This window comes from Clarias gariepinus, chromosome 7 (genome assembly GCF_024256425.1).
Source record: "Clarias gariepinus isolate MV-2021 ecotype Netherlands chromosome 7, CGAR_prim_01v2, whole genome shotgun sequence".
Classification (NCBI taxonomy): domain Eukaryota; kingdom Metazoa; phylum Chordata; class Actinopteri; order Siluriformes; family Clariidae; genus Clarias; species Clarias gariepinus.
Window position 1 is genome coordinate 26,851,669 of NC_071106.1, and position 138,332 is coordinate 26,990,000.

At 38.3% G+C, this 138,332-nt stretch overlaps 3 protein-coding genes across 8 annotated transcripts; all 3 read left to right on the top strand.

Annotated features, from left to right (window-relative positions):
* The first annotated feature begins 3,479 nt into the window (after positions 1-3,479).
* trip12 (thyroid hormone receptor interactor 12) lies at positions 3,480-55,039 on the top strand. Of its 6 annotated transcripts, none has more exons than XM_053501196.1 (43): positions 3,480-3,612; positions 7,547-7,588; positions 17,109-17,228; positions 18,142-18,267; positions 18,394-19,277; positions 24,590-24,695; positions 24,876-25,006; positions 26,732-26,815; positions 27,258-27,344; positions 28,653-28,804; positions 30,185-30,220; positions 30,587-30,682; positions 30,862-30,954; positions 31,253-31,414; positions 31,580-31,648; positions 31,761-31,926; positions 32,044-32,161; positions 32,404-32,560; positions 34,277-34,430; positions 37,290-37,515; positions 38,973-39,091; positions 39,724-39,925; positions 40,039-40,139; positions 40,305-40,479; positions 40,827-40,968; positions 41,892-42,083; positions 43,670-43,821; positions 44,091-44,248; positions 44,347-44,420; positions 44,812-45,011; positions 45,335-45,462; positions 45,810-45,961; positions 47,468-47,610; positions 49,291-49,447; positions 49,562-49,660; positions 50,478-50,592; positions 50,706-50,860; positions 50,970-51,134; positions 52,105-52,269; positions 52,796-52,909; positions 52,999-53,093; positions 53,201-53,304; positions 53,575-55,039. In XM_053501196.1, the coding sequence occupies exons 3-43, from the start codon at positions 17,158-17,160 to the stop codon at positions 53,769-53,771; spliced, it is 6,222 nt and encodes a 2,073-aa protein (XP_053357171.1). In that variant the 5' UTR covers positions 3,480-3,612; positions 7,547-7,588; positions 17,109-17,157; the 3' UTR covers positions 53,772-55,039. The 6 variants fall into 6 exon arrangements, with proteins under 6 accessions (XP_053357171.1, XP_053357173.1, XP_053357174.1 ...); XM_053501198.1 differs by having other exon boundaries at positions 3,507-3,612; positions 7,544-7,588; XM_053501199.1 differs by lacking the exon at positions 3,480-3,612 and adding an exon at positions 3,903-3,923.
* Positions 55,040-59,587: 4,548 nt separating this feature from the next.
* dner (delta/notch-like EGF repeat containing) lies at positions 59,588-76,207 on the top strand. Its single transcript, XM_053500799.1, has 13 exons — positions 59,588-59,899; positions 66,220-66,513; positions 66,616-66,710; positions 67,733-67,896; positions 68,029-68,177; positions 68,870-69,023; positions 69,693-69,806; positions 70,585-70,815; positions 73,306-73,428; positions 73,577-73,690; positions 73,778-73,909; positions 75,467-75,713; positions 76,039-76,207. Exons 1-13 carry the CDS (start codon positions 59,681-59,683, stop codon positions 76,148-76,150), a joined length of 2,148 nt encoding a protein of 715 aa, XP_053356774.1. The 5' UTR covers positions 59,588-59,680; the 3' UTR covers positions 76,151-76,207.
* A 12,454-nt stretch (positions 76,208-88,661) lies between these two features.
* Positions 88,662-116,135, top strand: pid1 (phosphotyrosine interaction domain containing 1). The gene is made up of 3 exons (XM_053500525.1): positions 88,662-88,867; positions 106,379-106,525; positions 111,352-116,135. The coding sequence occupies exons 1-3, from the start codon at positions 88,838-88,840 to the stop codon at positions 111,814-111,816; spliced, it is 642 nt and encodes a 213-aa protein (XP_053356500.1). The 5' UTR covers positions 88,662-88,837; the 3' UTR covers positions 111,817-116,135.
* Positions 116,136-138,332: the final 22,197 nt, after the last annotated feature.

Consider the following 138,332-nt stretch of genomic DNA (forward strand, 5'->3'; position numbering starts at 1 on the left):
GCTGGAGCAGGTCCTTCTCAAGATGCCTTAGAAACCTCGCAGGGTTGGCCTTTGTCTACTGAAGCTGGCACAATCTCCAGATGTCTCAGGATGGGTAGAAAAATACAGAAAAGATGGAGAGAATTAGCGTAGTTGCCATTCAGGATAGGTGTACTGGAGTATGAGGTTATGGGATGAGTTATGCGTATGCCAGATTAAAGAGATGCGTCTTGAGCCTACTTTTGAATTGGGAAACCGTGTCTGCTCCCCGAACAGTGTCTGGAAGGCTATTCCAAAGCTTTGGAGCCAAATATGAAAATGCCCTGCCCCCTTTTGTAGATTTTAAAATTCTGGGAATTACCAGAAGTCCGGAGTTTTGTGATCTTAAGGGACGTCGTGGATTATAGCGTATCAAAAGACTGGTGAGGTATGAGGGAGCTAAACCATTTAAAGCCTTGTATGTAAGTAGTACTATTTTGTAATTAATTCTAAATTGAACAGGTAGCCAGTGCAGGGACGATAATATTGGGGTTATATGATCATATTTTCTGGATCTAGTGAGAACCCTGGCGGCTGCATTTTGGACTAACTGTAGCTTGTTTATTGAGGATGCAGGACAACCACCTAGTAATGCATTACAATAGTCCAGTCTGGAGGTCATGAATGCATGGACTAGTTTTTCTGCATCAGATACGGATAGGATACTCCTAAGTTTGGCAATATTTCTAAGATGGAAAAAGGCTGTTTTTGTGATATTGGAAATATGATTTTCAAAAGACAAGTTACTGTCTAATATCACGCCCAGGTCTTTTACTGTTGAGCTAGTAGTAACAGTACATCCTTCTAAACGCAGGCTGAATTGTGAAAGCTGTTGTGTGCTGGTTTTTGGGCCGATGAGCAATATCTCTGTCTTATCTGAATTTAGTAAAAGAAAGTTATTGGTCATCCAATCTTTTATGTCCTGGACACACTCTGTTAATCTAGACAACTTGGGTATTTCATCTGGTTTTGTTGAGATGTATAATTGGGTATCATCAGCATAACAATGATTATTGCTCACAGCAATCTGCCTCTCTCTGCAGATGAAGATGCCGGTCTTAGGACTTAACATTTTGGGCAGTATTTACAGAAATTGTTGCAGATGCTGCCTACCATTGCCTGCATGAGGAACGACTGTGATATGCTTAAAGTATGACATTGCCACATGCATCACAGCATGATGTGGGAAGTGAGGAACAGCTGTGACATGTTCACAGTGTGACATAAACCCCTGTTACACTCCTGTAAGAAAACTACCTGTGTCAACGTCCACCATCCACCACCATGAACGACGTGCCTACTGTTAAACTCAGCAAGTATCGTTGAGTAACTGACACAGTCATAGGTCACAGTATAATGTGAAGTTCGGTAAGGACGCCTTTAATATGATTTCATTTTTTTAATTTCTATATGTATTTGTATATGTATATATTTATTTATGTACTATCGATCTCTATCTCTCTCCTTCTCTCTGTATATACAGTAAAGTCTAAAATTATTTATACCCTTAGCTAATTCTGACTTAGTTACATTTATTCAATTGGCTATTTTTTTTTCACCCAAATGACACAGGCTTCTGCCAAAAGATAAGACAATGTACAAGAGGCATCATTGTGGAAAAAATATTTCTCAGCTTTTATTTACATTTAAACAAAAAGTGGCATGTCCAAAATTAATTATACCCTTTGCAAACTGTCACAGTTTATGGGAAAATTCAAAGTTCTATACCAATCCAAATAGTCCAAGCTGTTCTAAAGCATTCTAATTACCCTGATTCATTGGGAACAGCTGTTTTAATCAACTCAACAGGTAAAAAAAAACAGAAGCTCTCTGCTGTTTGTTTGTGGACAGTCATGGCTAAGACAAAGAAGCTTACTAAGGACCTGCGACTCTGGCTGCTCACAATGTTCCAGTGGCCACACTGCTAAAATACTATTAAAAAATACAAGACGTTTCGCACTTTGAAAAATCTCAGAGGAGGTGGTCGGAGGCCAAAAGTGACACCTGTGCTGGCCAGGAGGATAGTAAGAGGGGTAAAAAAAGAATCCAAAGAGCAACACCAAGGCCATCCTAATGTATCTGGGCTCTGCTGGTGGCAACATCTCAAGACAGACAGTCCAACACTGTACTGTACTGTACAGGTTCCATGGACGCAGACCAAGGAAGACACCACTTCTCCAGATAAGGCACACAAAACCCCACTTGGCCTTTGCAAATGCTAATCTGGACAACGAATAAGACTTCTGGTCATCTGTTTGAAACAGTTGATTTTTTTGAAACAAAAATTTAATTGTTTGGCCACATTTGGCAAAAAAAGGCCTTCAACCCTAAGAACACCATCCCAACTGTCAAACATGGTGGTGGGAACCTGATGTTTTGGGGGTGTTTGTCAGCCGGTGGAGCAGGGAACCTAATTAGAGTAAACGGCACCATTAAATGTGAGCAATACATCCAAATTCTCAACAACTACATCAGGCAGTCTGCAGAGAAACTTGGCCTTGGGCACCTGTGGAAATTTCAGCACGACGACAACCCAAAACACACAGCAAAAGTGGAGAAGAAATGATTAGCAGACAAAAACATTAACGTTTTGCAGTGGCCCAGCCAAAGTCCTGACTTAAATATCAGGGTGATGGCAAGGTGTTTCTCCAACTTAAACGAGTTGGAGCTCATCGATAAAGATGAAAAATACCAGTGGAGACATGCAAAAAGCTGGTCAGCAATTATAGGAAGCGTTTGATTGCTGTAATAGCAAATAAAGACTTTTCTATTGATTATTGAGTAAGTTCTGAATTATTTTGGACTTGCCACTTTTTGTTGAAAAGATGAGCAGTATTTGTTTCCACAATGATGCCTCTTGTGCATTGTCTTATTATCTTCTGGGAGATGCCGGTGTCATTTCTAATCAAGAAAAAAAACTTGCTGGTTGAGTAAAAGTAAGTTTTAAGTCAGAATATGCTAGGGGTATGAATAATTTCGGGCTTGACTGTTTTATCATTTGGACGGTGGGCATCGGGTGATGGGCTGCAGGCAGTGTTTGCAATTATCAGCTTGTACGTACAGAGGAGCCTAAAAAACCTTAGTGGTACTGTTTCTTATTTTAGTAGTCAAACCATAGCTGGTGTGTATATATTTTGGGCCCCTCTGTGTATATACACACACACAAACATATTTTAACACTCGTAAAACCAAACTGCTTTAACAATGTTGGCACTTAGAATCTATTTGGTTGTGACTACACTGTCACGCAGGGCAGTTTTGGAACAGAATGCAGGTCGCTCAGCTGTTGGAGTGACGTCACTGTCTGTCATACTACGCTTGCGTGAAGACCGCGCGCATGCGTACTTTAAATTGTGTGGCTGGGGGTGGTGGGGCTGGTGGGCTGATCGCATAGTGACAAGAGCCTGGTCTCAAGAACACTAGCTATTATACACACACAGGGTCCTGCGTAGTTGTGGAAGCCATTAGTTTGCACCCTATGTAGTGCACTTATATAGATAGCAGGATGTTATTTACTTTTATCCCTCAGTAATCTTAGTGGAGCTGCTGCAACTGTCTGTAACAGCAACTATACAACACAGAAAAAACACATAGGTAATAACATTGTTTATGAGTATGTTCGGTAAATAACGAGTTTTGTGCAAAAATCCCGCGATATGTGTGCTAAAAAAACAAACAAAAAAACCAATCCGCGATCTTTTCTCGAGGACAAAACACGGTTGTCATCTATTATGTTCCTGCTTTTAATTTGTGTGTGCTTTTGATGCAGTGAAGGTTCAGGGGCCATCTCGCTTTCTTTTGCTGCTAGACACAATACACCACTTGATTTCTTTTCGTCACAGTCTCGGTTACATTTCGAGGTGATACATAACATTATTTTCCCTAAACTAAAGCACACGTCGCACGTAAGTAACATTCGGTTTTTCGGTAAAGCTTATGTCTGTGTGGTCAGTAGTTATGCGATAATAGGGTCACGTTTAACGTTACATGATGTTATTTGTTTCATTATGACTTCAGTTTGATATGCTGCCGAATAAATTACTTAAAAGATTGCTCTCTGGTAATATGAATCCCACGCAAAATGTTCATGTTAGTGAGTGTTCACATTTGCCTGTCCTGGTGCAAGTCGAGTCATATTGTCAGTAACAGCGGCGACTGTGTCAGAGCTAACCAGACTGCTAGCTCATCGCATTAATGCTTGTTTGTTTCCGTAGTTAGCTTTAGCTTGATTCCAGCCAGCTATGGCTGCGCTCTAACATGCGCAGTCGGCCTCGAAATAGAACGCGTAACAATTAGCGTCCTGCACACGCACTACGCACTAGTTCGGCGCCGGTCGTAGGCTACAATTACGCATATTGGAACACAGCCCTTGGTCTTACACGCATACACATCCACCAGTGTGTGTGTGTTTAATATTAGGTTAGCCTGCTTAAAGCACATAGGCCAACCACTTCAACAGCGGTACGTATGCGGTTTCTCTACGTTTACTAATCGACCTGGTAATGTAGCCAAGAGAGACAATACGTCATTAATCTTTATAAGCTAAAAGAGTAATGTGCTAAATCAGTCAGCAGATTAGCAAGTAAAGTAAGTAGGTTAGCTCGCGCAATTATGTAGCCATAGAAAAAGGCAGCTAGCTAGCTAGCTAGCTAACGACTCATGCTAACACAGTGTACCTTGCTGGCTAGCTGGAATAAAACACACTACCCTGTTTATCTGTAATGAGACGCAGTATGTCGTTCGGTGTGTAATACATGTTTGGTGACGTATGGATTTGTAAAGAGATTTTAAAAACAGTTTTGTTGTTGGTATAGCGAGCATTAGCTGGTAAGTTAATAGCTAGCTTAGCCTAACTGTCTACGCATCTATATCTATGTACCTTTATTGACTCAATCGTAATAACATCGATATTTAATTAACGTGTTAATGTGCGCCAGAGACAGGCCGTTTTCAATTTCTTTATCCTGCTCCGGTTGACACGAGTGTGTTGTCGATATGCTAACTAGCCAAATACGCCAGAGAGTGGGCCGGTGTAAGTGTAAGTAAAGTAAAACAAACTCTGTAACCAGACACGAAAAATAACGATTGTTGTACCATTTAAGATATCATCAACTCGAATCGCTAAAATAATTTGGTTCAATGTTTAGACATGACGAGTTTTTCATACACGGGCTACAATAAACAAAAGGCGACGATAATCGTTCAGGCCTAAAATGGCCTTGATCATTATGTCGCATTTGGAGAAGACGCAGTTCCAAGCAGCTCGATAATATTTATTGTTTAAGTCTGAACTCAACACCAGACAATGCTTACTCGAAGGTACAGGTTTATTAACATGTCTAGGATTGTATTTCTCGGTTAAATACAAAAACACAACAGGCACGGTAACCGGAGCTGAAGTGAAAACACAGGGAATGGTAATTGCTGCTTTGATCGGACGGGAATCGTTTTTAATAAAATCGGTGTAGCGGTGTCTGCACTTCCGGGTTTCAACCCGGAAGTGAAGACAGCATAAACGGATTTTTTTTGTTATAAAACGAATTCAGTCTGTCAATAGAAAACGACGCAGGTTTGGTATTTGCTGCTCAGTCGCGTGAGTCGTTATTGTTTCGTGTCATGACAGCAGGTTAAGCTTTTATCGCGGTGCACATCATGATAAAAATGTGCTAAACTGATTTAGGACTGGAGTTTACTGAGTAAAGGTATCGCTTAGCCTCGATGTCTCTTATATCTTGAAAAATGCATTACAGGGGCCAATGTTGTTTGTTATTATTATTGTTATTGTTTATATTATTGGACATGCTTCTTGTAGTCTTTTAGCATTTTAGCTATTTTTTTGCTACGGTGTGGTGTATATATGTAAACATATACAGGGCTCAGTATTTTGCAGTATGGAATGAAATGCCCCCGCCCCCCTAAATCTAAGCAAAATGAGGAACTGAATTATATTACATTATAACCAGCTATACAAACAACTAAACATATAGGTAATCTGAAACCTATCTGAAAACCCAAAATCCAATTTGAAGTCTTAAAGCGTCGCTATAAGCGCATGCATGTATATACTGTCATTGTCACTTGGGTTTTAAGGGCTTTAACTCAAATACAGAGGGATGTACAAGCATAGTATTTTAGGCATTAAAAATATCATGGTTATTTATACTTTATCCCAAACTATCACATGTCTTACAATAGACATTTTTGGGTGTTGTTTTTTTTTTCTTTTTTAAGCATTATCCTTATGAATAATGACGTTTCATTATTTCATTTATCTGCATCCAGATCAGGCTTGTCTTTAGTAAGTTTTAAATTTTTTTTTAACAAAGCTATTATAAGCAGTAGTGCGTTGAGTCTTCGTAACTTCATTCAGTCATCTTCTTTTTACAGTCAGCAACTAAACACTAATCTTGCTGACCTGGAAGATTTAAAGATTAGAGATTTTTATCACATATAACCACGATTGATTTGTCAGTCAGATAAACTGTAAATCCACTGGGGTTAAGTTTTAATGCCACAAGAACACAGATGGTAAAGGAGCATCCCAGGCACCCTCATTACCACAGCTGAAGGTTGAAGCTGAGTTGCAGCCTTTTTTTTTCTTTTGGATTTTTCCATGATTTTTTGCCCATAATTTAGTTGTATTAAGTTCCCACCAGTCATCAGTGTGTTTTCTTTATCAAGTCTACAGCTACAGTCAGGAAGGGTTCGAAGACTCTTCTGTTTCCTTCGAACCACGTGATGCCAGCTACATCTTTTAGCACAGCTTGCTCACGCATTGTTGGGGTAAGGGGCAGCACAACACACTCGGAGGACAATGCTATCCGCTCCTTCCGCATGCGTGACCTCACAGATACCCATGCCTGGCTGTAGATCCATGATTAATGTGAGAGCAAAGCACCTTTCATCCCTCCCCTCTGAGAGAGAGCTCGGCCAATCAGATCTCTCCAGGCTCCCCTCGGCTGCTAGAGGTTACAGCATCACCCGGGAATCAAACTAGCGACCTCCGGATGATGGAAGTTGCAGCCATTTTAAGGCTTTTTATTATTCTAATTATTAGATTTTCATTTTGTTCCCTTATAATGCACCGAGGCTGTTTCAGGTTTAAGACAGCAAAGCAGCTTTTTTTTCTTTTATCTTTTCCTGTATACAATTTGGGTGGAGAGATATCAGCATCTGTTATCAGTCCACACAAGCATCAGACCTGGGCAGGAGGTGTAGTTTTCCTAAATTGGGACAGGAATTTCTTCATAACATTTGATGTTTGTTATATTGTTGAATACAGTTTTATTTCTGCCATGAAACAAATTATGGTGATCTTGGTGTGATGTATTGGGCATGCACTTTCGACAATGACCGACTTAAGGTTGTGAGTTTCGCTTGCTGAATATGAAAAGTATGAAAGTCCATCGGTTTACATTTAAGAAATTAAGTTGTTTGTTTTGCACTCCCATTATATGTCTAAGTTTTTTAAATTTTAATGAAATCTCCTTTCCTTTTCTCTCCCTTCCATTCTGCTCTCTTCCAGCAGTTGTCTTTCCAGGCTGCCGGTTGGGGCATTTGCACACGGCTGGTAAGTAAACATTTAATCATTTTACATCTGTAGATGTATTCCTTAGTCTCAGGTCTGTCGACCATGCTTATCCACATTCCCACAGTGAACAGGATTATGGGAAGTTTTTAGAATTTAGAACATTTTTAGAAAAGGGTAACTGATGTTTTTTCAAATTTTTTAAAACTATGAACTATTGCGTCACCTTCTAAATTGAACGGGTTCGGGAGCACAAATGGAAACTGCTGTTGTCCAAACAAAAACATCTTGTACAAAAAAAAACATTCGAGCTGTTCTACATGTTTGGCAGAAAGCCCTTCACTGAATATGTACAAGCATATCTTTTAAAATCTATGCTAGATAAAAATATGCTACAACATTTACACATAAAGTGTGCACACTACTGATCAAATGTTTGGGAACATTTGTAGTGATTAGTGATTTATTTTCTACATTGTATAACAATACTGGGGATTTCAAACCTATGAATTAGCACATATGGAATTAGGTACTTGTGTAACAACAATAGTCAGTTATTTTTTGACACAGAGATCAGCTGTTCTGGAAAATTTCTTGCAAGGACAGTATAGTCAACTGCATTTGCAAAACCCATCATGCACCATGATGAACCTGGCTCTCATGAAGACCTTCTCGGGAAAGCAAGACCAAAACTGTGCTCTGCCGCAGAGGAAAAGTTCATTTAGAGTTACCAGCCAGTTAAAAGCACCTCAGATTAGGGGGCATTATGACATAACTTTTGTCTAATATAAACCTCATGCTTACTTTGTAGTTTTAGCACAACCACCAATTTGAGGCTGCATGTTTCAACCAATAGTTTGAGGAAGCTGTACATGCATATACCTTCATTTATAAAAATGAGCCTAATAATTATTACCAGCCCAAGACACATTTTTTCCAGGCAAAGATGATAACCAGCACAGGTACTGGAAAGCATTTGGCAAAACCGCTCACTCCCCTTTGCATAACTTTACAAGATTTATTCTGATTTTCCGTTTCTTATCCTAAACATTAATATCTTGTCCCTTTAAAACTGGACTGCAATTTCACCATATTTTGGTGTATAAATTGATAGATCCATGAGCTACGGCATGTTGTTATCCAAAACAAACATTACATTTTTATGTTTTACATTCAAAGTGTTAAATTTTTTATTTCTCTTATCCTTAAAACAACTGAATCGGTTAATGAACGTAAATACGTAAAAACTTAATTCACCAGGCTAAAACGTGATTGCTAATATTATATAATACTATATGGCATGGTAGTTAAGGAAACTAGTTAAGGAAGCCTTTCTAACAAAACATTTGGTGTCGAATTTAACAAAATTGGCAAATTCCAATTTATTTATTTATTTTTTTCAAACTGCAAGGAAAATATTTTTAAATGTAAAAGACTGGTATCTTTTTGTTCCAATATTTATTTGTATTGACATATTTCTGATGCTGTAAAAATTGTTCTTTATTATTAGAGCTAGAACCAATAAACTTGAAACACTCTTGTGATAACAGAAACTCCCAGGTGTATAATCGTCTAATCTTCTGAGATTTTGTAAATCTCTCTAGTTTGTAAATCCGTCACCGCTTCTTGATTACCTGCTCCAAAGGCAAGGAGAGAAAAGGCAAACATTGCTCATCACCGGGACAGACAGAGTTTGTTTGTGCTCCTAAATTTCAATAATCTCAGTTAGGAACTCGGCATAAGGAGAGAGGGCTTGAGTAATTCGGCGAGTCAAGCTGGGATAAGTGGGTGACGACGAGAATAGTTCAGTCTATCAATTGATCAACACTGATGCTTCTGATTAAACCTGATTAATGTCTCTGGCTAGAGTTTCTTATTTCCCAGCACACATCTTAACGCAAAGCTAGTTTATTAATTACAACATAATTAATTTCCTAGTCCCCTTTCCCCGCTGGTTTTAAGACACTTAAATCATAATAAGAAACCTGAATGCCATGCCTAGTGCACTCACAAATAGTGTACCAAGCAAAGAAAGACAATTTGCTGTCAAGCTCATGGGGCAGCTGTTAAGTAGAACTTTGCCCTTTAAAAAAAAAAAAAAAGTACAATAAAGTATTGTTGTAATTGAGTTACATTTTAAACCAACACAATGTGTCCTGAGCTTGCTTTCATTCCATGAGCAACAGATGCAGCCGCAACACCACACACATTTCTGATCAAGTCGCTCAGCCTGATAACCTCCAGATAAATTCCTCTAGCTTCCACAAGTAGAGTTATGTGACAAGAATGCGATACACACACTTGGCCATGACACGGATAGTCCTGAGCAGTGGTGCTGCTTGTTAGAGATATAAATTGAAATCCTGCGCAATGAAAAGTCTAATATTTTAAAAGTGGCTTCGTGGTGAGATGTGCAATAAATCCTGGGGTTTCAAAAGTTTTTCGCGTTTCGCAACTAAGGGTTTAAGGTTTGAAAATAAAATAAAAATAAATAAATCCAAGTTATTGCACACAACACAGTGAGACAAAAGCTTGATTTGAGACACAGCACATCCATGCATTCTATATAAAAAATTGTGTGTGGGGATTTCTTCACTTAAGCCTGTGATTTGATTGTGATAAACAAAACATGTAGACTTTATGGATTAACCTTTAAGAAAGGAAAAGCTTGGCATTTTTGGGGGAGAAAAAAAATCTGTCTTAAATATATGTATCGAATTAAAAAGCTAAAAACATAGAAGCACTAATGATTCAAAAGCATGGCTTTAAAAGTTATGTTACTGGAATTATGAATAATTCTTCATTGCTTGACTGACAGGAGAATGGTTATTAAAGTATGTAAGTCACAGTTGTGACAGCATGTGTATTCAGACCTGGCTCTCTGTCTGTCTGTAAGTAAACAGAGCTACTAACTGAGCAGGAATGAGGTAGTGTGTGTTTGGGTGTCAGAGTATGTGTGTGAATTTGACAATGTAGGCTAGAACATGCTTTCAAGGGTATTCTTTCATTTTAAATAACTTTTATAGTGACACATAGGGAGGGTAATACTGTGAGCAGCTAAGACTTTTTATTTTATCACAGAGACAAAAAAGGAACACTCCAGCATTTAATAAAAAAAGAAAACTGCGCGGATTTTTGGTAGTGAATGTCCTGTAGATAAATGACACATCTTAAATAATGTTTGATGGATCATTGACATGTGACATCGTCTTCCTAACCTAATCAATCTCAATAAATTTACATAAGTTTAGATCGTTTTGCTCACTACTGTTATAAGTACCAGGTCGCTTACTCGCCTGTAGGAGTTTTATACACACCTCCTGTAGGGCTGGTGCGAGTGATAACGCTTTGTCAACGCTGCCATAATGACGTTTAAGTTAAAGATGTGCATCGGGCTGATAATTGATAATCAGAGTCTTGCTGTGTGCTGAGCAGCAGAATTTTAGGGCCTGAAGAATAGTCTGATTTGTTTTATCAGCCTGATGCAACAGAAAATACCTACTTGATGTGATCGTCGTAATTTGATTAAAACCTGTCTGAAACAAATAACTTTGTCTTGCATGGTCATAAATCCTACCTGTTATACCCATGTGATTTTGACTTCTCGGACCATTTGATTTAGAGTATATGTAAAGTAACTTTATAAGCGTACAGTAATTGATTACTATTAAATATCAAAACGTTAATTTTCATAAAAAAAGTCACTTTAATAAGTTAATTCTGTGTGACCATGGTAATGAATGATCTTGTACCCTCTTTTTAAAACCTTAAAGGCCGAGGAAGTGCTAGACACACACCGCGCTTTCGTGTTGCAGCAGGAAAAACCTGAACAATGTTTCTCAAATAAGGCTGAGCGTAATTAAGTCATATCAGCTATTGGCTATTTAGTGCATCGTAAGATCTTGATCGCCAGAAGGTCAAACTTAGGAGTTAGTATGAATTAAAGTTCTTGGAGACTAAACACAGTTTTAACCTTCGGCTGTGCTTCACCGGTGTTATGAGAGCGAAGAGTAAAATTGTTTTCACTTTGTCGTAGTCCTACAATTTGATAGAGGACAGGATAATAACGCTGGAACGCATGTGTTTAATTGCAATTTAAAGCTTTGACACGTAACGATGTTTACAATGGCTGCCTAGATAATTTATCGACCAATTTTTATATTCTAGACTGATGAAGTGGAACGCAGCACAATGGCGAGGCAGTTTGGCGACTGGAGATATGCGAGTATGACTCGAAATCAGTTGACAATTTGACATAGCTGCCCAAACTCTATGGTGGATGGTGTAGCAGATGTGATGTGATGTTAAACACCAGAAACTAGTTCAGCCACTCCTGATAAGGGTTTTATCAGTAACTAAAGAGATAGAAATGATGTAAGGTATTGCAACCCTCGACAGGTGCGGGAACGGATAGGTAATGGAGAAACATACAAACAACAAATGTCGAACAACAAACACTGAGCCAAAAGATCACTTCGTATTCCAGAACATTCTCCCCCTTTTTCTTTATCATATCATTAAATCTGTGCTTGTCTCATATTCTTGTGCCCTAGCTTCTTCTAAGCAATTTTTTTTTTTTTGGTGTTGATGTGTGGTTGGTCCTTGATTTTAGTGATTTATTTTCCTGCCAGTTTCAATTACTCAGAAATTAAATGGTGTTTCTTTATGTACTGTTTCATTAACCTTATTAATAGCGTTCAAGGGAAGAAATACCACAGACTATTTAGCCTGTATCATAACGCTAAAGACATGTATGGTGTTCTTGTGAAAAGCTCTATTTGTGGAAACAAATCTGAGGATTTGAAATTACTCAGAACGTGTGGTTAGACAGCTTTTAACAGGAAGTTGTTGGAAAAGATGCTGATGCTAATGGTGCCTGATGGGTTGCACACTAAGCTTGGACCTACAGGTTTAGAGAATGTATAAACCAGGGTGGCATGCTACCTGCGTTACCCATTTTTAATTTGGTACTGTTTGATACTAATAATGAAATAAGTAACCTGTGTAGTGCTAATCAGTGGGAAGTGTCTTCAACATGACATTTATTCAGCTTTACGTTTGCCTTTTTGCACAGTGCTCATAAAGTGTGCTTAGACTAGTAGGTTTCTTCTTTATGAAGTTATTTAGTTAATTTTTTAAATTTATAGCCACATTAGTTATCTTGGAATAATTCGAGTTTTAGTGGAGAACAGCAGCTTTGTATGCTTCCGTGTTGGTTTGTTGTTAGTCTTTAGTCACAGGTTGTCAAGAATGACATTGTGGATGATGATTAAGAGATTATTTGTCTGTAGATGTTTCTTGCCTAGCCAGCGTTTGATCTGCAGTTGGCTCCTCGTTTGTGCTGCTATACCTCATGTTATTTTTATATTGAAGATATTGTAAAATGTTTTTATTATTGTGTTTAAGAGTCTCAAAGATTTATGTTTGTCTGGAGCCCTCCCAGAAGTGTTTCCACATGGCTCAGTCTGTAATTTGTCTGGTTCATTGTCATCATTACTTTTAAATCATGTTAAGATCCGTCACTTCAGCTTGTCCGTTTGTCATCATGACAATCCCGAGCTTACCTTACATGGCATCCTTCATTTTTTATTCATAATTATTTATTCATTTAAATATGAGGGTGTATAAATCAGTTATTTACGACAGGTTCAGATGTGACCACTATACCAATGTGGCTTCAGTGGGCCGTAGGAGGTTTTCACATTAGGGCCCCATGGTCTGTTCCGAGATCAGTTGTCCCCAATGTCTGGTTCGTTTTTCATCAATGAGAACACAATCGTTATGTGCTCATGAACCTGAGTCAGCTCAGTCTGCTGAAAAGGTTGGTTCTGTGAATGATACAGGATACTAATTAAGAAGTAAATGATAACTGAAGTAAATCGCTGTTTAGATCCAAAATCTCTGTGTGCATAGTCAAGTTAATAAAGTAGGAAGAAAAGCGAGAGGGTTACTCCTAATTATATTATAATAGCTATAATAATAATTCATGAATGTTAAACATATTAGGCTTAGTGCAACTAAGGTTAACTTCCTCATTCTCTTTGTCTCTGGTGTTTAATGGTGGCTCATAACCCATGTAGGTGCATACCACCACCAGCCTTATCAAAGACTGTAACAGTGTAAGCGTAACCGAGAACTATGTGAAAGTGGGGAGAGTGGAGCAGTCTTTTCTGCACCCTGTACAAATTAATCATACCTAATGAGAACACGCCCATAGTTTAAAGTGTTGTAATTCCTTCTAGGCTCCAAATTATGGCTGAATTTTCTGTTCTTTCCGTCACTGACATGATCTCAACCCCTGTCCTGGAATACACAGTCCTTCCACCAATACAACCATTCAGACAATCATCTAATTGAAAGCCTTTCCTGCAATTCTCTTTATTGTTTTTCAGCTCAGAATGTCTCCTTTACAGGTAGTGCTAGCAGATAAAGATGAGCAAAGCTATTTAGAGCTGTAAAGCTTTTGAACCCATCACATCTGATATGCCATGTAGGGAATGATGTGAAAGTGGTTTAAGTGCCTGTCTGAGGATGTGTCTATGTAAATCGAGCCACTGACTTTCATATTTCACTCATTTCAACCTGTGATGATATATATATATATATATATATATATATATATATATATATATATATTATATTGGATATTACCTAGAGGGATGTGCATTGTAATTTTAATGGTGAAACACCTGTAAGAGTTAAATATAATGAAAAATTACTGTCTGAACGTGTCTTTCGTACCTGTAGCGTGACAGCAGTAATTCAGAGAAATATCGTGCAAAAGCGTAACTGTGTCAGGTCAGTGGTCATGTTTGTCACACAAAATGTTTCTGATCATCAAACACATTTACCTATTAGTCAAAGAAAACACAAGTAAACACAAAATGCAGTTTTTAAATGATGGTTTTTATTATTTAGGGAGAATTTTTTTTTTTAAACCTACAAAAGTAAAAAGTAAAAGTAATTGCCCCCTGAATCTAATAACTGGTTGGGCCACCCTTAGCAGCAATAACTGCAATCAAGCGTTTGCGATAACTTGCAAAGAGTCTTTTACAGCGCTCTAGAGGAATTTTGGCCCACTCATCTTTGCAGAATTGTTGTAATTCAGCTTTATTTGAGGGTTTTCTAGCATGAACTGCCTTTTTAAGGTCATGCCACAACATCTCAATAGGATTCAGGGCAGGACTTTGACTAGGCCACTCCAAAGTCTTCATTTTGTTTTTCTTCAGCCATTCAGAGGTGGATTTGCTGGTGTGTTTTGGGTCATTGTCCTGCTGCAGCACCCAAGATCGCTTCAGCTTGAGTTGACGAACAGATGGCCGGACATTCTCCTTCAGGATTTTTTGGTAGACAGTAGAATTCATGGTTCCATCTATCACAGCAAGCCTTCCAGGTCCTGAAGCAGCAAAACAATCCCAGACCATCACACTACCACCACCATATTTTACTGTTGGTATGATGTTCTTTTTCTGAAATGCTGTTACTTTTAAGCCAGATGTAACGGGACACGCACCTTCCAAAAAGTTCAACTTTTGTCTCGTCGGTCCACAAGGTATTTTCCCAAAAGTCTTGGCAATCATTGAGAAGTTTTTTAGCAAAATTGAGACGAGCCATAATGTTCTTTTTGCTTAAAAGTGGTTTGCGCCTTGAAAATCTGCCATGCAGGCCGTTTTTGCCCAGTCTCTTTCTTATGGTGGAGTCGTGAACACTGACCTTAATTGAGGCCTGCAGTTCTTTAGATGTTGTCCTGGGGTCTTTTGTGGCCTCTCGGATGAGTTGTCTCTGCGCTCTTGGGGTAAATTTGGTCGGCCGGCCACTCCTGGGAAGGGTTACCACTGTTCCATGTTTTTGCCATTTGTGGATGATGGCTCTCACTGTGGTTCGCTGGAGTCCCAAAGCTTTAGAAATGGCTTTATAACCTTTACCAGACTGATAGATCTCAATTACTTTTGTTCTGATTTGTTCCTGAATTTCTTTGGATCTTGGCATGATGTCTAGCTTTTGAGGTGCTTTTGGTCTACTTCTCTGTGTCAGGTAGCTCCTATTTAAGTGATTTCTTGATTGAAACAGGTGTGGCTGTAATCAGGCCTGGGGGTGACTACAGAAATTGAACTCAGGTGTGATAAACCACAGTTAAGTTATTTTTTTTTAACAAGGGGGGCAATCACTTTTTCACGCAGGGCCATGTAGATTTGGAGTTTTTTTTTTCTCCCTTAATAACGTAAACCTTCATTTAAAAAACGGCATTTTGTGTTCAATTATGTTATCTTTGACTAATAGTTAACTGTTTTTTGATGAGCAGAAATATTTAAGTGTGACAAACATGCAAAAGAATAGGAAATCAGGAAGGGGGCAAATAGTTTTTCACACCACTGTGTGTGTATGTGTGTGTGTGTGTATATATATATATATATATATATATATATATATATATATATATACACACACACTCGCGCACACTACCGTTCAAAAGTTTTAAAACACTTTCTAACTCCATGATGGTTCCTGATTTTTATTTCTTTCTACATTGTAAAGGAATGCTAAAGGCGTCCAAAAATGCATTAATCTTCTTTGAACAGTTAATGGTGAGATGTGTCTGCTACTTTTGCTCTGTAAAGAATTCATAACGCCTCTAATCTGAGGTGCTGTTAATTGGTCATTTTTTAGGCTGATAACTCTAAATGAACTTCTCGTCTGGGGCAGAGGTAGGTTTTGGTCTCGTCCTCCTAGGATGGCCTTCATGAGAGCCAGTTTCATTATGGTGCTTGACGAATTTTGCAAATGCACTTGACAATACTGTTCTTGCAAGAACTACTACAGAAAGGCTGACCTCTGTGTCTTAAAATAACAACTAACTGTTGTTTTTCTTGTTGTTGCATAATTACCCAATTCCATATGTTATTTTATAGTTTTGAAATCCCCAGTATTGTTGTAGAATGTAGAAAATAAATCACTAAACAAAAAGTGTTCTAAAACTTAAAACTTTTGATCGGTTGTGTGTGTATATATATAAAAACAAGCTTCCCACACACATTCACTGTCCTGAAAACACACTGAATTGTGACTGAAGTGAACTCTTTGATTTTTTTTGAGTACTGTAACACTACTAATGCCTCTCCCCTGGGTATCTAGATGCACAAAGTTTTGAAATTTGTAGCACATTATGGAAACAATCATTTTTTTTATTCATGGTATTTAGGTGATATTTTTCTAACATATTTAGACTGTAATATAATAGATGGTAATATTACTATTTAAGCGCAACGTCATGAACCCTTATTTATTAAAATAAGTAAACCAGGCGCATGTCTTTCCTGACAAGTTCCTACCCCATTAAGAGTGACATAATAGCACCATGGCATCACTTATCATTAACAGTAAAGCTAAAAAAAATCCCCTAGCACTAGTTAAAGCTGGACTGTTTTCACTTGCATCACAGCTCGCACCAAGCTGAAATTCATGTAATCGTCTAACAAATTCAAATACACTTTGTGTTTCACCCCTAATATTCTCTGTTTATATAAATGATTCCAGCTTTTCTTTCTCCTGTCTATCTCTGTAGTGAATGGTAGTGTCTATAAAGGGTATGTCCCTTCAGGAGAGAGGTGCCAATGTCCATCAGGATTAATCACACTGCAGGGGGGTCACTGCGCCGATCACAGAGGAACACACTCGCCACCAGGTCTGTACACCCACAACACACTACCGCATGCATGTGTATTTTATAATCTCTGTATGAAAAGCTGTATATAGCTATGTAATCTACTTCATCACTTGTTAGAAGAAGGGCAGTGTGTAGTAAGGTTTGTCATAATTTTCAGAACTTTAATTCAGTGCCAATGGAGTATTATTATAATTATTAATACCAAAAGCATAAAAAGCTTGAACTGGTGCGATTCTTCACATTCAGCTGTTCCTGTAATAAAATTTCTTAAGATGATTTCTTAAGATGATTAAGAAAATTTTAAAGAGTATTGCAATATGGGGCTTACATTTCCCCAACATCACACATTTGCCCCAAACACGCACAAAAATGTGATGCTTGTAGTTGTAGCCCAATACTATATGACCAAGTGTACCATTTTTAAAAAGTTTAAAATCAGGGGTGCCTATATTTTTAAACAGCACCAATTTATAATTTGAAGGAATTTTTTTATAGGTATTTACAACCTCTATGCGTTTACATATTTTATTTTATTTTTGCTTTAAATTTAGGCTAAATTATTTTATTACAGCTATTCATGCTACTCATGTATCTACTGCTATCTCTTATAAGCCAGATGTTCTACAGTTAAAAAGTATGAGAACTGATGTTTTTTTTGTGTGTAAACTGCCTGCTTTAGCCGCAGGTTGAGTTCTAACATGCCCAAACCTTGATCGTTGAACTTGCGAAAAAGATTAAGGCTTAAGGCATGAATCAGCTTTTCACTTATTGTGTGTAAAACGTATGCCATTGAAATCCAATACGGAGAATATAGTCCCCGTGAATGCTACTTTGCTTACCGCTTTATGATTTATGAAATGTTTTGTGTAAGTGTAAATCAGGTGATATTTTTTTCTAATTCATTGTCTTTTATGTTGTAACTCCTCTGCAGGTTGCAGTCAGAACAAACCAAACAAAAAACAAATTCCCCTCCTGACAGTAGACGGTCATATACTAAAGCTTCCAAATCCCCACCCACACCTGCAGCTGGCTCCTCGCGTGGCCACGCCCCCAGAAGGTATCATCATCGTCGTAACTCAAATCTTGTTCAGATATTTTTACATACTGTAAATAAAGAATCCGCCCTAATATCTCTATATCTATCTCTCTCTCTCTCTCTCTCTCTCTCTCTCTCTCTCTGCAGAAACAGTCTTTCTCTGTCTTCGCTTAATCACTCTGTATCTGACCCGGATTCGGAGGCAGCTGGTAGCTCCGGCCAACACGAGTCACGTGAAGTCAGCAACAACCGCGCCCTCAAACGTAGCTCTGCGCCTGACCACAACAACACATCCTACTCGCCCAGCCCGGCTAAGCGGCCCAAAGCTCCAGCCCCCGAGAGCTCCGAGCAGTCGGAACCTGCTAACCCTACTGCTGACTCCGCCCCCGAGTCCCCGCCCACGGGCAGGTCCAAAAAGCGACGCCTGGCATCCGAACCTCCAACAAGCAGGACACTAAACAGGAAGAGCAGCACGTGCCCTGCCACCAGCTCCTCCCACAAACGTAAAAAGGCAGACGCCCCATTTAGCTCTTCTTCTTCCTCCTCGTTTTCTTCCTCTTCCTCAGTTTTATCCGGCTCGAGCAGCGAGCAGGCCAGCCGCTCATCCAAACCCTCCAAACTGGCGTCCAAATCGGCCGCCTCGGCCAAATCTGTGACCGACTCCGCTTCTTCCTCTTCCGCTTCGTCTTCATCCTTCACTTCCTCTTCCTCCTCCTCCTCTTCTGTGGTGGTTGCGGGTGCCAGCGGCTGTGGTGCCCCGCCCTCACAGGGCGCCCGGCTCAAGCAGGGTAAAGATCAGAGCAAGTCGAGGCGGTCTCGTTCCGCTTCTTCACCCTCTCCTCGCCGCAGCAGTCGTGACAAAGAGCACAGCAAATCCAGCACTGCTGCGTCTAAATTCGATTGGACAAGCCGCTTCAGTCCCAGAGTGAACTTACCGAAACCTAGACTCACTCTGCCTGGATCCTCCAAACCCGAAACGCCCTCGGGGTCCAGCAAACCCGGACCGAGTGGACTGCAGGCCAAACTTGCCAGTGAGTCTCTAGCTCTCAGTTAAGGTCTGTTGAAGTGTCCGTAGTATACATATCTCTAATGGTAATTTAAACACACTACGCACAGCGTAAGCAACTTTCCAGTGTCTGTCAATATCACGTCACCAGAGTTTTTCTTAGAAGGTATCTTGGCTGTCTGAGTAAATATAAACCAAGGCTACCTTCACATTACCAGCCTGATGTGACTCAATTCTAATTTATTTTTTATTTTTTTACTCTGTGACCCAGATCTGATTTTGTTCTGACTGTCTGCAAAAATCTGATGTTTTTTTAGTATCTGAGTCACTATATCCGATATACAGTCATGCGACTTGAATGAGAACAGATCGGACTTGCTGTGACTTTTTTGCTAATCAGCAATAAGACATGCTCATTAAAAAGTATTTTATTATTAGAAGTAATAATATCTTGAAGTTTTCTTGAGCTATAACACTGACCGCTGCAGTAGGGTGATGATGTAGGACGTTGTGATATGAAAAGAAAAAAGTCAAGGGTCTGCTGTTCTAGGAAAATAATTTGCGATGGCGAGGTGTGATGAAACGTTGTATAATAATCAAAGTTAATTATTTTTTTCTCCAACTGTAGAGTTTAGGAATCAGTTAGTAATAGTTTTTAAGACTGATTTGCATGACGATGAACAGCCTGACCAACCTAATTTCCCTATTCATGAACAATACAGCTATACAAGGTAACCTTTTCACAATACTGTTTTTCTTTTAATACAGCTGTCATTTTGTTACCTTCTTTCTCTAGACAGAGGCACTATTTTAGTGGTTTAAAAAATTGGTTAGAATTATAATAAATTTGTTTTAGCAGAGGAAAGATACTAGAATACTAGAAAATATAAAGTTTTTTTCTTTTAATATTTGTTAGCAGAAAAAAATTGCTGTACATGCAGATTAGGTTAAATGCCGTTTTCAAAATTGCCCCTAGTATGTGAATCAGTATGTGAATAAGTGTGTGTGCTCTGCGATGGATTGGCACCCTGTCCAGGGTGTACTTGGGATAGGCTCCAGGCCCCCGCTACCGTAAATACAGAATAAAGCAGTATAGATGATGAGAGTGCAAACTGAAGAAGGGAGCCATTTTAAAAGATCATTTTATTCATCAACTGATGATAAATTTTAGAATTTGTAATAATTTTGATGAGCTTAATCCTGCTAAAATGGCACAGATCATTTTGTGGCATCATTCTGCGGTCAGTGACAATACTCAGGTCATATATTTTTTTTATTTTTTCATACCTGCACCTGACTTGAATGGAGAGCTGATCCACCCTCTCTAATAATGCTCTCTGTGATGCGCAAATTAAACACCATGTGCTGTATTAGCACTAGACTGATGAGAACCATGCAGACAGTAAGCGGGTGTTTTTCTGTCCTGTTTTTTAGAAGCGGGTGGATCTAATAAATAAAGTAAATGAAAAATAAAATGAATAATCAGCTCCTTTTATGACAAAAGCATAACAAGTTTTTACACTGGCGGCATAAACTGTGTAAACAACAGCTATGGATACCATTCAGGGGAAAAATTGCGTCTCAAATAATAAACTGTGCCTGAGCGTGTGTGTGTGTGTGTGTAATGAGGGAGTGAAAGTATCCTCTGAATAGACCACCCAAACCCACCTGACCTGTGGTGACGTGTTCGCTAGCAGCCAGCCTCCTGAAACATCATGGTTTTCAAACCACCCTTTCTCACAAAACTGTGTGCATGCCCTTGCTTTGTGCTCCTTTTGAGTGGAAGGTTGACTGAGTCCTTATAAATATCGCCTCAAACAAGCTAGCTACTTGGTTAGCCTGATGCTGACGCTACCTAGCCCCAGACAAGTTAAGGCCAGGTGACTTCCCTGTAGAGTAAGTAGAGGTAGCATGGTGGCTTGCATCCCACTGTGCGCTTGTGTTTGTGTCAGTGTACGTTTGTGTCTGCACACCCCGTCCAGAGTAGCAGGAGAAAGAACCCGCAGTTTTACAAAAAAAAAAACAACTTAATTACATGACTATTTTGGGACAAACATTTACCCGGGATGTGGTGGAAAACCCTCTGAAATTTATTCGGCAAATAGAACTTGTACTACTTGTAGTTGCCGCTTGGCGGAGAAATCTCAAACTTCTCAGTCCTGGAGTTTCGCCAGTGAAGGGAAGCTTACTGTTTAAAACTACAGATTCCTTAATGAATGTGAAATAAACAATTTGTCAGCTGTTATAAATAAATCTTGTTATAATTTTAGGAAATTTATTTGCATACCTTAGTAGCCATACAAACATTAGCCTTAATTAAAATCAGTTTTATATTCCAGTTAATACTACTGTCCGAGCTGTTACGGAAATGTAATAAAATCTTCTGATTAATCCGACTAGAGAATTTAGTTGCGGTTTGGTGTAGGAATAATTTAACATCTATATTAATCCCCTACTGATACAAATTATAATTTTTTCGTTGGATCCAAGATGTAATGCCTCGCTTGGTGTGTCTGACTGGAGCTAGATGTGTGTCGGCTGTAAGCAAAGAACCAAATGTCCTCAGCCTTCAGGAGTGCTACATCAGCACCCTTGTAATTTACATAGGCGATCTTCTGCACCATCTCTTCTGCGTCTGATATTTTCCCGGTTCAGTCTTTCGATCTGCTGTTTAATGTTTCCTCCTGTTTCGCTCAGGTTCATCCCTCTGTAACGGCTTTGAGGAAGCTGTAGTGTCCCCTGCCTTTGCCCGAGTTCACTCTCGACTGGTACCGGCATGAATTATTAAGTGTGGCACTAAACCGATTATTCTACAGCTGGTGTCATTAGCTGTGTTTACACTCAGACTGAGGTGGTGATGAAGATGATGAAAACTGGAAGCTCCTTTAGGTGCACACTTAAATCAGAGTAAAGACTGTGGATCAAATATCTGTCTATTTGAATTTAAAAAAGGGGGAAAAAAGTTTATTAATGCAACAAATCAAGACTGCCTTACAGAATAATAAAAGAGTTTGTTTTGTTGGTGCTGGTTATTGCTTCCATAAAGCTCCAAGCCATTTTCTCTCCAGAACTCCGCTGTGAAAAAATAAACTTCACACCACAGAGTGCACTGAAAACATGCTTTTGATTTGCAAGTTTCAAATGTTACCTCCATTTAGTTACTATGGCTTTAGTTATTGCTTCAGTTATGCTTTATAGCAATGCAGTGGAACGACACCCTGGCAGAAAGCTGTTAAGTTCAGCATTTATACCTTGTGAACCTTCTTAACCTTGCACTGATTTAACGGACACTCGTTCCCTTCTCTCGGGTCGCCATGACGGGAGGCATCGACTCACGTTTCAGCCAAGCTCTGTGCTGCTAATAATAGATTAAAAATACGCTAAAAATACCCGTCGCTACAGTAAGTTTCAGATCGAGACTCACGCTGGGCGAGTGCTGAGGTAGGACATCAATTTACATTTTTTTTTTTTTCAACTTCTGTTACAAAACGTTGTTCCATGTTTCAAGCGACGTCCTGCTTTTTTAAATAAACAACCATGAAACCAACTTTACGCCTCGGTGCACACGGTCACTGGTCTTTATGACGGTGCGAATTCAATTCAGTTTGTAAGTGTAGATAGGAGTCACTGGTCTTCATAATGCTGTTAAAGAAATCTGAGCTGTAGGTGCAGTGTGCATGGTGACACGTGACCTCTGTATTGAGTTCTTGTCACGTCAGTAAAAGTAGGTTTTGTGACAACTCCAAAAAAAAAAAAAAAAAAAACCTAACCAAAAAAAAAAACACCCTATTGAGCTGTACAGGAAGGGTGAGGTTCATGGGAAGCAGAGTGTGTGCTGCAGTGTGTGCAAACTCTTGCAGTGTTGGAGTTCTGTGGAAATGTTGACCTTTCCCAAGCCGCACAGATTTGTGAGGTGGACTCGGTCTGGTTTCATGTATGTTTGAAAGATTTCTACTGATTGTGAACCGATGTGATAAATCAGTGTGTAAAAACCACTGAGTGGATGTGATTACAGTACACACTGTTTTCTGTTGATAAATTAGTTTGTGTATACGGTTTTAGCTTTGCTTTTTTTGTTGTTGTTTTATATAATCATCAGTAGTTTGAGGCCAAACCAAAAGCATCACGTTTGCTCAGATGCAGGTGACCAGTAGCTGTAATGGTGCTCTGTTCCTTTAATGTCCACTCTTTGCTGCTTAGATTCATTTATTTATTTTTTGCCTTGCTTAAGTCATGAGTTTAAACTTTGTTTGAGAACCTTTCAAGACTCAAAAAGAATTTTTTGTGAATGAAGGAGTAAAATCACAAGAGCGGTGATGAGATTTTTGGCCGCAGTAAAACATTTTAATGGCTTCTTTTAAATAAAAGCTGTATGTTCCTGCATGACATTAATGGCCGTTGTGGCCCGTAGCCTAGTCGTTCACGCGAGCATTAAGCAAGTGGATCACCTGATCCTTGAAAACTGACGGATAACTTGTTGCCAACTTGCGGAAGAGACGCGTCTGTATGACTGTACACGCGATCGTTCATTAACACCACTTGCATATTACAGGAACTCAGGTTGGAGTTGTTGCCACATCCCAATCACCGCCCTGTCCTCGCTTTAAGCAATTTCCACACGTTTCAAGGAGTTCCTGGGAGACCAGCGTTTCAGACGTGAAGCAGGTCCTGATTCTGGCTCCGGTGTGCTAATAAACCTTTAGACTGTTATGGCATCGAAGTGCTTGTGAAACGCTGGCGTGAGTGCATTAGTGTAGCTCGGGATTAAATAGACGATTTTTCCTCTCGTAAATATTTTTGATTTCCTGCACAATCACATTTCCTGGTTTGACTTGCACGTCTCATGCATTTTGAGAGAAGTTTGGTTTACGTTTAAATGTGAAGTAAAGTCAGGACTGAATTAATGACCTGGGAGTCCTGATAATTTAGACTTTAAGGAATAGAACCCTTTAATGTACGAGTACAACAGGTCAACGTCAAGCATTTTACTTTAAAACCAAAGGTAGTCATTTAGGTGTTTGTACCTATCGAGGCTGACTATATAAGCCAAAGTATTTGTCATCGTGTTTAAGCCCTACTTGTTTCTTCCATATGCCCGATCTTTATCCGAGTCAGATGAACAGCATCATCACAGCATGAGAATCTCTGATTTATGTCCAGTTCTGTTTTGATTTAAATTATGAATTACGACCTGGACACACTTCTATAGATAATTTGTTCAACATTTGCTTTGATAATTTCTGCGACCGTTAATATTCGATGTAGCCAAGCATTAGTGCTGACATGAACTTGTGCGTGTTTGGGTTTAAGTAATGTGTGTGTTTTTGTTTTTTTAAGGTCTGAGAAAGTCCACTAAAAAGCGCAGTGAGTCTCCCCCAGCAGAACTCCCCAGCTTTAGGAGGAGCACCCGACAAAAGACCACGGGCTCCTGCGCCAGCACCAGGTAAGTCCTGCTCCGTTTGTCAGCGCAGCTGTGCGTGTCTGTGTAAGCGAGAGAGAATGAGAGACGTTACATTAGATCATGTCCTCATTGTTAAGTTTGTATAACTGCTTTTCGCTTTCTCTCTCCCTGTCCCCTTTCTTCTCCCTTCTCTCGTCTGTCTGTCTGTCTGTCTGTCTGTAGTCGGCGAGGTTCAGGTTTAGGGAAGCGTGGTGCAGCTGAAACTCGCCGACAGGACAAAATGGCCGAAAACGACAACAATCAGGACGGAGCCAATTCATCACGCACGGAGGAGACGCCGCAGGGAGCTTCAGGTGCACATGCGCGAACACACACACACACACACACACACACACACACACACACATACAATCATGATATTTGCATAATGTATAAATCACTGCTGGTGTTCAACAAGTGTCCTGAGCACTAGCACTAGGTAGCAGAATAAACAGGTACAGGAGCTTAATCACATGCGGATGGCATCGTTCTCACAAACAGATTTTTAAGAAGGGGTGGGGAATATACTTGGGCAGCTTGACCAAGTACACTGTGTGCGGGGAAGCAGTGGTGTGTTCTGTGAAAACCCTAAGGATTGACCTTAACAGCAAGCATGTCTCACCATCATCTATGAGCTATTGCAGAATCAGTCTCTTTGGGAGAAACCAACATGATATTGGCTTTTTTTTAACAAATTACAAATGAAAATTTTAATCAAAACAAATGTAATGGATTAAAATACTCTTTTTGTGTCACAGTTCCATTGTTTTCTTAAAGGCACAGCTGCACTGTGCAGGAATGATGACTATTGGATACACATCATGTTCCCCACTAAGCCTGAGTGCAAGCGACATGGCACTCAGAATCGCTAACCCTGTCATGACATGACACCCTGACATGACTCAAATCGCTTGCAAGCATCTGGGATGTCGGCTTTAAACTGACATCCTATGGATTTACACGCCTGAACTGTAGGAAAATGAACACCCCCCCCCCCCAAAAAAAAAAACAAACAAAAAAAAAGTTTTTGACTGGGAAATTGGCATTAGATCAAACTCTACTGCCATTTAACACTTCTTTAGTGTTCTCAAACTGCTAGAAGTGTGAATGAGTATGTGAGCATGTAGTGTACATGTGTGCCCTGTGAATGATTGACTCACTGTCCAGATTGCACCCTCCCTTGTGCAAAAAGTGTCCTGGTACAGGCTCCAGTATGGGCAGTTACCAATACAGTAGCACTCCCTACCGGACTGGAGTGTGATAAAATGAGGAAGCATGATCATCACTTCCTATGACATGCAAGATGTTTGAAAAAGCGACACCACAATTTGTATTTAGATATATAGCGCAATGGTAAAGTGCTCGCCCTATCATCCGGAGATCGCGAGTTTGATTCCCGGGTGATGCTGTAACCTCTCGCAGCCGGAGGCCTAGAAATGGCTGATTGGCCGAGCTCGCTCACAGGGGAGGAATGAGAGGTACTTTGTGCTCCCACATTAATGACGGCTTTACAGCCAATCAGGGGCGTCTGTGAGCTCACGCAAGCGGAAGGATCGGATAGCACTGGCCTCCGAGTGTGTTACGCTGCCTCCAAGCAGTTCGAAAAGATGCGGTCGGTGACGTCACGTGGGTCGAAACACGTGATAGTCTGCGACCCAACCAACTGATTGGTAGTAGTAGCCTTAATATGGGAGCCCTCTAGAGATGGGGAGGAATTCGGGGAAAATATCCCCCCCAAAAAACTAAATAATTAATAAATTGTAATCATGGAAATATTTTTGGGCTACTGAGGACATGATAACTTGTTTCATTACAATCCTTCAATGGCTTCTTTGTTTTGATACAGAATTTGAAGTGGTTAGCTCTGCTAGTGGGAATTCCTCACCTGTAGGTTATGTTAGCTCGCTAATTGTAAACTTACTAACCTCCGTTATTTCTTTCTCTCCAAATGAAGATATTGATGATCGAGCATCGAGGTATCAAGCATGATCAACTCAGACCTGTCTTTTTGTATTCATTTTTTCTCTCTCTCTCTCTAGCCTCCAGTTCAGTGGCTGGTGCTGTGGGAATGACCACATCTGGAGAGAGTGAATCAGATGACTCAGAAATGGGCCGATTGCAAGGTAACACTTGCTCGTCACCAAATTTCCTTTTTGGATCAGAAGCTCTGACTTGAAAAATTCAGTTAAAACCTGAATTAAAATGAATAAATCACTGTAAACACTGTTAAAATAAAATGTGTGCTAAGCAGTCATAATTCACAGCCATCATGTGCCACGTCTGTGTTTTTTTGCACCCTTAGCAAATGCTTACGTTGGCCCGCACTTTGTCCTCAAATATGGCCTTATACTAAAGCTTTTGAGAAAGGTGTGAGCGAAGAGAAACAGCACCTTTTTGAAACACTGCCTTACAGTGCAGCCTGTTTGTTTGTTTGTTTGGCCACGTAGTTAGTTGGGCAGCAAATGGCGGTTATTTACTGTATATACTGATGCCTGTGTTTCCTCTCTGCTGCAGATTGAGAATCGTTCTTAAATTAATTTATATATGTGTGTGTTTTGTGTACAGCTCTACTGGAGGCTCGTGGTCTTCCCCCTCACCTTTTTGGACCTCGCATGTCCCAGCTGTTCCATCGTACCATCGGCACTGGAGCAAGTAAGCATCTGTTCATAGCTAATAAGAATCCCGTTAATGAGTCACTATGAAGAGTCTAAATAAAGCCCATGTATTCAGAATAAAAAACTTACAAATTAATGTAAAAATGTATGAGTTTTTTTTAAGGTAGAATTTAAACTGCATGTTTGTGTTTTTTTTATTTATTTTTATTTTTTTATAAACACACACACACACATGCAGTGCCGACAATGTTTTCACACTCATCCTGAAATGTATTCAAGTAATTTTTTCCTCCCTTAGCATTCTACCCACAATCCTCCATAATGACACAGTAAAAACAGGTATTAGGAGTGTTTTGTTAATTTAATAATTCCTGACATTTCCTGTTTATTGAAGTACTTCCCATCACTTGGTACTCGGTTAAAGCGCATTTGGCAGCAATGGCGGCCTCATGTCTGCTTGTGAATGATGCTTGGTACAACATTCTTTTGGAAGTTTCTTCCCTTTGTTCTTGGCAAAATCGTTCAAGCTCAACCAAGTTGAATGTACAGGGTTGATACACAGCCGTTTTCAGGTCTCGACAGAGACGCTCTATTGATTGGTTCAGGTCCAGACTCTGGCTGGTCCTCTCCAGGACCTTTAAAGAGCTATTCTGAATCTAACCTCAACTGTCACCCCAGCCTGATGTTTTGAGCATCCATTTTTCCCTTTATTTTTACTTGAGTCCTGTCACTAAAAACATCCCCATGGCATGATTCAGCCACCACAGTGTTTAACCGTAGGGTTGGGCTTTAATAAGGTAAGATGTTGTGTGCCTTTTAGTGAGGGATGGCTTCTGTCTAGCTGCTTTACCATAGAGACCTGATTTGGTGAAGTTCTGCAGTAATGGCTGTCCTCCTGTAAGGCTATCCTGTCTCCACAAGGGACGTCATTTATAGTGACCCTTGGGTTCTTGGTCACCTGCCTGACTTCATCCCTGATTACTTAGTTTGGCTAGGAAGCCCACTGTGGAAAGACTGTTGGTTGTGGCAATTCTCTTCTATTTGAAGAGGTCGAGGCTATAGTACTTGGATCCTCCCCCAGATCTGTGTCCGGACACAGTCCTGTCGAGAGAGATGCACCAGAGCTTAATTTCAAGTGTCATAAATCAAAGTAGCAATGCAATAATACAATGTAATAAAGTGTGTTTACTACTTTGATATAACGTAGTATACAGTATTGTTCGAAATAATAGCAGTACAATGTGACTAACCTGAATAATCCAGTTTTTTAGTATCCGAGTATACCCTGAGTATTATCGAATATGTTATCCCATTTATCCTACTAAGCAGTTTGAGTGTGTTGCAGGTTCAAAGGCTCAGCAGCTGCTGCAGGGTCTACAGGCAACGGGCGACGAGTCTCAGCAGCTGCAGGCAGCCATAGAAATGTGCCAGCTGTTGGTGATGGGGAACGAGGAGACCCTGGGTGGATTTCCTGTGAAGAGTGTCGTACCCGCTTTGGTCAGTCCGTCGTTCGTTAGTATATTGTTTCGCTCAGCGCTAAGTTTGGAGTACCTAGCACAGGGATAAAAACTGAACAGGAAGCAGAAGTGCAGGAGATGACAACGCAGGGCTTTGCAGTAGTGGTGTTACACAAGAGCTGATCAGTGATCATCTAGATTCCCTCCCACAGTCTGGCAACCATGAGAACTGTGAATTGGTTGCGAAGTTTTAACCATCTTAGTGTGAAAAAGTTACACATTAAAGTTATCATTACTTTTAAGTCTGTAAATTGTACAATTTTTGTGATGTCACAAAAATTTATAATTCACAAAAGTAGTTGTTGTTTTACTTACAGTAGTGATCCTGTTAGTATGCGCTCACTTGAGTGTGACTAGGAATGTTCCTTGCTAATTTTTAAATGGTTTTAAAAACGGTATATCCGTTAATGTGTGTGTGTGTGCGCGCGCGCGCACATTTTACACACATACACTCTGCATGCACAAACGAAAACCCTTATCTGTCGGGGTTTAATTTTACATTTTTTTAAGGTAAAGTACAGGTTAATTTGTTTTATTTTTACTTTATATTTTGTATTAATTATATTTATGTATTTATTTTTTTGGGCTGTAGAACGAATAATTTAAGTTTCTATTATTTCCTATGGGAAAATTAAATTTGGTTTACGAGTGTTTTGGAATACGAGCCCACTTCCGGAATGAATTAAGCTCGTTATCCGAGGTTCCACTGTATAATGAACAAGACCTATAATTTTATATAAACAAGACAGACATTTTACAATTTTATATACATTTAAGACAGACTTTCAAAAATCTGAACTATGCCTTTAACTCCTGCAATTTGTCGCTTGTGCATTGTTAGTTATGTAAGCATATGTGAGGAAGAGTGCTCATCTTTGTGAGTTGTAATTTTTTGTAATCGTGTCTACAGGAAATATTAAGCGTTTTTTAGATGAGCAATCCATAAAGGTAACTGTCTGTCAGTGTCTTTGTGAAGAGTGAGCATGCAATAAAGTGCAAGGTGCTGTAAGGAGACTGTTACTATACGTCCCCTGATTTTCCTGCAACAGCTTGCTTCTTATCAAATACTTAATAATACTACAACGAATCACCAACATTTACAGTTTTTCTTATGACCCAAAGACTGATTTGGTAATACTGCATCCATACTTTTAATTTAAAAATGGAAACCGAGAAGTCCTCTATCCTAAAGACTCTGCTCTTGTGAAACTTGTTGACTGTTACAAATGATTTTGTTGGTACCATTTGAATATTGCATTAATCTTTTACTTTGTCTAAAAATTAAGTGCTATCAAATTCAAAATGTCATCTTTATATACCAGTGCCTTATGTTTGTTGTATTCTGCCTCCTCCCACACAGATCACACTGTTACAAATGGAGCATAACTTCGATATTGTGAGTATGAGCAGGATTTATTCAACCTTAATGCACATCATATTTCATAAATTTTGTTAAGCTTGATATGTAGGTTTTGCAGCCGTGTTTAGTCCTAGCCTTTAGAGGTCTTTAGTGAACTGCTAAAGTAGTTATACTTGGCTGATGTCTTCTCTCAACAATAGACTTGCTAGTATATTTATTAGCAACCTACATTTCAGTAGGAAATCCTGCAACTAAATGTGTATTTATGAATTTAGGAAGCATCAGGGGTTAAAAAGAGTAACTGAGTAGCAGAAATTGACATTCAGCTTGATTTTAATCTCGTGTGTTTATATTTTAATTCGTCTGCTAAAGAAAAAACGTGGGTGTGTATGTGAATTTCAGATGAATCATGCGTCTCGAGCTCTAACCTACATGATGGAGGCTCTGCCTCGCTCCTCTGCTGTAGTCGTAGATGCCATTCCTGTCTTCCTGGAAAAGGTGAGAATCTTAGATTGAAATATGCAGCAAGAGTCTGTGTTCTAGTCCCTAACTGGCGTTCATCCCAAACCGCTGCCGCACGGGAGGGAGTAGTGTCAAAATAATATACAGCGGCGGCAAATCATGACGAAATGTTTGTTTCTAGAATTAATTTCTTGTATGCTTTTTTTTCTGTGTAGCTTCAGGTGATCCAGTTTATAGATGTGGCCGAGCAGGCTCTCACCGCGCTGGAGATGCTCTCACGGAGACACAGCAAGGCCATCCTGCAGGCCGTGAGTACATAGCAAAGCTCAATAGCTGTTACCGACTCAAGTTTGCTGCTAATGTCGTGGTTTAGTTGTTAGTAATCTTTTCCCCTGTGGATTGAACTTTGTCATCCATAAGAGGTGACATCATAGTTTGTTTATTCATCTCAGTGTATGAGATGAAAATATGAACTCACCAGGGGGTCCAAGCCCAAAGTGGATTATGATCTCTCTTATTACATTGATTATTGAAAAATAAATAATGAGCATCCTAATGAGTTTGACTCTTTTAGCTGTCTGTCCTGGTCTGATTGCATCTCCGCAGGGCGGGTTGGCCGACTGTCTGCTGTATCTGGAGTTTTTCAGTATTAACGCTCAGAGGAATGCATTAGCCATTGCCGCTAACTGCTGCCAGAGCATCACACCTGACGAGTTTCACTTTGTAGCCGACTCTCTGCCTCTACTCACTCAGAGACTCACACACCAGGTATACACACACTTTTATTTATGTTCTTTGTCGTCTCTATGCATGTTTGTTAGTGTCACATAGATCACTTCATTATGCAATTCGATATTTCGTGTGAATAAAAAGTCCTGATAAAGTGTAATTTGTTGTATTATAGACCTAAGCTTTGATTTCTTATTCCATCAGGATAAAAAATCAGTGGAGAGCACGTGCCTCTGTTTCGCCCGGCTTGTGGACAACTTTCAGCATGAAGAGGTAAGACAAATATTGGTTAGAGGGTAATGTGCTAGATTAAAGCACAGCTTCCCCACGACCAGTTTCGTAAGTCCTTCCGTTATGCAAATGTTTGACCTTTTGCCACCTGTAGAATTTGTTGCAGCAGGTGGCGTCACGCGATCTTCTAACGAACATCCAGCAGCTTCTGGTGGTGACGCCGCCGGTGCTGAGTTCAGGCATGTTCATCATGGTGGTGCGCATGTTCTCACTCATGTGTTCCAACTGCCCCAACCTCGCTGTGCAGCTGATGAAACAAAGTAGGACTTTGTCTCCTTCTGTCTCTCACACACACAAACACAGACAAATATTAACTTTAATAAATAAATAAATGAATGTGATGTTAGGACTAAATGTGTGTCTGTCTGTCTGAGAAGATATCGCGGAGACACTGCGTTTCTTGCTTTGTGGAGCTTCTAATGGAAGCTGTCAGGAGCAAATCGACCTCGTTCCCAGAAGCCCCCAGGAACTCTACGAGCTCACTTCACTTATCTGGTACTATCCATTTATTTTATATATACTATTTCCTGTTAACCTATTCATTGTTTTTCTAACACAGCAGTCTTTAATTAGTGCTTCTTATCAAATCATGATTAATCGGTTCACAAAATTAACTAGCCTGTTGAACGAATAAGAGTGCTTGAATGTATTATCTTTTATTTAATATCTATACTATTGTTTATGCACACAGCTACAGACATCTTAAGTAACCTTCAAATTTTGTGTGTTTGGTTTAGTGAGCTGATGCCATGCCTCCCAAGAGAGGGCATTTTTGCTGTAGACGCCATGTTGAAGAAAGGTAGTGCGCACACTACAGAGGCCGCAGTGTGGCAGTGGAGGGACGACAGAGGCCTGTGGCATCCATACAACCGCATCGACAGTCGTATCATTGAGGTAACGATTTGTTGCTTATGTTATTCAATACTATTTGCTGCTGTTGCTATGTTCTAAAAGCATTAAATAGTAATGTGTATAGAGTAATAGATGTTTTAAACCCAGTTTGTATACATGGACACAAATAAAATGCCTTGTCGAAATAATAACCCCCACTCTTCATGCTAAGGACTTCCAGTGTGTTTTTGGAATACAGTTGTGCTTATTTAAGCCACAAGAGCACTCGGATGCTGTCCCAAAGGTGTTCCCTGAGATTGAGGTCATGTGAGGTTGCTGACACCAACCATGTGTTCATGGGCCTTGCTTAGGGATATTGTGAAGTGAAGCTGCCATGCTACCTCATGCAAAGGCAATAACAGTCCTGTTCTTTCAACTCTGACAAGTTTGGTGAAGAACCTGATCTTGGTTAAATGTCCACAAAGTTTGGGCCTTGTAGAATATATCTGATAGCCTAGGAAAACTTTATGAATGCAAATAAAGATGAATTGAATGAATCTGGCCACCATCCAAAAAAGCTGATCTTATAAAACTGACACCTCAATTTGCAGCAATAATGAACACCAAAATGCCATTTTCTAAAATGTGTTCTTTCGCCTCCAAGGGTGTTCCTGGCTATGACATCATATACATGTTCAACATGTATGACGGGAAAAGTCTGTCTGCCTAAAGATGTCTGAAATCTTGGTAGCTGTTTTTTTTTTTTTTTTTTTTTTTTCCCCCCCACACACAGTGAATGTTGGGCTTTTGTTTTTAGCCTATTGTACAGTAACCTGCTACAGCCATTACAATGCAGTTACGAGTTCACAATGGATTTTTTTTTTTTTTTTCTGCCTTTTCACATTTGATTAGACACTAGACACTGATGGATGATGCTGGAACCTTATTGTGTGATTGGGAGCTGTGCATTTGTGAAACATTGCAGTTTAAATGGGTTTTTGGACAATGTGTAACAATTTCATTTGTGGAAACTTTGCCCAGGCTGCCTTACATCCTTTAACCCTTAGGAGTCTGACTTGCCGCCGGTAACCGTGAAAAGAGTTTAAAATGCTCAGTCATGTTTAATCACACACATAAGTGGAGTACATCATTGGAATCTGTAAAGGGTCTACCTTTATGTATGTATACTCACAACATCCACAAAACATTGTGCTTTTGTTAAATAAAGAAAATAAACAGGGTGCGTAACAGATAAAATAAAACAGATGTGTAACAATTTCATTTGTGGAAACTTTACCCAGGCTGCCTCACATCCTTTAAAAAAACAATACTGTTAATAGCCAATATTAGCGAAGGTAACTGGCATCTGTGTTAGCCAAAGGTTAGATTCTCATGACCATTAAACCTGTCCAATAAACATCACATCACAAGTATATGGTGGTTATTTTCTGCCCATTTTATTTAATTGTCCAGTGCTTCGATCAGAACACCATCTATTTTTCTACTATCTTTTTCATAATTGAATCCCCTAGGCCTGCTCTGGCACAGTAGGGTTGCAGATCCTCTGGCTAATTACGATCCAAGCAATGTTCACCTCATTCTAATTGGTAATATAATAAAGTTAGATTGTCATATAAAACAAATTGGAAGATTAACCTCATTATTTGTACAAGAGTAATTTAATTTAGCATTAACCTTTATCTCCTTTGGGGTCTATAGAAAAAGCTACAGAAACCAGAGTCGCCTTTGTTTTATTTTCTTTGTTCTTTTGTCCATCAGACGGCCCATCAGAATGGCGAGGACGAAATCAGCCTCTCGACACTCGGCCGAGTTTATACCATCGACTTCAACTCTATGCAGCAGATCAACGAGGACACAGGAACGGCACGGGGAATTCAGAGGAAACCCAACCCCCTGATCAACCCCAACACTGGTATGTCATCTTCCACTCGTGCACACACGGCAAACGACAAAGCTGTTCGTCCATTTTAATGATACAAAGCTGTCCTTGCAGCTAGCTTTATAAAGTCAGGCTAAAACAATTTAATAATGTATGTAATAAATGTTTGATTTCTGTTGATAATAATAATAATTAATTGCTGTAAAATACTTTATCCTGATTTATCAGACTATGCATATAACCGCATGATAAGGTTAATCAACTTTTTATAAAATCTTATTTCAAAGGTTACACCGTGACTGTTGGATAATGTACATGCCCTGCCGCCCTAACCCCCCCACCCCTCCAAAAAAAAAAGAAAAACATAAATTTAAAACAACATTCCAACAATGTTGAATTTTTTTTTTTTCTGCCGCTGTTCAGTACAGTAGGCTTTGTAGTTCCTTGTTAACATAAGCAGCTTTTTATTGTGAGGAAATAGAAAAGCAATTACTTAGCATAAGATGGCATAAGAGGTAACAGGAACAATTTTTTTTGCACAAGTACCACCATATTATGTAAGTGAAATTACAAGAAAGGAAGTGCTGTTGTGATTAAATCTCGTAAGTAAATCTCATAAGTTTCTCTTAATATTTATTCACTTATTTTGCTTTACAATATTCTGTACACGCTGTACTGTGTCCTGGCAGTTGGTGTAATTAACGATTGCTAGAACACCTGCAATGCATAGAGTTAAACAGGCTTGTACTTTTAACTTCTATTAACATTCATTTTCTCTCCTGGAATCTTAATCCAACCAGATTGAGATCAGAAAATAACTGTTGTATAAATGTTAAACTATATTAATTTGGGGGGCAATAATAATCAAAGAATTTGTCTATCAATGTTTCAGGCTTATTTACATTTATTTAAGGCTCCAGATAAAACGTAATGTTTAATGCTCCTTAATGTTCTCATTTCAATTTACCTCACAGCCAGGAGAGGAATCTGAAACGATGCAAACTTTACCTTGTAATTATATCTGTAGTTAAAAATTACAGTCTGTGTAACATCCTTAATGAAATGGGGTAAACACGCCTATGAAGCTCAGCAAATCTACATTGAGACATTTTTAAAGCACAGCATTAAAGGTTTCATTAGGCAAAGTTTAATATTTAACCTCATTTTAAATGACTAAAGATTTAAATTTAAGATGTAAATCGTTAAATGCTAGCTGTGTTTATTGTGTACATTTCTGTACTCTTTAAGCACACCCCTGTTGTCAATAAGCAGGCAATTTATTATTTTTATTCATTTATTTAAAAAAAACAAAGCATTTCAGTACAAGTTTTATTTGAAGGTAAAAATAATTAACAGCAAAAACCAATCCACTGAAATAAAGCAACAAGCCAGTAAAGTTATTTACAGTGAAGTGTCGTGTCATTCAAACACATTGCATCATGTAGTATTAACTAGGTGTAAAAAAAAAAAAAAGAAATTAACATATTCCACTATACACGCTCCCTGGTAGTTTTATTAGGTACAGTTGTTCAAATGCCCGCTAACACACATCTTTAATCAGCCAATTGCATGTCATCGACTCACTGCTTTCAAACATGTAGACGTGGTCAAGACAATCTGCTGAAGTTCAAACTAAGCCTCAGAACAGGAAAGAAAGGTGATATATAAATAACTTTGAACGTGGTATGGCTGATGGTGCCATAGAGGCTGGTCTGAGTGTTTTCTGATCTGTTGGTATTTGACATAAACAACATGGAAGCCTGGATCCAAGGTACCTTGCATCAATGCTTCAGGCTGGTTGTGACATTATAATGAAGTGTTTTATATTTTTTTGGCACACTATGGGCCCCGTAGTAGCATTTGAGCATCGTTTAAATGCCACAGCCTACCCGAGTATTGTTGCTCATCTTGTCCATCCCTCCGTGACAGCAGGATAATGCACCACAAAGCTAAAATCATTTCGAACTGTTTATTGAACCTAACGATGAGTTCACCGTACTCAAATAACCTCCACCGTCGCCCGATCCAACAGAGCACTTCTGGGATGTGATGGAACTAGTGTTTTTCCATCATGGATGTGAATTTATTAATAAATAATAATAACAAATAAATAATGAATGATTTAATGATTTAACTTAAAGTAACAGCCATAAATGAATATTTAAAGTCTGTATTAAATATTTATGGAGACATTCTATGTAAATTAGCTTAATTGGAGCAGTTTTTTATTAAAAGATACTACATGGAATATAAAGGACATGATTTTACCACCTACATAATCTAGATCATGTGCTAAGCTTAGGCATAATGTAATATAAACACATAATATTGATACTGTTTATTAATTGTCTGAGCACTAATAAATTGTAAATGTATATTATTTACTTTAAAATACAAACCACTACCATCAGTTATAATTTAGACTTATTCTTACCTTATACAGTTTGTAATCTTAACTATTTTCTGCCTCAAGTGTGCTCTCACCATGTCTCGAACACCTTTTGATTTTGCAACTAATTCATACATACAGTACAATTTAGACTATAGAAGAAATTGATACTTACTTAGATTAAAGGCTTAAACATCCAAAAATTCAGAATTTTACATTTAATGTTTTTAGACAGCTTTCAAAATGTCCACTAGACAGCGTGAACACATGGTTATCCATATCGGAGTGGGCAATTGTCTTCGATGAGGTATGCAGTGACAAAAAATTAAGTTGTCAAGTTGGATAATACATAATTTTTTCTTTATATAACCCAAGTTCAGGGATGGTATTAAATAGGTACTTAAGCTTAATGAGTTATAATGGGGACAGTTCTCATTTACACAATTGCCCATTGACTCATAGTTCTTCTGTTTCTCTTTTTTCATGGTTTACTTCAATCTCAGGTCATGTGGAGGTGCGTGGCGAGGATGCCCGTGCCGAGCTGATGCGGGAGGAGGCGGACCTGGCGCGCTGCTTTATCAAGACTCTGTTTGGTGTGCTTTATGAGGTGTACAGCTCCTCAGCCGGCCCTGCCGTCAGACACAAGTGCCTCAGAGCCATCCTGCGCATTATCTACTTCTCCGACTCTGAGCTGCTCAAGGATGTGCTGCGCAACCATGCTGTCTCCAGGTCAGTCCCTCTCACGACTTTTGTCAGCGTTTATTAAGCCAACAAATTAAATAAGTGACGGTTTTCCCTGAAGAAAGCTGGTCTGGCCGAAAACCTTAAACCTGGCAAGAAAGTGAGCTCCATGTCAGCCTCCTCAAACCATCCTGTGCCCTGAAAGCTGTACAGCAGTTTGTTTTTGGTTAACTGCCTGCTTGGTTTATGCTTTGGTTTTATCTATCATATGCAGTATATCACCGTGTTGGGTAGTTTTGCGAGACAGGTTTATATAGTCTGGTACATTTTATGACACTGCAGATGGCCAATCTTTTTTCAGAAACAGACACTGTGGAGAAATTGCACTGAAAAACTTTTATTCTGTGAAGCGTTTTTTTATTTTGATTTCTAAAATAAAATAATTCTGTTTTTTGCTCACCATTTTTAGCAATATCATATTAATAAGAAATCTAACGTGGAATTACAGGAAATTATTTTTGTTGTTGATTGCAACCTATACACGTTCAACATTCTCAGGTGTTCTGCTTGTCGCAGGCCTTTCAGAACGTGGATCACTTTCAATTTGTCAACCTATTACCGAACATCTTTGTGGCTGAAACAACTGCCAATGTCTAAATATTTATGGACCTCATCTCTATTTTTCGTGGCGAGAAAAAGATGGGAGGGTGGTGTTGTGCCACTTGTATTTGCACTGCACTCATTACATCATCCCTGAAAGCCTTCTAGATCATCAGAATATTTTCTTTAAGTTCAAGCTCGACACACAATTTGATTCAGATTTTTGGGTCTACATGGTCTGTTATTTTGAATACGAAGGCCACACAGACATCAGTTAATGGCATCCACTAGACATCACTTAATGGCATCCAGCGCCCCACTGACTAATATAGTGACATTATCAGTGTTCAGCCATATAAGAATATCTAAGAATACTATCCAGAAAATAACCTGAAGCCAGTAATTTTGAAGTGTTGGCATTAATTACAGATTAAAAAGTGAGCCACCACAAACTCATAAAGACTAAGAAAAAAGAAATTATAAATGGAAGACAGGCATCTGTGCAAAGCAATGAGCCAGAAACTACAACCTTAGCTAAAGTTTGGCTTTTTTTCGCTGTGGTTTGCTACTATAAGGACAAAACTATTTAAACTTCTTCCTTTTTGGCTTTACTCCTTAGTGTTGTTGTTTTTTTTACACGCATTGGAGGTTTGTGGTTGGGAATGAACTGTCAGGATTGTGTTTTACACTTTTATGAGTGACCAATATACACACACACGAGTAAAAAATGTGTTTGCATAGCTTTTGTAACCCTGATTGATAGATATGAAGCGTTATCTACCATAGACAGACAATGCAAATCAATGACCCTGAGTTGCATAATTAAAAGTTCATCCTGTTTCCAGGAAGTACAGTAGGTGTTTCTTCATGTAAACGAGTATATGCGTGTGTTTGGTCATCCACAGTCACATAGCCTCCATGCTGTCCAGTCAGGACCTGAAGATTGTGGTCGGCTCTTTGCAAATGGCGGAGATCCTCATGCAGAAACTCCCTGATGTGTTTAGTGTCTACTTCAGGAGAGAAGGTGAGGATGTTCATGCAGTTTTGGCACTCAGGTTTGCACACTGATGTTGAACTGTGGGTTACAGAGCCACCTTGGGTGTAAATGGAGCTATATTTACAAAAAGGGTATTTTATAAGACCTGTAAAACGTTTTGTATTTAATACCTGTTCTTACAATAATGTCTTCGTGAAATACAAGTATGGCGGAGTCCAATGAAAGCATGCTCCTCACTCTCATCATATTTATTACACTGAAGGGCTGTATTTGTGATTTACATTCAGCGTGATGGTTAAGACAGTAAAATCGGTTTTACTGTGTCTGGCTTAAGTCCAATTAAGGTATTATTATCAGATTAGATGTTTTTTCAAAGTGATTACAAGGAAGAAATGCTGAGAGATTTATTAAGCTTTTATACATGCATACATATTTAAGGCTACTTCCAGTGCCAATCAGCAAAATCTATTGTTAATTACTGATGTTTTTATTCGCACAGTAAGAATTTAACACCTGGATTTTTCGAACAATGCTGTTGTAAAAGAGTGACAAAAAAAAAAAAAAGGATAGACATGTACAGTCATAAAGGAAAACAAGCATCCTTATTGATGCTGCTGGTCATGTGTGTTAAACTACCTGTATTTTGCTTCTACGTGCAGGTGTGATGCACCAGGTGAAGAACCTGGCTGAGAGTGAGTCATTCCTCCCCAGTCCGCCCAAGGCATGCACGAGCGGCATCACTGCGGCAACCACCACGATCACCACAGCAACCTCACCCGCTGCCTCCAGTGTCACGCCGGATTTGGGCTCACCGAGTTTCCATAACAACATGGAGGACTCGCTGGACCTCAGCCCACAGGGGTACATACACACACAACTTCGTTTAGCACATCACACCAGCCGCACACGGTCGGTTCCAGTGTTCAATTTACTTTCTGCGTGATTACAGCACTGATAATGGTGTGTTTTTACAGTCGTCTGAGTGACGTTCTAAAGAGGAAGCGCCTTCCTCGCAGAGTACCACGGCGTCCCAAATATTCTCCACCCAGAGATGATGACAAAGTGGACAATCAGGGTGAGACACAAACACACCAGAGCTAATTACATACCCCTGCATGTCTAAATGTACAATGCGAGTGATTATGGGTGTGCCTTTTTTTTTTTTTTTTTTTCCCTTCTTGACATGTGAATACTTGGTCCTCACAAATGTTTAAATGTGGATCTGATTTTCCCCCTCCAGCCAAGAGTCCCACCACCACTGCGTCTCCCAAATCATCCTTCCTGGCAAGTCTTAACCCCAAAACCTGGGGAAAACTCGGTGCTCAGAACAATAGCACTAACTCTGAGCCGTCACGCACAGCCGGGGTCAGTGGCCTCGCACGCACGGCTAACAAAGACTCCGTCGCAAATAACAGGTATATTTGCATCGTTACATCTACTCAATTTCCGTTCTATTGGGATCAAGGTACATTTTGTACATTGGCTTTAATTAATTAATCTTTATACTCTCTACAGTGTGTTATGCTGGATATGTTGTCCATTTGGGATTTATTTGCATACTGTAGGTCCTACATGTAAACTACATGGCTTTGAATTATGTAAAGTGTAAAGTACACTTTGTGGCCAATAAGGACAAATGTCGTTTTACTTAGTCTGTGTAAAGCATCTTGGATAGTTTTGTCTTCAGTAACGCGTGGGGTGTTCATAAGCTTAAACGTAAGTTAAATTTTAATTTTACCCTCTTTGTCAACGTGTGTTACAGGGACAAAATTAAGGCATGGATAAAGGAACAGGCCAGTAAGTTTGTGGAACGATACTTCAATTCAGAGAATGTGGACGGCAGCAACCCAGCATTGAACGTTCTGCAGAGACTGTGTACTGCTACAGAGCAGCTCAGCCTGCAGGTACACACACACCCTTTATCGCCCTCTTTCTCTCTCTCTCTAAATATTTGGACATGGCAGTTATTGAGCGATCCTTTTGTTCTTTTAGCAACAGTTTGAGTTTAAATGAAATGAGATTGAAATGAAATGAATTTGCCCTTTAATTCAGCTAAAATTGGGTTGAAATGGGTGAATACACGTTGAAATGTGTGTGGATTTAAATTCTCAATGTTAAGTCCCATTTAGCAAGCAATACACTGAGAAATCCAAACTAATTCATAATGGAGATGAAAAGGAAATTAGGTGTGGCCAGATTAAGCATCAACCATTAGGTATGTTCCTAAAACGAGAGAAGTGCCCTGGTGATACCAGGAATGCCAAAAGACCTGCAAAACCGACCAAACAGCTGTGATCAACAAGAGAGTCATCCCCCGGTTACAAAATATATATTCTCAACATTTTTCCAGATCAATATCACTGTCTGTGTCAACGTCAACAATTAAGAGAAGAGAAGAGTAAATACCGGTGTTTTTTCACAAGCTGTAAAATACTGGTTATCAGAAACCAGAAGAAATTGGAATAAAGCCCAAGATGTCCAAGAAACACTTTTTATGGACGGACGATACGATGATCAACTGTTAATGTGACTGCTGACGAAAGCATTTTCAATTCACACACTCAAGTGTGCAGTGCTATAATTACTGCTCATTTACACCCATATGAACTGTAAGGAGTATGCCCGAACCTGAGCAGTCACTTATGAAAACAACCCAACCTTCTATTTAAGTGGAATTTTTCTACTATGATCAAGTCATGTCACCCGAATCCAGTCGAGCATGTTTTTCACAAGATGCCCCAAGAACAAGCCGAAACCGAATGCAGCTGCAGTGATGACCTGGCAGAGATCTGTTGATTTAAGATTGATGGCATTTCTGTGTTTGCAGGTGGATGGCGGGGTGGAGTGTTTGGTTGAGATCTGCAGCATCGTTTCCGATTCCGACGTGTCCTCATTCGAGATTCAGCACAGTGGCCTGGTGAAGCAGTTGCTGCTCTATTTAACCTCCAACAGTGAGAGAGACGTTGTCAGCAGGGACGAGAGGATCAAAAGATTCCTGCACATTTTCTGTGGCAGTCCAGTAAGTAATGGCACCACCTGGTGTCGATAGCATCTCATTGCACCGTCTCTAGAAAGACTTTCAGTCATTTTGAATGGCCTGGCCATGTTCTCTACTCCTCAGCAGCTCGTAATCAATTTTGCTAAGCAGCGCCACAATATCCAGTGACATTTATTTGTCAATTTTAATGCATGATCTTTTATCCATTTTCGGTAAGAGTGCCACCAAAATGTTAGACCACACTTGCATGAGTTACTGGCAGTGTTGGGGGATCTTACTTTTTAAAGTAACTAATTACATCACAAAATTACCATCTTTAAAAAAGTAATCAGTTACTGATTACTTTCATTAACTGATTTTGCAGAAAATTAAAACTCCTTTGTGATTTCTCGTGCATGTTTTAGTCAAGACCTTTATAATTATTCTACCATCAAGACTCGGTGAAGTTTGGTCCATAATCTGTTAACTACTAATACCCCTATCTCACCTACACGGTTTCGCACGGTGGCCATAAGTACGGTTCATCATGACTCACTGTGAGTTTTGGGGCTGTGATTCCATCTTTTCGTGCATTGGTTCTCGCATAGTCAAACCACGTAGGTGAGAGGGGGGGATGGGTAATCGGGGACGGGGCTTGTCAAACAATTTTCACACACACACACTAAGGAATTGGGAATGACTACTGTCTGGCTTACGGATTACATAAATTGTCTAACGGATTACATTTAAATAACTGAGTACTCAAATGGTATAATGCGTTAGATTACTCGTTACATCAAATAAGTAATCCTAAGACTCTAACGCATTGTACCCAACACTGGTTATTGGTCATAAGTATGGCGACAAAAAAAAGTCTGTATCCAACAAAAGGAGAATTTGGTCAACTGACATGTGAATCTGGAATAGTTTGCAATATTATCAGACACTTTCTGGAAACCTCACCTCCTTTCCCCTATGCTCTTGTCTCATGCTGAGCTTGCTTCCTTTTTTTTCCTGAAGAATATTACGAGTTTCTTAATGGCTAAGAAAATTTATATGTACACGTTTACTTTGGCTAGTACTAGACGAGTATACACTTTAGTTTTCTATATTTATCATATTACTTTATGTATATACAGTGTTAAATAAGTTTCAGTTTAGAACAAGAATTTTTTTCTCTACAAATGAAATCGATCTATAATGAAGTGCCAAATGGGCTGCTTTGAGGCTATCAAAACTGCTGATCATCTAGGATTTTAATGAACATCAGTATCTATGGTGTGAGAAACATGCTTAGTTGATGATGAGGAGAATGGAAACAGGGATGGACTGACGCATAGGGATCACTATCAGTCGTCTCATGTCGACAGCATCGTAGTCGATGTCCATTGTCATAGTCACACTTTTCCTCTACCTGCAACTCCTCGGAAACTGTTAATGGGAATTTGACCAAACCTTTGCAGAATCTTTATTATAAAGCATAGGTGTGCACCAGCTATTTGATTTTTAGAAGTGGCACATTCAGTCTTTGCGCGCGTCAGTTTGTTTTTGGGCAGGAGGCACATGCTATCATTGAAAGACATTTTTATAGAGTGTGAATCAGTGTTTGTGTGTGTGTGCATGCAAAGGTTCCAGGGCAGGAGCCACTATTCCGGTTGGAGCCAACAGAGAATGGGCCGCTGTTGGCGCTTGTGCACAAGATGAACAGTTGTCTGAGTCAGATGGAGCAGTTTCCTGTTAAAGTGCACGACTTTCCCAGTGGTAATGGCAACGGCAGCAGGTACATCTTCAGCTCAGACAAGAGAGTTTCTCTCTCAAATAAAATAAGAAAAAAAAATCCTTAATTTCCGTTCTGATGATTGATGCCTGCTTCTTGTTTAAAACCTAACATGAAAAAATTAAGTCTAAAAAAAAAAAAAAAAAACTAAACTGCGACAGACATTGTTACACTGAGTGTGTATGTGCATGCCTTTTAAAGTAAAGTTTTTAACTCATCAAGCTTTTGTCTGTCAAGAAAGGGTTCTAAAATATGATTGTGTGAATTTCCAGAGGTTCTCAAGCACTGAAATTCTTCAACACACACCAGCTGAAGTGCCAGCTGCAGAGACACCCAGACTGCACCAACGTTAAACAGTGGAAGGGCGGTCCTGTTAAAATCGACCCTCTGGCATTAGTACAGGCTATTGAGAGATACCTTGTTGTCAGAGGTGTGTTTTTTTTTTTTTTTTTACTTTTATTGAACATGAGTCACTTAATAATGTTAAAATACAATAATGTAACCTTTTTTTATGTCTGTTCTTATCAGGATATGGACGAATCAGGGAGGAGGATGAAGACAGTGACGATGACGGATCAGATGATGAAATTGATGAGTCACTTGTATGGGTTTAGCCTGTTCAGGCTTTTCTGTTGCCTTGTTTAGCACATAAGCTAGAGAAGAGAATCTCTCATGCCATCAAACAGAACCACTATGATTATCATAACGTCTACCAAATCTACTCTCTAGTCAATAACATCTAATCACAAATTCAGACCATGCTGTATTTGTATGCACCATAACCTGGCTTAAAAATGCCAACTGATCTAATGGCTTTTCAGTTGCCCTGGCAGTACTAAAGTGGCCATCTGACTGTTGCAGTGCATTATGGGACGCTTTAGACAAAATGTAGTCTATTATGTAGTGCACTGGGTCGTGCAAGTGCTTTGTACACATTCTAAGCAAAAAGCAAGTGATACTTTTTTTAATTCCCATAACCTCTGACTCTCACAGGCAGCTCAGTTCTTGAATTCGGGGAGTGTGCGTCACCGGCTACAGTTTTACATTGCTGATCACCTGCTGCCCTACAACATGACCGTTTACCAGGCGGTGCGTCAGTTCAGCCTGCAACCAGAGGAGGAGCGGGAGAGCACTGACGATGAGGCCAACCCTCTCGGTCGTGCTGGCATCTGGACCAAAACACACACGATATGGTATTATTACATTTAGTGTAACCGATCGTGTCCTATTTATATATGCATTTCCCTGCTTATGCTAGTAATGGTCTGTTTTATTCTTTATATAGTCCCTCATGCTTATGTTGATTTTAATGTCACGCTATAATATAAAATATCTACATTTTTTTATTTTATTTTTTATTAAACCTAAAAGTTACAAATTCTTAAAGAGCAAACCTCTCACAAGCTCTGTAGTGCTTGTAATAATAAAGAAACGCATCAACACTTTATAATCAGTGACACTAACATGTTGAAATCTGGTGCAGAATCTGTACTTTAATCTGTATTTGTCTGTGCAGGTATAAACCGGTCAGAGAGGATGAGGATGGCTATAAGGACTCCGTAGGAGGCAAAAGGGGTCGAGCACAAACGGCTCCCACTAAAACCTCACCACGTAATGCTAAGAAACAGGACGAGCTGTGGCATGGTACAGACATTTCAGATGCACTCAGTCTTGTGTACACTCTCATGTTCATGGTCAAACATTTGTTTACACTGCTTAAATGAGCAGTGTTTTTCACCTCATAACATCTAAATAGTATATGCTGTTATATGTACAATAATATTGCATAGTGGGTCAATTCCCTTTGTTTATATTATTTAAAGTTAAATCCTGCTCATTCTTTGTCTAATTATTCGCCTTGCCCACTTCATTGCTAATGAAAATGACTTGTATTCATTAATCAACTTGAAATTAAGTCTTCTCAAATTGAAATGACTAGGACATTTTCTTCGACTCCGATACAAATCTATTAATTTGATGAATTTGTGCAGATGGTGTGTGTCCGAGTGTCAGTAATCCGTTGGAGTCGTACCTCATATCCGATCCTCCAGAGGGCATTACATTTGATGACCCCTCACTGGAGGTCATTCTGCTGTTGAGGGTTCTGCACTCGATCAGCAGATACTGGTTCTACCTCTACGAGGTGAGTATATACTGTACATGCACACAACCGCCTTGCGTCCCATTAATGGTGTCAGTATCTCTGCTGCCTTACAGTAAAGGAATGCAGATAAGGCCAAACAATTAAATAGATGCCTGGCCAAAAAAAAGAAAAAGTTGTGCACACCAAGATTTTATTGACCATCGCGAAACAGTACATGTGTGAAGATTATTACTCAAGCTCCCAGGAACAAACTTTTACAATTTTAATCCTTGAATATGCCTGGATGTGATACCCCTCATTGGGTGATATCACATGGCCATTCAGGTCATCAGCTGACTTTTTTTGTTCCTTTTTTTTTTTTCTTTTTTTCATATAATGTTTAAATAAATTGGTATAATTTTATTTATTTATTTTACCACCTAGCATTGCTGAGGCTAGACCTCACCCTCAAATCATAACACTGCCTCCAGAGGCTTGTACAGTGGGCACTTGGGTGCATCGCTTTATGTGCTTCCCTTCTTTACCTGACACACCCATTGCTCAGATGTAGGGTCAATCTGGACTCATTAGACCACATGCAATTTTTCCATTGCTCTAAATCTTTATGATCCCTAGCAAATTTAAATTATTATTTTTTAAAAATATAATTAGTCTCTTTAACAAGTGGCCACCACAGCTGTTTAATTTAAATCCTGAGAGTTCTCATCACAATGTGCATGTGGTAATGCTTTTACTTTCAATATTAAACTTTTTTTTTTTAACTGATTTTACAGTCAGTTTATTATACTGTAAATTTTTTTTTTTTTTAACCATGCATTTTTATTCTTCCTTGAATGACGTTGAAAGCTCAACACAATCCTTACAGGTTTGAATAATGTTTTGGATAGTTTCCAACCCAATTCCAGCTATTTCAAATCTCCTTGTTTTTGTGAAGGTTTTGGGTGAAGGTTTTTTCATCTCAATTTCTGATGAAATTGTCTGGTTGATTTCGTAAATTGCTGTAATGACTTTTAGAGAATTAAAATTGGCTAATGGTCAAAACTATTTTAAGAGCTGCATGCATGCATAAAGCAAGTGACATCAGTAATGTGGATGAAAGGAAAAGGATGGGTATTTTAATTTGTATATCACCGTCTCATATGTGAGGCGTAGGAATGGCAGCACCATGTTATAGGAAGTTTTGATGAAAAAAAAAGGGCTTGGTGCACTTTAGAAAACAACCAAAAATAAATAATTAACGTAATCCTTTGTCACAAACAGTTCTTCCAACAAGGAAATCATCCTAAACAATCTCTTAAAGTGGATGTATTGGAATTGCCATCACAAAGACCTGACCTGAATCATGGGGGGAAGCATTTGGCCTCAAGTGTTAATTGTAATGACCCTTAATGTCAGTGTATTAAATGAAGGATTGTGCTTAAATTGATATTTGCTTATCACTGAGTCTAGCCAGAACATTCTCGACTGTCCTGTGTTTTTCTCAGAGTTTTTGAGCCATGTGATTTTAAAGCTTTGATCGGACTCTGTGGTTGATATGTGTTTCAGAATGCTGTGTGTAAGGAGATCATTCCCACTAGTGAGTTCATCAACAGTAAACTGACAGCAAAAGCAAACAGACAGTTGCAGGATCCACTTGTGATCATGACTGGAAACATCCCACCCTGGCTCACTGAGCTTGGAAAGACGTGGTAAATTCACACACACACAGCCGGGTGTCCCCAAATATATTTTATACTTGCTTTAACAGTTCTCTGTGCCCTTTTTTTAAGGTCATATTGCATTATGAGAGAAATGTGTAGTATTATGTTTTATCCAAAGATGTCAGTGGTCGCACCATCATTAATGCCATTATGTGACCTTCAATGTAAACCTATACACCGCTGTCCAAATCATTATGCAAATTGGATGCAAGTCTCATAAACATTAAATGTTTAGTTTTTAAATTAAACTCATGGATGGTATTGTGTCTCAGGGCTTTTTGGATCACTGAAATTAATCTTAATCTAGACACCTGTGATAATTATTTTGCCAGATGAGCCCAATTAAAGGAAAAGTACTAAAGAAGGTTGTTCCACATTATTAAGCAATAATAATAAGAAAAAGAATGGAAAAACAATCTTTCTGCAGCCGAAAAGTGTCAAATAGTGCAATGCCTTAGACAAGGTATAAAAACATTAGCTATTTCATAAAAACTTAAGCGTGATCATCGTACTATGAAGACATTTGTAGCTGATTCAGAGCACAGATGAAGGCAGAAAAAGGAAGGTTTCTGCCAGACAAATTCATCGGATTAGGAGAGCAGCCGCTAAAATGCCATTACAAAGCAACAAAAAGGTATTTGAAGCTGCTGGTGCCTCTGGAGTCCCGCGAACTTCAAGGTGTAGAATCATTCAGAGGCTTGCAGTTGTGCATAAACCTACTATTTGGCCACCTCTAACCAATGCTCACAAGCAGAAACGCTTGCAGTGGGCCTAGACAAACATGAAGACTAATTCTTGAACAGTCTTGTTTACTGATGAGTGTCATGCGACCCTGGTTTGGTCTGGAATCATGTGGAGAGAGCTGGTCGGCCCCTTCTGGGTCCCTAAAGGTGTGAAAATGACCGTGGCAGAGTATATCAAGTTTTTGACTGACCTCTATCTTCCATGGTACAAAAAGAAGAACCGTGCCTTTCGTAGCAAAATCATCTTCATGCATGACAATGCATGCAATCTCATGCTGCAAAGAATACCTATATGTGTCATTGGCTGCTATGGGCAGGAAAGATGAGAAAATTATGGTGTGGCCACCATCCTTTCCTGACCTCAACCCCATTGAGAACCTTTGTAGCATACTTAAGCAAAAGATCTATGAGGGTGGGCGGCAGTTCGCATCAAAACATCAGCTTTGGGAAGCTATTCTGACATCCTGCAAAGAAATTCAAGCAGAAACTGTCCAAAAACTCAAGTTCAATAGGTGCAAGAATTGTGAAGGTGATACAAAAGAAGGGGTCCTATGTTAAGATGTAACATGCCCTGTTAGGATGTTTTTGATTAAAATAGCTTTGGATTTCAGTAAATATGACCTAATGCTGCAAAATAAACAAAACCCATTTTTAGTTCTTTACAACCTATAAAATGTATTTAACTCATATTTATTAAAATAAAAATCATTAGAAGGTTTGTTCAATAAAATTCAAATTAAACCCTAATGGTTGATGACTTGAAAATTATACTCATTTGCATTGACTGACTATGAAAATCAGAGAAAGATATCATTTGCGTAATAAATTGGAATGCGGTGTAATGTATTGTTTGTAACTCACATTATACGTCCTGATTTTTTTTTTTTCTTGGCTGCATTACTTATCTTATTGTCGTTTTGTCTAGTCCGTTCTTTTTCCCGTTCGACACGAGGCAGATGTTGTTCTACGTCACTGCGTTTGATCGTGACCGGGCCATGCAGCGTCTGCTCGACACCAACCCGGAAATCAACCAGTCAGATTCACAGGACAGCCGTGTAGCACCTCGTCTAGATAGAAAAAAGGTATGTGACTGTTACCTGATTTTTCTTGCTGAATCAAAAGGATATGATGGTGGCGTGATTGATTTTTTTATTATTTATTTTTCACCCTCTGCGTTTTTGTCCGTCTGCTCATAGCGGACGATAAACAGAGATGAGCTGTTGAAGCAGGCTGAGTCAGTGATGCAGGATCTGGGAAGTTCCAGAGCTATGCTTGAGATTCAGTATGAGAATGAGGTAAGCTTCACACTTATCCATTGAGGAAGTTAGTGCCTGTCTGTATTATAGCACATACACCCACAACACAGACATCTCTAAAGAAATGCCCCGGTTCTCTCTGTCTGACCTCATGATTACAAGTCAGCAGCCCAAGTGTGTATTGGAGTAATTTCTTAGTATTGGTGGGTGTCACTGACTGGGTGCCAAGATTTTCCAAAGCATATGTTAATGGCTAATATTTTCCTATACAAATTGTCACTTTGTGTGCCCCACATGGCTGGTGGACACACTAATTGACACTTACTATGTAAGAATCTTTATTTGCAAAATAAATATATTTGAGAAAATGCTTGAACGAAAAGGTTAAGGTTGAACACCTAAGTTATGGTTAATACTGGCAAGGTAATTAAAGCATTATTCATTTAACCAGAAAATTATTGCTAGATTAATTTTGAAAAATAATTAAATGACAAAAAAATGGATAGATTAAAAAACAACTTAGGTGCAACCCCACTTGCAGTGGTGAGTGTCAAAAGAGTATGATATATTAGGGGGAAGTTCATGGTCGCACTGATGCACATGGGGAGCCAAGACTACTCTGGTTCGAACATGTGTTGTATCATGGCATGTGTATTGTAAGTTGAATGCCATTTTAGTATTTGGCTCAATTATATTTAGGGATTTTACTCAAATCAAGAGGGGAAAAAATTTTTAGATGATGCTAAATAAAAATTTTAAAAGCATTAGTCTGAACTGGCAGAAATGACGCTTCCTACAGTGAAATATCCAAACACTTTTCATTCTCTTTTTCTCCCTGTTATTTTCCCTCTCCCAGGTGGGAACAGGTCTTGGTCCAACCTTGGAGTTTTACGCTCTTGTATCTCAGGAGCTACAGAGAGCTGATCTGGGTTTATGGCGAGGAGACGAGGTCACTCTTGCTAACCCTAAAGGTAACTACTTCCATTAGCTCCATATAGTCCACCACAGTTTGATCATGGTTTTATGCTTAAACTGTTTCATGATGGTAATCTATTGTCTTCTTTATTTTGCCTTCCGTCTGCAGGGAGTCAGGAGGGAACCAAGTACATGTTCAACTCAAGGGGCCTTTTTGCTGTGCCTTTTGGCCGCAGCACCAAGCCAGCTCACATCGCCAAGATCAAGATGAAATTCCGCTTTCTGGGAAAACTCATGGCTAAAGCCATCATGGACTTCAGACTGGTAGGGCTTCACTTTTACAATATTATTACTATATAATATTATTACCATATAAAATACTATTTTTCTTTTCTTTAAGTCTGTTAATAAAGACTAATGTTTATGTATGCAGCTGGATCTTCCCCTGGGCTTGCCCTTTTACAAGTGGATGTTGAGAAACGAGACGTCAATTAGCTCTCACGATTTGGTGAACATCGACCCCGGTGTGGCCAAATCCATTCAGCACCTAGAGGACATCATCAGGCAGAAGAAGAGACTAGAGCAGGATAAGTCCTATGTATGGAGACACACACGCACTTACTTTAAATGTTCATTTCCTATCTAGAGTGGATATTTTGTTAGCAGTTAGGGTATGGTGTATAACTCAACACTGTGGCACTTAAATGATGGCCTTTCTGGTAAAAGCACTAAAGCTAGGCTTAGTCTATGACTTTAACCTGATTTAAATAATAAAGTTTATTTCAGCAGGGTTTAAAAAAAACAAAGCATGCTTAATAAATTTATTCATTCCATTGAGTCTTTAGAGGAGATCTGGCTTTGTGTAGTTTCACAATCTGATATCCATATCACAAGACTTCATTCAGTTTGAAGGTCTTTGGTTTGATGATGTTGCCTGGTAACTGTATTCACACATGCAGGTGCATTTCTTGATTGGTCCATGAGTTTGAGCAGTAGTAAATAGTAGTCAGGTGACAGGATTTCTCTTCCCAGCTTAAGTAAACATTTATTATATATTAAATAACATATAACGTATATTTTTTCATTTGAATGCTGCCATAACCAGTGTTTAGTGTATTGTGTTACAAAGTAACGCACGTGAGTGAGTGGGTGGGTGAGGGAGGGAGGAGGTTCTGTCCTACAAGCCCCGCTCCCGATAACCTTTCCCTTTCTGTTGTTCCTGAAGTCATTAGGTAACAGATTATGGGCCAAACTTTGCTAAGTGATGATGGTAAAATAATTATAAAGGTCTTGACTAAAACATCATGCATGAGGAATCACAAAGTAGTTTTTATTTTCTGCCATTGAAAAATACTCTAAATAGTTACTTTAATCAGAAGGCAATGCTGTAATGTAACTGATAACTTTTCACTTTTTAATGACAGTAATTTTGTAATGTAATTAGTTACTTCCCCCAATACTGTCCATAACTTATTACATGTAGACTCTTCAAAAGAATAAGTAGATAACTTTTTTTTCCCTTTACCCAACATGTCCTTGAAGAATTTGTCTCTGTCTGATTCTCTTAGACGAGGGAAACACTACAGCACGCTCTGGAGAGTTTAAATATGAACGGCTGTTCAGTGGAGGACTTGGGGCTAGACTTCACACTGCCAGGATTCCCGAACATCGAACTGAAAAAGGGAGGCAAAGACGTCCCTGTCACCATACACAACCTGGAGGAGTACCTGAGGGTGAGTTTACACACCATGTATCCTACACACAGTATAAATAAAATGAAGGAGTAGATGGAGGGGAATTTTACAACATCCACCCCAAAGCACATACCATGCAAATCATGATGTAACTAAACCTGGAGTAACAAGGGACAAAATCTTGTTGAATTGTTGCCTTAATGGGCCAAAACTATATTGGCAACACAAGGGGGATCTACACAGTATTAGGTAGATAGTTCTTAAAATCATAAATCAGTATGTACACGCCCCCTTTTTTTATATGCTTATTTTGTTGGTATTCTCCTCTACCCATATACCCATTGCTGTATTGTTTCTACAGTGTATTTGTTCTTGATTGGCATATATACACTCAAGCACCTACCCTGTACTTATCTACAACACACTATATAATAACTATGAAAGACACGTCCACCTCCCTACTAGTCCCCACTAGGAGACATCGGGAAAAGAAATGCATGCTTTATATTTTTTGAAACATTGTTAAATGGGTATATGTTTGTGTGTGTTTGTGCACGCGCTGCAGTTGGTAGTCTACTGGACCCTAAATGAGGGTGTATCCCGGCAGTTCGAGTCATTTAGGGAAGGGTTCGAGTCTGTTTTCCCTCTCCACCACTTACAGTACTTTTACCCAGAAGAGGTGAGCTTTACTTATCCTTTAATTTGTTCCTATCCTGTTCCATGTCTTTTGCTTCACCTCTTAATCATCTGTCTCTCTGCCTGTCTCAGCTTGACCAGTTGTTGTGTGGCAGCAAATCAGAGACGTGGGACGTCAAAACTCTAATGGAATGCTGTAGACCGGACCACGGGTATACTCATGACAGGTACGAACAACTTCAACATGTTTTTAGTAACTAAAGGAGTTCTTTTCCATAAGAAATGACCATTTAAATGTATTTTGTATATAATCTAAAATTGTGCACATCTGCAGCCGGGCAGTGCGATTCCTCTTTGAGGTGTTGAGTAGCTTTGATGCAGAGCAGCAGAGACTCTTCTTGCAGTTTGTGACCGGGAGTCCGAGACTTCCAGTAGGAGGTGAGACATGCTGACTTGTTCCACTTTTACATTTAACATTCTGCCCTGGAGCTAGAAAAGCATGGTTACATGTGGTTAGTGCCTTAGCTCTGCTTACTCAAGTTCAGACATTTTCAGAGCTTCTGATGTTTTTTTTTTTTGGCACATCACCTTCTCCAAGAAAAAATAAAAACACAACATGAGGTCCAGGATTTAGAGTTTAGATTTAGTTCACTGTACACGTCTCGTGTTCCTGCTGTCGTGTGAAGCCCGCTTCATTTTTATTGCCAGGTTTCCGGAGTTTGAATCCTCCCCTGACAATTGTGCGCAAGACGTTCGAGTCGACGGAGAACCCGGACGACTTCCTGCCGTCTGTGATGACGTGTGTAAACTACCTGAAGCTTCCGGATTATTCCAGCATCGAGATCATGAGGGAAAAACTGTTAATGGCGGCACGGGAAGGCCAGCAGTCTTTTCACCTGTCCTGATTTTTCACATACCCATACACGTACACACACACACACAAAAACACAAACACAAACACACACACAAACACAAACACACACAAACAAAGCAAAATGCCTTCTACCAACCTACACATGTCGTCATGACTTCCTCACTTCTTTTGCTTTAGTTCTCCGGTTTGTTTTTCTTTTTGTTATTGGTACAGCTGCCTCATAAAGCGGCTGCTTCCTGGGGCGGGGGGTAAAGACTCCAGAAGTTGTATGTCTGCTACAGGGGAAATAAAAAAATAAAAATAAAATGTTACAAGACTTGGAAATAAAATGTCTGCCTCTGCAGAGCGAATCTTGGAGATAAAATGGCCTCCTCTTCAGAGCAGATCTCGGAAATAAAATGGCCTCCTCTTCAGAGCAGATCTAATGAGTAATATCAGTAGCCAATCTGTGTGCGAGGAATTCAAATGTGATATTTAAAGAAAATGAGGATGTGTGTTTCCTGTCATGGTGGTGAGTGATGTCATCACTGTGTTTCCATCCAGCAGGCCGTGTGTGCGTGTGCGCGCGTGTTCTCCTACTGCTCCAAAGATCATTTGTACAGACCAACATTTTGCTTATTCTTCACATTCTTTATTGTGTGTTACATCTTTCTTTTTTTTGCCCCTCCTGTACGAAAGTTGCGGTTGGTTCAATGCAGGTAGTGTTGAAAGTGTAGGATCTACAATTGTATTATTATAATTATTGTTTTTTTTATCATCAGTGTGAAATGGACTTCTGGCCAACATTTAAAAGCCACAAGTGTCTGCTCTGCATCGAAGTAGTATAGAGTAGACCCTTTATTTTCTCGCTCTTATGTGGTCAGGTCATATGACTTACAGGGTTGTAACTAATCCTGCCATATAGCTGAGCGCTAAAAAGAAAAACGTTAGAACAATTGGCTGATTTCATTTTAGTGTTTCATGGCCAGATGACATTTCCAAAAAAAAAAAAAAAAAACAACTTTATGGAATAAAATTTATATGCAGTTCTCACACCTGGTTTAAGGTGCGACTGTGCTTTTTTTTCTATATATTTTTTTTCTCCTCTTGCTGTAGTTTATTATTCTGTTTTGTTTGCACTGCTGGCTTGGATTGGAGCGTGGTGGTGTGGTGTGTGTTGCCTGCCTGGAGGGGTGGCGTGCTAGCGTTCACTCTCCTCACCCCGAACCTTCATCTGCTGGTTTCTAAGATCTGCAATAATTTACTGCATCAGGTTCTTGTTTTTACCTGGACACATAAATAAAACAACTGTTTGACTCAGTGTGCAGCCTGTCAGCACTCCTTCAACCCACAACACAAAATACTTTTTATTAAGATGCGCTTTGGATCTTTTTCAAGGTCCAAAGCTTGTCAAGCTTTTGGATTCATTCCTTTAAAATAGTTAACCTGACATGCAGGTCAGCTGGCCGATATGGAGGCAGACGTGCAGGAGTTTTTATTGGTACGGGAAATGAGGCTAATAGTTCAGCTAGCTCTAGCACATAGCCATTTATTAGATGGAATATGTAAAGACCAAGTAATGGTGAAAAAAAGCCCAATAAAACTTGTGTGGGTTCATTTACATCAACATTGAGGTAGAACCCATGACCTAAAACATCCATATTGGTGTACAAGTGTCAGTATTTAAAACGAGTGCAACTACAATTGCTGCATGCTGCTGGTTTTTAAACCTAATGTTCAAGTTAACATTTAATGAAAACGACACAATCCATTTCTTCTCCGGGTTTTTTTTTTTTTTTTTTTTTTTAAACCAGGATTATCTGAAATCTAAAGGAAAAAGAAGGATGAAGTTTCACAAATGGTCATGTGGAAAAAGGTTTCCATTACTGATTCATAACATAATTTAAACATGTATAGAAGGGGGGAATCAGGTTAACACTGCTCCTCCCAGTGGTGTTAGTCATCCATCTCCAAACACCCTGAGGTGCATCAGATAAATGTAATATTGAGGCATAGGTGTTTCTGGTGCTTCTCACCACCCTTGGTGATTCCGAGAGCTAAGATACAACCCACATTGCATATGTAACTGGTTCTTTGATCACTTTAGAACATTCAGGGTTCCCTGTCACCCAGAACCAGCTCTGGCTGGGTGTGAAGTTGGTGGCTGTGTTTCAGGGAACAAAGTCCATATTACAATAGTACTTATATCAAATACTATGTCAAATACTTTAAGAAGCCTAGGTTTTTTTATATCTATGTTTAAAAAGGCAATATGTTACAAAAAAAAGATCATTCAATAAAAATGTATATTAATAAATGCTGGTGGTCTGTTTTATAAATATCAATGACTAGTGGGGATGTCATGAAGCCTATGAAAAAGGGCTTGTAGATTCTGCAACAATTTCAAAAGAAATTAAGTGCAAAAGGTCCAGGTTCAGACTTACCCAGTGCTAGTTAGGGCTATAAAGTGAGCACTTTGCCTATTGTAGACAAAGGTTTTTGACAATAGGATGGGTCATATCAAAGAGCTCAGTGACTTTAAGGTCTAGTCCACATGTATGCAAGAAAAAACATTTGATAATTTTTTTTGTATTCATTTTATTCCACACGTAAAACACAATAACTTAATGCATGCCAAGCCCTCAAGTGGTGATATAAATGTAAAAGTCATGTTACCTAATCAAATGCCTAAAAAAAAAGGTCTCACCAATTAATCACTCTGATGACACACTTGCTATCCAAATAGTGTTTTTGCTGTCCACATGCCACTGCTGGAAATATCTTTATCCTGAAAGGAATTTTGCATAAGTCTGGAGTTTGTGTTGGGACTAAAGACCAAAATGGACAGAAAAGTCACCATTGCCAAGGCCTAAACCAGGGACTTTTATAAGATGCCAACTTTGCCATGAATCAGCTTGTGAAATTTCTGCCCTAGTCAACTTTTAGTACAATTATTATGAAATGGAAGAATCTGTGAGCACCAACCAGAGCACGCAAGGTGATCAACCATACTTGAGAGTTCCAAAATCGTGAGTTTCATGAAATGTTTGTCAATGGTTGAACAGGTCTAAGATTAGTATGTGCAATGTCAAGGGTCAGGTAATCAGTGTAAATCACACCACCACTGAATGCTGGAAGAGTGAAATTCTCTGGAGTGACTAATCACACTTTACTATCTGGCAGTCTACTACTTGGGTTTGGTTGATGCCAGGAGAGCACTTTTAGAATGAGTTAGTTAATGGGCTCGGTTTTTCGGGGTTTGGGCTAGTCCTCTTGGTTTCAGTGAATGCTAGCGTTAATGCTATACTATACAAAACTTGACTGGAGTCCACCTGTGGCAAATTTAAAGTCCTACAATTTACAGTTGATCTTGGACCAAATACTGTAAAGCGCAAAGCACACCAAACACACAATCAAATTGTGTTGAGGTAACAGACCTAGGAAAGAGTCTAAAACTATTTAAAATGGCTAAAATGAAGATGTTTGAGAGTTAAATGTGGCTATTCAAAAGTTGGATTATATCAGATAAAACAAAAAATTTACTTTCGTTATGGAACATCAAGGGCTATGTCTTGTGAAAATCAGGTACTGGACATCAACTGGTTAATACCATATCTAAAGTAAAGCATGGTGGTGTCAGCATCATGCTATGTACTGCATCTTTTTATGAGAGATTTCTGTATTTAAATTTCAATACATTTGGTCACGTTGGTCAAAAACAAACAAAAAAAAAACTATTTGCTTTGACTATTTGGTTATTGCATCACTAGACATTAAAGATGTAATCTCACCAACAAAATTTCCAAAACTTGCTCCACATACTTTCTGAACCTGCTGTAAGCTACATGGCATGAGGTTCAATTTACACAGGACATCATTTCCTGTTCTTCTGAACCATTAAATCATGCATAACTCCCACTGAATCACATCTAACCATACACTGAGTAACCAGACATTACAATTTTAAAATCTGACACGAATGTCAGTTCAGGAAAGTCTGTACTATTATAAACATAGGTTATGGGTATGAACATAGGTTCATCCTACCTATGAATAAGAAGGGTCCTTGAATACCAAGCTGGGTAATTAGCTACTACTTATTCACTCATTTTCTATACCGCTTTATCCCAGGCGACTTAGGGCACGAGGCAGGGTACGCCGTGGACAGGGTACCAATCCATTGCAGGACAAAGAGACGCACATTCACACACTACAGGCAAATTGGGAATGGCAATTAGCCTAATCTGCAGGACTTTTGACTGTGGGAGGAAACCGGAGTACATGGAGGAAACCCACCAAGCACGGAGAGTACATGCAAACTCCATGCACACAGAGACAGGACCATCGAACCTGACCAGGGCCCCTGGAGGTGAAAAGTGACATTCCAAGTTCAAGTAGGCTTTTGTCGTTATTTCAATCAGTTGGTACACATTGAAACGAAAAATTGTTCCTCCAGGACCGCGGTGCATACAACATAAATTAACAAAAACTAACTTGCTGGCTTAAAAAACCTAATTAGCTGACAAGCTGAGAGACAAGACAGATTGACATTTTAAGTTAGCAAAAAAACTAAGTTTTATACAAAAGAGACAACAAAAAGTGCACATGCAAATGTGCAAACGAGCGATAAAGTGACAACGCGAAAACATGACACCTTTCAATACTTTGTGGTAATGAGGTAATGGGTGGAGAAACAGTAAACAGTAAACGTTCCTTATAAGTAGCAGCAAAGATAAAAAGTTTGTGCCAATAAACAAGTAATGAATATCGTACAGTAAAAGAGCATTGACAGGTTGGTGTGTACAATTGTACAGTGCTAACCACTACACCACTGTGCCACCTTTAGCTACTGCTATACTGTCAAATAAAGTAATAGATAAGTGTTACAGGTGGCACGTAATGGTTTGTATTGTTGCCTTCCACCTCCTGATTCGTGGGTTGGAACCAGGTCCTCTGAGCCTACATGGGGTAGGGCTAATGGTTGGATGGAGGTAAGCATTACAGCAAATTGTGTATCTAAACATGACGTACATCATCTCGCTGAGTATCCCAGTGCTAACATGGATGATCTGTAGGAATCCAATCATTTATAAATTTTAGTTTTAAAAAAGTAAGAAAAATGCAAACTACAGTTTTAAAGAAAAGGCCCTTCGCTCCAAAATCCACAGCTTATGCAGGTTGGTTACTTCACTACTGTATGCTCTTCTTGTCCTAGACGTTGTAGCTTATGACATATCACTTTACACATAACAAAGTGTTTTATGTAGCATTTACGCTAACTAGGCTGGTGTACTAGTATTCATTTTATTAGTAATTTTTAAAGGGAGAAGATTGTGGGAAATCATTAAAAATGGATGAGATTCATTGTGTGCTACTCATACTTACTGTACGTGAAACAAACCAACACTATTTGCCATGACGACAAAATAAAAACTGATGCAGTGTATAATTATACTTTGAGATATAAGAAAAAAACAGCAGACACACATGAACTGTCTGGTCACCATAGAAACCACCTGCATCTCTATCAAGACCTTCTCTTAAGAGAGACTATACTAGATCTATACACTGGTGAACACACACACATTCCCTACGAGAGTGTACTACAAGGACATTTTATAATTGACAACATTCCGAATCGTCTGTGTGTGTGTGAGATCAGTTATGCCTGTGATTCAGCTTCCTCTATCTCCCAGTCAATCTCCACCCCTTAGATACCATATAGCTTCTTGTCTTGCTCTTGCTCCTGTAGGTGCTTCTCTCTCTCTCTCCCTCCCTCTTGATCTCTGTCTCTCTCTCTCTCTCTCTCTCTTTCTTTTCTTCTTACTCCCTCCCTCTCTTGCTCACTCGCTCTAGCTTACGCACACACACACATTCTCTCTTGCTGTCTCTGTGACACACATTGGGGCCGTGGAGCTCTGCATTACACCTTAGAGAAGATCTCAGTGCTGAAGGAGTGTGATGGAGCTCATCACATTTGTTCTTCCTCTCCTCATTTTCGTTGTGGAAAGAGGAGTCACAACTCCTGTAACCTCCGACCCTGATGTGACCCCAGCAAACCTTACGGACCCGTGTGAGGGACAGCCATGTCTAAATGGAGGAGTGTGTACACCTGCAGAGGAAGAAGAGCTGAAGTACATCTGCACATGCAGCACACAGTTCGCTGGACACAACTGCCAGGTGTGTGTGTGTGTGTGTGTGTGTGTGTGTGTGTGTGTGTGTGTGCGCGTGTGTGCTCATGTGCTGTCTGTAAGATGTGAACAGTAGAGCGTTGCTGTGGCAACAGAACAGAGATGAACCGTGTGTGTGAGTGCAATAGAATATGGATGTCTCTTCACCATGTCCTGTTTTAAATATTTACAGTAGAATTAAGGATTGTGTGTGTGTGCTTACTCATTGACCTATTTTTAGTGAGGGTGTGAGAATCTTTTCACACATTTCAAAAAGGTAAAAAAATAATAATTAAACAATCTTTAATGTCAATTGATTAAAAAGTTGTAATAGCGCTGACATTGTTTGGTCCTCACTGACACTCCGGGAGGACTAATCACATTAAGTCATACTGCAGGTTTTGGATGAACAGATTTGCACTGACACAGCACTAGATTTTCACCTTTTATATATAAATGTAAAAAATAACTTTCATTAAAAAAAATTTTAAAGCACAAAAACTATAACACAACAAAGCCTTCTTAAATTAATCCATCTATTATCTGTACTGCTTACCTTGTGTAAGGTCACTGGGGGACTGAAGCCTATCCCAGTGATCTAAGGGCATGAGGCGGGGGGGGGGGGGGGGGGGGTACACCCTGGAAGCGATGCCAACCCACAGCAGAACGAGAACACATCTTTTAACTGTTGATGGAAACCCACCAAGCATGGCGAGAACATGCGCACACACAGATCAGAGGCGAGATTCAAACCCCCAACCCTGGAGATGTGGGGCAACTCAGTTACCATTCCACTCCTTCCCAAATCCAGCTTGCATGTTTTCTGTAGATGTTATTAACTCTTTGTGGTTTTACATTTTCACCCACAAACGCATTTAGTAAATTAAGGACTTTTTGCCGGCTGGGTGGATCTCAGTGCCTATGTGATCTTAACCCCTAAATCAGAAGTCCTGCTGCATTACTGAAATATTTTAGCATGATAAATGTGAATCAGAATGAATCAGCTAATTTTCTGTGGATTGCTGAGTCAATTTTCCCAACGAATGATCACGTGGCGTCAAATTTTATCACATATTAGCATGTGGTAACATCTTGTTAAATAAGCTCAAAGGAAGGTTTGTTCGCATACTTTTACTTTGCTTGTGGATAAAGAATAATTAATATATAAATATAAGAGACGTTCAAACTGGGACTTTTGATTGTGCACACTTTTATTAGAGTAGAAGCTACGTTTATTTCACAATGCACTGGTCCCAGCATTTCACTAGTGCTTGGATACCACCAAGGTAGAAAGTTTTCTGAGTATGCCGGAGCCAGAATTGAAACCCTGGCCTCCCAGGAACTTCTTCAGTGGCCTAAATCTATGGAAATCTTTGTGAGTAAGGTCAGAGCTGTAATGACAAAATAACTCCAAGACGAGTACTTGTAATGTGGAAGTGGTGTTTGTGAATGATCATCTGTACAGTTCCCACAGACAGATGCATCCCCTCGCAAGTTGGTCACAATTTATTCAAGGATCAGGCATTCCACTTGCCAAATGTTCATGGGAACGACTGCAATGGGCTCGCCTGGGGTCATAGTTTAAGGACATTCGGCCTTCTTTAAAAAATCCTGGGTGATGCTGTTACCTCTCGCAGCCGGAGGTCTATAGAGAGCTGATTGGCCGAGCTTTCGCTTTCGGATGGGATGAAAGGTACTTCGTGCTCCCACATTAATCACGACTCTACAGCCAATCAGGGGCTTCTTCGAACTCACGCAAGCAGGCGGAGCGGATAACGCTGTCCTCCGAGTGTGTTACGCCTCCCCCAGCGGACTGCATCTTTTCGAACTGCTCGCTTATGCACCGTTGGGGGTGAATAGCGCTGTCTTCCAAGTGTGTTACGCCGCCCCCAGCGGTGCATAAGCGAGCAGTCCGAAAAGATGCGGTCCGCTGTCGTCACGTGGTTCGGAGGAAACACTTGTTAGTCTTTGGCCCTTCCGACCGAGTGGTAGTAGTAGCCTTAATGTGGGAGCCCCCTAGTGACGTGGAGGAATTGGACATGACTAAATCAGGGAGAAAATCGGGGAAAAATCCCCCCCCCCAAATTTCACTATTGAAATGTTTTACTGCGGCTAATAGTCTCACTGTCTTGCGCTTGGGAGACTTTTGTAAATGCCAAACAGTTTTATGATGTTTATTTTTGATATTCTTTCATTATTCAGAAACTTTGTGCTTTGTGATTTATGGCACAGGCAACCACAAAACATGAGCTCAAACATGGGTACATTTCGTGCTATTGATGTGCTGAGTCACTTGAGGACTTTCATTCTAAAATAATCTTTTTTAGGCACAAAGTTGAATAATGTAGGGTAAAGTAGAGGCGTATTCATTTATGTGTCCTTTGATTTTCCTTCAGTGTCCGCTGTACTCTCTCTTTTCTCTCTCTCTCTCTCTCTCTCTCTCTCTCCTGCTCGGTCTCATGCTCTAACGTCACGTAGACGTCACACCCCTCCCCCACTTTTAACCTCAGACCTGACGCACACTTGCATTGGATCACTGATTGGCTGAGTGCTCGATAACGTACAGGGATTGGCTAGAAGAAAGTTGTGTAGTCATGGTGATGTCACAGTGTGTCCTACTGAGATCTTGTATTAGCCTTGTAACTCCTCTGAGGTTTTATTATAGCCTACACACATACACACACACTCGCACATGCAGTTAGAGCCTTTCAGAGCCAGCGGCATGCTCTCGTCTTTTCTCTCTCACTGCAGCAGTGCTATAAACAAATGACCTGAATTGTTAATAAGCAGTGCACTTTTTAAAGTCCACTGGGGTCTGACTGAGTGTGTGCTTTATGCATATTATGAATGTGTACAGTTAAATGCACTCTCAATGCAAAGTCTCACAAGGACGCTTTGTAGTACAGTAATGAAGGAATGATAAAGTTATTCTAATAGTTATTAATAATAGTTATAACATAGTAATAAAGTTATCTTTTTTATCTCGGAAACGTCCCAGTCAATAGTCCACTGTGGACATACAGTAGAGTTACCCTGTTCACTAAGCCACATTTCCCCCGTCCCCTTTTCTTTTCCCCCTCTTCTCTTTTTTTGACCTTCATCCCTCTTTTTTCATCTTCTTTCCCTTTGTTTTCATTACATTCATTACACCAAATTGTATGTGAACTTCAGTGTGAAGGAGATTTTTGTGTTACATAATGTCAGTGTTCTTCTTCTGTTGTTTCACGTTGTCCTTAACCCAGCTGTCTGGCGATGTGGGTAGTCTTCTTAACTGACCTTACCTTAGTTATCTCCCTAGTGTTTCACTTTTCAAGTTGTATAATACTGTAATGTTGTGACATTTTCCCAGACATTGTGTTCATGACCTACATATCATCTTCTTATCATCTTTTGCTCAGTGCCATTCTTCCTGTCATCTCAATTGTTAAGGTCGTCTTAACTTGTTAATGTCATCTAAGTCACGGCGGTTCTCTTTCTATCACCATGAATGTATTTTATAGTGTTATGAAACACTAACTGTGCTTTTTTAATTAGTTGTCACTGGCCTATCAAGGATAATTTAGCTAATAAGCAAGGACGGCTCAAGTGCACATGGACATGGTGTAAGTGTTATATAACGTTTAAAAAAGTGTCCTATTTGTACAATGTTACATACTACTACCTAGTAGTGAGGTCAGCCTTGTGGCTTTAGTGCAAAAAAACAGAGATCAACATGTCTTGGCTGGACGATGCTGTTCAAAATGAGAAGGACAAAGGAACAACACAACAGAAAGTGCGGTTATATGAAAATATTGCTGCATTCTAATTGAAGTTTCAATTTATCGTGCCTCACCGCCAACCAAACTCTTTAAATCAACGGGCGTGTGTGTGTGTGTGTGTGTGTGTCCCTGCGATGGATTGGCACCCTGTCCAGGGTGTATCCCACCCCGTGCCCTAAGAATCCTGGGATAGACCCCCTGGACCCATGTGACCCTGTACACATGATAAAGCAGTATAGACAATGAATTAAACATTGTTGAGAAGTAGGCTAAATAGTTTTATAATTGCTTGTTTTTTTTTAACAAATGTAGATAAAGTTACTTGATTTAATATATTTCACTTACTAAGATAACACCAGTGTCCCACTTAAATTGCCTTGTAACATAAAAGAAAATATGTTTGCATTTGTTTGCTCCTTTTTATGTCTGTCCTGACCTCATAGTTTATTTAATCAGTGTACAGAAATGAACGAGATGAATGAGATAAAAGAAAATGGACATGTATTATTCAGTAGGGTGTGTGTTCGATGGACGTGACATTGTGTGCCTGTATCTCTTCATCTACTCCTTCAGCCTCCATTCTCCTGGAGTGGCTGTTTCTTAGCAACAGCATGACCTGTCTGCGTTACATGTCTCTGCACCTCCAACCCCCCCCCCCTTTTTTTAACAATCTCACACACACATAGAGATGGTGAGGCTGGAACAATGTTTATGCTGCTTTTAGACAGGATGTAATGTTTTTTTTTTACGTTTTCATGCTACAACAGAAGAAGCCCACATCAGTTTTTCTCCTGTCAGTAAAGAACAGAAATCTACTGTGGGCATAGACTTATATTTACATTTAGGCATTTGGCAGACACTCCTTTTTAAAGAACTTATATAAGTGCTTTGAAAGGTTCATCATTAAATATTACTAACTAGAAGTAGCATCAGTCAGACACACTTGGAAAGGTTTTGTTTTTTGGGGTGGCAGTGGTGGGAGACAACAAATAAGCAACACGCAGGTCTTTTATCCACTGAGGTGTCAGAACAGAAAATACCCAAATTGAAAAGTTGAAAATTAAAACATAAATCAACTGGGCTTTTTCCAGGCATTCCTGTCCAGTTTAGATTAGTCTGTGCACATAATACCCTTGGATTGTTCTTGGTTGAAAGGAGTGAAACCTGATGTGGTCTATCTGTGCATCACACATGTGTGTTTTGAGAGTTATCTGAGACTCAAACCAGGACATCTCGGAGCAACATCCATCACATATTCATATTTTTTTTATTCTCATTTTTGATGTGAGTGTTATTTGAAACTGCTGACATACGTATACAGTTAAACCTTGTTTAACAACCATAATTTGTCCCGGAAGTGTACTTGTAATCCAAAACACACGTAAAGCAAAGCAAATTTCCCCATAAGAAATAATGAAAACTCAGATGATTGTGAAAAAATTTTTTTTGCTTGTATTGCAAAACAGGTGTACAGGTGTTCTAACAAAAGGAAACTGTGATTGTATACACTATATGATCAAAGGTTTATGAATAACTAATCATCATACCTACATATACACATTGAACATCTGAGTCCTGAATTAGTCCCTGTCCTTATAACCTAAAAAATTTGGGAAAAAAAACAATATACATTTACAATACTACTCTTAAAAGTAAATAGGTACATATCATATACCGTACATACACATATCATACACATACACATATAGTAATGTGCAAAAGCCTTGAGTCACTTCTCATTTATTCATATTTTGCTTTCAATGAGCCTTGAAGTCTTGAGGAAGTCTCTCTATTCTTCTTGAAGCATTTTTTTGCCTTTTGTTTTTAGTCCTTGAACAATTTCAGAGAAATATTTTACAAGCATGAAAAAACATCTAACTTAAGGAGACCTGAACCAGTGAAAAACAGGTGAAGATAATGACAGATGATCAGGCCAGTGATTAGTAGACTGGTGATGCTGAATGCTGAGTGGTTGGAATAGACGAGAGGGGAAATGAGGCTGCTGCTATGGTTGCTATATATACAACCAATTTTGAAATGGTATTTTTTAAGCACCTTGCAGCCTGCCGTCGTAAATCAATTGTTCTTATTTCTCTAATTAAAGCTACATAATTAAATTTCATTTAATATGAAGAAACTGGGTGAGGACTCAAGACTTTTGCGAAGTGCTGAATTTTCTCAATTGTCTCTTTGTCACCTGTTAAGGGGTGTAATATTTTAGGCAACAGTCATTTCTTAATTGATGTCAAACCTAATAGGTTATAAAATGGATATTAATCTACTTATGCTCTTGAGCAATTTGAATGTAAGTCTCTCAAACTCATGACCTGTCTGTAAGGGTTTATTATTATTATTATTATTATTATTATTATTATTATTATTATTAACAAAGAGAAAACTGAAAAAGATGTTTATTATGTTTCACTGTATGACAATATGAGGAATTATGATCATGTTTAATAAAAGGAAAGAAGGAATTTTACATATCTTTATTACGTTAGAAATATAATACTTTGTGCATCAAATTTGTTTCTTACTTCTCGGTCTGTCTCTCGTGAAATTTTCTTCACAGTTTGTTTCTGACCCCTGTGCCAGTGATCCCTGTCTCCATGGTAACTGCACACGTGAAGGTGCAGAGTTTGTGTGCGTGTGCAGCGATGGGTATGCAGGAGTCAGGTGTGAGCAGCCACCTTCAGCCTTTGACCTTGTCGAGTCTAGCTGGGACCTGGCAGCCACTCCAGCTACCACTACTCAACCCTCTCAGCCAATCACAGAGTTTAGTGACACTGATGCTCCACCCACTTTGCAACCATGGCAACAAAAGCCTGGCCAGAGAGTGATGGAGATCAAATGGGAAGAACTCCAGGTGTTTATGTGTATTCAGCAGTCATATATTGATATTATCAAATAAGAGTTAAAAAAAAATCTATATGTTTACAAATTCCAAGTTTGTTTGTGTCTGTTACAGATTACTGATGGTTCAGAGTGTGTGAGTATCGCAGGCACTGAACCAGCTGGAATGATGACAGTTTCCATGGATATTGCAGAGGGAACTGCAGTAAAGTAAGTTACCACTGCTGTGGCAAGGAATAAGAACAGCTGCACACAGGATCTGTCTTAGCATTATATGATGGATTTAATAGTGGAATTCGTATGTAGGATTGATTATGTGATGATCCGGACGATTAGAGGGTCCTAAGCACTAGGTCCAGTTGTTAGAACAGAGGTTTAAAGAAACCTTTTTGTTCATTTTATAAGAAAGCAACTAGAAAGCTCATGTAAAACAATCTGATTATTAAAAGACACATCAATCATGTACCAATAATTAAATAATTGTATAGAGACAGGAGAAGTGACCAGACAATGCATAGAATGGGACGATGTTCCTAGAAATCAGTAAATGGCCTTAAACGGGATGTTACGTTAAAATTAGTCAAAACAAAGAATTATATTCATTAAAGTTGTCACAACCAGAAAGAGGAAGTGTTATATTTATAAATTAACATGTGCCATACATACATTATACGTTAAAAGTATGTGGACACCTGATGTCTGTGGATCTTCTATAGACATATGGGTTATTTTCACACAATTGTCTACAATGCCTTTTTAAATCTTATCTCATCAAAATTCCCCTTCACTAGAATTAAGTGGTCCAGCCCAAACCTGTTCCAGCATGTCAGTTCCCATGTGCACAAAGCAAGGGCAACAAAGACATGATTTTCCAAAGTTGGTGTGGAAAACTCCAGGAAGCTCTGTCAGGTCTTCATTAAAATGCACTGGAATGACAACTTCACAACGGACCGTCTTGCTTGACATTGGTGCCTGACCTCAATAATGCCCTGGTAGCTAATTGGGCATAAGTCTCTATAGCCACCTCTCAAAATCCTATTGGCGCGCCTTTCCAGATGAGTGAAGGTTATTATAGCAGCAAGGGTGGTAGTGGTGGTTGGCGGACCAACTCCATATTAATCAGCATGCTTTTGAATTAAGGTGTCCACATACTTTTGGAATATGAATTAGCCTGTGCTATTAACTGCTTTATTGAGAAAGGTCACTGAACAGTTTTATATGTCTGTGTGTAGGTTGGTACTGAACGTTAGTGGAGCTGCAGCCTTGTGGCGTGTTGGAGCTCTTGGCTTCGACAGATGTTCAGTGTCTGATGGTATGGTCGTTTGGTTCCAGCAGGATGTCAATGGCCTGGTAATCTCCGATCAGTTACTGCCACTTGGACACAACTACTTCATCAGTAAGAGAGTCATTACTTTAGCATTCATTACTTACTGTGTAAGTGCAACACATATTCTCAATATTGAGTATTGAGTATATTCAATATATAGGCCTATTAAAATATATATTTTCAATATTGTGTTGTGTGTAGCTGTATTGCGCATTGGAGCCCCTTCTGGTCTGGAAGTAACACTCAGATTACAGTTCACTGTGAAGTCTACCAGCTGCATGGAACCTGGCAGTAGCTTTAGTGACCCACAGTGCACTGGGAGAGGGAAATGCATCACACAGTCTTCTGTGGTAAGAGTTCACAGAGACACTGCCTACATGGCAAACTACTGTACATACTACGAAACTTAATAGTATGATGAAATAGTATGTCATGTATAAATTACCACATCTTATATATACTATATTGATATTTAATATTGTAGTACTCTACTGCTTAAACGTTTGGGATCGCTTTGGGAATTTTATTGTTTTCCAAGGAAACACACATGAAATAGAAAATAGAGCAAAAGAACAAGACATGGTGACAAAATAATGATTTTCATAGAAATTAATAATGTGTTTTTCAAACTTGTGTGCCTTCATTGAAAAAAAAAAGAAAAGAAAACCTTTTACAGCAATTACAGCCTGGCAGACATTCTAGCTGTCAATTTTCAAGATAATCTGAGAGCTTCCTGAACAACTCCCACAATATGGATTGGCTCGATGCAGTCTTCCTCTGTACCATACGGTCAAGCTGCTCCCACAACAGCTCAATAGGGTCCAGATCCAAAGACTCCATTATGAGTCAAAATACCGGCTAACTTTAATTGTTATATATATATATATATATATATATATATATATATATATATATATATATATATATATATATATATATATATATATCTCCCAAATTTTAGAGCAGTAGTGTATTTGGTTTATAAATAAATATATGTGTGTGGGTGTGTGTGTGTGTGTGTGCGTTTGTGTGTGTGTTGCAGAGCACATTTTTTTGCCAATGTGATGTTGGATACTCTGGAATCTTTTGTGAGGAATTCGATGCATGCTACACAAACCCTTGTGAAAACAATGGGACCTGCAGTGACATCACACAAAGACATGAGAGGCGGGACTACACTTGTACCTGTTCACCAGGTGTGTTTGTTAGAAAGACAATGTTACTGCACTGCAAAGGGACAAGGTTAAACAGAGATTGGCTGAGAACAAGATGCATAGAGCTAATACCATGGGTAAAGTTGGACATTTCCGCTGGGGTGGGGTTGGGTGTTGGGGAGCGGGGGGTACACCCAACCAAGTCTGACTCATGCATGGTGCGTTAAGCATATACAGTATATAAGGGAACAGAAGACAATAGTATAAAGCCAAACAACACAATGCATCTAATCGGTTTCTAAAAACTGTTGACTATAAGACACAGGGTATTTTACTATATGATGCAGAGTGTTGATCTTTTACATGAGCAAATACAACTCAAGTAAATATGATAAATATGTATTAAATAACCAATGTCCTACCCAGTAGAGATATATTTGCATAATGCAGCAGTAGGTTTCACATTTATTCCATATAATCGTTTAATTTAATAGAATTGCTTAAGAAATTTTTCGCTGGACCTATTTAGACTGTAACAATGTAATAATAATAATGTAGTCACATGTTTTAGCTGCCAGGCAGCCAGTGCCGTCCCTGCTCCCTCCAAACTCCATCTATTGATACTATTCATAAGATTAGCAGCCTGTATTTATGATTTATGATACACAAAATGCTTATTGGTCCCCCTCCCCCCCTCTCTCTCTGTTACAGGGTTTGAAGGTCAGAACTGTCAGTCTTGGGTAAATCACTGCGCCTCAGAACCCTGCAAAAATGGAGCAACGTGCACAAACACACTGAACGGACCACAGTGTACCTGTGCAGAAGGTACACATTCCACACTGTATATACAATTCTTCATAAAGAAATAAGCATTTATTTGACAGTATGATGTTAGGTTAAAAAATGTTTGGTCTGCATTTAGTGTTTGATTTGACAAAAACACAAAACCGTATTTACATACTAGCCTACATACTGTATCTACTGTAAAAAAAACAATCTATTATTCACTCTGTAGACCAGCTGATCCAACACTTACTACAGAAACAGAAGAATGCTCCTTTAACTCTAAGATGGTGGAGATAGCTCGAAGGACTGCATACTGATTTACATTCATAACTGATACTCTTTAGACCAAATCACTATGTGTCTCATAGAAAAAAAAATTGTTTGAGATTTGAAAAAAGACTTGGGTTTGTTTGATGCAGTAAAGTGACACATCAGTACCCAGGATGGTCTTGGTTGAATTAAAACGCTGACTCAGCTCTAAAAACACTACAGGGCTCTTTCTAAAATAATCTTTTTTTTAATGCCTATTTTTATTCCCAGTGAGAATGAGCAGCCCATATCGACTCTGTCCTGATTTATGCTCCGTTTCTGTCTCGTGTATTTCCTAACTGTGTCACCTAGTTGCTTATTTTAACTTTCTATCCCACTCTTTTCCCCAGAGAAGCCATGGCCTCAGCAATAATGCAAATCCACAATTTTACTGACTCTTCTCTCTCGCTCTCGCTCTCTCTCTCTCTCTCTCTCTCCTTCTCTCTCTCTTTCTCTCTCTCTATCTCTCTCTCTCTCTCTCTCCTTCTCTCTATCTCTCATCTTTCAGGTTATAAAGGAAATGTCTGTGAGATAAGGGTTGACCCATGCGCTTCTGGGCCATGCCACAATAATGGGACATGTTATCTGCAGGCTGGTGGACAGGGCTTCAGCTGCACCTGTCCTCCTGGTTTCACTGGACACACCTGCACTCAGCTTGTAGATTTCTGCTCTCTCAACCCATGTGCACATGGTGTATGTCGTAATGTTGGCACAAGCTATAGGTGTCTGTGTGTGCCAGGTGAGACACACACACACACACACACACACACACACACACACACACACACACACACACACACACACACATTATTTTTATCAATGAGTAAATTATCTTACTAAATGGTGATATGTAGATACTGCTCGTAATAAACTGTGCATTAATGAAATGTGATTCTAAATGTATTGCTTTATCATTATCTTACACTTTGCCAAAGGAAATGTTACCTTCTGGTTGAATCCAGTGAGATATATTGTATAGTGCATATATAGTATATACAGTCAGCTTCTGAAATTTTGGAACAAACATACATGTTTTTTTTTTTTTTTTTGGCAAGTAATGGAAAAACTAACACAATAACAAATATAAGGATTTGTCTTTAATACTGGGATGAAACTTATTTGCCTGGAGTCTCGAACTCTTGAACAAAGGCTTAGTTTCCTCCCTCAGGATACTTTGCCATCCCTTTACTGCAGCAGCCTGCGGCTTCTGCTTGTTTGTGCAAAAATCTCTCATATCTTTTCCTTGTGTAGCTTAACTCAATGTTTTGGGATACTATCCATCTGCATCTGAAGAGTGCTTTTAACCTGGCTATGTTGGAGATGAAAAGGTTCTTCTTCACCATGAACAGAATTCTGCAGTCATCCACTTTTAATTGTCCTCCACGTTCTTACAGGCCTTTTGCTGTTACTGACGTTGCGACTTAATTTCTTTACACTTTCAAATTGAATATTGATGTTATCATTATCGTTTCCAGCCTGTCCTGAATAAAGAGAAATGTAATTGGTACAATGTCAGAAAGTGATGGGAGTTTTTGAAACAAAGATTTTGAAACATAAAAATCCTAACACTTGAGCCTGTAGTAATAATTAATTAATTAATTAATTAATTAATTAATTAATTAATTAATTAATTAATTAATTAATTAATTAATTAATTGATTGTTAAGTTTAGTTATGATTATAATAACATTTGCTAATGATGTGAATGTGATGGTGCATGGTGTGGTTGCCTGTCATTGCAGAGTAAATTTTACCTTAACTCATATATTTAATTTTGATGTTACATTTTTAAGCATCTTTGAATATTTGGAGGATGCTGATACTGACTTTCTCGTACCTTGTTGTACCTTTCCTGCCAGCCTCCTCTATTTCAGGGCCGCATATAAATCTATATAACTTGTCAGTCTGCATTGAGCAAATGGCCACTGAGAAAACCTGCACAGCTAAAAGCATGCTCTCTTTAAACTCTTGGCTACATTATATATCCAGTTTGCCATTACTACAGACATACTGTATAAGTTGACAAATTGCATGCATTGGCACACAGTGCATCAGCCAGCACACAGAGCATTTGTGCTGAGGTCCAGGTATTCAAACATGTCATGCTATGGCCAAAACCCCACATTCTTGGCAAAGGTATGGATGGACATGAGCTTTGGCCACACACTTTGGCTGAACACAAAGTTGCTTGTAAATGTTCTTTGTACTTAGTTTATAATATCAGTTTTGGATACTCGGATGAAGAGAAGGGCAGGGCTGTTAACCAAACACCACTTGGTGCAGAGTTGGAATTGTCACCCAAGTTGCTGGCCAGATTTACCCTTTAAAAACGAGTATAGGTTTTTATGTTGCTTGGGAGTGTATAACACAAGCTTCTCTTACAGCAGATTCACCTCTTACCTCCAAAAGAATTTCTCCATTTTACCAAATGAGATCGGTGCCACGGAGTCTGGGTGCTCTATGGTCAAATCTAATCATAGCATAAGCTGTGGCCAGAAGGCTGTTGGTGCCTGTCATGACTCCAGAATGCACTGGCGGATACACATCGTGAGGGAAACTGTCAGATTGAGGAAGGACTCAAAGGATTTTGAGAGCTGTCCTTTTACAGTTGAGAGGTATATGAGAGGATTGCGGCAAAATTCAATGAAAAAGGGAAAAGCGTCAGCATAGTCATTTGGAAAGGCTAAAAGTGAGGAACATCATAAGTTTTGTTAAGCGAGCTCGCATGCCCAATATAGGAACCAGGGAACCACCAATGCTTCATGGAACAAGAGACAAAGGTGACCAGGTTTGATGAATCCAGTCTAGCCTAATGAAGTTCTTTTCCCTTGGGCAGCTGCATGAGTGTGCATCGTTTACCTGGGGAACAGCTGCCACTAGAATGCTCTATGAGACGAAGGCAAGACGGCAGAGGCAACATTATTCCCTAGTGGCAGTGCTGTCTTTCATGTCCCATGACACACTGAAAAAATCAAGGTGTTGACTTGATGTCCAAATTCCCCAGATCTTAAGCTGAACAAATTTCTCTTTTTTATTAATATTCTTCTTATTATTATTATTTTGGTTATGTGGCACTATTCCCTTTGGCACTAATGTAATATTTTTATGATCACACGTTCCCACAGTGAATATAAAAAAAGAAAAGGGTTAGACTGCCACCCTCAGGGGGGAAATTGTATTTACATAATTTAACAATGAATCTCGGTCTTCTTCCCTGTGTTCCTCCCAGGTTATCACGGTTTGTACTGTGAGGAGGAGTATAATGAGTGTCTCTCTGCTCCATGTTTAAATTTTGCGACGTGCCGGGATCAAATCAATGCCTATGAATGCGTATGTACATCACAGTATACAGGTACAGATTTATATCTGCTTTATAGTAATTTGTTCTGTGTTGACTGTGTGTGTCTTACAGTATTTTACTTGTGGATTGTGTCATGATTATGATGTTGATTATGATTATGTTACATTATGAGCTCTTGTGCTGTGTGCATGTTTTATAGGGAGGCACTGTGAGATTTATAAAGATCCATGTGCAAAACTGCAGTGTCAGAACGGAGGTCAGTGTGAAAGAAGGCAGAGCAATGCAACCTGTATGTGTACACCTGGATACACAGGTAAGTATAGGTTCATGTGTGTGTGTGAGAGAGAGAGAGAGAGAGAGAGAGAGAGAGTAACCTCCCTGTCTCTTTACTTTTTCTAAGGTGAAAAATGTGAGATTGACATTAATGAATGTGAGAGCAGCCCATGTCATCATGGTGGCACCTGCATTGACCAGACAGATGGTTTTATCTGTCACTGCCCACCTGGCTGGGTGGGCGGGGCCTGTGAGATCCGTAAGTTAAAAGCTTTAACATGAATAATCTGCTTTAATCAACTTTCTTTCCATGCTCAATGTGTCTGTATGTCAGAAAAATAGATTAAAACCTCATCTCGTCACCATCATTCCTCTTAAAATGTCGTTACTTAAACACTGGAACATGGCATGCATGGCTGAGTATATTTTATCATGATTTTGGTTAAACCCATTTAGTAATACAGTACAGTATATGGTTTTTCTCTTTTTTTTCCTATGCAAATAATAACTTTGCTAATGCCAGGGATGTAGAGGGACAATGTGCCCCTGTTAGACTGGTTAGGTGACAATTTCCTCCATAGTCTGGGTTTGTAATAGGGAACTTAGATAAATCCTCTTATTTTTTACTAATTAAAAGGTCAAAAGCACAATCATATGTGCGATATAAGGGTAGATCGCTGGATTTGGTTTGTTTGCATCGAAGGAAAGCCGAGGCTTACAGTGTTTTCTGACTGTAGTGCTCCAACTTGCAGAGTGATTGATTTGTGGGACAGTGCCATCACCAATTAATCCTCCTTAAGTGCTTGTACATGCTGTAGGTATTAAAGGGTATTTAGGGGTATAAAACGTTTTTGGCGAACTAGCTGTTAATGAAATTATCTGCCATGTGGGGAGGCAATCAGTTCTGTAACAAAAACATCCCTTCCTGAGTTCTGTACTGGTTTGGTTCAATTGTGGTGAGAAACGAGAGTGTTTTGTCCACTGTGGCTGATTGAGGCATGACTCCACTACTCTCCAGTTCCAGAGAGTGAGATCTTGGCTTGGTGTTGCCCTGGTCGAAAGCATGTTAAGAGCAACCACAATAATGCCTTTGCTGTTGTTGTTCCTCCTTTCTTGTTGTCATTTGTCCTAACTGCATGGGCTTTATGGCACTTGTTCTGTAGCAATGTAGTGGCGTTTCGGCTCTTATTAGGGTGTGTTGGACATGTCAGTCAGGCTCATCTCGGCATACCAATTCTATAAGCAGATCAGTACACAGGAAGTTAAAAAAGGTAATTAGACAAATGTCAGGTGATCAGTAGCACATAGGTAATGCAAACTTGGAAAAAGTCAAATACCATAGTAACATTGAACAGGAACTAGTCTTAGGCTTAGGAACCTGGTGAAATGATACAGAGGGTTCCTTTGGAATTCATGAATGATCCGAGAGTCTTTATGTACTGTATGGTCAGAAGGTGTCAATCATAACTCACATAAATGAGAGAGTGAAAGCTGGGAATTGGGCTTCTTATGGCAAATTATTTAGTTCCTGTTATGTTCTGGGAATTAAAGTTACATTCAAATTCCGGCATGTTCCGGCATGTTCCAGAAGTAACTTCTCATTTCTTAAACAAAAACATTTAAGGGACTTTCCTTTCTGTTCGTCTTTTGTTTTTGTTATGAACACAAATATAAGACTATATTTATTAAATTATTATTTTTTTTTTTAAGAAAAAGCTCGCCCAGTTATAAATACAGTATTTATATTTTCACAAATATTCACAAGTGTATTATTGTACTTATTATATTGCTTTCATTCTTTGCTTTGCATCACCAGATCTGCAGTGGAAGGCATCTCGTACAGTTGATTCTCTCCCTAGCGTGCCACGTCACTCTCTCTACATCATCATCGGCGCGCTGTGTGTAGCCTTCGTCCTCATGCTCATCATCCTCATCGTTGGAATCTGCCGCATCAGCCGTATCGAGTATCAGGCATCGTCTCGTCATGCCTACCAGGAGTTTTATAACTGTCGCAGCATTGACAGTGACTTCAGCAATGCGATTGCCTCCATACGCCATGCTCGGTATATCATAAACTAATCTAATCACATACACTCATCTCTTCACATATTTCTACATATCTTAGTGTTCAAGTATCACATAGTACAACATTTATTGGTCATCATGTAGAAAGTGAATTACACTCTACACAAAGTCAAGCCGTGTAAATAGAGGGATAGAGTGATCAAGGTAAGGTGATGCAGAGAACAAAGAAACAGACAGAGCAAAGTGAGACATGCAGGTAAAAAGATAGACACACAGACACAAAGAGAAACAGAAGAGAGGGGGAGGGGGACATATAGATTGTGTTTGGTGAATTATATTTTAATATTTTATTATTTTGTTCAGGTTTGGGAAGAAATCTCGTCCAGCCATGTATGATGCCACACCCATCAACTATGAAGACTTCAGTCCCGATGACAAACCACTTGTCACACTCATTAAAACTAAAGATCTGTAAATCACATGCGCATGCACACATGTGTATCTGCTCTCTCTCTCTCTCTCTCTCTCTCTCTCTCTCTCTCTCTCTTTCTTTCTCTCTCGTCCACACACACACACACACACACACACACACACACACACACACACACACACACACAAATCCAGCCTTTGCAATTAGCAGATGCTGACCATTAAGTATTAACTAACCATAATAAGCGTCTTATTGAAAAAAATATATTTAAACTATTAAAGACACTATTTAGATGAACTTTGATATTAAATAGATCTATTTTAACACTAATAGACCTAATCAGCTTCAACTTTTGTGTTTTATAGATGTATATATCAGTAAGGGCCTTGCAGTAATTGTTTATGTATTTGCAGAAAGAATATGAAAATATGAAAAACATAAGTGTTCCTAATATGCACACTTACTGTAGATGTCGTCTCCATCAGTAAAGCACTGGTAATATAGGCTGTAATTCTGGCTTTGTTCCAAACACGATTAGTGTTCTTACTAGAAGGCTCCGTCCAAAAGCTAATTGATGTTCTAATGAATCTTCATTCAGTGTGAGGGAGTGTTTGTATTACCCACAATGCACTATGGTGTGTTTAACACCAAGAACTAGCTGCTAGCAATAGGAGTTGATTTTACACAAGTAACCTATTGTTTGAGTATCTAATGAAACGAAGCATAACGTTTCATAATGTATCTGTATAACACTTGGCTAAAGATATTTAACTTAACGTCCCTGTCAGGCTTTAGCTGAGTGATTTATGTACTGCATATGATAGTACAAAGTTGTTGCAGTGTAGTGAGCATGCTGGTCCCCCTTGACATCATCATTACAAGCAAATCCTTAATGCACAAGTTACAGTCGTGAGGTAGTTCGCAGTAGTGATGGGAAGTTCGGATCATTTTACCGATTCGGATCTTCAAGTCTCGGTCAGCAAAATCTTTTTCCGAGTCATTTCATTTATTTTAGCAAAATGTAATTTAAATTTTACATGTGACTTTCCTAACATCTACTACTTACTCACAACAAACAAGACAAAAAATAATGTTATGAGAAAAAGAAAAGATTAATTATATATTTACCAGGGTCTTTAGTTTACAATAATGACTTAAATTGACTTGAGAGATGAACAAATCAATTCTCTTTCCAGCTCAGAATGCATTGGTTAACCATATGGGGCTGTCATGTGATGAACAAAAGATTAGAAAAAACTGAATGAATCTCCTTTTCTGGCTCAGACTATTGTAATGAGCTCATAGGGCTGTGATGTGAAGAGTGAATGACTCGAAAAACCCAAAGACTTGAAAGGTTGAAGCAATCGATTCTCTTTCTGGCTCAGACTGACACGATGAACGAATGACTCGGGAAACCAGAAGACTCGAAACAGATGAACTAATTCCTGTATGGAGCCTATGATATTCCGCATGGGCGACTGAACGAATCATTCCCCGAGAAGACTCGTTCTTCCCGAGTCACACTAAAGATCTGTTCAAAATAAACGAATCGTTCTAGAACGGCCCATCACTAGTTTGCAGACTCACACTCATTAAAACATTAATGTTACACTTTACACTGACTCTTGATGTACCACGTATCGGCGGTAGCTATTGCTAATTACTAAGCTAGCTATTTCTTAGCAATTTACATTTAGTTACATTAGCTAGGTAACTATTTTGAATATTTTACAGATATGAGCTAACTAATTAAGTATGTTTAGATAACAAACCCAAGTAACAGTCCCAAGTGATTTGTTACCCTTCAGTAAACCGTTACCTATTTTCTATTCATTAAAATACTTTTTAGCGTCTTTGACATCAGAACAGGTACAATTGGTGTACTACGAGTACTCTGTGTCACGCAGTACACTAGCCATTTTAAGATGTTTCGATTAGTGTTATGTCTAATAAGAACACTTCAAATTAAACTTTTTGGACAAAGCTTTTGCAAGTATAAAAAGAAGCTCTAGGCTGCCTTAAACATTGCATGGTTAGATTTAATGCTTTCCCAGTTCAATTATTTGTAAGATGTTGAATGTTTATCCAGTGATCTCTTTGCCAGAGTCTTGTGCACTCATCCTGGTGGTAGAAGAATGTTAAGTGCCATTGTATTGTAAACAACTGCTTTTTAACACTAACATTCACTTGCTTTGTTTGACTGAATTCATGCACTATAACTACTGATGTAGCTATGATTTAACTATCATGTCCAAAATCATACTATACTTCCAATTCCCTACAAAGTGCCATATGTAAAGGAACACCATCCCACTGAAGTGCACTGTAGGATTTTACTAAGAACACTACATATTCTCCACTGCACTTGCCTCCTGCATTTCACTTTGTAGTGAATATGGAATGTTTTGGACCTTTGGTCAGCTTTAATAATCTTTAAACAGTTTTTAAATTTTTATTATTAAATGTTAATCTTGTTTTACTTTATACATTCTGTCCTTCATAAGTAAAACCTAGGAAACAATAGCTTTGTTGTCTATGAGCTAATATTAACATGTTCAATAGACTAAACCATGATGCATACTGTGCAGTGTGAGGGCTTAGAGATCAAGTTTAAAAGAAAAATATGACATATATGTGATTATTCATCATTAAACGTTTAAATGTGTCTTTTCTTTATTTTATTTTTTTTATTGAGGAAGGAGCAAAATATATTAAAGAAACTGCTGCTCTTGGTCACAAGGAATAAATTAAAAGAGAATAAAGATCAAGGGGTGATGACTGGTATTTATATAAGACATCAAAATTCCAGTTTACTTAAATGTGTTTTGTTACTTAAATGAGCTGGAAGGAAATCTCACTATAGACAATAATAATAATAATAATAATAATAATAATAATAATAATAATAATAATAATAGGATGACCTCATTCAATTTCAGCAGATTTGTGTAATGATTTTCATTACACAATGAAAATGGATGGATTTTTTGATTATTTATATTATCTTAAATAAAATGGTGCTGAACTGTAAATGGTAGTTCTTCACGTTGTACTTAACCTCAGGATTATTCTGTCATTTTGCAATCTGTTGGAATTCTTATCTAGGCAAGTGTCACAACAGAAATTTAAAACAGATAAAAGTGATTACACACATCGTTATGCAAGAGAACAGTAAGTACCTTGTTATTTTATTGATTTATTGATGCCATAATTTAGAGTCACTATTTACGTCTACAAACTGGTTACAATCCACAAAAGAAGACCTGAGCCAGTTCCCTTACCTCCCACAATTCTTTTCTAATCCATCAAAAAAAAAAAAAAATAGAATGATCAACAGTGGTAAAATATAGGATTAGACACTGAAGTCAAGCAACAAAAGCGAGGCGACATAACCTGAGCAGAGTGTAGTAGTTTGTAGATCATTTACCATTTTAACCAGCGCTGTCTCTGTGCTATGATTCAAGATTCAAAGAACTTTATTAATTCCAGAAGGAAAAGCCCTAAATTCTAATTGATACACTTCATAAATATTATTTGTATGTATAAACAAAATTGCTGTGTAACATTATTAAGGATTTGGGGAATAAAGGGAAGGAAGATAATTAACTCTGGAGTGTAAGCTTGCAAATGAGACTTACAGATGGGGCAGTAGAAAATGCGCGTCAGAGGGACAGGAATCTCATGGTGACTTGCGGCAGTGTATAGTAACGGTACCTATAACTATGTCTTACTTGCTTTATATCTCTGTGTCTCTTTTGGTGTTGACCGTAGTGGCTCTATCAGGGTCTTCTTCCCTCTTTCACCCTCCTCCATTTTAAATTTCATCCACACTTTGGTGTGTACCTTGGTACAATTATGATGATATGATCATGTACAGTAGTTAATTATAATATCATGTTTTGATTTTAATCAGGGATTTCATAGCACCAGTCTGGGATCTTCTATAATAGAATCCCAGGGGAAAAAAATATAATCCTCTAAATGAAAATTAATTGATTAGATTTTGGAATTAATCAAAAGAGCAAAAAGTCACAGCAGGGTCAAATGTTTGAAATGTTTTTTTGTTAGTAGCATAAATTTTTTTTATGATCTCTTTTTAAATACTTATAATTAATATATATATATATATATATATATATATATATATATATATATATATACAGTGGTGTGAAAAACTATTTGCCCCCTTCCTGATTTCTTATTCTTTTGCATGTTTGTCACACTTAAATGTTTCTGCTCATCAAAAACCGTTAACTATTAGTCAAAGATAACATAATTGAACACAAAATGCAGTTTTTAAATGAAGATTATGTTATTAAGGGAGAAAAAAAACTCCAAATCTACATGGCCCTGTGTGAAAAAGTAATTGCCCCCCCTTGTTAAAAAATAACTTAACTGTGGTTTATCACAGTTAAAAGTTCAATTTCTGTAGTCACCCCCAGGCCTGATTACTGCCACACCTGTTTCAATCAAAAAATCACTTAAATAGGAGCTACCTGACACAGAGAAGTAGACCAAAAGCACCTCAAAAGCTAGACATTATGCCAAGATCCAAAGAAATTCAGAAAAAAATGAGAACAAAAGTAATTGAGATCTATCAGGCTGGTAAAGGTTATAAAGCCATTTCTAAAGCTTTGGGGCTCAAGCGAACCACAGTGAGAGCCATTATCCACAAATGGCAAAAACATGGAACAGTGGTGAACCTTCCCAGGATTGGCCGGCCGACCAAAATTACCCCAAGAGCGCAGAGACAACTCATCCGAGAGGCCACAAAAGACCCCAGGACAACATCTAAAGAACTGCAGGCCTCACTTGCCTCAATTAAGGTCAGTGTTCACGACTCCACCAAAAGAAAGAGACTGGGCAAAAACGGCCTGCATGGCAGATTTCCAAGGCAAACCACTTTTAAGCAAAAAGAACATTAAGGCTCGTCTCAATTTTGCTAAAAAAAATCTCAATGATTGCCAAGACTTTTGGGAAAATACCTTGTGGACCGACGAGACAAAAGTTGAACTTTTTGGAAGGTGCGTGTCCCGTTACATCTGGCGTAAAAGTAACACAGCATTTCAGAAAAAGAACATCATACCAACAGTAAAATATGGTGGTGGTAGTGTGATGGTCTGGGGTTGTTTTGCTGCTTCAGGACCTGGAAGGCTTGCTGTGATAGATGGAACCATGAATTCTACTGTCTACCAAAAAATCCTGAAGGAGAATGTCCGGCCATCTGTTCGGCAACTCAAGCTGAAGCGATCTTGGGTGCTGCAGCAGGACAATGACCCAAAACACACCAGCAAATCCACCTCTGAATGGTTGAAGAAAAACAAAATGAAGACTTTGGAGTGGCCTAGTCAAAGTCCTGACCTGAATCCTATTGAGATGTTGTGGCATGACCTTAAAAAGGCGGTTCATGCAAGAAAACCCCCAAATAAAGCTGAATTACAACAATTCTGCAAAGATGAGTGGGCCAAAATTCCTCCAGAGCGCTGTAAAAGACTCGTTGCAAGTTATCGCAAACACTTGATTGCAGTTATTGCTGCTAAGGGTGGCCCAATCAGTTATTAGGTTCAGGGGGCAATTACTTTTTCACACAGGGCCATGTAAGTTTGAATTTTTTTTCTCCCTAAATAATAAAAACCATCATTTAAAAACTGCATTTTGTGTTTACTTGTGTTATCTTTGACTAATAGTTAAATGTGTTTGATGATCAGAAACATTTAAGTGTGACAAACATGCAAAAGAATAAGAAATCAGGAAGGGGGCAAATAGTTTTTCACACCACTGTATATATATATATATATATATATATGGCATTACTATTGCAGCTCTGTTGGAAGTTCATTGTGCTTTCAAATAATACATCATGTGTACACGTACACACACAAACACACAAATACATATAAATGTGCAATGAAGAATGCTGGAGAATGCAGGATTCATAAACACATCAAAAGCTACTGGTTTCAAAACCGTGCTCCATAGTTTTGTGGTTTCAAAAAACCTCCCATAGTAGCCAGCTATTTAAAAAAAAACAGCAGAATTCTTTGGCAATAATCAAGTAAAAAACAATGAATAGTTTCTACCCTTGGCTTATTAATCCTTCGACCTAACACATTGACCAGGTATGTTACAGTAATATTTGTTTTAATATTATCGTCAGCTTGATCTAGTTATACGTTATACGGGAGAACCAGCTCCTCCAGTTGTCGTTTGGCAACACAGCAATGATCAAGCTCTGTTTTTCCCCTGGAATGCCATTAGTTGAATCTCTAGGTCATTGGCTTTGCTGGATTCAGTCATGGAAGCATCTGAAGTGACTAACTATTGTTAGCGATTGTTATCAGTTGTTTTGATGCATTTGTTTAATCTCTCAGCAGTGATGGACGATGGTAATGCTTACTAATGTTTCCAAAAGCACATATTTATTTGTTCATTCATTTGCCATATTTGAACATGCTGAGCCTTTTATTTCAACACTGGAAAATCTAGAAAATAAACAAACACAGAAAATCAGCTCCAATGTACGTACATTTACACCCCCCTTTTTTTTGCAAACAAACATTATACCAAATATTTTCTCAAGATAACTTCTACTATGTGCAGAGTGTAGAAATATAATAAAGATCATCTGATCATAGTAGGTTTTAGTATTTGGCAACCACAACCTTAGATGAGTAACAACATATAACATTTTTCATCATATAATTATTTTTCTCACAAAAAAAACTAAAAATTAAACATGCCTGCAATACTAAGTACACCTTTACTGCTTCCACAGGATTTAAAAGGGTAAGTGGCATACAGGTGCTGCTAATCATCAGCTCTTGTTTAGATGATAAAAGGCGGTGTAGATTATAGCATATAAAGTTTTGGCAGTTTCCTTGTCTGGCACATTCAGGTTCATGTTAACAAAAAGGCAAGAAGAAAAGACATAATAAATGGTCTTAGGAAAACAATTGTTGCTGTAATGTACATCAATCTGCAAAGGGTATTAATCCATTTCCAAGCAACTTGGAGTTCAACATTCTACAGTGAGAAAAATTATTCAAGTGGAAAGCATCCAATACAGTTGCCAATCTTTTCAGTAGTGGAAGTCCCAGCACATTTAGGTCAGAGCAGAAAATGCTCAAAGAAAAAAAAATGCAAGAGCTACATGTCAGACCCTACAGGCTTTACAGAGCATGTTACATGTTAAAGTCAATGAAAGCAGAATTAAAAGAAAACTAAACAAGTACGGTAATGCTTTGGACTGCATTACCCACCAATCAGTGCGGGCAATGCTTTGTGGGTAATGCAGTCCAAAGTGCGGAAACGCGAAAATGTGAGATAAGCTGGAATATAGATCCTGAGCCTGTTTTCTTAAGTAGTTTTTGGTTTGATTTAAGTACGGAACCCACCCGGAAGTTTGTAATATCGCCTGACAACGCAGAAATTAAAAGAATGGACATGATCGACTCGATTTGTCTCTCATCACTGCATGAATTACCGGGCTGTTACGCTGCCGCGAGCAACAACAAAAAAAAAAAGCGGAGAAGCTAACACAGGGTAAGTATCGTACTGAGAGAGATACGGACGCGATGTGTTTAGTGATGTGTTTACATGACTTCTTAATCATTGACAGACACCGTTATAAACCATCTAACGTTACAAAGGTAAGCATAATATAGTTTTCCGACTACGTACACAGTTTGCAATTAGACAATCACCTTAATGCATTGTTTATTATAACGTGCGATTAGAAATTATATAGAGACGGATGTACATAGAGAAGACTACATAACCATGTTCTATGAGAGTATAAGTTAACTTACACTCCGCATTCATTGTAATTATTAGAAAAGGTGATCTGCAAAGATTCATAGAAAAAGGAATTACACTCACCGAGCCTGGTGAAGATGAAGCAGTAACACGCTTCGTTAGTACAGATCCTTCCTAGCGAAACCTGCTTTATATTGACCCGCGTTTATAAAGCAGTCTGGTGAAAAATGATTAGCGCAAACATGAACGCATTTAGGTAGATCGGCGGGGACGTTAGCTTCAAAAACAAAATTCAGCCACTGCGTCCTCAGCGGCTCAGATGTCGGTAGTGAATGACGACTGCTGTGTTCGCTATTACACCCAACAACTGTACACCACACTCGCTTAGGCGACATTTTGCTCCAGCGGCGAAAAACAATGGCCGACAGCTTCTTCTCACTCGGGGCGGGTCTTTGCTAAAACACCAGTGTCAATCAACTATAGTAGGAGCGGCCTCTGTCGGTGTGGCGTCACATCGACAGGCATTTGAGAATGTTATTTTAATAAATGAAAAGAAAATCACTGGGCAGCTCTTTATCATTGTAGAGTGGTTGTGTACACACTCTCTTAACACACATTTCAGTCCAAACATTTTGAAAAAGTGCATGTAGGATCGTATGACCCCTTTAATGCTTAGAGCCATGTTTGCCAAAAACCAAACATCATTGTCAAGCACAGCAGTGGAGGGGTGATTATTTGGGCTTGTTTTGCAGCCAAAGGACCTGGCCACCTGGCAGTCATTGAGTTAAGTATAACATTTTCATTTTCGAAAAAATCTCCCAATACCAGAGTATTTTAGAGGCAAGTGTGAGGTTCTCTCCCTGTTAGCTAAAGTGTGGTTGAAATTGGGTCATGCAACAGGACAATGATCTGAAGCACACCAGCAAATCTACATCGAAATGGCTGAAAAATAAAAGAATTAAGGTTTTGGAAGGGTCTAGTTGAAGTCCAGAACCCAACACCATTGAAATGCTGTAGTGGGTAGTGGGACCTTAATAAAAACCACAATGAACTGTAGAGAAGAATGGGACATAATTTCTCCACAATGACACACACACATGATATGAAGTTTTTACCTCTTAGTCCTATTAGTTAGTTTTTTTTAACAGTAAAATAGATTTTCTTATGTATGGCTGATGATTATCAGACACAACTTACAGATTTCATATTTTCTGTTCAGAGATCCTCTAAGATCTGCTGCCCACTGGATGCGAGACAAGCTGCATGTTCAAAGCAACCCGTACATACCAAGCCTGTTCCTTGTCAACTCGGGGTTTCTTCAACAAGATGGATGAGTTCAGATCAAGAACCACACTGAACTTCATGTTGATCATCATAACGACTTTGGCTGAACTAAAATGTACCAGACACTGCTATCATGTTAGCCAGTTGCAGACACGACTATGTATTCTGGGAAGAGCAGAGAAGAAGGATTATGTGTTTATGTAAACAGCAGATGGTGCACAGCCACGGACATGATCGTCAAGCGCTGCTGCCCAAATTTGGAATTCCTAATTGTAAGATCCAGACTGATTTTCTATCCGAGGGAATTTAGGTTAATATTATTCATAGCTGTATACATTGCCATGCAAGCTAATGCTCAGCTAGCATGACAGCATCGGCTGATAAAGCACCAAGATGCTGTAATCATTGTAGCAGACAGGTCTCAAATCAAATCAGTCAGGCCAAAAGTTTATGGAAATGTGGACTTTTGAACACGACAAAAAAGGAACATCCTGGACCAAGTTTATGCAAAAATCCCAAACATGTTAATGACAATTTCATGTGCACACTTGAGACTATCAGATCATGTTTTCCTGATTCTGATCCCAAGTTATAAACCACAGATCTGCAGAACAAAACATCAGGACAGTACAAGTGTGGTCTGAGGACATCAACTTGATGCTGCCAGACTGCTGTAACAGAGCGGACAGACTGGGACATATTTGCAGTACGAGAAAACCACCAGGAGTATCTTTGGAGTTTCAGTCTTCTGCAATGGAAATATGCTTACACAGTGGACAATAAGGGTGTGTTCACAATTGACATGATTCGATTAAAGTGAATTATGGTGTGGTCTATGCTACAGTAGCATTATCTAGTAATGATGAATGTACCTGAGAACTTCACCATCAGGTGAGAAACATGTTAAAATAAGGTCAACACAAGAAAGGCACCAGGACTAGATGGGATCCCTGGGCAAGTGCTAAAAGCATATGCTAACCAGCTTAAAGAAGTGTTTACCAGCATTTTTAACCACTCAACACAACCTGCTGCAGTTACAACATTTTCCATCATTAGACCAGTTCCTAAGAGACCAAATGTGAGTCACATGATAAGACTATAAGATGATAAGATAAGCCTACAGACAAGAGTCAGAAAGTCTGGTGAAATGGTGTTTGGACAACACTTAACACCTCTAAAACAAAGGAGATCGTCATTGACTTTAGGAGAACAAAGGAGACCATCACCCACTGAATATGTATGGTGAGGTCTTTAAAAAAGTGGACAGCCTAAAGTTCTTTGGAGTCTTTGTGTGAAAAACGGCTGACAGGGACCTTCAACACTTCACGCCTGGTACAAAAGGTCCAACAAAGATGTTGTGTCCTCAGAAAGCTGAAACTGAAAAAGCTAAAAAGGCACAGCTGCTATCGAAACATCTGATAAATTTCTAGAGATCTACTATTGAGAGCATCCTAACAATCTGTATAATTGTGTAGCTGGACAGCCACTGAGCAAAAGGATCTGTTGATTGCTCAATGCAATGTTGGGACCGCACCCCCAAGCTTGGACAGCATCTACTGATGTAACAAGGGAGATGCCATTCAAAATTAAATTATATCCAGTAAAATTACAATAAATGTATTCCTATATAAACACTTTTTACCAGACCAGACCATTTTCTCCCATTCTTCTGTGGTCCAGTTATCATCAGTTGACAGTTCTGGTCCAGTTCTCACATGAAAATTGTGTGCACTTTTGGAGGTGAACATGGGTCACCATCGGCACCCTGACTGCAGCTATGCAGTCTCATACAGAACAAACTGTGATGTATTGTGTCCTGACATCTGTCAGAAACAATATAATCTTTTTGAGGCAGTGTGATCTACAGAAGCTCTTCTATTGGCAGAGGTGGAAGGCAAATAAGTGTATTTTCTGTTATTACTGTATTTAAGTGAATATTTCACATATCTGTATTTTCCTTTAATAATTTTATTAGAAAATCCTTTCTACTGTATTTTAACTCCACTACATAATACAAAAAAATATTTAGATTTGTACTTTTACATCACTGCATGTCTTTTTTTCACTGCATGTCAAGTTTTTCATTATGAAAAAATGCTTCTGTGAGCTAATGTAAGCATTTTGCTTTTCATATTTCACTCGAGTTGATAAAGGGTATCTCTACTTTTACTCAAGTAGAGAGTTTGCATAATTGGCACAACATTATCTATATGATAACAATTTAGCCTTTGTTAAAGTCACTCAACTTGTTACACTTGCCCATTTTTTACATTTACATTTGGGCATTTGGCAGACTCTCTTATCCAGAGCGACTTACATTTTTATCTCATTATAAATCTGAGCAGTTGAGGGTTAAGGGCCTTGCTCAAGGGCCCAACAGGGGTAACTTGGTGGTTGTGAGGTTTGAACCTGGGATCTTCCGAACCGTAGTCCTCGTAGAAATCAAATGTTTTTCTGCTGCCTAATACAGTACTGTATATCACAACCACTTTCAGGTGCCATTATAACAAGGTAATAGAAACAGAAAAAGTTAATGTGCTCTGAATGAGGGCATGTAAGTGGAGCAGACTCAGAACAGATTGATTTTGGACAGATCACAGAGTCGCATTAAAAAAAAGTATTTGATAGCTGTAAAGTCAGCTTCTATTTAAAGTCTTTAGAAATCAGTTTTTAATTGAATAAGTTTTTTTTCTTTTGTATTTATATTTTTGCTATTGGTTATGTTTAACTGAAGATTTCTTATGGTTCCTATAATCTATAGAATGGTTGAAGTCACATAACCGGATGTTGCCATTCTGTCCTATTAACGATACAGCTGTGTCTTCAGCATTGAAAGTATTGCAGTGTTGAAGTTATGATTCCCAGACCTGCTATAATGTTGAGACGGACCTAAATAAATAAATGTGATTAGTAGTGATTTAAACTGCAATTTACTCAAAATAGTTTAAAATCACTTAGCAGAATCTCACGTTAGATGTATGGAACAGGCCGATATAATATTTTACAGTTAGTTCTTATGGTCCGGGACAGGGGATGTCTGTACAAGTGAGTGTTTTATCTTTGGGACATTGTCATACACAATATTTTAATGTATTTATGGTTTTATAGACACCTCGTGATAAGACTGAAGGAATAAAAAGATGGAGGTCCAGAAAACAGGCTGCCAGAAGTGGATCAAGGCCGAGCACGTGGGGGAAAAGGAGCCGTTAGTGTTTGACAGCATCAGCTCACTAAGGAAATCTGAGGTCATACCGGTTGTCCTGGCAACAAGGTCTCGATTCAGCCAATTACATGCCAGTTCTTGGATGAATTAATTAATATTTATGATCTTGCCCTGGCGTTTTCTACGTTTAAATTTTCCAACGGCACCAATCGCCTTTTTTTTATTGAAAACTTCACCGCTGCGTAAACTAAGCGCGCCCTCTGCTGGGCAGGAAAAGAGCACGACAAAAAAAAAGCAAAATGCGAATGAGAAGAAGGAGGAGGAGGAGGAGGAACTGATGAGCCGTATATTTTCGCAGGCGGAGCTCCTTCCACCCGTACCGTTGGAATTCGCTGCGTGTATTTTCTCGGCATATTTTGCTGAAAAGAAAAAAAAACGAGCACCAGCGCGGAGGAAGAGAAGAAATCAGAGCGCCTTGTGCAGGCAGATGTGAACTGAAGGAACACGGACGGTGCCGTTAATCCGCAACGATGTGGCAGCCTGCGACCGAGAGACTGCAGGTAAGCGGATTCGCCTTTATTCGGCACATTCCAGCCCGGCGATGTGCGCATACACATCCAGCTGTTCGGCTGTGAGTCTCCGGTACAGCAGGGTGCGATTTGTAAAAGTAACGTTAAATCTCGATCGGCTCCATTTTGGCCTTGAACCCAGCTGGGGCTTCAGCAGTCTCTCTATACGGAGTCCCAGCGGAGTCTCCAGTCTGGGGCTGATGATGGGGAATCAGAGCAGGGGGTCCTAGAGCTACACCCCTCTCTACCCCCATAGTCATACTATTCCACATGCATGAAAATAACACATCATTCATATTATTATTATTTATTTGTAAAACAGGCAACTTTTATATAGAAGAGAAATTAATTTTTCCCACTTAAGTTGTCATAATGCACTTTGGTCTATTAATAGCACCTGTTGCTTTTACCAACATACTGTACAGTAATAATCTTACCCTGCTAGGTACATTTTCCTAACAAGAATTGCTTATGACTGAAAAGATTTGGGTTATTTAGATTAAAATAGTAACATATAGACCATGAGAAGCAATACCCATACAATCTGAGTAAAGACCAGGGCTGGGTGATATGACACAAAACTTACATAATTACACCTTGAATTTTTCACAGCACAATATATATATATATATATATATATATATATATATATATATATATATATATATAGCATGCATGCATTATCTTGTTTTCGACGCATACTTTATATATAGCCACAATGCTCAGTTATATAACAGCCACAGTGCTCAATTTATTTCATGTAAGGAAAAAAAAACTGTTACAAGTTACAGTTGACTAAGTTTGCAAAACTAAATCAATGACAAAGTGGTGTGTTTGCTTATGACCAGTAATTAGTAAGTAATTATTATATTTCCTATTTATTCATGTATGTGTGACATAACATACGTATGTATGTCATGTTTATAGTTTTGATTGTCCACATTTTAACAATATGCATTTTTTTATTATTAAACTTTAAATATATAAAGAGTCTGTCCTGCAAGTCCCTGTGAATACATTGTTACTATAGAAACCATAAAATATTGGAACAAGCACATTAATATACATGGTATAAATAGACGTGGAATAAGTTGTCATTCAGGACAAGTACAGATGCATAAATACATTATCTCGAACACTACAGCCTAAACTAACGTTTAGTTTTTAGTAAAAGACTGGTCTTAGACCAGAGTAAATGCTGGTAGAAAAGTTTTGTACATTTTACTGTTCAACCATTCGAAAAAGTAAGTTATTGTATAACATGATTGATAATTAGGTTACTGTTACAGATACTAGTTAGTTAGCTACTAGTGCATTTACATGGACTAGAACAGTCTTTCATCCATCCATCTGGGAACCTCTGTAGTCCAACTAGGGGCCGGGGAGGCCATTACTATTGCATTTATGGTATGCATGGTATGCCTCTGGTCAACATTCACACGCACATTCACACACTATGGGCAATTTGAGGACGCCAATTAGACTAATCTGCATGTCATTGAACTGTGAGAGGAAATCGGAGTACCCGGAGGAAACCCACCAAGCACAGGGAAAACATGCAAACTCCATGCACACAGGCCATGAGGTGGGAATTGTAACCAGTCCCTGGAGGTGCAAGGTGACAGTGTTAACCTCTAAACCAGAACAGTATTACTAGTCATTACTAGTCAAGACTCATTTAAATTAAGTTAGTGTTTGATTTTCTAATAATATCTTTTTGGAATTAGTGTATCATTGTACTGTATAAAGGTAAGTAAGTGATAGCATTGGAGTCAGATTTTTTCCCCAAAAGGTATGTTTTCAATGAAACTTTTATTTAAAAGCTACCTACAGCAATACTGAAGAGGAATTTTTTATTTAAAATCTGTTTATTTTTCATAAAATTCAGTTCAAACATTTTCCTACACTTCCATACTGTGGGGGTTACAAAATGTTTTTTTATTCTAGTGTAGAGGGGTCTATACAACCAAAAACTGTACATATGGGCAAAAGTTTGTGGACGCCTGACTATCACACACCTATATGTGCACCTGACCCACAGTTGAAAGCACACACTTGTGATGAATTTCATGGTTTGCCGTACAAATTATGATTTCCCTTCATTGCAACTAATGGACCTAAACATGTTCTATCATAACAATGCCTTTGTGCATCAAGGTCTTCATAAAGAACGGGTTTTCCAAGGTTGGAGTGGAAGAGCTTAAGTGTCCTGCTCACAGCCCTGATCTCAACCCCTCAAATCACTTGGAATAAACTGGAACACTGTGTGTACCTCAGATCTCCTCACTCGTCACCAGTGCCTGACCTGAATGAAGAAATCCCTGCAACACAAAGTGGACTACATCTGGAATGAGTATGATGCTCAGGTGTCTACAAACTTTTGGCCAGATAGTGTACCAATGGACAGACATCAGTCAGTTATTTTTATGCCTAAAATAAACTGTATTCCAGACGTATCTGATCCCTAGTAAAATCATGAGTGTCCATTTTCTCAAACCACATGTTTTCTTCCATTAGTAATAGTTCGAAGAAAAACTCTTTAATCTAATCTGGCCAGACTCTAAGGCAAGCTTGGTTTATCTGTTGATTATGAGATTTAGTGTTTAGTGTATTAGTACTATTTTTATTAGCAATAGTGTAATATTGGCTACGTATTAGTGGGTATTAGAGCAAGAAGGTTGCCATATGGTGCTGAATATCAAGAGATGGAATCTCCTGATCTACCCCACATCTGTTTACAGGCTGTGTGTGTGTGTGTGTGTGTGTGTGTGTGTGTGCGTGCGTGTGTGTTTTCCATTTTACATAATACTTTGTTCACTCCTTAGTGAGGGTTTTGCCAAATCGTCTATTTTTATATCATGATTTTTTCCCCAATATAATAATAATTTAGCTGTAGTATAGAATAATATCGGTCAGAAGATATTCTCCTAATGCCATGCTTTTGTTTTAAAATTCTGTTGGTTGGTCTGTTTGATTTAACATTACTAAATAATACTGCTAAGTACTCTACACTATGTTGATATTACTCAACGCTTGATGTTTGCTTATCCAAAGTAAAATCTTCTCAAATCTCCTGAGAATTCACTTTATTCTTCAAATCAGTTGTTGCGGATCTTTGCATGTTGTTTCTGATGATATCCTTAATTGTGATATAATATTTTGCTTTAATGAATATATAGATATCTCAGTCATTCCAGATTTCAGGCCTGTTTACGGTATGAAACTGACATGAAGTGTACTAAATCGTGATTAAAATGTTTGCCGATTACGGTCACATCTGAGTCGCCTACTGTCCTGCTAGAGAACGGCTTTTTGTGTTACTTTGTCCTTTTATGAGTGAAATGGTGGTGAATGAGTGGTATTTCCATGTGCTGCTCCTTTAATGCACTCCAGATGTGCGGAGTGAACTTACACAATCGCCCCCATAACCCCAAAGCCCCCCCCCCCCCAAACTCTTACACACACACACACACACACACAGACTCTGCAGAGTAACATCAGGGCCGAATCACGTAGTAAGCCATCCGAATAGCATCGTTCTCAATTGTGTGGCGAAAACTCTTTTACACAACCATGACCTTAATTCATTTTACAGGTGTGTGTCTGTGTAAGAGAGAGAGAGAGAGAGAGAGCACATAAAGTTCCTGTGGTATGTAAACTCATAACGTGTAATAAATATGATAATTAGTGCACATGTGCTCATGTGCTGTAATAATTATTATGATTTCATAGTAAAAGTTCATTTATCTTAGTGCACAGGGAAAGCACACTTACATTTGTGTGTGTGTGTGTGTGTGTGTGGAGAGACAAAGAGAGATTTCTTCCTTTGGCCGTGAGCTGAAACACATTTTACTGTTTTATGGTTGGTATGCAGAGGAATGTGTGTCCAGGCTGAGCGGTTGAAATTACCACATAAAAGTTACTTAAACTGAAACGTCTCATGTAAAAGGTGTGTGTGTGTGTGTGTGTGTGTGTGTGTGCAGTTAGATATAGTATAACTCCTGCTGATCTCTAAGTCCATATACTACTTCTTTAAACTTTTCTCTCATCCTGTAAGTCCACAGCTCATAACAGACTTATACATCCAGAATACAGACTTCCTTTTCAGCAAAGTTTTCTAAAAATGTCTAGATTTTTAAATATCTGAACCTTTCCACTGAGCCCCACAGCATATTAGGGAAATTTTAACTGAGGGCTGACAATGTCATGATGGGTTTTACAGCAGCTGAGCAATCGGCAGATTTTCTAACACACACACACAGACGCACGCACACACACAGAGATGCACACACACATACACACACACTTGATGAAACTACGCACTTTTCATTTACACACTTCTAAATTCAAAACGTAACACACAGTAATTGTAATGTGTAATCTTTTATTCGTTTCATCTTGTTCTTTATCACATTCCATCATTTATTACCTTTACAGCTTTAATGATGGACCTCTTTTGAGAGATTTTTCAAAAAAAAATCACATAAGCAACAACAACAAAAACAAACTTTATAACATCATATAATTTTATTCTTATAATCCTTATTATTTTGAACAAAACTTCTTACTGTATTAATTGTAACCCTTTGGGACATGGTTCATAACTATAGTCACATCTGTCTCATCTGGATGTCTGCCCTACAGTCTCTCACTTGGAATCTAGTATGAAATTTTTTAAACATTTGTCTTTCTATGACCTGGCATTTCCTGTTTGCTCTGGTCGAACAAAATAGCGTGTGTGTTTCAGTGAAATATGCTTTTTGTGTGTGTGTGTGGGAGTGGGGGGGTGGTTAGTGAGTGTTTGGGGAATTTTATTGGTCAGCTAGTGTGTTTGTTTATGTGTGTGTGTGTGTGTGTGTGTGGAGTGACTAAGTGAGAGAAGAGAAACTTTGCTGTACAGTCACTGGCCACTTTATTAGGTACACTTTGCTAGTACTGGGTTGGACCAAGTTTTGCCCTCGGAGCTGCCTTTATTCTTCATGGCATAGATTCAACAAAGGAGCTGGAAACATTCCATAGCGATTTTGATCCATACTGACACTGCTACTGATAGAATAAAACATTATGCAAATCTCCTGTTCCAACACATCCCAAAGGTGGTGTTCTGGCCTGAGATCTGGTGACTGTGGAGGCCATTTGAGATCAGTAACTCATTGCCATGTTCAAGAAACCAGTTGATTGATGATGTTAGCTTTGTGACTTTGTGGCGCCTTATCCTGTGCTCGTAAAGGGCAGCAACAATACTCTGTGGAAATTAATGCTCAGTTGGTACTAAGGGACCCAAAGTGTGCCAAGAAAATATTTCGCCATTACACCACTACCACCAGCGTGAACCTTGGCTACAAAACAGTCCGGATCCATGCTGTTTATACCAAATTCTGACCCTTCCATCACAGTCTTCCACTGGGAAATTTTGGCGAGCCCATGTGACTTGTCGCCTTAGTTTCCTGTTCTAAGCTGACAGGAGAGGCACCCAGTCTGATCTTCTGCTGCTGTAGCCCAAAGGTGTGAAGTGTTGTGTTGAGTTACTGTTGCCTTTCCAGCTTAAACCAGTCTGGTCATTCTTCTCTGACCTCAACTAGGCACTTCGCCCAGAGAATTGCTACTCACTGGATATTTTCTCTCTTTCAGAACATTCTCTGAATCCCAGTAGGTCAGCAGTTTTAGAAGTACTGAAACCAGTCTGGCCAACAACTACGCCACATTCAGAGTTACTTAAATCATATTTCTTCCTCATTCTGATGCTTGTGTTGACCTTTAGTAGATCGTCTTGACCATGTCCACATGCTGAAATGCAATGAGTTCCTGCCATGTCATTTGCGGATAAGTTGAACTGGTATAACTAATGAACAGGAAATGTATGTTATGATGAACCATTTATATTTCTATTGGCTATGCCCAAATTATGACAGTATTTCATTATGGGTGGTAATAAGATATTAAAAGCATTATATTTTGCACTGTAATTTGCCGCAGTTTTAATAATTATAATATAAAAGTAAATGTTAAGTAAAAACATTAAATATGACATTTTTAAAAAGAACACTTCTCAATGCGCTGTAAAGCACATATTCTATAAGTAAATGGGGATTATGTGAGGTCATGGTCACAATTAGGACAGTAGCTCAATCACTAACACATACACACACGCTGATTTTTTTTTCCCCTCATACACATTTTTTTCCCTCTGAATTGCTTTTTTGTCCTTTACAGGGTTACCTTGACAACCACTGCTGCCTTGCCACAGTCTGTTGCCATGGCGGTGATATACGGCGGTGTTTTCGGCAAGGTTCTCTCTTGTTCTGTGCTTTCTCCTACAGCTGTTATATTACGAGTTGTCGGTGATGATATATATTATAGCGTGTCTTATTTATTCTTTGTGAATCTTCTTTCTGTTACCACAATGACTCATTTATGATGTTGTTGCTACAGCAACCACTGGATTGAACTGTATTTATGAGTGTCTTTGCGCATGTGAGTAAGTTATGAGTCAGATGGGAGGGATGACTGCTGTCTTTTTTTTTTTTTTTTTTTGCTTTTCTGCATCACATATACCATATGATGATGATACAGCACACTATTTAACATGCACAGTAGTATTATTGTGTACTTGCCATGACTTTCCATTCAGAGGAAGGATGTGTAGGTGTGTGATATTTTTGGGCACCGTTTTGATCCTGTAGAGCTTTTAGGCTGTAGCTCTTTAAGTCTGTGGGAGTGTAGGGCTTTAAGGCTTTGGATTAAAAAGCTTCAGGAGGTTTACATTTTTATGGTTTATGACTATTGGCCTGTAATTATGTAATGCTTTATTGGTTAAAGGTTTTAAAATTTTAGGGTCGTCGAGGTTTTATGGCAATTTGTGACTATGGAGCTGTTTGCTATAGAGCAATGTCTTTTTGCTCTGAGGCTCTGGGGCTGTAGGATATGGTCATTTTGACAATTAGGCGTTGAGTACTGTAAAGCCTGTGGGTGTCAGACAGCAGATATAGATGCAAATGCAGATAAACAGCAGCTTTATTGTGCAAACTGGCAGACAGGTTAGAAAAGTGAGATGACCATGTTAAAGAAACAGGCAGGCAAGAGTCAGGTAATGTACAAACAGCAGAAAATAGACAAAGCAAAAATAAATAAATAAATAAATATATATATATATATATCTATAAACTAGGCAGACAATAGCAACAATACTTGATTAATGACTCGTTTGAACACAAAAAGTATAGTTCGCAGTGAGAGTGTGAACTGAGAGTCTTTGTGATGGTAATTGACTCCAGATGTGCCTCAGTAATCAGTAATTTGGTAAGTTTGAATGTGACCGTGGCTGCGTTCTGACTGGCGAGTAGTTTCCTGTGAAGTCCTCTTCACTTCTCAGCCATGTTAAATTCTAAATTTAAATGAGTCCAAACTGCCGGGATCAAAACTGCTCCGTTCAAAGGACACAGTAAACACTATAGGGACCAAGTAAAACAATGCCTCGTCACCTCGCCAGAAGAGGACAAGCAAAATTACCCATTAGTCACTGTGTCTCGCCAGAGTGTAAAAAAATGTGAAAAACAAAACATGGAGCTTGCACGAGACCTGGAGTTGTTTTTTATGCACCATTCATTATTATTATTAAGGATAGCATAATATTAATGTTACCTTATAGTAGTTTGATATAAATTGAATCAATAAATCATTAATATATGTTTTGTAGTTGCAAGATATGTTTTGAAATTTATCAGTTTATATTCCAACATATTTTTTTTTTTTTTTTTTTTTTTACCAGTAGGACCAACAGGTATCTGAGGTGCTTAGGTTACCAGGGTGACACACAGATGAAGTAATATCTGCATTTGTCAAATAGCAGGGTGTTCTTAATAGAGGGATTTTGTCAAGGGAAGATCTATTAGACACTTCCTGCACAGAGAGCAAGGAGAACTGTTTAACGTACACTGTGAAATGGAACGCAGCAAGTCTCTGTAGTTGCTGGATATTGAAGCCTGTGACACCCATGTTTGTAGGCTGTGTTGAACTCTGGGTAGTGTACAGGAATTGGATGCAGTTCCTGGCATTCACAAGGAAGTTGGCATTTGGGCTTTAGAGTCTCATGGGTGTAATGCTCTCGTGCTGTGGAGCTTTAAGACGTATTGACTCTCTGGGAAATATACTACCTTAGGGTTTTAGGGTTTAGCACCTTAAGGCTGTAGTACTTAAGCTTAAAGACTTCAAGGATTTACAGTTTGATGGCTTTAGTGCTTTAAAGATTTAGGGATTCAAGGCTTCAGATCAGGGTTCTCCATTACACAAGCTACACAAAAACATGAAAAAAACACCCTGAATCAGAGCTGAATATTTTCAATTAGCCTCAATCGCCAGAGTCATTTTTGCCCCGGAAATTATAGTCATATCTATGGTGGATAATAATAATAATAATAATAATAATAATAATAGCCATAGCTGCCTACGATCATTATATTACCATTATCCAAAAGATTTTGACACTAGCATCACATTAGTTGTGGTTTGCTGAGTTGATAAAATTGTGTGGAATTGATATAGATATGGCCATAGATTTTACAGGTTTAATAGACTTCCCGTCTACTTGCTTCTCTAATGTAAAGACGGTTAATTTTCAGATTTAACAGCAGGAAGCTGTTAAAAAAATGGTCAATCCAAATAAACGGTAAACAGGCTAAACTGCATAATTCACATTTTGTGGCCAAAAGTTTTGAGAATGACACAAATATTAATTCGATCTATTTGTCATATGTTACCATGGTATACTGAAGTATAATTACAAGTAAATGTCAAAGGCATGCAAGCAGTTCGAAAAGATACGGTCGGCTGGCGTCACGCGGTTTGAAGGAAACACGTGATATTCTTCGGCCCTCCCGGCTGAATGGTAGTAGTAGCCTTAATGTGGGAGCCCCCTAGTGACGGGGAGGAATTGGCCACGACTAAATTATGGAGAAAAGTGGGTGGGTGGAGGGTTAAGGCATTTATCGACAATTACATTAGGTTTATGCAAAGAGTCAAGTAGTGTTGATCCTTCTTTTTCAAGACCTGCAATTCGTTAATCAATGCTTGGAGTTTTGTGGGTTTTTGTTTGTCCACCTGCCCCTTAAGTATTGCTAAAAAATTCTCAACAAGTTAAGTTCTGGGGAGTTATCTGTCCATGGACTTACAATTTCTGTGTTTTGTTCCCTGAGCCACTTAGCTATCACTTTTGCCTTATGGCTAGGTGCTTCATCATCCTGCATCAAACTGTACTTGGATATTTGGGAGAGGTTTCTCTTGGAGGATGTTTTTGTACCATTTCTTATTCATGGCTGTGTTCTTAGGCAAAATTGTGATTGAGCCCGCTCCCTTGGCTAAGAAGAGACTCCACACATGAATGGTCTCAGGATGCGTTACAGTTTACTGCGCTCACCTTCTCTTCTCTGGACAGACTTTTTTTTTTTCCAGATGACCCAAACAATCGGAAAGGGGATTCATCAGAGAAAAAGACTTTACCACTGTCCTTAGCAGACCAAGCCCTGTAGCTTTTGTAGAATATCAGTCTGTTCTTGAATATATGTTTTGTAGTTGCAAGATATGTTTTGAAATTTATCAGTTTATATTCCAACATATTTTTTTTTTTTTTTTTTTTTTTTACCAGTAGGACCAACAGGTATCTGAGGTGCTTAGGTTACCAGGGTGACACACAGATGAAGTAATATCTGCATTTGTCAAATAGCAGGGTGTTCTTAATAGAGGGATTTTGTCAAGGGAAGATCTATTAGACACTTCCTGCACAGAGAGCAAGGAGAACTGTTTAACTTACACTGTGAAATGGAACGCAGCAAGTCTCTGTAGCTTTTGTAGAATATCAGTCTGTTCTTGATGTTTTTTTTAGAGAGGAGTGGCTTCTTTGCTGCCTTCCATGACACAGGCCTTCCCCCAAAAGTCTTCGCCACAATGTGCGTGCAGATGCACTCACACCTACCTGCTGGCATCCCGGAGCAAGCTCTGCACTGATTGTGGCCGATCCTGCAGCTGATCCAACTTTAGGATCCAGTCCTGGCGCTTGCTGGACTTTCTTGGGTGCCCTGAAGCCTTCTTTACAACAATTGAAACTCTCTACTTGATGTTCTTGATGATTCGGTAAATGGTCGATTTAGGAGCAATCTTACTAACAGCAATATTCTTTCCTGTGAGTCCCATGCAAAGCCTTGTGTATCCCCTTGTGAAGCCTGCACATGTTTCCTTGCAGGTCACCACAGTTAACAGAGGAAGAACAATGATTTCAAGCACCAACCTCCTTTTAAAGTTTCCAGTCTGTTATGCTAACTTAATCAGCAGTCTTGTCCTCACCAACACTCTCACCGATGTTAATGAGAGAATCGCTGACCAGATGTCAGCTGGTCCTCTTTTGGCATGTCTGAATGCAGTGGGATTAAGTTCATTTTGTGGCAAAGAGCGATTTTGCAATTAATTGCAATTTATCTGATCACTCTTCATAACATTCTGGAGTTCATGCAAATTGCCATTATAAAAACAGGCAGCAGACATAGTAAAAAATTTAATTTGTTTCATTCTCAAAACTTTTGGCAATGACTGTACTAATCATTGGTCAATGGTCAATGGTCATTTGTGGAAGTTCCACTCTGCAGCATGGCATCTTCAGAGCTCTTTTAAAGAAACTGTCAGGAGAACATCATGGTTCAATTCAGTTCCATTTTATTTGTCTGTTGAGTAAGACAGAGGCCAGAGGCAAGGAAAAACAAACTAAGAAAACATGAAGAAGAAACCTTGAGATGACCCAGACTCAAAAAGGGAAATCGTTCCCATCTGGGTGGCATTGAATAGTGAGATTATAAATTATTAGTCTAATACAACAGTACTAAGTCTGTTAAAAGAAGCATGTTGTGAATAGGAGTCACAGAAGAGTCTTTTAGGTTTACAGCAGCAGTTCTTAGGTGTTTAGGCCTGGAGTTTCTAGGAGGGATTATCCATTGTAGCAACAAGCGTACCAGTGTACATATGTGCATTTTTATGTGGTAACACATCTAACTGAAGTCACCTTCATTTGTATTTACAAAGGAAGAAACATACTGTTATGGATGAGCTGTTTGAAACATTTCTCTTAATGTTTGCTTTGTTTGAGTAAGAGTCCTGCAATTTTAAAATCTGTACAAACAATGTTGGAAGAAGATTACATGTGTTCATGGTGAGGCTGACAGAGAATTACAAGGAGCAACTTTAAAGCGTCATCCACTCGAGAAAAACAAAGGTTATTCAACAAGTATTCTCCATTTCTGCAGATGGCCATTGGCTGAGGCTAGATGGTTGCTTCAAACTCTGGACCAAGCATCTCTTCACCTGGAGATCTTTAAAATGGCAAAATCAGATTTGCTTAGAGAGCAAAACAAGTATACAAGTTACTTTTTGGTAAACCAATGGTCAGACTTTCAAGAGCCATTGTCATACAAAATTTTCTTTCATCTTTATTATGTGAATCTGCATTTTCATTAATGTACATCATCAAAAGCAACGATCAGAATGGATTATTTAAGGCTTTTCTATTAAGTGTCTTTAGATCACTAGAACTTGTTGCTATCATGTGTCTTGTCGAATGGTGAGGAACATCAGATAACTGTAGGTAGCAGTTAATAATTACCACCACCCCATCTGCTACTATTATATTATATTATTATTATATTAACTACTATTAATAATAATAAAAATATATGTCAATTAAAACTACTGGACAATTGAAGTAATACTGAAACATATACACTGGTAGTTACCTAAATGTGGCACATGAGAAAAATATAAGGGTCCCCCACTTTAGAGCATTAATGTTATAACTCTTTTAAGTGAACAGTTACTCTAGAAAGTGGATTAAGACATGCTTTTTCATTACATGCTTTATGTGCATGCTCTTATAATGCTACACTTTACAAGACCACATTGTTTTAACTTCACTTTTCCCCTTTCCCCTTTTTACTTTAATGGTGTTTATTCAGGGAAATTCTGCCATCTTTGCATATTTAAGATTTCACAATGCATATAAAAAGATACAAAGGGGAGTACGCATGTGTGCTTGTGCTTTTACTTGTGTCAGAGGTGGCAAGTAATAAAGTACAAATACTTTGTAAGTGTACTTAAGTATTTTCTTTTGTGTATCTGTTCTTTACTTTGAGTGTTTTCACATATGTGATAGTTTTTGCTTCTACTCACTCACTCTACTCACATTTTAAAAAGACAGTTGTCACTTTTAACACTAAATTGATTTGTTGAACCTAAACCAAAGCGTTCTCGCTGTCACTCACACCACATGTGAGGAGTACAGGAACAAAACAATTCCACCAATCCTAGTCTACAGAAATGATTAACAGGTCATTATGAAAGCACAGATTGGTTAGCGCACCAAATGGAATGATGGTTACCTAGGCATCGGATCCCGCCCACTGCGGATATTTAAATTAATATAAATATTTATATATATATAATATATATAATAAAATAAAATATTTTTTTAATGCTAACAAGCTTATAATGTCTTGGCGAGTCCTTAACCTTATTGTATTTTGCGGGCTTATGGTATGCTCATGTTGACGTATGTACAGTAGACCAAAGTTACTTGCATTTCTACAGGGTAGAAATGGTAGCTAGCTAGCAACTAGCTAGTTTGACGTTCTAGCTGTAATGTCCTTTGTCTAAAAACTTATGCAATGTTCACTCCTCTCTCTCTCTCTCAGCCTTGTATTACCGACCAGACATATAATTTATGTAACTTGTGTTAAAAATGTCCAATAAATTTGTGAAATAACATTAACAAGGTACGTCTCAATATTAACTGTTCAGAAGAGATTATATCAAAGGAGAGAGCATATTTTCGATACATCCAGCATATATTTACAGTGTAGAAAGAAATAAAATCAGAAACAACCATGCAGTTAAAAAGTGAACTTTTGAGCAGCAGTGTACTAATGTAGTACTTCTACTTGAGTTAAAAAATGTAAATGGTACCTTGTAGTGAAGTTCATTTTTATGCGATTTTTTCCTAAACTTAGTGGAAAGTATTATAACCACAATTTTATACTATAAATATTATTTATCAGGAATGAGATGCTCACCTGTCAGGAAAAACCTTCGGAGGGCGCTTTGTTTTTTTGTATATAAACATTGGTTGAGATTTGATTTCCCAGAATGCACCCTGTCACCTGCAGCCTGTTTAACCTATTATAAAGAGGTTGTATAAAGAGGCCTTGGATGAGTGTTTGAGTTGTCTCACATCTGTTTTGTTATCATCTTATTTGGTTTCGTTCTCTTCTCTTTGAGCCATGTTCATACGGATCTCGTTTGTGAAAATGACTTTGCCAACAGTACTTGTGTTGTTTTATTTTGTTTTGTTTTTCCCTTATTAAAAAGCTTAAGTTCTGCACTTATGTCTCGCCGGCGTCCTTCCAACCCTGACATCACCAAGCAGATATAGTCCATTAACCCTTTTACAGTATGATGTATGGGAATATTAGAGATGGAGCTAAAGAACATCCCTACTCCCTACCCTACAAAAATCATCCTTTTTTTTCTTTTTTTTTTTTAAGCAAAGTGCTCTGGTTTAGTACGAGCCGATCTCAAACCATGGTTGATGTCTGTTTTCACAGTTAGATTTCAGCATGGCTCTATAATAGACGGCTATTTTGACCAAATCTAATTTAGAAATTTGGCTGTATTTCTTTTTCCCGTATTTTCGCTCTTTAACAATTCAGCCTCTCTCTATTTCTCTGTTACTCTATCTGTTTTTCTCTGTGGTGTGTTTGGTGTGCTGCTCTGTCTGTGACCTGGTAAACCTATCACAATCACACACACACACACACACACGTGAGAGAGAGAAAGAGAGAGCAACTGCTTTCTGTCTCACCTGGTGTTTTACTTAGACGTTTTTCTTTTAACACTGTGTCTAAACTCCAATAGGAGGTAAAACACACGCACACTCGCAAATATAAAAAACACATTCTGGAATAAAAATTAAACTTAGTCAAAATATTATTAATAGAATTCCACAAAACTGCTCTCCTACTGAGACATACACACCACTGAGTAACTCACCCCCCTTCTTTCTCTCTCTTTAGCTTTTTAAAATCGCTGATTTAGCTTGAACGTGTTTCCTGTTGTTTTTATCCGCCGTTTCTTTTCCCTCCTTTCTTCTTTCCGTTCCTCTTTCCTAGCATCCTTTTCTGTGTTAATATGACTTGAGTGTCGGTGGTTCTGATTGACTGACAAAATTTGATTGAAATCATTGTGATTAGAGGGTCCAACTTAACTATGTACAGGGACGCTGATCTAATGAGATGTGCATTTACAAGCTTTTAATCAGAATATAGCTTTTTGACATTTGGCAAAGTAGTTCTCCTCGCTGTGAAGTGTTAAATGTGCTGGACATAGAACAGAAGAATAGGAGAAGGAGAAATATTTTTTCAGTTTTGAGGTTAAGCCAGGCTTCCCACCTTTTACGATAAACCAGACATCTAATTATTCAGATAATTCAGTCTCATCTCTGATTGGTTAGACTATTGGTAACTGGCGGCTCTGGCCCCTCCAGCTGTGGCTCCTCTGTGTGTGCGCTGTAGTGTCAGTGTGTCAGGCTCCAAACCATTGGTTTGTTAATCTTTGGGTGTTGTGGGGTGGGGTCACGGTGCTTCGGACGTGTTTGTCCGTAGCATTTCGTGGACGCCTAATTAGATTGGGATCTGGAGAATTTACAGGCCTGGGTCAACAACCATGACTACTTTATTTGCTAAGCCCCATGTGTAGCCAGCTGTAGTGCAGTAGGTATTCCTGTGTCTTTCTATCATGGCAATGAAGTCTTTTTTGTCCTGTCTCTGGTTTACTGGGAAGTTTCTCATTATTCAATTCACCTGGCAAGGGTTTTAATGTTATGGCTGATGAATGCATGTAATTTCTGCTCTCATATGTTTGCATCTTTAGATTTAATTTAATTAAACTAAAATTATCCTATAAAAATATAAATGGGAAGTAGAGCTGGAGAATAACATTTCCTCATTTTGATTGCGTCTATTAATGAAAAATCCACATCGTCAACAGTTTTATTTCTCTTTTTGAGCTTCTTTAGGATTTGTATCCTGAAACATACATTCAGAGTGCGTGGGGTCTCTCTCTCTCAATCTCTCTCTCTCTCTCTCTCTCTCTCTCACACACACACACACACACACACACACGCGGCAGAGTTCATATCACTTGCAAAACAACACTTTCACAATCTGGATCGGTCAATGTGTGTAAATTCTGGGAATCGACTTTCTGAAGGAAAATGCCAAGCTGCTATTTTTTAGCTCTTTTTATATCTTCGTTTCTTCCTTTTGCTTTTTCGTTTCTGCTTTACTCTAATTCTGTTTTGTGTTTGTTACTGATCCAAAGTAACATTATATAAATAAAATAACCAATTTAAACTATAAAATTTTTAAATCAGTAAACATAGTAAATAGTAAAGAAGAATAAATATGTAAAGACGGTCAAAGGAACTCCGTTTGCTAATGTGTAGATACTCCTATACAGATAACCTTTCCCACTCCACCCACGTAGCCTAATCTAGAAATACTTTGCATGACACAGGAATACATGCCATTTGGCATACATAGAACTATCTAAAAAAATATATTTTTAGCTTTTTTTTGCCTAGGTATTAAAAAAAACATGTTGTAAACTCAGCTGTGGTGGATAGTGTATAAAAGTGGTGCCATCTTAGTTAGCCAAGATAATTAAGGAAATCTATTGGGTTTATTTGGAAAAGCTTACACTTTTAAGAGATAATAAATATTAGAAACAGCCAGTCTACAGCATTATTAACTAACTTGTCTATTGTCAGGAAGAGAGGTGATGCAGGATGGAAATGCAGATCTTACTTTAATACTTAATACTGGGTTTCAACAGCATACAGATGTTGACTGGATTCTGAAGTCCAAGTAAAATTAAAAGTCCCAAAGGAAAAGAAGAATCATACCAACGTAACAGTGTGACACCCAGAAGAAAACCCTCCAATTAGGGTGTTGCTCTCAAAGTCCATTTCCAGGTGGTGTTACTGTGCCATGTTAGGTCCCTTGATGTCAAGTAGGGCAGAGTAGACCTATCCGGCATCGAGAGAAACATCATATTTTACGAATAATAGTGTGAATATACCATATGTCTGATAATAAAGCCTTATAGGGGTATTGTACATTAGTGCATAATTGTATTGCACAAAGTAGACAGTGCAGTAAGCAGCATACAACAAAATTAGAAAACCTGATGGCGTGATGACTTCTCTTTTGTTTTGCCGACCTTCAGAGGGAGATTGTTTTCCTGATACAAGTCTGAAAATAACTTTGCCTGCTCCCTATAGTCCATCTCATCTTTGTCTGTGATGCCTAGGATGGTCATGTCGGCCGGCTCAATGATAACAATGGAGCTGTGGTTTGCTGCAATGCCGCAAGAGAATATTGGGGCTAAGCACACAGCCCTGTGTGGGAGGAGGTGTATTGTCCGTTTCTCAGAGTTCTTCCTGTCAGGAAGTCAATAATCCAGCTGCAGGTGGGTGTTTCCAGCCCAAGATCAGCAAGCTTGAAGATAGCAGTAGCATCATCTGTGGCTCTATTTGGTCTGTGTGCAAAGTAGGGAGGGTCCTATGTATCAGGAAGGTAGGAACAGATGAAAGTTATGACTAGTCTCTTTAATAATGACTGATGTTAATGTGACAGGGTAGTAGATATTTAAACAGGAAGAAGCTGGTTTCTGGGGGACAGTGATCATGATGGATCTCTTGAAGAAGGTAGGGATTACAGAATTACTCAGGGAGAAATGAGAAATGAAATATGTTGATAACCACCACCAAATTATGACATGAGATGCTGTCGGGGACTAAACTTGACATGGGAGCTGTGAGTACCCTTGTCCTGGGTGCTGGATTGGCACTTGGCATAGTGACTGGGCTTAAACCCAGTTCTAGGTAACTTGGGCAAGCTGAAACTTGTCATGAGAAGACACGAGGAAGAATCCAAGTGTAAACCTTACTTAAATGTTGTAAAGTTTATTATTATAAAGAGCAAACACATTAACCCACACAAGGAAACTAGTCTAGTGCTAGGCTACAAGCTCAATGATAATGCTAACACAAACCCATGGTAATACAGCAGAGCAGACACCTAAAACATTGCACTTAAATAGGGCAACCCAGAATAAACAGGAGACACCTCAGCATAATTAACATGAAAGGCAATTAAACAGTAAGTAAATTATGAACTTTGACCTAAAGTAAAAAAATGGGTGTTGTTGAGTAACCGTTGTTGAACATAAATGCTGACAAATGTGTGAGCCACCCAGGGGGTTACTGAAACCTCTATATTGCTGCTTTTTGGAATAGTAATATTTTAGCATCGCCGAATGTTTATGGTTTTACGGAATTGTTCTTATTTATTTATTTATTAATCATGTCCTTCCTCTCTCTCCTTTCTTGTCTTTCTCTATTGTCTTTCTCAGCATTTTCAGAACATGTTGAAGTCAAAACTGAATGTTTTGACACTGCGTAAAGACTCGTTACCGAGTGTCATTTTCCACGAACCGGAGGCCATTGAGCTCTGCTCCACTACACACACCACTAAATCACGGACACACACTGGCTATAAGGTAAGACAGACACATACACAATACAAAAACATAAACAAACCATATAGAAAGTTATTTATCATCAAGTTAGCCTAGCATTTAGCAGAATTAAGTATCTACCATTTATTCTTTAAAAAAAACACTATTCGCCATACATTGCACAATTACTATTTAAAAAAAATAACAAATTTTAAAAAACTTTTCCAGTTTGTTCCTAATGGGCAAGAAAAACTACTTGATTAAGCTGGTGTCTCTTATCTGGGTTTCCTGAAACAGAATATGATTTAGAATGTGATTCAATTCGATTTTATTTGTATAGCGCTTTAAACAATTGACACTTAAATAAGAATTATTTAAGTTTGTATGAGATGTAAACCGATGACGACGGCGACAGTGCCAAGGAAAAACTCCCTGAGCTGGTAATACGAATTATTATTATTGTGATTGTAAAGAAGGGTGTTTTGTTATTGTATTGGTTAAAACTTTTATATATATATAAAACCATAAATACTATGTGTCATTGGCATAAAAATGAAAACTAATACCATGTTTATGAATGATATCACCCAGAAGAAGCATATATAGAGAAAAAAATCAATGGGCCTAAAACAGAACCTTGTTGGACACCACACTTTAGCATGTGTTAAAATACATTTATATCTAACAATTGATAAAGAATGGTCAAAAAAGACCTGAGCATGGAGAAGGTCCATTTCCTTAACATTTTTTAAATCTGTCAAGGTCAATAATTTTATCAATGGTGTAAAAAGTTGCAGGTCAAACAAAGCAACAAGGATCAGAGACCAGTAGTGGGTCATTTAGTAGATCTTACTATTAAGCCGCTGCCACTTTGTCCCTTTACATACTGTACATGCTGTATACTATTTTCTACTGCTATATAAGTATTAGCTTATGTGTAATCAACATACAGACATATTCCTCTGTTAAATGTAAAACATTGGCTAAAAAGTTTGCTAATTAAGAAAGAAAATATACATCACTCCTCTACTTAAGAGTTAACTGTCTAGCTTTTTGCTAACAAATTACAAACATGGAGACATCCAGTTTCTTAGTTCGCCTGACAAATACACTGAGGTTAAAAATTCCTCATAATTCAGACTGTCGAATACCGCTTAAGTCCATATCTCTAAAATTATACTTGAATCCTTTGCTATGAGCTCAGTCCTAAGGAATATGGTCCCTGTTTGACCTGACATATTTTTTAAGTTATTATTATTATTATTATTATTATTATTATTATTATTTTATTATTGTAAAGAAGGGTGTTTTGCTATTGTATTAGTTAAAACTTTTACAGCATATATATATATATATATATATATATATATATAATAGATATCCCAAGCTTAATATCGAATGTGGGACCCTGGAACTCTAAGGCTATGTTACCATGTGCCATCCATGGTGTCCACAGTTGAATACAGATATTTATAAATGTTTATCCCAAACAAAGCTATCAATTCAACCCTGAAGGAAAAACAATGCTCTCTATCTAATGTTGAAAAATGTTAACTAGAGATCATAATCAAACTACAGATATAGTTTTGACAAATAAAGAATAGGTACTTATGTTTAGAAAAAATGCATTAGTCTCCTGCAGAGACACACGATGTCAATACAAATCAGTCTTTCACACACACACACACACACACACACACACACACACACACACACACACACACACACACACACACACACACATATATATATATATATATATATATATATATATATATACTCAGAGATGATTCTGGTATATATATATTGTTCACAACAGATTGTCCTGCACACAAGAACAGGATGTTTCATATAAATAGCAATTGTTTTAGTACAGTTGTCTACACTTTGCACAATTCTCAGTTCTTTAGTCAAACATTCCAAAACATTTATGAATTACGTCACCTCTCAAATCGCATTTACTTTAGTTCATACAGTTGTCAAAATGGTTCTATTGCTCAAATGAATTCCACATGTAGAGTACTGTGTTGTAAATAGAAAAAAAAGAAAAGTTAAGGAGTTTAAATTCTATCTAAATTAAGAGAATATACATTAATATCAGCTAAATTGGTATATAGGCTTTCGTGTATAACCTTTTTTTAAGCAGTCTCCAACATCAACCAATGACATGCTGAAATGTTGACCTACTGGTGCAATCAATGATAACCCTAGCTATTGACATTTTTATAATTTATATCTCAGATTTACTGAAATTTATAAAAAAAATGGTGGAACCTGTACGGGCGAATATTGCATAAGAGCAACAGTCCGGGAAGAGGAACAGGAGTCAGGATATGTGAGAGGATAGCATAGAGGGGGAGGCAGAGCAAATCAAACATATCAAAATGTCCCAGATAAACTGGGTACCCAAGGCTCACCCACACTTGCACACAGAGACCAAATGCCAGCCAGACTGGTCCAATCCACAGAAAATGCTGCACAAATCATCAATAAAGTCAATGCTGGCCATGATAGCAAGGCACCAGAAGACCCAGTGCACCACAGCCTGCCATACACAGCAGGAAAAGAGCCCAAGCCTGCTGACCTGGCCTCCAAGATAATCTTCGTTCTGCTTTCCAAAGAATCTTTCTCCCCGACTGGCCTGACAAAATGTTTTCAGCTGTGGAGGTTTGCCTTTTATTGAGTATTTTCACCAAATGCAAATGCACTGAAGCTTTTGTAAATTTGTCAGATTTTGTTTTAGTTCGTGTGGGTCCTGCAAACTTTTATAGAGGATTAATAAATGAGGCCAGATGTTTAGTGCATCCAAAAATGATCAATTGAAGGGTTAGTCTGTCTAACACTCATAACCCACTGCACCCAAAGGATCTGCTGCTAAGGTCCTGGTGCCAGACACCACAGCACACCCCAAAGTTCTTGTGTAGTCATGCCGAAGGGAACTTTCACAATGCTGGGCATAATGTCTAGGTTGTAATGTTGTGGTTCATCTGTGTATTTGTATATTGGGATTTAACGTTGCTAAACAACAAACATTTGCTGGACATTTTGTCCACACATATTTCTGTTATTGTAAAGCATTACTATAAAGCATTCAGTATTATCTATGGTGCTCTGCTTTACAATATTAGATAATTGTTCCAATTGGTCACGCTACAAGGGGGAGAAAAAAAAACTATTCTTTTCAGACATTACTGCAAATGTAAGTATTCTATTGTCTTACCGAACAGCTAACTAGTTTTAAAAGATTGACGCAATTCCAATGGGACATTTCAATTTGACAGGGTTGACTTATTCAATATCATAAGAATTTAGTTTTGGCTGAGTTATTTGCTTTTGGTGATAAACTATGATACTGTCCTGTCTGCACGAATGCAGTTTTAATGCATAAGAATCCCTGGCAAAGGAGGTTACAAAAAATGAGGCGAAGTGATTGAGAAAAAAAAAAAAATAAGTAAGAGAGAGAGAGAGAGAGAGAGAATTGTTGTCTCTGACTTCCAACATTCCAGCAAGAGAAAACTCTTTTGACTCTCTGTAGCAAATCATTTTTAGAGAACAGAGATTACAGTCATTTCCTCTTGCAGCTCACAGCAGGTCTACAGGAGGTCAGACAGATACAGAGAGCGAGGCAGACAGACCTACAGTGGATCGTTCTTGAATGCAGCAAACATCTGGTCTCATTTATTAATCTTCTATTAATGTTGTGTGTAAATGTTTGCATAAACCAAACCAAGCTAAAAGAAAATCTGATGGATTTACAAAAGCTTTAGTACATTTGCATTTGGTGGGGAAAAAAAGTCAATAAAAGGCAAATCTCCCACAGCTGAAAACATTTTGTCGGCCCAGTTGTGGAGCAAGATTCTTTGTTGAGAAAAAAAAAACAATATAAATAGTTAAATATAGCAGAATGACGGGTAGTGAAGAATACGAAAAAAAAGAAAGTAAGGTCTCATGATCCAAAGCATATCTGTCAAACTGGTGGAGGCGGTGTTATGGCATGGGCATTCATGTGCGAATGAAACCAGGTCACTGGTGTTTAGAGATGACGAGACTGCTAATAGAAGTAGTAGAATGAATTCTGTACCTTCTGCTCAAATGTTGCAAAGCTGATAGAACAGCATTTCACAGTACAGACAATAATAACACAAAGCATCTAAAAGCCTCTTAAGGCAATAAAAGGCAATGTTTTTAAATGGCTGAGTAATAAAATAGTAAGACATAAGCATAAGTATGATTACACATAATGTAGGACTAATATACAGGAGTATAAAGGAAGATTTAGTACAACACCTTATACAGGATAGTAGAGCAGTACAGCATATAGTAATAGTAGCTTGTAAATAAAATGTACATTATGATTATATTAGATTTAAGTGGTAATGAAAATAATGAAGTGTATATAGCCCAATTAAGCAACATCACACAAGTGGAGTGCTTTTGTGCTGGAATATGTATATATATATATATATATATATATATGATGTAATATTTAAATTATATGTAACATATATCTGTCATTTACCAAAAGGTGTATTGCAATTAAAATCCTTGTTGCGCAGATTTTCTCCTTAGTTTCCACTGAATAGTGTTCAGTTTGTTGGTTCCGTATTAGCTTGTCCTCTAAGAGGATTTGCAGCTGTCCTCAAAAATTCACACAAAAGCAATTTTCACTTTTTGGAAAAAATTACACACACACACACACACACACACACACACACACACACACACACACACACACACACACACACACACACACACACACAAAAGAAGCTTAAAATAAAAACCTTAAATCCTTAAAAAAAAAAAACCCTTAAACGTCTCACTTCTGTTTCTGTAAACTGTACTTAGCTCTTACTCTCTGTCTATTTTAGGTTACCTATCTAGGCAAAGTGACAATCCCGGGCTCCAAGTTTCTCTCAGGCTGCACCGAGTCTGCTGTGGTGGCATTATGGGATACAAAGGCCTCGTCAGTTGCCATGGATTCCCTGCTGGAGATCCGGCCTTTCCATGTGCGTCTCCACCACCTGAATGGGCGGAGTGAGGCGCCAGACTCAGTGGAGACATTCCAGGTGGCACGGATCGCATACTGCACGGCAGATCATGAGGTGAGCTCGAAGGTGTTTGCGTTCATCTACCGGCAGATCAACGAGGACCTGACATTCCAAATGGACTGCCATGCTGTGGAGTGTGACAGCAAGCGCGCTGCCAAGATGCTCGCTCACGCCATGATGGATGCCTTCACCAAGACCTTCCACTCCATGCGAACCGACGGGCGCATACACCAATCAGGAAACGAGATACCTGAAAACTCGAATGCAAATCCAGATGATGGCTGAGGCAGAGGGGGTGGAACCTGTAGGGGAAATGTTGGATCCCAAGGAAAATAAATCAAAATGTTCTCTTAGCTCACAGCTAATAAATAAATGCATCACTGCAGCCATATTGCTCTCAAATCCTGTTCTAGATTATTGCAATGAAAAATTGATCAGGAACATTTATTAGGACATCATGACAGACTGTTGTTCTCAACTGCTGCGGTAGTACATTGTTTCAGAATGTTACCATGGTTGTTCTACAATATTGTGATCCAGGTGTGTTCTAGAATACTGTCATAAAATATTGCATTTAGAATATTGTGATTAATATTTTGGTATAATATAATTGGATGTATATCTTTGCTCGAAATTCTCATGATCAAACTTTGCTTTAAAATAATTACAAGTCTTGTTATAGGATCTCAAAAAAGCAACCTTTTCTAGAATCTCCCAACCCTTGTTATCGAACATGTATCTAAATTATTTTTTAATAAGTCAGATGGTTTTTTATCATTTTTACCAGTCTTCTTTAATGCCTTGATATAATGTTTCTCTAGAAGTACATTGTACAATTACAATACAGTACAAGCTTGTTATGCAGCGTCAAATATTGAGAGCCTTGTTTTAGAAAGATTCTTCCCAAATTTTGCATCATGACGCAACATTTGTTTTAGAATGTGATGGGATTTTGTTTTAGAAGGTCAGCTTGCAGGCTTCGGATACAGGCATTTTAATGGATCATCAAATATCTAGAACATTACAATTAGGATGCAGTGTTTCTTTTTTTAATTTTTTTGTGGTAGATTGTTGCATAGACTAATCTGGAACATAGAGGTAAAGTGGCCAAGTATGTCAATTATATTTTACAATATTTTAAAATGGTGCTTTACCATATGAAAACTGTTCTATATTATTGTTCCAGAATGTCACAATTGACCAGAAGTGACAGATCTCTAGCCCAGGTGCCCAGCACCAGCAAAATACTTGTCTATCTTTCTATTTGTTGCTTCCTGGTGGTCAAGATTCCACCAATCACTGATCCAAAAATCATATTTAAATTTAAAAACCATTGAAATTATTATGTATGTTTAAACATAAAACAGTAGAATCTTGCCTCCAGCTACAAATGACCAATTGCATATCCACTACGAGATCATATCCAAAGTATTTTTTAAAACATAAAGATAATGAGAACAGAATAGTTTAAAATACTAAAAATAGCATTACAATAAATTTTGTAATTGTGGAGATTGCAGAATAGTCGCTACAATTAAACCAGGCCAATGGCTTTCCAGTTGTCTTTAATCCACAAAATTACACTTATTTTCGTGTCATTGTTAAGTACGTTTTTATACATCAGGATACATGATATTAGGACTTATAATTTTTATCCTAATTAAAAGATTTCTGAAAAACAAAAATATAACAGTGCTAATTTATGGATTTATTATTTAGTTTTTGTAGGCCATAATACACTCACTTGCCACTTCATTGGGTACAATACGTCCAACTGCTTGGAAATGCAAATGTTTGATCAGCCAATCAAGGTGGCAGGAACCCAATACATTTAGGCATGAAGTGATTTAAACAACTGTGAATGTAGCATTGTTGTTGTTGGTGCTGTACAGACTGGTGTGAGTATTTTATACAACTACTGATCCACTGGGATTTTAAGGCACAGACATTTGCAACGTTTGCAGAAAATATGCATTGAGCATGAGTTTTCTGGGTGAAAATGCCATGAAGATGCCAGAGGTCTCATGTATGCCGAAGAGCAACATGGACACGGATTCATCCTGCTTGGTATCAATAGTTCAGGCTGGTGGTACTGTAGTGTAATGCTGTGGGGGATATTTTCTTGGCACATTTTGGCCCCCTTAGTAAACAATTGAGCATCGATTAAAAGCCACAGCTTACCTAAATATTATAGCTGACCATGCCATCTCTTTATGACCATAGGATAACGCACAATGTCACAAAGCTAAAATCATCTCAGAGTGGTTCCTTGAATTTGACAATGAGTTTACTGCCTCCACAGTCACCAAATATCAATCCAGTAGAGCACCTTTAGGATGTCATGAAACAGAAGATTCGCATCATGTCTGTGCAGCAACTGAATAATGTCTGAATGATGAATGATCGTGTCAATATGGACCAAAATCTCTAAGAATTTTTCCAGCACCTTGTTTAATCTATGCCACAAAGAATTAAGGTGGTTTTGAATGCAAAAGTGGGTTCAACCCAGTACTATCCAAGTATACTTAAATGAAGTGGCCAGTGAGTGTATATTGAAAGTATTCTGAATATTGTGACAATTGGTCCAGTACATAAGGCAGTAATGTTCTTTTGGAACATTGTGATAAAATTGTTATAGAATATCGTTCTCGAATATCACATCAGATCTTTGTATATTGGAAACATGACTAAACGTTCTGGAACATTGTTTAATCACCTTATTGTCCCAAGCTGTTGCATAAGATGTGATTTTATCTGTTCCAGCATTATTCTAGAACATCAGTGGTGAACCAATTTTGTAGTGCATAGCTATTCAAGGGAATCAGATGGATAATTCGGTAGAACGTTCCATAATGTTGTTATCAAACAGTAGAATTTTTAGAATGATGACAAAACTTGTTCTGAAACATTGCTAAAAGCTTTCCTGATAATGTACGATTGTTTAAAAATACAATTGTGCTGCAGTGTTCGAGAGTGTGTCGTGCAGTGTGTTCTACAGCATCATGATAAAACGTGATAAAATTCCACGAGGGACGTTGTTTTATAACATTGTGATGAATTCTATTTTTATAGTAATGCAAACATTCTCTCCTGCGGACATTCATCTAGAATGCTGTAACAGAATGTTGTTCTAAAATGACATGAGTGCATTCTTGAACATTGTGAATGAATATAGTTAAGGAAACGATAGCTCCCCTTTACGGAAATCCGCTGTGTGTTACAGTCATGGTACGAGAGGTGGGGCTTTCCTGTCTTGCATTCTCTTTGGCCAATAAGAATCTCTGGAATTCGTTTCCTCTTTCACATAGTGTTCCTTGAGTAGCCCAAATCTTACCCAATGGGTTTTTTTTAAATTGTGGTTTTAACAGCCAGATGCGTGTGTATGTGTATGTGTGTGTGAGTGAGTGAGTGAGTGTGAGAGAAAGAGATTTATACTAAAGCCCATGGAAAAACCATGGATAAATCTTTAAAGAACGGGTTTTTGACAACAATACTAGGTGATGCTTTGTGCTGTGCTGTGTGCATGTTTGTGTGTGCGGGGTTGTGGTTTGAAGTAAGTGACAGATCAATTTTTTTCTCAGCCACATTTATCGCAGTGTGTAAATACAAGTTCTCAACTGTGCTGTGCTCAATTGTAATTTTTTTTTTCTTATCCCTCTGCTTTGACCTGTTTGGCTGCTTCCCAAATGCCAGTGTACGATACATGTCTTAATTATACATAATTCTCACAACTGTGGGAAGTGCGAAGACTTAGACAAGCTCGTTTGTGATCTACTTCAGTCAGTACACACAGTAATATATAAGCTACAGCTTTATATCTTAGATTATTTAGCTAAGCCTGCGCACTGCATCCGCTGTCAGTCAGACTGTTTAAACAAGTTATATTAGACTGCATTTTGTGAATTGATGTTAACCTTAAGAACACGAGACATGACTGCCAGCATTTGGGAGTTAGCCTTAGCATGACAGAGGGTCCAGTTCCTGTCTCTTTCTGAGCAGTGGTGAATGTTTGATATCATGCTGCACATTTTCATTTTAAGGTACTTGTTGATTGGTTATGTTCACATGATTTTTGGATATATATTTTCTTGTACAGTTGGTTGTGGAATATGTTCACACACACACACACACACACACACACACACACACACACACACACACACACACACACGCATGTACACACACACACACACACAGACACACACACGGACACGCAGACACACACACACACACACACACACACACACACACACACACACACACACACACACACAGCTCCAAATGAAAAAAAAAAAGACTCTATAACTGGACTGAACATTAGTGGAACAGGGAGAGAAAGAGATTTATATACAGTATAAATATGAATATAAGTTTATCTATCCAGTGTATTCATAAAGCTTTTGTTTAAACAGATGTATCAGTTCTCTATTATTCCAGTCAAATGTTCATAGATATTTTTGTTTAATCACATGAAGTCAGTATTGTGCAGAGAAAGAATGAGCGTGCTGTTGTTTTCTGTGAATGTTCTCACTTTCTGCCACAACAGCTTTAAACGTCTGGTGTGAACTTCTATCCAATAAAAGTCCTCACATTTAAACACCTTATCAGCACAAGATAATTTGTGTGTGTTATGTTTTAGAAGATTGTGTCAGTATGCTTTAAAATGTTTTGTTTGCATTTTGTGGTCATTCATTCATTCATTCATTCATCTTGAATAATCGCTTTACCCTGAAGGGTTACTAAAAGCAAGCAAGTAGAATGGCATCTCTCAAAAGGTACTAGGTACACAGAATACCTACAGTATCCTTAAAGAGCACCAAGGGAGAATTATATTTTAGGATTATGTTAGTTAGTTTGTTCAATTACATTTGGTCTCTAAAATATAAAACACACGTGAAAAATGTCTAGGATAAAGCATGAACATGAAACTAGACAAGTGTGAAATCCACATTATACCCATTCACAATCCATTCAGGGGACAGGTGAGACATCTTCCAACCCCCTACCCCACTATAGCTGAGAGGGAGTCCTGGACTTCCAAGCAAGTTATCCTTGGTCTGATGGGTTCTCACTTGCCAGCAGAGAACGGACATGGCATAACCCTTACTGCAAGGGGCAGACAGGATGGGCAACAATGACCTCATTAAAGGGCGCTAAAGAGTAAACACTCAAAATACAAGGCCATGTCAGCATCCCAAATACAGTCGAATCTCGGATTACGAGCATAATTCATTCTACAAGTGAGCTTGTATTCCACACGCACACTTAAACACTGAAACACACTAAAGAAGAGAGTGTGTGTGTGTAAGAACCGGCGCTGTGTCAAATTACATGTGCGCACACACTGCAGCGCAAGAGAAAGAAAAACACACTCAAACACACACACATTAAAGGCGAGAAAGAGAGAGAGAACCGGCATTTCGCGCGCACACACACATAACACACACTCTGCAGCGCAAGAGAAAGAAACACACCCACTCAAACACACACACACATTAAAGGCGAGAGAGAGAGAGAGAGAGAGAGAGGGTGAACCGGCATGGTGTCAAATTACGCACGGGCACACACATAACACACACTCAAAAACTGACACACAGTAAAGGCAAGAGAGAGTGAGAGTGTGTGTGTGTGTGTGTGTGTGTGTGAGAACCAACACGGTGTCAAATTACAGGTGCGCACACACATAACACACACTGCAGCGCAAGAGAAAGAAAAACACACACACACACACTTACACACTCACACACACAGATGCTGATTATACCAGTAAGTGACGAGCACTAAGACCCAGCAGGGGAAATGATTACCCGCAAGAAGCGCATGCGTGATACATGATACTCGGTGCTCGTAAACCAAGACAATGCTCGTTTTTCAAGTCAAAATTTATTAAAAATCTTTGCTTGTCTTGCAGAACACTCGCAAACCGTATTACTCGTAATCCGAGGTTTTACTGTAGTTTGTAGAGTGGCGTCCTCATCCTAAAATGTGGTTACATGTAATTAGCATGATCAGTTACTGCTGTAATACTGTAACAGCATATGTCATTTTTAGTAAGCACAGTGTAATATTTAAATCCCATCGAAAAACTGCTTGAATTTGTAAAAAGAGCACATGAACAGTCTATTGCAAGACATTCTGGCCTTCAGCTACACCTCAGGTAGCAGTGTCATTCCAATGTTTCTTATCAGTATACTTATACCAGCCTACAGTCTCTCTGAACAGGTCAATCTTGGCAAGGAAACTGTGAATGGTGGTCTTATAGTGGACCAGGGTCACTATTTCCCTGGAGCTTAAGGATCATCTTTTTCTAAAGGACAGCGGGAAAAAAAAAATTCTCTTTGAGATCTTGGTCTTTACTCCCAAGAAATTTAACATTTCACAACATTGAAAAAAAGTTGACAAAGACGAGCTAGACAGTTTTCTCTGGAAAGCCAGTGCACTTGCAGTAGCACAAGTTCAATAGTTTTATTATTTTGCACCACACATCTGCCTGAAGATTTGGTCATTCAGCACATGGGCTTTGATTGTATTTATTGCCCTGAACACAAAATTCAGAGACTTGTGAAGTTCATGATATTTATAGCCACTGAGTTGTGATGGTGAAAGATACAATGCATAATACGATAATATAGTACACACTCTTCCAAAAAAAACATAAAGCCATGGTACCTGCCAACCACGGAAGGGGCACCATCTGTGGCAAAGTTGCTGAACTGAATAGGATGGACTTTGACGAATACTCATCCTCGGGATACTCATCCATGGTCAGCCCTTATGCATCTGTTTAAAAATTCCCCCCCCCCCCTTCCTTACATTGCATTATTATACTCTGTTGTTGGCTCAAGTTTTATGCTAAAAGAATGATTTTGAGGTATGAAACAGAGCTGCTTCCCATTAACAGTAAGGCATATAGTATGTAGAAAATCATAATAAACATTACAATAATAAAATGTATAGACTACAATCCATCAATAACCTCCTCCTTCACCAGTTTGGTAGTTGATAACAATACTTCATTATAGTACAGGTATGTGCTGCATAACATTCATTCAAGCAATGATAAATAAATGGTTTCATAATGTTACAGTATAACAGAGTTTTAAAAAATCCCAATGGGAGAAAAGGAGGTAATCAGACCAAGCAAATGCAGAACCTTCCCAGCTGATTACTTCTAGCTGATATATATCCAAAGCAATCATGCATCTCTTTAGAGGTCTTTTGGTCGGATGTACCATATTCCTTAGCAATGGGCATGTCAGGGTAAGAAATGAAGCACATTGAAGTGATGCACCCTTCATACATAGTGCCTCTACTGTACAAGCCTCTTGATGCAGTGTTATAATCTGGGGTTGCTTCAGTTGGTCAGGTCTGGGCTCAGCAACTTTACAGTATGTGGCAGTAAAATAAAGTCAGCTGATAACCTGAATGTACTGAATGACCAGATTTTTTTCTTAACTGATGGTACAGGCATATCATCATTATTCATTAATTATATGTTTGTAATCACTAAATAATATTATCATTATTTAAATTTAGTGGACAACATTGCCACACTACAGGTGGTCAGTCAGTCTGTCACTCTGTAATACAGTCTGTAATACTCTATTCAGGTGTGCCTTCTTTGGGAACAATTTTGTTGAGTGGGCAAATAAACAACCATTTGGCCATAATCCTTTCATAGTTGTGTGAAGACATTTATATAAATCAAACACAACAAAAAAATCACCAGGTTTGAAAACATTTCAAAAATGTTGTCTTTTTGTATAATACTTAGTGGAGGTATTTTGATGAAGGTTGAATAAATCTTAAATTACCTGGCATGTGCATGGCACAGTCAGTTTGCAAAGCTGTTCACACAGCTGAAATGACAAGTTAAAAGCACAAAAAGACTCCCTCAGAAGTAGAAGCTGAGGTCTAGCTGCTGGCTACGATAAAGTATTGTACTGTATACTATACAGTAAAAGGGAGATATGGAAAACAGTATTATCTTATATGAAGTCCGTCTTAATCTTATATTTTATATTTTATTCATTAATGCCACTAATTTGAAACAAATAGGTTTTATAAAGGTATTATTTACCTACTGTAAGTTTAACTGAAATACACGAGGTTATAAACTTAATGATTTAATCTGTATATTAGTCTTCTTATTTTTTTTATAAATGATTTTCATAAATGTAACATTTCTTTTCTAATTTCTTGTGTTCACACGTTACAAATTAATCTGTTTGTATTCGATGTGATAAATGAGGCCCACTGTGTCAAAAATGTCTATTAATATTAATTCCTTGTTTATCGGACTGTTGCATAACAGCAGAATCACACTCACAACTATGTATACTGTTGTATTGAATATCAGCATAGGCGTAATTACCTCCGGGGCTTGGCATGATGCCTTACTCATGCTCATGCACTCATAAGAGAGCTCCTGCTCATTTATTGCTTAAATGTTTTTTTTCTTGGCTTATGACAATATAATATTGTGGAACACTAGAAACTGAAAGTCATAGGTCCTGGAATGTTGTAACAGGATGCTGGGTGATTTTCTTGAACATTGAAGTAATGTAATGAATGTTTTGGGACAAGGACTTGAAGTGGACTGTTTGTTCTAGAACATGGTGGTGATGGAAAGTGTGTTTTATTACTCTGAGGTTTTTTTTAAGGAAATGATTCTTGTTTGTTTTGAAACATTACACAGGTGGACTGTTCTGGTCAAGAATGGTTATGATAAAATGATTGTTAAAATTATGTTATTTTGGAGTTGGAGTTAATGTGGTGATTTGATAGATAGATAGATAGATAGATAGATAGATAGATAGATAGATAGATAGATTGATTGATTGGTTGATTGGTTGATTGATTGCTTGATTGATGGATGGATGGATAAATGGATGGATGGATGGATGGATAGATAGATAGATAGATAGATAGATAGATAGATAGATTGATAGATTGATTGATAGATGGATAGATAGATAGATAGATAGATAGATAGATAGATAGATAGATAGATAGATAGATTGATTGATTGGTTGATTGATTGATTGATGGATGGATGGATAAATGGATGGATGGATGGATGGATAGATAGATAGATTGATTGATAGATAGATAGATAGATAGATAGATAGATAGATAGATAGATAGATAGATAGATAGATTTATTTATTGATTGATTGATTGATTGATTGATAGATAGATAGATTGATTGATAGATAGATAGATAGATAGATAGATAGATAGATAGATAGATGGATAGATAGATGTTTAGAAATTAGAGATAGATTGTTCTTGGTCTCATTAGTATGTAAAGGTTCTTCAATCTTGATTTAACATTATGACATTTTAAAATAGTTTTCACCATATATTTACAAAATGTTTACATTTTAGTGAAACTATTTTTACAGTGTGATTAGACTGCATTGTGGTTTACTGCTGCTATGAATAAAAGGCTATCTTAAAGAAAATGTGTGTTCCTGAAAGCTTAGGTAATTAATGAGCAGGTTACATAAAAATATGTTTTCAATAGTTTTGTTTGCCGTTTAAATAGAGATTGGAGTAAAGTCCTCACACCATGCATTGGCTCCTGCTCTCCATGAAAGCAGCCTCATTGTTAAAATTAATACCACATGTACCTACAGCCTTAACTGTAATGCTGTCTGGACCGTTTGTTATTAAGATGTGAAATTACACAAAAGTTTGCGATTACTGTTGGACAAAATAGTGCTTAAAATGTGTCAGAAACAACGAGTTGAAGTGGACACATTGTTATCCTTTCGCTCACAGCTCTACATTTACAGTATGTTTTATATAGAACTTTAAGGTTATACTGTATGTATAGACAAAATTGCTGTAGCATGTTAAAGACTCTTACACAACCTCAACCTTATATCCAATGGCACATTCACAAAGTTACTATTTGTCACAGCTTTGCGGCACACAGACTATCAAAAGGCATGCTTATACACTAACGCAGTCTCATAATGCTGGGCTTGTGTGTGAAAGTGTGTGCCAGCCATATTGTCTACAGATGCTGTAAAGGAATGTTGGTTATATTTGATGTCACTTTCTGTTGTGCAGATTGAATTAGAATAGAAACCATATTTCACATGCACACACACTTTACGGTCAACAGATTAATGCTTTTTATTAAACTAGGCCCATATGTATTACATAACTCATTTAAAATCATTTTAAGTGTGTCTTAAATACCTAAATTCAGTGTGTCTTAAGTACTTTGAATTTGTTCTGATTACCTTATTTAACTTGCAACAAACAAACGATAGCAACTTAGTAAGCTAGACCTATCTTATTACTACAGCTGATACAACTAATAGCTTAGTGGAATTGAGCAACTGATACAGGCTGTTGGGCCTTTGAACACGTTCCTTAAACTACCCATAGCTCAGTTGTTCCCTGCGTCAGTAAAAATATTAGTCCAATTGGTAAATGTAAATATTATGGACTACGGGAACCTGTGATCCCAGTGTCAATGTTAGTGTGAATATGCAGAACTAACGTTTTGTGCTTTTTTGTTTTTTCTCCAATTTTAGACCATACCCAAGTCAGCAAACAATTTTTTTTTTTTATAAAAATTAAATGCTTATTCATGATGGAAGTGAATTTAATTTCCCATTGCATGACATTTTACATTTATTAGAACACTGTACAGTAGGTAGCACAGTGGCTTAGTGGTTCGCACTGTTGCCTTACACCTCCAGGGTCTGGGTTCAATTCCAGCCTCTGGGGCTGTGCTCCAGTTTCTAATAGGCTAATTGGTGTTTCCAAATTGCCCCTTAGTATGTGAATGAGTGTGTGTATGTGTCCAGCGATGAATTGGCACACTGTCCATGGTGTACCGCCTCTGGGATAGGCTCCAGGCCCCCACGACCCTCCATACAGGATAATGGAATGGTCCATACACTACAGTTGAGCCGCTAAGCATTTCCTGTTATAATCTTATACACGGTATACACAGTGATATTATACACTATCTCGCTACCTAGACCCTGTGCTACACCACTGCCTAGGATGGAAAAAGAGAAAAAGGACAGCATCATTAAACACATTTAAAACAATCCTCTGCTGATGTCAACTAGCATAAGAGCAATGCAATAAAAGGTCTGTTTTTCAGTATGGTCCATTGTTCTAGTGTCACAAATCACGAATGAAAAGCAACACCACCTGTTTATTGCATTTCACTATGTACCACCTATTAAAACTGCTTTTATACTTGTAAAACAGTTGTCTTGTTATGCTTAGGTCACTAATTGATAAAAATCACGTTACAATGGTTAATGGAGTTTTTGAAATGGCCTAGTTTAAAAAGATGCCAAGATCTTGATTTTAGGAAACAATCAAACAAACTCAAACACACAAAAAACAAACAAACAGTAAACTAGAGTTTTATGATAGTCATGCTATTTTTAACCACCAGGTGGCGGTAGAGACTTATTATATTTGTGGAACGTCTAGTTCTTTTTTTTCTGGCCATTTTACTAGGCCAGATCAATTCAGTGAAATACAACACACCTAACAACGACACAATTTTCTTTGCCATTTTCTTTTTCCTTTTTTAACATGATGAGCCTCCAGTGTTTAACCTAGTATTTTTTTATTCTATATGATCAAATACATGGGCACCCATATGGACAGAATGTCCTCATGCCAAATAGCATGTATATACACAAATATATATATATATTTTTTTTATCCACTAATCCTATTAGTATCTTTGTTAAGGTTTTGCCTGTGATGCCCAGAAATGATTGCTGTACATACGGTATGTACATACGGTAAGTAAAACTGCATGATTTCCTATAGAACTAAAAGACATGGTTTGATAGTGGGTTTATATTTGATATGGAAAGTGGATATTTTACATCTCACCAGGCTCCTATGGCATTTCATTTTTTGCTATTTTTTTCTTTATAATATGGAGATGAAATTATTGAAAAATGCTACATAAATGCAAATCTGTTATAAAAAAAAACAATAATCAGGTCACTAGTTAAGCTCTGAATAATGTAGAAATTTCAGCAAACAAAGAAAAAAGGTCTTCATTTGACTCCTTTCTGAATGTTGTCATTTTGCTGTAATAAAACAAAATAGGTTTGAAATTAATGAAATATATTTAATTTTATTTAAATAATGATATATGAAAAAAAAAACATTAAGAAACGAAATGCATTACAAAAACCTTTCTTGGTGTGACATACAAAACTATTATTTGATGTAAAAAATGCATTGAAATTCCTTAGAGTTTTATAGAAATACTCTCATATAACTAGTGACTCATGATACAATTTATTAAGAAATAAACTGTTTTTACAATATTAGACAACATTTCTGTAAGCGATAAATTGGTATTTATTAGTCTATAATGCACAAAAACAGAAATTCTGTATCCTGAGTGGCTTATTTGGTTAAGCTTTGATGAAAACCCTGAGTATTTTTAGCACAGCATTTTATGGTGTTGTCTTCCTAATGTTCACAAGAGAATTTTTTGGAGGATTAAGACCCAGCACCCATAGCTTAGTTTGTAATTGTTTTTTTCATTTTCATGAATTTGTACATCTTTTGCAGGAAAAAGGTCTAAAATATATGAAATATATTACATGTTTGCAATTATAGTACACCAATGTTGAAGACAAAAACAATCCAATATCTGTTGCTGTAGTGTGTAGAGAGGTCACCTTGTCATGCCTTTGGTAAAACTGGAATTGAATTGCACTATGTAAATTTAAATAGGATTAGTACTCATGATGCTCTGTGTATTTCTGTATGTATGTGCATGTGTGTATGTGTGAGAGAGAGCCTGACCTTTCACACATGGCTGAAGATTGAATGCTGATCTCTATATCAAGGAGTGGTCTGTCTGTTTTACTCTATGACTTTCCCTGCATCCGTCCAGCCTCTCTAAATGATTTTTTTAATCTCTTGCTCAGCTTAAGCTTTTTAGATGGTTTTATCAGATCAGACCTAGAAGTGTATGTGTGTGTGTTGGTGCATGTGTATGTGTGTAAAAAGGTTCCCTGATCTTTAATCCCCTCTGAACAGCAAAACAGAAGGATAAAGAGCAGAGAGTGATGTCAGTAATTGGAATTGGCTTTACCATTCCAGTACTTTTGGAGGGGACGATCCTTTTAAAAATGAGAACTGTGAACATCAAAGGGGCAAACAGACAGGGCTATTTTTTCTTTTGCTGTCACCTCCTTGTAAGGGCATGATGTGACACAACCATGCATTACTTATAAGCCCCGCTGTCTACTTCAGTTGAGCTCCATACACACAATATATTTCACACACACACACACACACACACACACACACACACACACACACACACACACACACACACACACACACACACACACACACACACACACACTTGTACTATTTGTCCTTGTAACATTATTTGTACTTCAGTGTCTAAATTGAAAGGTGTTAATAAATCACAACAGCCAGTGCCAATCCATATGAACAGCTAGCTCATAGTGTCAGTTGAAGGAACAGACCTGCTCAAAATACTGACGCATTGCTAATGTTATATAATTTAACACACATGATACATCTGCCATTGAGTAACAAATGTCATGTTCACCTTCAGTACATAGGGACACGCAACATATGTATGTGTTGATTCTCTGTGTCTAGGGTCACACCTAAACTCATGTTGAGATTAGAAAACATTATGTGCCAGTAATCTAAAAAAATTACTATGATAAGGATTTAACATATCTGGGTTCTGACCATGAGTTATAAGATGGAGTGCAATAGTTTGTAGATCCACGTTTAGCAGCAATAACTTGAAGTAATCATTTCCTATATTGCTTTATCAGTCTCTCACATCAAGGAATTATGACCCATTCTCCTTTATAAAATTAAGGGGTTTGGGGCATTCTCTTATGCACATCTATCTTAAGTGTCCGCCAGGATTTCCATTGGGTTGATGTCTGGATGTCTGGCTAGGCCATTCCGAAACCTTGATTGTTTTAATTTTTAGCCATTCTGATGTAGATTGTGTGCTTCAGTTCATCGTCATGTTGCATAAGCCAATTTTACCCCAGCTTTAGCTGTCAGACAGATGGCCTCATGATCAACTCCATGACTGCAAGGTGCCCAGGTCCTGTGGCTGCAAAACAAGCTCAAAACGTTAACACAGCAAAAAAAAAAAAACGTTTTAACCAAACACAGTATTGGGTTCAGTTCAGTTCAGTCTTCAGTGGGTTCAGTTCAGTCTTCTTCTAATTGTGCTGCCATGGACTTCAACATTTAAAATGCTCAGTGAGGCCTGTAGGCCGGGACGGACAGACTCATGGAAAGATGAAATCCAAATAGTTTGGAAATAGTTTTAAAATCTTTATGTGGCAACAACTGGATATCCTGGACCATTGCTTATCATGCTAACTATGTTGAATGCTGAATGCTACAAAACAGTAAACTGCCAAAACTTCTGCAGAGGTCTGCACTCTTGCTGATGATTCATTAATCAAGGACTGATGATTAATAGCACCTGGCTGCAACTTAATGTCTTAAATCCCGTGAAAGCAGTAAAAGGTACTTATTTTTTTTTTTACATGAAATGAATGTATATATAAAATCTTGTGGGTTGCAGGATGGGACCTCTGTCGATCAGACTTGTTTGGCCTTTGCATTCTATGGTTGCTCGATCAGATTAGAAAGGGTCAGTGGCGTGGCCTTAGGCTCTTTGATTGCTGGACTTTATGCGTGGCAGACTCTGGTGGATTGGGGTTGTAGAGCCTTTCTATCATGGCCAGAATTGATGTTTTCTAGTGATTTGTGCTGCATTGTCTTTTCTGTGTAAATGGACTGGATGGGCTGGCTTTTGCATTTGCCTGGCATTTTAGGGGGCCCCAGTCACTCAGGGGCCTTTGGAATTATCCTTATAAACCTCAGGTCCCATTGTGATACAGTCCAAGCAGGTGTCTAGGCAGCACATTAAAAGCATCCAATCAGCAAATCCAATCAAAATTGAAAAATTGAAATAAATTTAATCAATCAAAATTATATTATTTGGCCATCTGTGGGATCTCAAATTCTCCAGATGTTAATCTGTGGTGTGTGCTGGACAAACAAGTCAACTGATGAAGCCCCACCTTGTACCTTACAGGTCTATTGTTGGGTGAGGGTTCATACCTGGGTGTTGTTGGTGAGTTGGCAGGAGTACAAGAGCACCAGAATGTGGCCAGCATGGAAATTTCCACCACCACACACCAATGAACAGATGTCTGCACAGAGCACCACGGTGTCTGGTGTGAGGCCGGCACGGTGGACAAAAACTATCTGTGTTCTGATGGAACGCTGAAAGCAGATCTTTTGTCCAAGCCGTGCTCCCTGCTCAACACACTGCGAAAGACAAGGTGGCAATCAACACAGTTTAGCACTTCATGGTGGCTTCACAAGGTGACCTCCCCTGCCAGGTATGAGTCATGGCTCCCTTAAAGCTAATTATTCTTTGCCTGCATCTCTGACATGTTCATAAATGTCAAGAAGGCACATGTAAAATATACAATGGCATGTGGGATAGGTGGCTTTCTCATGCACAAAACCTTTTTCCAAGATGAGGTATGAGGAGACTTTAAATATCCAATCAATTCAAATTACATACAAGGATAAATTACAACTCATAAGATTCGTATTTTGTATTTTGATTTTAGATAAAGGAATGGACTGCCTAATGGTAAGCATAGCTCTCTCATTTCTCTTCCCTATTCTTGCTGTCTGAAGAAGACCCAGCATAAACCCAAAAATGTAAAGCTTGAAACACTGAACGAAAAAAAAATTAAATTTGGAAGCACAAATGCAGAACAAGTCATAGTGGAAATAGAGTTAAGCTGTCAGTGACAGGCAAAACTAATATTGCCTGTCAGGTTGATGAAGGTCACTATATCATTATACAGAGACACAATGTACTCATTAAAAAAAGAACACAGACTTGCTGTCAAGAATATCAGACTATATTAAATTTTCTTGGCACTGTGTGGGTCAGATGAATCTGCTCCATCATTACTCTGGAACATCCTTCTTGATTAGGCAGATGTTTTTTTTTCTTTTTTTTTTTTCAAAAGGATTATTTTTTAAACACAAGTACGAACAAAAACAGCCCAAATGACCATCAAATCATTGACTCTCATAAAATAACTGATGAGTTAACAAAAGCACCATTTGTGGCCGCGTAAGCAGATGATATGACAGCAGCGGTTAGTGATAGTGAGAGTGTAATTGTCTTACGGTATATGGAGAGACAACTGTAAAAACAGTAGCTAAGCTTTTGGATCGAACCACTAGGGAAGCTTTAGATAGAGAAGTTAAAGACATGTAAGTTACAGAATAAACTCTTACTGTATGTTTTTGATGATCAAGAAACTCTATATAGTAACAGTGTTATGGCAGTGAGAGTGGAGTGAAAAGAGGGCGGAGGTTAAAGTAGGAAGTGTGAGTGATTACACCCCTGGTTTATGACTTTGAGTGTTACAAGCCTAAAAAATATGAAAATGTGTTGACATGGTTCATTAAGCATTTCGTTCCGTAGAGAAAAAGTGAAAAAAAAAGAAAAGAAAGACAAAAGGAAAAACAGTGGCACCACATTCCAACTGGAGGACTATCCCATACCCATACGGGGCGATCACACTTCAATGGGTGTTGCTGTGGCACTGTGCAAAGGAACGAGCAGCCACAAAACATTACAGTTTTTTAAAATTGTTTTGGTACTATTTTCATAAGTAAAGTGTGCATTTTCAGATCTCTTAGTACATAACTCACATTTGATCACATTTGTAACAAGTCATTCTTTTAAATCTGATGTCATGATTTTATTGTATTTGCACATATTTTCATTCCAATTAATCATTGTTTCAGAACACATGATCATTGTAATATATATTGAGAACATTTGCTTTAATCACCCAAACAAAATAGTAAGATTTTTTTTCAACTTAGTACTTTTATTTAATTCAGGATCAAATAATACAAGGTAAGCGTTTCAATTGGCGCTGAATGAGTGTAACTGAACAAAACTTTACACAGCAAATATTACACTTATGTTCAAACAAACAACAAAAATTATATATATATATATATATATATATATACAATGTAATATATATACAAGAATACAAGTTGAAAATCCATGGACATAATGAATGATTCATTGATTAAACATTAAGATCAGTTGAATTAAATGACAAACAAATGTATTAAACTGAATAATAAGTTTGATAGCCTTTCATAAGCAGTAGCCTATGAAAGGCAGTTACTGTGAACGAAACATTTATTTAGATGAAACACTTATTTGGTGTAGTGAAAAGGATATTTTGTGATTATGTGTATTGTACTAACACAATTGAAAATATGCTGAAATATTTGAAAAAAGTGCACTTTTTATGATCTGTTGTGATATAAGTACTAAGAGTTTTGTAAATGTACCAATTGCTTGTGAAAACTGCACCAAACCAATAAAAAAAACTGTAAAGAATGACAGCACCAAACTCCTTGCCACTAGCGAAGAAACAGACACATCAAAAGTGATTTGATGTTTGATGAAAAATCACACATCAGAGATCACAGATGACCCATTCTGACCTCAATTCAACAAGAACATGACCTGTTAATACTACTGAAAGATTTGCTTTCTTCTTTTAGCCATTTTTTCCACTTTGCCATGGTGCAGGTGTATTACACAGCACTCTTAAAATGATCATCAGGTTATTGGAAGATTAAACAGTTTCTTTAATATCTAGTTCAATCTTTGGGTAATATGAAGGACAAGGAGAACAAAGATAACCGATCCTGACCCCACAATTGCTGAAGTGGCATTTTAAAGATCAAGGTTGGACACTGTCAAAGTAGCTGGTAAGTGCTGTGACACAATGTCTTAACAGTTTTTTAAACTTGACTCTGAACTGTTTCTACATGGTCTCCACATGCGGCGAGTGACATACAATATTCTTACCTGTTTATGATAAGTATGTACATTTTTTTATTTAAAAAAAGTTTATAAACTATATTTACACGTGCTGGAAACTTCCAGCATTTTATGTGATCGTTGTGACAGAATCACTCAATCAATCCTTTGAATTAGATCTACTTTAACACCGGATAATTCAACTCATTGTTATTGTAGGCTTTTGAGTAATAATTTTTTTATTGTTATTTTGTGCAGCCTAGCTTTCTGCATTTTCTCCCTTTTTCTTTAATGCTATTCATGGTGATAAATTAGGTTTCTTTTTGCTGAACAATTGTTGTCACATAGCAGCTGCAGATCTCACTTAATAAGAGTGTATGTGTGTGTTTGTATGAATGCATGTACAGGTAACAAAAGTAAATGGTTCAGAGGCCCTCTATTGGCTGACTGCATTAGAATGGAACTCATTTAATGGAAAAAGGCAGATAAAAGTGTGTCTCTGTTCAGGGGGTATCAGGCATCAGGGAGAGATGACAGCAACATTATTTCTTTTAAATAACAAGCTGTGTTGTGTTGAGTCATGTAAATGTTTAATCTTACAAACTGAACATGATCAATTTATGCTTGCATACAAGGTGTCATGGCCACCTGTAACATGGACCAGTAAAATGCAAATCCAGACCGACTGGCTGTCTACTGTGCATGCTCTGGTTCAGTGTCTTTACTATACACCCTCTGCCTCCAGTTTTCACAAGATTGCAGTTTGGATTTTGACCAGAAAAGGTTTCAAAACCATACAATGTTAGTAAAAGGCCCTACAGTATATTTAAGGGCCATGCTCAGGGGTATTTTTGGTGGTAGGGTTTGAACATAGGACCTTCCGAGTAGATGTCCAACATCTTAACCACTGATCTACCCCACCCGCGCTAATTAAACAACCCCCCCACACACACCAAGAGAGAGAGAGAGAGAGATGTAAGGGCACTCTAATGGATCTACAGAGATCCTTTGTGAAAACAGAAGAACCTGTTGACAGAATGACTAGCTGGAAGCCTATAGGACATAAAATACACATGAGATCAGGCCATGAGATCCCAGATTTTAATAAAGCCAAGGTGCCATGCTTAACATCTTGTCCATTATCACCCAAATGAGTCTGGTTTCTCTCAAGGTTTCTCTTGATTGCCATGTTTTCCCTTGGAACTGTCATCCTCAGCTTGCTCACTATATACAATCTTATCATTTTGATTTATACATATTTTTCGCTTAATTTATAAGCATTTCCAAAATTTTCTTTAAATTCTGTAAAGCTTCTTTGCGACAATGTCCATTGTTAAAAGTGCTATACAAATAAAATTGAATTGAATTGAACATCTAGATGAGACTAAGCACCAATTATCATTTGATCAATTCATCCCTACAGTGGTGGTAGCAGCATCATTCAGTGCTAGTATTTTTCAACCCAGATTTGTCAAATTTGTATGGAAAATGAATGGATCAAAATCCAAAGACATCTGAGGGGATAAAAGCCCAACAGTAGATCCCAAATTGAAGTGAAGCAGATGTTCACAGAGAGTAAAATCATCATGCTTGGATGGAATATAAGCATGCACACTAGGTGGCGGTGTCACAAGAACATGAAGGATAATTCCTTGTTGATTTGTTGAAATACTAAAAAGATAATAACTTGGACAAAACATAGATTTAAATTGTGCTAGAATAAAACGAAAGTGTTTCAGTCATATTAAGCACTCTGTAATCACAGAACCATGAAGGTTTTCAATTTTATTTTAATTGAGTTGCTACAGTTTCTACATTGTGTGTTTCTTAAAGGGTCATTAATATGAAAAGAAAAATTAAGGTTCATATTTTATATTCATATATAACACCACATCCTGATCATATTTTTCTGTACATAAATGCATAATACAACAACACTGTTACTATGTGTAAAGAAAAACAAGAAACACAGAGGCAAAGATACAGTAAACTACTCACTCATGCAGTTTATTTATGCAAGCCATTTAGTATAATAGTTTTATTTAAGCGAAGATCTTTTTTTTATTTTTTTTTTTAATTTAAAAACATCTTATAAATGTAAGAAAATAGTGGATGACATGCTTCTTCTTAATGACTCTTCCTTGACTTTAAGAACTTTTATTTTTGACTTTTCTGTTAAAAAATGAACATTGCGTTGTGTTTCTGTGTTACTTTTGTGTTTCTTTTCCTGTTTGTGTTCATTGAATCTTTTTTTAAAGTTTTGAAGATTACCTGTTGCTTAGTCTGTAAATTTAAGCATCTGCCATTTTATGTTGCATTAAATGTTTTTTTTTTTAATGTTATATATGCTGTAGGTAAGTTTTGTATCTGCTTTACAAGGTCTCAGGTTTCCTGGTTTGTGGTATGCCATGTGTTGATGCTAATGAATACTGTATACATGCATGCACATGGCATGTGGATTGTTTTTTCCAAGCAATCCTTCCCGCTCAGTGCTCTGTGGCGTTCATGCTGATGATCTCCTCAGCCCAAAGCCCTTGTGATGTTGCCAAGCCTCCCATGCCAGGTTCAAATCATGCCCTGTTCTAACTGAATCGCGCCCTGCCATGCCTGAGTCATGCCTTGTTTTGCCCAAGTTATGCCCTGCTCTGACCTGCTTAAATCATGCTCTGCTCTGCCTGAATCATGCCCTGTTCTGTTCCAATTTCCCATTTTTACCTGCTTTTTGTGTTTTGATGAAACTTTGCTGACTTTTGGCACACTTCTTTCCACTTTTGTGTTGTTTTGTGTTTGTGTTCTTGTCTCATTTGTAACAGATTTTCTGTTTAGTCTCTATATTTAAGCTTTTCATGTTTTATGTGCATCGCCATGCTTTAAATATCTTTAATGTAATTGTTATATACAGATTTAAACATTTTTTTTTTGTTTACATGTATTTGGAACAATATTACTTTGTAATAAACAATAATATTCTACATTTTAGAAGAAATTGTGGAACAAATAATACCCATAAATAATTGGAACCAATTGTTTACATTAACATCAGTAGTGGCGAAACCTGAACACTGTAAACATAAATAAATAAAGCTATATGAAAGCTCATTTTTTCAGCAGGGATTGTTAAAGGAAACATTCAGAAAGCAGTACACATCTCTTTAATTATGTTCATATCTCTCATCACCTTCACCATTAAATCTGAAAGATAGTCAGCCCTTTTTCTCTTCACCTTCAGAAACAAGCTACACCTTTTTTCTTGCATTTCACTGTTGGGATGTTGATAACTTATTGATTAGCATGACCAGAGAATTCATGATCCACAACACATTCTGATTATGTTTGCCAGTGGCATATGGATTTGCGTGTTCAATATCAATGTTCTCACATTTCATGCTCCTACTGACCTTTCATATTCAGTAATTCTTTTCTGTTTGTTAATTGTTTTAATTGTGTTCTCTGTGTCTACTTCTCTTCCTCACACTTTCTACTTTACTTAATCTTTTTTTATTTAATAACTGTATCTATTATCTATCTCTTTCATTGTTTTCACCCGAAGTCCTCTTTAATCTATTTTTCCTAATGTCATTAATGACTAAATCTCTTTCTCTCTTGCTCACTCTCCCTGATGTCGTAGACTTCTTACATTTATTTTATTAACCTGTGTGAATATTTTGTATTCACATGTCTTTACATCCCATTCATCCTACCTCCCTCTTTCTTTATTTTTTTTCCTTTTAATGTCTTTCATGTTTTTCATCTGCTTTCTTTTTCGAATCCCCTCCTCCTGATCTCTCTCTCTCTCTCTTTCCCCCTCTCTCTCATGCCACCCCTTCATCTTCTCACATGTCTTTTGCAGATAATTTCAAATCTATATACTGAGTTTAATGAAGTAACTTGAGCTCTATAATGCAAAACTCTTCTGCACAGTCTGTAAAGATTCATTCTTAGGCTTCACCCAGCTTCTCTCTGTCATTAAGGCAGGTTTGAATGCAAGTGCAAGTTGACAGGGTTTTATTAAACTTAGGCATCAATACAAAGACATAGGTCATACTCAAGGTCAGGGTAAAAGAAAAGGGTCGAGTGACCAACAAACATCATAGACATGGGCGGATAAAATGAAGAAATCAGAAACAGAATCATAAACAGGATCATGAGGAGTCATGGTAATGACATACCCAAACAGAGGCATGCTCCTTACTCAGGACAGCGCAAGTTCAGCACCTGGATGGCTGTGGAAAGAAGTGCAGCTCATGTGGTGAGGAATAATTATCTGTCATACTGCAGAAGCTAGAATTAACCTATTGCAGTAGCTAGCATAAAAGAGCATTGTGACCTCAGTCACAATAATTTTATATCTTTTGTTTGCTATAGAGAGTGATGCCACAGATACAATCACAATACCTGCCTACCCATTAAGACAAGGCCAGGTCATGAAGTGACTACTCTACTATTTCTGAAAAAGATCCAAAATCGTTTCTTTATGAATACAGAAAGAGGTAAAGAATACTTTTTTCTGCCCAAGTATTTGTTCCTTGACTTTCTGTACATTCTACACTAGACAAGAATATGCACGGCAAACACAGATGAAAACCAAGTCCAGCCTCCACGGATGGCCAAGTCTGCCAACTGCCACCCTGGAACTACCCATGATCATAACCACCAAGCTCCTCAAGTACCAGTATCTGTGACACCATTCCAATCTTCAGCCTGACTCTCAAAATCTTATTCCCCAAACTGACATTGATAAATGATATCAAGACTTTTTGCAAGGTGTTTGAACAACCAAGCAAGAGGAATGGCCAACAATGGACTTGAGCACCTGATTCTCCTAATGGAGAAGCTCAAAAGGTCTGTTGAAGAATGAAATGTGGTAGCATGTAAAGAGAAGCATACAAACCACCTCTGGTTTTACTGAACCCCCACTTAAGCCCCCACACATGCTACTACCAGGCAATTGCAAGGACTTCGAGGAATGCCTGAGATTAAGCTGATGCCCACTGAAATTGAGTCACGGTTGTGCATAATTTGTAGTTTGTGGAAGGGTTGTTCGTTGATGTAAACATGACAGAGTTTATGGAAGTGAGTTGTAGTGTATGGAGGACATACTTGTAGATCATGCTGTACTCTGGGAATTGGAATTCAATGCTGATTCTTGCAGAGATACGACAGACCAGATTAGAGGGATTAGGCACAGGGGCAGAAGTAATTAAATATCACCATGATAAATGTTTTGCAGAGGTGACCAGAGGTGGTCAAAAGTCCCTTACCATTCTCCTGCCATCCGTTACCACTAAACTAAGGATGGGTTTCCTGTTGAGTCTGGTTCCTCTTAAGATTTCTTAAGATGAATCAGACAGACCAGATAGGAATTTTTCCTTGCCACTGTTGCCCTCACCTTGCTCATCAAGGACAATCTGATTATTTTGATTTATGCACATTTAATTACATTTCATACATTTCCATAATTTTCTTTCGATTCTGTAAAGCTGCTTTGTGACAATGACTATGTCACAAAAAAAGTGCTATGCAAATAAATTTACATTGAATCTTTTACTTTTAATGGACTTTTGTAATGAATTTGGGACTCTAGGCTTTCTTTGGTTGTACTGTAGATTCAATGTTAATAGGGGGGCAAATTGACATTTTAGCATGGCAGTGTATAGCCTTGTTTATAATTTCTTCCTGTCTGGGTCATTGGGCTATCTTCATGAGAAGCCTGGCACTACAGGGAACTAGGTGTTGATGGTGACAAGGAAGACAATTTCTTTTTTTTTTTTTATGTGTAGTCATGAGTGATGGGCTTGGTACAGTGACTGATGGACTTCTTTCCTATGGTTTCTCTGTCCAAAACTTTGATACACTTTTAAGTTATATTGCAAAGGTTGATGTGACACCTAGAACGTTTCAGCAGTGGTGTGGTCATGAACTCTTCTGCTGTGCTGAGTCGATCAGCACTATAACAGAAAAACACACACTGTTCTGTACTTGGCACTGGGGAGTACCACACTTCCTCATGGTACTGACTTTCCACATCATTTACCCTAATTTGGCCCAGCTGCATGAGTTCTGTAGTTGTTCTTTACTAGTAGTCTTTGTTCTTGAGCAGTCAGATGGACCTGTCAGTGGGTATGATAGGAGATGCCTGCTCATCATTTTATGCCAACTCAGTAAACATATCAGCATTAAACCTTTGATGGAAGGCAACTTTCAGGAAAGTTATTTTGGCTGCTATCTGGTGCCAGGGAATAGAAGACAAGTATCAATTCAGCCACAATAAGGGCAACTTGCTTTGAAGCATGGAGTCAATCTTCAAATTATTTGCCTTTAAGATAATGCTCAAACACTCATATAATGAGTTCCAGGGTGCACTGGTAGAAGGTAATGTGTCTGTTTTCTGCACTGGCCCAGGTTAGTGTTTTATCTGTGAGCAGGTGGATAAAGTGCACAATCTTAGTAATTACCAGCACTCCCTTTTGACCTACAAAACAAAGGACACATTGTATTATGAAACTTGCTGGTGTAGCTGGAATGGAGGCTTGGAGATATGTCATTTGAGTGGTAAGTTGTCCAATCTGCTAGTTTTGCTTTCCTATGATACAATCCTGTGCCAATTACCCTCCTGCCAAACAATCAAACTCTCCATGAGTTGGTGAAGTATTGCGTCATGAATAAAATGCAGACACAAGTGCAGCTAAATAGGATTTTATTAAACCTAGCAATCCATGAATAGACCAAAATCCAGGTCAGAATGCAGGGCCAGGCGATCAATAAACAACATAGCAGGGGCAGGAAATAGTTTGTAATTTAGGCGAGCTGTAGTCAATGGCAGCAATGTCTGCACTTCGAAATTAGAGTTTGGTGATGATGCCATCTTTAGTTTTTAACACTAATACACTGTAAAAATTTAACAACACCATCATCAACAACAACATTGTGCTTTATATTTTAGGACACAAAATACATTTTCTGGTCAAAATGTTGCACATTTACATATTTTGATTGCCCTTATCTTTGATTACAGTGCACAAACAGGTGGCCAATTCAGGTGTAAAAATTGGTAAAATTTTTCATGTTTCTCTTCCACAACTTTCTGGTAATAGAATAGTCCCTGCAAATTTTTTGAATATGCCCATGCCATCAGGTAAAAATAATATAAAACATTGATAACATTGATAAGCACAGACCTGACCAATTGAACCAAACCAAGATCAGACATTTTGAACTATGTACAGTATGATGGCCACTTTGCATTGTTTAATGCTCTCTCCCTTTGCTCTGGGACGCGGTCGACCTGAACAATATGATGTGCTCCCTAGCAAAGTGAAGCATTCTTTTCCGCCTTTTTTGACTAGATTCACTAAGTGATTTTTTATGGCCAGGTCCTTTTGCACTGTGCATGTGGAAATTCTTATGGATTTTTACTCACGTGTTTATGTATGTTGCAACTTCACAAAACATTTAAATGACCTCCAATTACAGTCATTTATTATTTTATAATAAGTTTTGAATTCATGATGTTGATGGTGTAATAATGCATTGGACAGTTCTTATAGAAATTTCATCAATTTTAATATTTTCTTTGATTTAAACTTTCTGAACTGGTGACTTTTTTGGCCGGGCAGAGAAATTATTAATAAAAGCTTTTAATTTTTTGTCATCGAACATCACCTGTATAAAAGAAGCACACATTAGAACACAATGTAAATTTTAGATGTTTTATAATGTTCCTGTACTTACAATGGAACACAAGGGTTCTTATTTCTATATCAATATGAGCACTTTCTGCTCTAATGTGCCTATGTCTGCAAACTACATAGTGCACATAATCAATGCAACAAAATATTATGTTGAGAGTTCTCTCTCTCTTTTTTTCTAAGATATTGGCTATTTTGCCCTGAAAATAGCTAATTAAATCTGGCAAGCATGCACGTGCAGGTGGAGACGGATGGAGTTTCTGATGGTCTGTGATGTGAGGTCGAGTCCTGTTATGTTCAAATAGTGTTAATTATGTAGCTTAGCTCCCTCAGGGCCATCTGCCAAGGTCAGGAAGATACAAGGAGACACAAGTGTGTGTGTGTGTGTGTGTGTGTGTGTGTGTGTGTGTGTGTGTGTGGCGTAAACGATAATTCAGCAGGCTGGCAGTACATCTGTTAATCTTTCTAACTCAATTCTAGCTTCATCATTTAGTAATTAACTTGCACATATGCAGGACTTTCGCTATATTTAAGGTCACGTTTCATTACTACTACTACTATTACTAATACTTTGTACAGTAATATTTGTCATGTAATTTTTTAAGACTAATGTCAGGTAGTCTGTATGTATTTTTATCGTTGCATGGGTATAGTTATATATTGTGGAAGGGTGTGACAGTGAGAAAGAAAAACGGAGAAAGAAAGCTCTGCTCTGTTTTTGTATGAATGAATGCAGGAGGTCAGAAGGGGAAATACATGAAATACAGGTACCATTTTTCTCTTTTACTTTAGGATGCCACCGTTTCCCATCACCCTCTTCACCTTGTTGCTAACCAGCTAAATGAGCTGTCACTCGTGGTTTTTGTGTGGTGTGTGCAATCACCTTGTAGTGCACTATCAGTCTAAATGATTTGACATTAAGAGGTAAGGGGGAGGGGGTTGCTTGCAGCCTAAATGTCCTTCAGAGGACTAGCCTAGTGAATTGCATTATATTGCAAAATTATTAGGCATATGAACTAAAACCAATAGTATATGTATAGTGCATATAAAATCATACAAACTCATTAAAATAATAGGTATTTGTAATGTAAAAAATTAAACCAAGCTTAATCATTTCAGATCTACCTCTATGTTTGATAATGTACACGATAACATTGAAGTGAAAAACAAATAGAGAAAAAAAAAAC

Excerpts from the sequence above, each read along its gene's own strand:
- trip12 (XM_053501196.1), top strand. The coding sequence starts at position 17,158 with ATGTCCATCAGGATTAATCACACTGCAGGGGGGTCACTGCGCCGATCA. Across the intron at positions 18,268-18,393 it reads CGTGGCCACGCCCCCAGAAG|AAACAGTCTTTCTCTGTCTT; the intron begins GTATCATCATCG and ends CTCTCTCTGCAG. Across the intron at positions 39,092-39,723 it reads TGTCTACTTCAGGAGAGAAG|GTGTGATGCACCAGGTGAAG; the intron begins GTGAGGATGTTC and ends TTCTACGTGCAG.
- dner (XM_053500799.1), top strand. The coding sequence starts at position 59,681 with ATGGAGCTCATCACATTTGTTCTTCCTCTCCTCATTTTCGTTGTGGAA. Across the intron at positions 66,514-66,615 it reads TCAAATGGGAAGAACTCCAG|ATTACTGATGGTTCAGAGTG; the intron begins GTGTTTATGTGT and ends TGTCTGTTACAG. Across the intron at positions 70,816-73,305 it reads TAGGTGTCTGTGTGTGCCAG|GTTATCACGGTTTGTACTGT; the intron begins GTGAGACACACA and ends TGTTCCTCCCAG.
- pid1 (XM_053500525.1), top strand. The coding sequence starts at position 88,838 with ATGTGGCAGCCTGCGACCGAGAGACTGCAG. Across the intron at positions 88,868-106,378 it reads CTGCGACCGAGAGACTGCAG|CATTTTCAGAACATGTTGAA; the intron begins GTAAGCGGATTC and ends TGTCTTTCTCAG. Across the intron at positions 106,526-111,351 it reads GGACACACACTGGCTATAAG|GTTACCTATCTAGGCAAAGT; the intron begins GTAAGACAGACA and ends TGTCTATTTTAG.